At 44.8% G+C, this 144,179-nt stretch overlaps 5 protein-coding genes across 15 annotated transcripts in view; 1 reads left to right on the plus strand and 4 right to left on the minus strand.

Annotated features, from left to right (window-relative positions):
- Positions 1-1,189: 1,189 nt before the first annotated feature.
- LOC143806037 (von Willebrand factor A domain-containing protein 7-like) lies at positions 1,190-37,571 on the minus strand. 3 transcript variants are annotated; one of them, XM_077285940.1, is made up of 17 exons: positions 37,518-37,571; positions 25,104-25,355; positions 14,894-15,175; positions 14,022-14,118; positions 13,643-13,765; positions 12,267-12,462; positions 12,014-12,183; positions 11,808-11,920; positions 11,613-11,729; positions 9,612-9,800; positions 8,854-8,986; positions 8,644-8,772; positions 7,394-7,486; positions 7,005-7,264; positions 6,796-6,926; positions 5,852-6,032; positions 1,190-4,962 (listed from the first exon to the last, which is right to left on the minus strand). In XM_077285940.1, exons 2-17 carry the CDS (start codon positions 25,314-25,316, stop codon positions 4,525-4,527), a joined length of 2,865 nt encoding a protein of 954 aa, XP_077142055.1. In that variant the 5' UTR covers positions 25,317-25,355; positions 37,518-37,571; the 3' UTR covers positions 1,190-4,524. The 3 variants fall into 3 exon arrangements, with proteins under 3 accessions (XP_077142055.1, XP_077142054.1, XP_077142056.1); XM_077285939.1 differs by lacking the exon at positions 37,518-37,571 and adding an exon at positions 37,134-37,253; XM_077285941.1 differs by lacking the exon at positions 37,518-37,571 and adding an exon at positions 37,134-37,223 and having other exon boundaries at positions 25,104-25,199.
- Positions 37,572-41,878: 4,307 nt separating this feature from the next.
- VARS1 (valyl-tRNA synthetase 1) lies at positions 41,879-75,984 on the minus strand. 6 transcript variants are annotated; one of them, XM_077285946.1, is made up of 30 exons: positions 75,842-75,984; positions 65,398-65,734; positions 65,175-65,318; positions 63,400-63,514; positions 62,558-62,715; positions 62,295-62,480; positions 62,067-62,194; positions 61,685-61,849; positions 61,519-61,600; positions 61,317-61,436; positions 60,643-60,751; positions 60,473-60,561; positions 60,308-60,398; positions 60,098-60,222; positions 59,901-60,004; positions 59,300-59,458; positions 58,973-59,063; positions 58,699-58,804; positions 58,444-58,514; positions 54,636-54,761; positions 54,362-54,466; positions 54,201-54,269; positions 53,990-54,068; positions 50,676-50,803; positions 50,187-50,342; positions 49,896-50,102; positions 46,075-46,186; positions 44,145-44,320; positions 43,818-43,967; positions 41,879-42,103 (listed from the first exon to the last, which is right to left on the minus strand). In XM_077285946.1, exons 1-30 carry the CDS (start codon positions 75,865-75,867, stop codon positions 42,035-42,037), a joined length of 3,783 nt encoding a protein of 1,260 aa, XP_077142061.1. In that variant the 5' UTR covers positions 75,868-75,984; the 3' UTR covers positions 41,879-42,034. The 6 variants fall into 6 exon arrangements, with proteins under 6 accessions (XP_077142061.1, XP_077142059.1, XP_077142057.1 ...); XM_077285944.1 differs by lacking the exon at positions 75,842-75,984 and adding an exon at positions 73,609-73,691; XM_077285942.1 differs by lacking the exon at positions 75,842-75,984 and adding an exon at positions 73,537-73,562.
- Positions 75,985-78,160: 2,176 nt separating this feature from the next.
- LOC143809453 (fucolectin-like) lies at positions 78,161-86,089 on the plus strand. The gene is made up of 6 exons (XM_077292524.1): positions 78,161-78,253; positions 80,075-80,372; positions 80,514-80,662; positions 84,548-84,630; positions 84,714-84,780; positions 85,663-86,089. Exons 1-6 carry the CDS (start codon positions 78,211-78,213, stop codon positions 85,710-85,712), a joined length of 690 nt encoding a protein of 229 aa, XP_077148639.1. The 5' UTR covers positions 78,161-78,210; the 3' UTR covers positions 85,713-86,089.
- A 1,019-nt stretch (positions 86,090-87,108) lies between these two features.
- LSM2 (LSM2 homolog, U6 small nuclear RNA and mRNA degradation associated) lies at positions 87,109-92,134 on the minus strand. The gene is made up of 5 exons (XM_077292525.1): positions 91,997-92,134; positions 89,666-89,733; positions 88,007-88,037; positions 87,670-87,729; positions 87,109-87,565 (listed from the first exon to the last, which is right to left on the minus strand). Exons 1-5 carry the CDS (start codon positions 91,997-91,999, stop codon positions 87,440-87,442), a joined length of 288 nt encoding a protein of 95 aa, XP_077148640.1. The 5' UTR covers positions 92,000-92,134; the 3' UTR covers positions 87,109-87,439.
- Positions 92,135-102,523: 10,389 nt separating this feature from the next.
- LOC143806052 (uncharacterized) overlaps positions 102,524-144,179 on the minus strand; it is a 71,164-nt gene continuing 29,508 nt past the window's right edge. For 2 of the 4 annotated variants that reach the window (XM_077285979.1, XM_077285980.1), the window contains exons 2-3: positions 110,750-110,816; positions 102,524-105,238 (exon numbers count right to left, since the gene is read on the minus strand). In XM_077285979.1, coding sequence (XP_077142094.1) covers positions 102,665-105,223 — 2,559 coding nt within the window. In that variant the 5' untranslated portion in view covers positions 105,224-105,238; positions 110,750-110,816 and the 3' untranslated portion in view covers positions 102,524-102,664. Of the gene's footprint in view, positions 105,239-110,736; positions 110,817-144,179 lie in introns of all 4 variants that reach the window. The other 2 variants (XM_077285981.1, XM_077285982.1) reach the window with 2 other exon arrangements.

The following is a 144,179-nucleotide window of genomic DNA, read 5'->3' on the forward strand; positions in this document are numbered from 1 at the left end:
GTATTTTAAGTTAATTATTTGTTTGAATATCACATTACTTTCTGTGGGCGAAAAAACTTTTGTCTTGCCAAAATCTGACCATTCTGTGTCCATTAACTGATCAATATTTCTGCATTGATGCAAATTTATTTTCTTAACCTAAACCACATTTCGGAGGGTTTCAGCTTTCAAAAGAATAATTTATACAACCAATGGATGAATTTAACATCAGGCTATAAGCTTTTATTGACATAACATGGATAAGCGACATAACTTCTGTCAGGGAGTGTATTATGCTCCAGAGCTGCACTCACTATTCTGCTGGTGCAGTCACTGTGTACATACATTACATTACTGATCCTGAGTTATATCCTGTATTATACTCCAGAGCTGCACTCACTATTCTGCTGGTGCAGTCACTGTGTACATACATTACATTACTGATCCTGAGTTACACACTGTACTAGGCTTTTTTTTGTCAGGTCCATTTGTCCCTTGTGCATGCTGATAATGTTTAGTGCATAAAAAAACATGATTCAATTTCCTCAGGTTTTTGCACAAAAAAAACCTGATACCTGCATAATTGCACTTACTCTTTGCTTGTTATGGGTGAAAAAACACTGAAAGAAGTGACATGCTATATCCTGCCAAAACGCAGCAGTTTCCCAAATCAGTCAGGAAATAGCAATGTGTGTGCAGGAGATTTCTGAAATCTCATAGCTTTTGCTGGTACTGTAAAATGCAGCTTAAAATTTGCAGCAAAAGCGCAATGTGTGAACATAGCCTTATACTCCAGAGCTGCGTTCAGAACTCTGCAAGTAGGTTTTGAAAACTGCTCTGAAGACAAAACTTTTCACAGACATTAGGATTGGTCGAGCAGTCATGTCCAGTACGCCAACACTCTACCATGAAGCACAGATTGGCATAGCCGGCCAAGATGAGGGGTCTTTGTTGAGCTATTTTATCCTCTGATGGGCCCGTAGACCGTACTATACAAGATAGAACCTATAAACTTAAATGTCCTATTCGGCTTGGAAAACCAAACAGTAATTACCGGTACTAGAAATATGCAAAAATGTTGAAAAATAATGAATATGACAGCCGCTCCATTATCTCCAAACTATGCACAAATCTGAGTGCTCCCTGATCGCGGGAGCAGACGCTGAAAACAAAAAAAGTAATAAAAAGCTGATAAAATTTGTTTTTTGTTTACATTTTTATTACAAATGCTTGTGCTGTGAAAAATGCCGTGACAATGACATTTATAAACTGCTGCAGGTTAGGTCCCAATAAATAAAATATGTTCACCTCAAGACCAACCCACTGACTACCGCAAACCACGAAAAATCACGAAGCTACAAAAACATTCAAAAATTCACAACAGAAATGATCAGAGATTATCAGTGGTTTCCATTCGAGTTGGTGCGTATTGATTGGACAGGAGCCCTGAGAACCGCCTCTTAATTATCGACATCCGCGGCTCTTGGCTCTTCCTTTGATTAGTCGGCCTTGCGCGACGTCATCGGTGCAGAGTGACGCACAGGCTGGCTAATCAAAAGTAGCGCTGTGGATGCCATCAAGTAAGAGGCGACTGCCAGCGATTACTGACGCAACCGATGGACCGGGTCCTCAGAATCGACTCGTACCTTCTCTCGCTTCCATGATTCAGCTTTTACTATATGATCTGAGCTACAAACCTGCCCCAATGTGCTCCATGTGGCCTCGTTATACTGCAGAGCATGGTGGGACGGGGTGGGCACTAATGAACCACTCTGTGAGGGTATTTAGATAAGCGATTTTGGCCTCAAATTGAATATTTGCCTCATCTTCTCAAGGTTCCTGAGGCCAATATCATCAAAACCCATCTTGGTTTTTTGAAACAAGGCCTAAACAACCCTCTAGATAAACAACGGTAAAGTCCTGCCTAAGAACGCCTTCGACCAGAGGGAGGTTGCCCACTTTTGGGTGGGGTTTACCCATTTCCCAATTATTTTTGGCCAGGGATAGCCCCGATTATGATCGATAGGATGATATCTGAAAAATCAGGACAGTCACGGCAAATTCGGGACCGTCGGTAGCTATGCAATGACTTCAAGGTCGTCAATGCACTGGCACCTCCAACAGGTTCTCAGAACCTTTGTCCTGGTGGTCTAGTAGCAGCTATAATTCCTGGTGGGCCAGTGGCCATTGTATTATCTGACAGCCCAAAAGCCATTGTGACCTCCAATGCCCCAGGGGTCACGATACGTCAGTATAGTAGCTGTCCTTCATCCGTTTTTTTTACTTTTCAGTCTTTGTAGTATTTTTTTAAGTTGCTTTTATTTTGGCAAGTAAAATCTGACATGGGCACGATACTATGTACAATTTCAATTATTCACTTGGATCCTAAAAATTGACACTTGCCAGCACATAACTAATGGTGTTTTACAGTTTTATTTACATAGATCTTTCGATTTTTCTATATACTTGAAGGCCAGATTTAAGGAACCTGTCGAAACGAGGATCTGAATGTGTTGCCCCCTAGCAACCAATCACAGTGCATCTCTCATTTTACCAGAGCATTTTATAAAATTAAAGCTGAGCTCTGATTGGTTGCTATGGGCACCACAGTTTCTCATTCAGACAGTATTAATCAATCCGCCCCGAGTGGATCGATTCATCCTCATTTTTCAGAGGCTCTGTTTGCTGTCAAAGAACGAAAACATGTCCGAATTTCGTACAGTTTCCGCCCTTTAAAAATAGCCATGAATTTAAATACAAAGTACTTAAAGGGATATTACAAAACTATATTTCACGGTGTGAGCCAAAAAATATCACAATATCCACACAAAATCTGTGTCAATAACGTCTGACCTCACTGTCCACACACAGAGACACAAAAAATCTGATATCTAACGACTCCATACACTGTTTTCATTTTCTTACATCTACCGAGAAATGCGACATGGCCGAACGCCTAATTGTGCAAAACAGGAAGTGCTATCGTCAGTTCCTACCAAATCACCGAAAATGTCATCACCCACCGGGACTTGAGCCGTCCTTCTCTGCCTCTGGGAAACATGGGTGGCAACCAACATGGCTGCAGTGGCAGCCCCTTCAGGGGGTTATGGGCTAATATTACATTTTACCCCCATTTTGCACCACTCTGCGATATATCCGATTTTGGGTCGCCCACTTGATCGCTAATGTCACCAATGTTTGTCCAGTCTGGGTTGGCCTCAGACTACCGAGGGGTACACTAAAAAGTGAATGGCCATTTTGTGACCAATTAAAAGGGACCTTAAAGGGGTTGTCTACCTTTTTTGTTTTTACTGAAATGCATGTATCTTGAGCCTAAAATTCCTTTTTACAATTGGGTTTCATTATAAATTTTGCCTCCTATAGCCTGCATGTTGCACTGTTTCCGGCTGCAGAATGAGCTATGACGGTATAAAGGGAGCGTTGGTGACTCTTTTATCTGTCTTTTTCCGCGCTCCTCTCTGCTGATTAATGACCACATCAAAGATGAATGAGCAGAAAGACAAAGAGCCTGTAAAAGCTGAAACGATGCAAAATTTTTAAGAAACCAAATTGCAAAAAAACAACAACATTTTTTTTGCACCAAATAAATACACTTGAGTTAAAAGAAAAAAATATAAAGGTGGACAACCCCTAACTGTGGATTCATATCAGAAGACGCATGAAAGAAAGACACCCGAGGTGATCCTTATACCCCATCACAAGTCAAATTTTATCCCTGGATTGGAGGGTCACCTTCACCAGCAGCAGAAAATAATTTTTCACAATTATTATTTTTTTTATGTTTAGGTGGTATGCTGATTTTTTTTTAATGTTATGTGGTTTGCTGATTTTTTTTATGTTAGGCGTTTTGCTGATTTTTTTTTAATATTTATGTGGTATGCTGATTTTTATATATTTACAGTGCTGTGCAAATTAATTGGGACATAACATTTTTTAAGTAAAATCATAAGTTGGTTACCAGTCAGTGATTCAAACCAGTTTTAATATATAATAAATAAATCTTGGTCAACTAGCCAGTGGAAAAAGGTAATTTTCAGAATTAGTATGTAACAGTGCATTATAACATTTTATTTTTTTGCTTTGTCCCTATTAATTTGCACAGCATTGTAGGTGGCTTGCTGATTTCTTTTATGTTAGATGGTATGCTGATTAACTTCATAATATATTTATTAGCAGTTCGATCTCCAATTTTTCAAATCTCCCTAAAAAAAATCGTACTACTTGTATCCCTCCAGCAGAGGTCAGATGAGAACCTTACACTTCTGTTATTATGGAGTTCACTGTATACACAGTAGGCAGTGAGCTCCCCCTAGTGGTGGCTGCTGTCATAAAAAAAATGTATTTGACTATCTACACAGGGAATTTATCCCTGTGTATCATGTTATCACGAGACATACAAGGAAATTATCAATGTAGAACTTTGCTCCAATTCAGTCCAAAATTCCTATGCACCTTACTCATCATTTGTGCCTTTCATACCCGGTGCCAAGAATTTTTTTTTTTACATATAAATTTTCTCAGTCATCAACACGATTCTTTCTTGCAGTCCTTCGGGCTGTTATAACTGGTATTTCTTTTCTTTTGAAAGTAACATATCCCCAACCCTACGGCAAGAATCAGCAGGAGCGGTACGATCAGTAAGTAATGGACTTTGTGTCCGGCTTGCATGGCGGTGACCGGGGCAGAAAGCAAGCAACTCCACTCCGCCCCCTTGTGATTTGTAAGCAGTAGTTCAGCGTGGAGGTGGCAGCAGTCCGACGTGTATTCAACACCATCATTTCCTGCATCCGAATAATGCGCGGCGGTACCGGAACCATTCACAATGTGGACGGAATGAATCCCATTAATATCTGAGACCAAAAGAATGGCGATCCAGTGATGATCCTTGCAGTTACTGGGAGCCAAGGGGCAGGACTGGAGATATGATGGTGGAGTCTGAACAGGAGGAGGCGCCGTAGAGGTCTGCAAATAGGAGAGAAAATACAGAATAAAGCTGTACCCCTTTTTTGACGCCAGTTATTCCCATATTTACTATGAAAAATCAAGACAATACGAAAAATTCAGGACTGTGGGCCGCTATGAGAATCGGGCTCCACTTTCTCTATAGGCTCCTAAAATGACCGGGCCTCAAAAGTGTAGGAAAGAATATCCCACTTGGAAGTGACCGAAGCCAAAGACGGGCTCCAAGGGTCTATTTTCTGTATTATGGGTGGCCAAACAAAGACCCAGTGCAAAAACATCTCCCGACAGAGATTTTTTTTCTTTTTTTTTTAAGCTGTGCATCCCGTACTACTCAACTGGAGATATGAGCAATTTAGAAAAAAAGTTATGGAAGGACAAATCTGTGTTATATCTTATGCTTGGTGACTTGTTATGCAGGTAAAGTTATGACACCCAGGGCAGCCGGGCACAGCTCATATGTCGACGGCTACCCTGCAAGCTTAGTCCATGTAAAAAAATAAATAAATAAATAAATTATATATTATATTATATTTTTTATTGTTCTCATAGCACCAGCTATTGGTCAAATTAAGAAACTGCACCAGTAGTGTTGCCTGAATATATATATTAACCAAAACAGAGCTAAATATACACATTTGCAATATATTTGCACTGCATTTTGTTTCATAAATCTCCCCAGAAGGAAGGATGCAAATCAACTACACTGAAGTAAATGAGACTTGGCTGCAGTACCATTCTAAACCTGTGGACAGGAGTGGAGCTGTTTTGAGAAAAAAACAGCCAAGTATTTTTATTCCTTTAACAACCCCGTTCAGGCCAAGCTAAAAAAAAAAAAAAGGCTTTGAAGTGGACTGAGAAGGCACCGTAGAACACGTCAGAGATCACCTACCTCGTTTTCTCCGATGACTATTAACGAGAGGTGGGTGAAGCACGGAGGATGGAGGTTGCCTCTGCTGCCGCCGCACACGTCAGCTTTTACCATCACTGTGATTATGGTATTTTGCTCGGTGTTGTCAGGAATTCTCATCTCCGTCTTCCTTACTTCTGTTTTTCCAGACGCCATCTGTATCCTGCTAGGAGAGGTTCACAGTTTAGCGGCCATGTAAAAACAGTCACAAATGGGTGACGGGTCAAAGACTTACAAAAGATGAGCAGTTTTGAAAGAAATGAAATACAGAGAAGGACTAGATTTAAAGCAGATCTGTCATTAAATTTCACAATACAAACTGCACACCTCTTTAAATAGATCTAGCATTTAGACCAGATGAGTCAAGTGTACTTACTGTGATAAACCATGTCAGAAAGGCAAATAAATCCTTTATAAAAGTTTAAACTCAATCTCTGTACACCTAATTGACAACTCCTCAATGTCCCTCCTCCCTGCTGCTGTTGAATGTCCATCCACCTGATAGACAGCATCTCAGTGTCCCTCCTCAATGCTGCCGGCGAATCTCCCTCCACCAGACTCACTTTTTGATCCTAAATTTCCACCCACCTAACCTCATTGACAGCTCCTCAGTGTCCCTCCTTCCTGATGCTACTGAAATCTCACAACCCTTAGTACAAGCTGCAGAAAAATGAAACAATTAGCGCCACTGATTGATTGGTGGATAAGGGTGAGTAGGGAGACACTTTATGATCAGTTTATTGTTGAAGGAACCTGCTAAAAAGTAGGCACTGTCTGAAGCAGAGAATCCCTTGAAAAAGTTGGAACCAAGTGTATTGCTCTCATGATGCTTGATGCAAAAATACGGTTTTAATCCAAGAGAGGCCATAGACCTCCATACCGCATGTCCGGACTAGGATATTATGCGGACAGATCCCTCTGCTCACCTGAATGTAGGAGAGTCCTTGTTGACATCATTACTCATGGTGATGGAATAGCAGTGAGGATCTCCAAAATTAGTGACCTTCACTGAAATCGGATGAGAGGTTCCTGGTGTCACAAGTGAATTACTGGATATCTGGAAGACACAACGAGATGTCTCTGGTTAAGAATTAGTTTCTGGAATTCAAGTGTAACACGAAATCAATGACCTTACCTCCACGATGCATTCAGCTGCACTTAGTTGCTGAGGTGCCTCCCGTTTCAGCTCGAGTCCTCTTCCATCCTGACCTCTCACGCCAACACTAAACTCCCCGATGGGGATCTCACTAATTTTGGCTGTGAAGAGTCCACCCTGATTGGCCGTCTCCAGCTCGGCTGTCTGCATCTTCCCGTTGCGTGAGGTCAAGCTGACGAGGCTCAGGTTGGCCGACTCTGGAAGCCCAATAGCATCAACCACCAGGATGGCAGGGACACCTGAGAAGAAAGAAGGAAATGATGGAGGCCTTCTCCATCCAACCCCCATTGTGGAATCGAGGCCTCATATGTAAATGTACGGAGGCTCTAGGAGAGGACACCTGGTTAGGACTCTGTGCCATCACCTACCTGCCACCGGCTGGCTGTTGAGTTGGTAGAGTCCAGGATGAGACCCATTTACAGGAATCCCAAAATAAAAGAGGAAATCAACAGAACTCCGACCTAACGAATAAAGAAGAAGAAAAAAATGCAATTTTGGGGTGGTTTTCAGTAGCTACTGGTTTTATTATCCCCTTTCGAACATGGTAATTTTCCAATTTTTTTTATTGTCATTTTTTCCTTCGTCTCTTCCAAAAACCACAACTTTTATATTTTTCCGTCCACACGGCAATATGAGGGGTTTTGTTTGATTTTTAACATTCATTTTAACACTGCTAGAAAATTGACAAAAATAAATTACGAGAGCAGTGAAATTGTTTTGTTTTTACAGCTTGTATTGTGCCGCAAATATCACCCGGGAACACGATTCTACAGGTCAGTACGATCATGGCAATACCAAACTTAGTGGGGTTTCTTTTTAAATTACCGTAGTTAAAAAAAAATTACTTTCGTGTCGTCATTTTCTGAGACCATTTTTCTGTTGATGAAGTTGTGCGAGGGTTTGTTTTTTTTGTGCCCTGAGCTGACACTTTTATGGATATGATACAGAGGTAGTTACGATGCTTTGATTGCGTCTTTCTACATTTTTTGTGGTATTGTGGGAATCAAAAAAACGCAATTCTGGTTATTCGATTTTTTTCTTTTAGATAGGGTTTATTAATTTAATATTTTGATTGATTCGACTTTTATAAACATAATAATACTAAATATGGTTACTTTTTGATTTATTTGCTTTTAATGGTGGTTTTTCAAATTTTTATTTATTTTACGCTATTTTTTTTCTTTTTTTTTTCATTTTTAGTCTATTTTTTGGTTTCCCTAGGGGAATTGAACCTGCGATCATCCCATCAGTTATACTATATAGTGCAGTACCATAGTAATGTAGTATATATTGATAAAGGCGTTCTCCTATGAAGTCTACCCATAGGCTTGCCTTAACAGGGGGGCTAAGACAGGGCCATAACAAATTGCCGTAATTGTATTGCACGGAGTTAGTGCAAACCGGAGACCACAAGCACTGGCAATTGGGCCACTTAAATCAGATTGACGTGGCATTTAAGCCCTGGCTGCTCTAGTTACAGGCAGATGCCGGCTGTATGCTACAGCTGGCATCTGGCTTTGTATGATGTAGGCTCAGCCCCGGAGCCCGCTCTTTATACGTGTTATTACATCTTATGTCAGTAAGGGGTTAAGGAGATCCAGCTTTCTAGGTTTCTCACCTTGTACGTGAACACTGTAGGGTTCGACAGTTTTCATAAAAATTGTCCAGTTCCCCACGAGCAGAGGATCAGACAGAAAGACTCGGGTAAATCTGCCATAAGTTTGGCGACGGCCATTTTGCTTTCGGCCTAGTTAAGGGTAGGAGAGAATTGTGAACACTCCATATCTCGTAGTGTAGCTCAAGTCACAGCTCCAGGACGCGCCATTACCTGTCGGATCGTGTACGCGGAATTCCCGGACGTTGCCGTTTATGTACAGCGTGACGTTGTGGAGAAACTCGTCCACCAGAAAAACATGGTGAGCTATGCCTCCCTCCGACACCTGCACATGAAGGAGCGTGACCTGCAAACACTCACCGTTACACACAAGCTTACAAATCTTCAAGGACAATTCATAATCTCTTTAAAGGGATTGTCCACAATTTTTTTTCTTACTTAAACGTATGACCTTGGGGCTAAAAATCTTCTTTTTTTGCAATTGGGTTGCATTACAAATTGCTTTCCATCTATGGACGCAGTGTTGCACTGCCAATTGCTGGCCACAGAATGAGTTAACTTGAGAATCTGCCAGTGAGCTGTTAGGAGAGTTTGTAACTGTTATATCTGTGTCCTTTTCTGAGCTCCTCTCAAATGATTTATGACCACAGACCACATCAAAGTCAAATGTCTAGGAAAACAAACAGCCTGTAAAAGCTTAACGGTGCAAAATCATTAATGAACCCGGCTAGAAAAAATGTTTTTTAACCCCAAATACATACATGTAAGTAAAAATAAAAATAAAAAGGTAAACAACCTCTTTAAGATCTCTCTAGTGCCACCTAGTGGAGATAGCTACACTATAAGTCAATGTCCGACCCCTCCAATGTGACTAGGGATCCTAATCAAACCATAAATTGGCACATGCTATAGAAAGGGAATACTACGACGTGGAGCAGGTCACCTCTTCAGATGTCACTGTCTTTACTCACCACATCAAAGTACGCCGAATCTGTTATAACTTTTGCAACTTCAGAAATGTCTTGGTTGCTGGTGAAGATGATCTGACCTCCAGAAACGGAAGCCAAATCGGCGTAAAGGTCAAATCTGTTTGGATGTAAAACCTCCCGTCGGCTCCTCGAACTCGTTCGGGAAGGATCCTCTGTTATTAGGAAAGACACCTAGAGACAATAGACAGTGTATTGTTATTAAAGGGTTTGTCTAGGACTGGAAACACATGATAGCTTTCCTTCAAACCAGGCACCACTTCTACCCACCAATTGTGGGAAGAATGGAGACTCAGGGTTAGTCCAGCCATAAGGCATTTCAGAAAGATAGATGAAAAATGTCATTCGTATGAAAGTCCCTTTAAAGCAGCTGTCCAGGGTTTGGATTCTGTAAAAATAAGTCCAAGTCACCAGTTGTCATCCTCCTGGATCCACTGAAGGTTGCTCTGTGGTCCATGCCAGCACCATTGAGCCTTCCACAGGACTTTGTGGTGGGCTGCAGAAGTCAGGTCAGATGACTTGAACCATGCATTATCCAAAAGACATCCAATGATGTTTGCGGCGCCCCAGGGTCCTGGTCGTCGCAGTGGTATTGCTTTCCTCTCAGGGAGAGTGATGCTACGTTTGGAGGCAAAGTAAGATAACTGAATCCAGGTATCACAAACATGCAACACATTTCACACTCCAGGCCACCAGGGGGAGCTTATGCTCCTATTTATTAGGTCACTCCCCACATAGGTAAAACTGGTCGCCTGTAGGGAAAGTTAGTCAGTTGCTGGCTGAGCTCCGCTCAGTTAGTTGGTCCCTGACAGGGGTGGGATCCTGTCAGAGAGCGAAGAAGAAGGACACGGAGCTGTGCATGCCCTCAGAGCTGCAGCTCCTAGAAAGAGACATCGAAGGCAGAATTGTATTGCAGTGAGCGTGCAAGGAAGTCATAGCAAAGGAGTGGATATCAGAAGGGGACCAGGCCTACACAGGCTGCCTCCTTCTGAGGCACAGAATCCCAGTAGCCGGAACACCGAGGGAGCAACGACCTTTATGCCTTGCTCCAGAGACCGGCAGGACAGCTAATTTCACGTTACCTGCCCGCCCTTCACTCAGGAGGCACGGTGGCAACCTTTGGAGGCCAGGGCGTGCTAGAGTCCCTATAAACAGCCTCAAGCCACCAGTCATATGGGTTTGTCCTATCCTATATGGGGGACAGAGAGAAAGACATTACATCTGTGAGGACCTTATGTGAAGCCTTAGGCAGTAAGGAACTACAACACTGCAGCGCAAGGGAAGGCTACTGATTTCCACCTGGACAAGGGGACTCTGGACTTGCCTCCAAACCGGCTGGACTCTGCCTGCCCTGTGATCTGGTGCCCTGGACTGTGGATGCTGAAGTCTTCAGTAAAGGTAAAGAGACTGCAACCTTGTGTCCTCGTTCTTCTCTGCGCCTCTCACCATCCAAAATCTAAACACTGGGAAGCCCTGGGGACATACTTCACCTGTGGGAAGGTATACCATCTAGCTGCCATAACATTACCCCAGCGGACCCCTTAAAGCAGCGTCGGTCACACTGACCGAATACCACAGGTGGCGTCACGAACACAAACTCTATCCCTTTAAAGACCTTTCCCTTTTACACGGATGTCCCAGGGCCACGGACCGGGTCAGCCACCGTGACATCCCCCTGTGAACCGCAGGACCCGGTACCGAGTACCCCACGGCCCCATGGGGGCATTCCATGTTCAGTTCAAGTCACCTGACCACTGCGGTCGATCACAAGCAGTATTCTGGGGGCTAGTTGGATGGTGCAATCATTCCTTCTGGTGCTGACGCAGATCACAGAGTGACCTGCGCTGGATCCAGGAGGCGAGTATGATTTATTTTCATATTTTTACAGAATTCAACCCCCAGGTAACAAGCACTGTTTGAGCAGAAAACCCCTTTCAAGCGCAAAATTAAAGTAGATGGCCAACCATCTCAACATCAATCGCTCACCTTCATCTTCCTCTCTTGGATTAAAGCCTCCACAGTGCTTCGGAGATGCGCATCTTTGGAGGAAGCGTCCGTGAAGACAAAGATTTCGGAAAGTGGAGGAGTGTTGATCAGAGCTAGCTGAAGAGAAGGGGAGGACAGTGATGAAATAGGCAAAACAACTATACAAACTAGATTGTGAAGACTACACACGCTTACCTGCAGAGCCGATAAACACATCTCAGGTTCATCACCACCACCAAGGGCATGGAGATCATCGAGGACCTTCAAAAACTCATCAGGGTCACTTGTCTTATAGACAGGGCCGAAGCCTAAAAAGAAAAATGGCCACGGTTGGCTTGATGACACTACTGCAGAGAGGTTGGTGCATGAATGGATAATATTAGAAGGACTGAGGAACATACTTGGGTCATTGAAGGGCACTAAGATGTAGTAGTCCGGCTCCAAGAGGGTCCGGTGCTGCCGCTGGATGATGCTTCGTGACTGCAGACGAGCTGATGTGATCTCCTCTCCCATACTGCCGGTGGTGTCCAGGACAAAGCTCAGAGCCGGGAAGGCAGAAACCCCCAGGAGTCTGAATAAGAGAGACATATATATACATCCGACTGTAGGGTCCTTTACAGCTATTGACATAAGTGTGTTTCATGCTCCTCTCACCTCAGCATATCTCGATCAGTCACCTCTCCCCTCAGTTCACTCAGAAATTTTATTGTCGCCTTTAGAGCCAATTCAGCTGCTTTTTCATGCAAAAAATGATGGGGGGAAAACATAGCCGTGGCCGTGTCCTTGTTGATACCGCCTCGGGCGCTACGTTCTCTACTGTCATCAAACGGACCTCCATGACTGCACTTTCCTAATGTCCAAAAACAAAGACCGGCTGAATGTCTGAAAGTCAAATAATCAGATCTTACATATATTTTACCCCCACATAACCCCAAGACAAGACTTTATTTTATTTTCCCCAATTTTCTTGATAATTAGCAAAATTCTCATTGTACAAACACAAGAGGGACATGTAAGCCCCAGCTACTCCCAGAGCTACTTACTCTTGGGTGGGGTTTACAGAAACACTACCATTTTTCTGCCCAACCATTGCCAAAATTTACCTGGACTTTACCTCAAAAATTGCAACGGTTTAGAAAAATTTTAGACCATTGGTAGCTATGTATGTACATGAGACTCAATGTAATCCTATAGACTGCTACAAAAAGTTTGTGTGTGTCCCTTAGCCGGTGGCTTTGTGGAAATGTGCGGTACGGATCACATACACGTGGACATAGCTTGCCAAGGGTAAATACCGTAGTTTTCATGGGATGCTCCATTAAATGTCATACTACAAGAGCAAAGACTCTGCACACCATAGAAGCAGACCACATGGCTTGTATGGCACCCTTGGATCTTCTCTCGTGATTGACAACTTTTGGAAAAGCTTTTGTGGAAGATTCGGTAATGTGCCACAGAAAACCTATTTGCACACCCCCTTTAACAGGTGAAATCCTCTCCAAACTCCATTTTTCCTTCCCCTGAATGTACCTATGAATGCCAGAGCTCCATATGAAGCATCTAGGCATAACGCCAACAAACCAACTAGAACCATGACCAAGGTTTTGGGAGAGTTACTAACTCTTCCAGGTCTTCCCGTTTTCCGGGAGAGTTGACAAGTACGGTTTTGTTACTGGGTGGCATGATCTTGTGCAGGAGCCCCCTCTCCCCAAAATGTATGGTGGCTCATGAAACAACCATCAGATCTTTCTGTTTTAGTTGCAAAACCTGCACCATGTGTGGCCGATTTTCATCTTTACTACGTTGCCACCCCTGGAAGCTTTTTCTTTCCCGAGGGAGAATACCGAGACTCAAAGTCAACATACTGCGGCGCACATAAACAAAGACTCCATGGGCCATCGTACAGGGTTCATGTACATGTGCATAAGGTGCCCATGTACCGTAGATAGAGGTCAGACGAACCTTCCTATTTCATCAGGCATATGAGATCAGAATGTAAAAAAACTGATGCCTCATTTCATGCTACGCACCTCGAGGCTTCACAGGTGACACTCCATAGTATCCCGACGTCAGGAGATGCCTCTTTTGAATGGCCGCTACAATGTTATTCTGACATGAGACATCATTGCAATCTGTACAGGTGTGATCAGAGACTAAGAGAAGAGAGAAACAGAGGGAACAGTCATGGAAGAAGTCTGCAAGTTAGTGGGAGTGAAGACGGGGAGACATATCGAGATCTTATTCCTAAAAACTAGGTGGTCGATACAATATAGACTAGAAGACGATAAAAACTCACAAATATATGAACAGATGGAAACCTCAGCGGAGTTATTGGGAGTCTTACCAAAGCAGAGATAACAGGAAGAGACAGAGCAAAGTATGGCAGAGACTGCAGTAGTCTAACATTACCTTCAGCTATGGAGGCAACGTCTTTTCCAGACATAGCGAGAGTAGGATGGACGTCGGTGTTCCCCAGCTCTACCCAGTTAGTATGGCTGTAAAAATCCTTCGGGTACAAAGGAGCAGAGATCAGAATCACAGACCAGGCAGATATCAGGTACATGCCACTTCTAGGTCCATACTAAATCCTGCGCATGTTTGACCTCTACTACTTTCAGAAGGAACTCTTCAGGGGTCCACGTTCTCAGGATCGGTGGGGGTCCCAGGCGATCAGACCCCCAGCGAAAAGGAAGTTATCCCCTATCCAATTGATAAGAGATAACTTCTCATCCTAGAAGAAACGCTTTAAAGCTTCTCGCTTCCAAGGCAACCCATTGGCTGTTTAACGCCTCAGATGCTGCAGCTGCTATTGACTGAGGCATCTAAGGGTTTTAACATTCGAGATGGGTCATACAGCAGGATATCAACTCTAGATTACAACATAGGCGCCTCGTAATAAATAAATTGGATTCTTTTACATGGTTTTGCTTCGGAAGAGCAAATTTATGCCTACATGGACCCATGAGGATTTGAACTATACTTACGGTATAGGCCAATTTCTATGACAAAATTGATGTAAAATTGAAAAAAAAACAGAAAAATGTGGCAAAAATATGTGCTAATCTGTTTTTATTTCCTTAATTTGTTTTTACTGTATTTTTTTTGCACATAATTGAGGGGAAAACTGGAGATGAGGCTTAGTGTCTACATCCTTGCTCATCCCAGAACTCCCACTTTTGGGCAGGATTCACATAAGTCTCAGCCCCCTTTTGACTACTGAAGCCCCAAATTTGCCAGTACTGTAACTGGAAATTCAGGACAGGTCAGATGATCAGCCTTACCTGCAGTGAATGTAAAATCTGCCCAAGTATCTCTCGTGCTCCTTCATACTCTTTGGCCCTCATATTCCTCAGTAGGTCCTCACGGGCTCGTAGCAGAAGGCTGTTTCCTTGTCTCAGCCTCTCCGAGTCAAAGTGCATGATAGGATTGTTGCGGGTACCATTAAGAAAGTCCATATTGGCATTGGCACTAACGATCTGCTTCAAGGCGGCTCGAAATGGACGCAAGGACACTTCCTCTCCATAATATGACCCCAATATGGCATCCGCTGTCAATGTCTTGCCCTATGCAACCAAAATGTAATAAAAAATAGGGCAAAATAATGATTGCAACACTGTATGGAAGTATTTAAAGCACTATATGGTGACATGTTTTATATGGGGTCAATGTGGAGTAATATTATATAGAGTCCGCATGTCAGTATTATTTGGAGACTATATGGTCTCATTATTTGGTCAATGTATGATAGTATTCTTTAGATCAGGTTTATATTATTAGGGCACCATATTATAGCAGCATATGCAATTGTTATATTATGGTAATATTGCTTAATTAATATTATTGTTTGCATTATTATTATATGGACACTGGTAGTATTACTTATGGCATTATTATTTTGGCACTGTTTATTAGTATTATTCACAAGCAGTATTGCATGAATCATTATTTGGAAACTGTACGGATGTATTATTTAGGGAGCTGTTTTGCTGTATTTTCGGACACTATTTAGGAGTATTATTTAGAGTGAATACAGCTGTATTATTTAGGAACTGTATGGCATTATTATTTGTATGCTGTATAGCAGCATTATATGGACACTATATGGAATTTTGGTGGCATGGTTTAGACAATGTATGGCAGTATTCTTTATGAGCAGTATGGCAGTAATATTTGGTCAATGTCAGATAGTATTATTTAGATGCTATAAGGCAATATCATTTATGAGCTGTATTTCAGTATTAATTGGTCTCTGTTTGGCGGTAGTATTTAGCCACATGATGCAGGAGACCATAATGTAGCTCTGACTGAGATATTTTCACAATATAATATAGACTCATTCTAGAACTATTGGGTTCATCTATACAATACAGGACCATGGATAGTGCCGCCGTGGCACTCAGATCTAATAGGGCTTGTCAGAGGGGTTGTTTGTGACGAGTCAGCACCGATGTTCCTTGGCCCCAGCCACAAAGAAAATCAGTGTCCTGAAGCAGAATGGTCGCCTCAGCAGGAGATGAGGATGTGGCTAAGTCATCTTCTCATTATTTCTCCAAGCACCTGCTCCCTTCATCATCTGCTAATCCCCCTTCAATCCCCGATGACTATTTTCCTATTATTAATGGGATGAACAATAGGGCTGAATAGTCTAAAACTAATAGGGCAAGTAAAAGACGGCGGCTATGTGATCTCATTTAGAACCACAGAAATATATTTAAAGCAGATCAGTAGTTCTGCACACAGATAAGTATATTAGATGTAGCAGAGCTGAACTTGTCATTTAACACTTTGGGGCTTCATTGCTCCTGAATCATGGAAACTGTAAGGATTATTAAGTCTATTATAAGGGAGTAAGCATAGCATCCTATACTGTAAATAATATAAAAAGACCTGCAACTTTCTAATATTTTTCTTAATTTTGTATTTTTTCAAGCACTCTGCTTGCTGTCAGTGAATAGAAACATTATTATCATTATTTTTATTATTTTTTTTACATCTAGAAGAAAACCCTGAAAAAGGGTTTGATCATGTCCATTAGCACCAAGTGTAGACTGAAAAAATCATGACGGCCTCAGGGTAATTGAGCAGAGGATTTGGAGCTCCCTGAAATTCTGGTCCTCTTGGCAGCTCCTAATTGCCCAAATTGCCCAAATGCCGGGGTCCACAGTGCCTGGGGGGCACACTCTGCCCAGATTTCAAATTGTAAAATCCACCATATGTACAGCGGATGTACACGTGGCATGGCTGACACCCGAATCTAACCGCTGCGACCACCACTAGCTCCAATTGCAGCAGGTTGACCTCTGAGATGCCACTGGCAAACTTTACCGTGGCATTGCAGACCCTGGAAATGGGGCAAAGGTTTCCCTTCCGACACCCATTGCCCTTAGCATAGTCATGGCAGCTTGGGAACCTGCGTATGCAAAATCTGGAGATAGCAGATAGGTAGTTTTACAGTACAATGGTACAATATTGCAATATATTGTACAAGTGATCACGGGTTCAAGTCCGCTAAGGTGATCAAAACATGTAGGCAAAAAATGAAAAATATATTTTAATAAAATACCAACACCACTATATTTAGTTGTGCCATGTATACAGGTGTCCAATCAAATAAAATATTAGAATATATAATGTAGCGAAGCGCAGGGTGGTAGCCGTGAGTGAGTCACTCGTCTCCTCCTTTTAGGCCCCGGCCCCCTACATGAAAGTGTGAGTCCTGGCTAGGTGTGTGGACTTCTGCTGTGAGGGTTTTACGCCCGTGCAGGCCGCCTGTAGCCGGTGGTGTTGCCTAGCCAGGACTGTAGGTTACACAGTTCAATAAAGGAGATTTCCGTTCAAAAACACATCTTTACTGAACAGTAACTTGGTATGGGTTATGTACAAGGGATACTGGGCACAAAGACTTATGGACGTTTCCTTTGCAGTAGAAAGTATTTTCATTATACAGTATTCTTCCCCTGTAGTCTACTCTAGGGCCGGTGAAGCACACTGTTTCACCCTGCATAATCATAACACAGCTTCACACCACAGTCCTGATCAGAAAGTCTCTCTACCTGCTCAGCGATTCCGCGTCCTATTTTTTCCACTACTGTGGTCCTGGATCTACCGCTCGGGACCCCCACGAGTCCCATGAACTAAGCCCTGTTTAGGTCCGTTACCTTTGCTGCTTGCAAGCTCAGGGTTTCTTGTGACTCTGCGTTCTATTCAAGGACCCTTTTCCGGAAGGCCACTCTATCTCATAGGTCACTTCAGGATATCGCTATCCCTGTCCTTACGACTCCTTCCTTTGGTGGATCACCTCAATAGCACCACTGCTCTCTTCACTCTCCAAATCCTATCTGCCTATCTATCAGGAAGTTCCCCACTGTCTTCCTACATAGTCCCTCCTACTATGGGCTAATACCAACTCTTAACTTTATCCTATCTTATATACTATGTTACCTGTCTCATACTATGTTTTGCACTGCACATTGCTCATCACACTCCATACACAATATTTACAAAAGACACATGACATTATACACTTTACACAATACAACACAATGCAATTGGTGTCTTCAGGGGTAGGAAAACAACAATCATTGTCCACCTCCCTTACATTCCTCCCTTCTTTAATTATGGTGACCCTCAACCATCTAGACACTTAGAAGACATCAATGCACATAAAACACATAACAGTCTCACTTCCAAAGCAAGCAAGGTCTTACTCCTTAATGGCTTGGTATGACCCTGGTTTCAACAGGTTGAGACTCCAGAACCGAGAGTTCAAGTTCTTTGGGCCCGTAGGCTAACACATCCATAGCCTTGACAGTCCAGGGGCACAACCAAATTCCTTCAACCCGGTTTGGACATTGGGTCATCTATCCCCCTCTCCCCAAAATTGGTCCTATTGGCAAGGACGCAGTCCATGTGGTGCAGAGTCCATTCAAACAAAGTCCATTGTTCCCCCATCGGTTTATTGGATGGAGATATAGTCCTTTCAATATTTCCACCCATGCTGGCTGGAATCCAGTCTCAGGCTGAAGGTGCAGGACTTCCAACAGCAGCTGCAGTGTCTCTGCAAAACTAGCAGGGGGATGCGCAATAAGCACAACAAACAGGGAGGGGTGACACTTAACTCTCTAGCTGTCCATGGCCAACAACCTAGAGGAAGTCTCAGATCCTGTGGATCTTCAACCCGCTAGAGCTTGAAGTACGGCAGTCCTAGGTATTGCCTCCTCTTGGCGAGGCTGGATTGTTGCTGACTTTCCTCTCCCTTCGTTCCAGATTTGAGAAACAACAATTTATGTAGACTTTAGGTCCGGTTCCTCCTCCATGATGAAGCTGAAGCCTTGCCTGCAGTCATGATGTCTCACTACACCTTGGGTCATCTGTCGTGCCAACTTCTCACACTCAGGGTTGTTCAACTGCACACAGACCCACTGTTATCTCTCCTTCTTAGCCTAACTCACCCCCACTATCCAATAACCTTGAAAGGTGAGGGTCATGCTACCCGAGCCTTGTGTTACCTCTGGACTTGGGAAAGGCGCCTCCAGAGTTGGGGAGAAGCCTTCGGGGTCAGAAAATGAATCTCTGGCTTGGGTGTGGGACCCACCTGACACTGAGCCAACAAGGCTTTAAGGCATTCAGCCAGTCCACAGGCCAGATGCTGAGCTGGGATGTAGGCCTCAGCCTCAGATTCAGAACCAAAAGATCGGGCAGCCTTCTTCGCAGACCGCCTGGTCTCACCTTCTCATTTGCCATTTCCATGAGCTGGCACAGCCGTCCCATGGCCATTTCACCTCGCTCCTAGCCAGTATGAGCGGCCACTTTGCCAACTCTGTCTTTTTCTGCTCTTTCACTGACTTACAACCCTCAAATGGATTGTCGCTTCTGCCTCCTGAGGCCTGTCATGGTCCCGCCTTTCACTGGTGGAGTCCGCCCTGATTCACCATCTGGTTTATCGAATGTCCCTGCCAGTTTCCTTGTGCCACACTTACTGGGCGGATCTTCTCCTTACACTTTCCTCTGCGACAACGGTCACTCCCTGCTTTGGGTGGGTGCTTTTGGTTGTGGCACTCCCCTTGGTATGTGTACCTGATGAAGGGTTGGATACTGCTTTGCGCCCTTTTGCCTCTGTCACACCTATGATGGCAGGGTCCATCTCGCCATTTCATGCCACCGATTTGCAGTCCTTGCTCAGCGCCATCTTAGACCACTCAACGGTTGTCATTTTCCCCATCACTCTAGCCTTCTTTGCACTGCATTGTTCGATCCTGCCAACTATGCCAACTCTAGTGCAGCGCAAGGGAGTAGCCAAGGGCGAGGCACTCGTCTCCTCCTTTCACGCCCCTACGAACTACATGAAAGTTTGGGTCCTGGCTTGGTGTTTGTATTTGTGTTGTGAGGGTTTTGCGCCTCTGCAGGCGGCCTGTAGCCGGTGTTGTTGGCTGGCCAGGACAGTAAGTTCCACAGTTTAATAAAGGAGACTTTCATTCAAAAACACAGTCTTAACCGAATGGTAACTTAGTTAATGGTTTTGTACAAGGGATAGCAGGTACAAAGTCTTATGGATGTTTCCTTTGCAATAGAAAGCATTTTCCCTATACAGTATCCTTCTCCAGTAGTCTACTCCAGGGCATGTGAAGCACACTGTTTTGCCCTGCTTGTTCACAACCCTGTTTCTATGACACAGACCTGATCAACTGGCTCAGCAGTTCCGGGTCCTATTTCTTCCACTATTGACACCCTGGATCTACCGCTTGGGACCTCCACTAGTCTTGCAAACTCAGTCCTGTTTAGGCCCATTACCTTTATCTTTTGCAAGCTCAGGGTTTCTTGTGACCCCTTTCCGGAATGCCACTCTGTCTCGTAGATTACTTCAGAATCTTGCGATCCCTGTCCTCAAGTCCCTTTTCCTTTTGTGGATCAACCGAAGATCAGCACTGCTCTCTTCACTCTCCAACCCCTATCTGCCTATCAGGAAGCAGTCTCTTTCCCTAAGACTAATCCCTTACCACCATGGGCTAGTCCCAAACATTAACGCTATCTTATCTTATTCCAACTTCACTATCTATTCCTATTCTACCTATTCCACACATTATGTCCTACATTGTACATTGTACTCAGTATTTACAAAACACATAATACACATTACACATGATGTGATTGGTGTTTTAAGGAGTAGCAATCTGACAGTCTTTGTCCACAAATAAAATATATTTTTTAAGTATAAAAGCTCATATCACTGAAATTTTCCCCATAATGCAAATAAATCACCTAAAAATGAGAAAAAAGTTGGCAAAAAAAATCAACTCCACCATATTTAGTTGTGCCATGTGTGCAATTGTCCAATCTAATAAAATATTAAAATGTATAACACCAAAACGTTAAAAAAAATATCAAAATGGCAAAAATTACTTTTTTTGGGTTACACCGCCCCATGAAAAAAAGGAATAAAAATAGATCAGAAAGTTATATGGACCCTAAAATGGTAATGATAAAAGCTACAGCTAGTACCGCCAGCAAACAAAAAAATACAACCCTATTGACTAAAAAATAAAAATGTTTTAGCTCTTGGAAGGCAAGGGAAAAAAACGAAAGCGAAGGGGGCAAACTGGGTCTCTGCGGCCTAAGGGCCCGTATATACCTGCACCTAGGCCTGTACAGTAGGTGGACAGAGTTGCACCCATAGGGGCTATCCAAGCACCCCTAAGACAGTTTGGAAGACCCCAGTATTATAAATAGCAGTTAGGGTCTTCAGTTACAGATTTTGTATATGGGCACGAGAGCAGAGATCTTAAAATGGCTGAAGATCCAAAATACAAACTGTCTTTATTGCCCATAGCGACCAATCAGAGTGCAGTTTTCACTTTGGATTCTACTCCTCAAGCATGAAAGCTGCACTGTGATTGGTTGCTATGGGCAACAAAGACATTTTTCTCTTTGATGAAAACCAGTGGTAGGCCTCATGGCAGCCGCCTCTGTGGAGAAGTGATACTATATCTGAGCGTTGCTATTTAAGCAATTCCCCGATGTATTGTAAAGTGTATACACAGCAGACGGCAGCGGCCGCACAGCTCAGCATTATGCAATAACATGTAATGGTGACAGCCTCATTCTGCACGTAGGACACATGACAGGATGAGGGGACGACGCTGCTCAGCCCGCGGTCACATGAGCCTGACATACAAAACCTCATGGACCACACATGTCCTGTATACACACATGGAGGAAGAGCCGAGTACGTGACCCTCAGCAGATATACAAGAAGGCCAAACACTGACAGAAAATGGCGTTGTCTGATCTATAGAAAAACAATATTCACTAATATACATATAAACAATATGGACACCGCAAAGTCACATCCCATACGTGGGCTCCAGTGCAAAATCTGTACCAGGGACCTTCACCTAACTGGACCCCTTCTATGGGACAGATGGGCATTTTAGGTCCCTCAAACTCCAGGGCATGCAAGGATGCCCCACAGTGAAGACCCGTCTCCCTCGTCGTTGCCCTATTTTCCTCTCCTCAATTATATGAACTGAGAACCCCCAGGAGAGAAGATAGAGTTGGAAAGCACCCAGATGATGGGATGCCGCATGTAGCAATTTTTTTTCCTTTTTTTCTTTTACCTAAATTCACGTATTTGGGACTAAAAAACTTTTTTTTGCAATTGGGTTTTCAATAAAAAAATTTAATTTAGCTAGACTAATTTCCTTGCAAACTCAACTTTAATGTGGTCTCAGGAAAATACAAATAAAGAGTTACAAAAACTGTCCTGTCAGACCGTCACAAGAGCTCACTGACAGATTCTCAGTTAACTGACCCTGCAAAAAAAAAAAAAAAAAAACAAAGATGGTGCCACACATATTCTATAGAAGGCAAACGGTGCAACATTTTGAATGAACCCTAATTGGAAAAAATATATTTTTAAACAAAAATATATGCAGTTAAGTAAAAAAAAAAAAAGAAGTAGACAATATTATAAATTGGCAGCAAAATCTGGCCAGTAGTAGTGATTTTGACAACAATTGATATAGTAGCTACTATTTCTGGGGACGGTTTACACCGTGCCCCAACCGAGCTCCTTCCAGGAATGCCCCCACCCCTGCCAATATAACACCCAATTTTGGACAGGGTTTACTGAAACCATGTCCCCTATCAGCCCATCTGGGACAGTTTGCAACTAAGAATCATGCCATTAACAATCAGAAATATACACTTTTTTTACTTTTCGTTTAAATCTATTTACCATCCATTAATCTAAAATATCCGGAAATCGGGCAGCTATCACTGGCGTAGAAACCGAATTAAAGCTTTTTTAAACTACACCGTACTCTGGCTATTACCTGTGTTGCAAAACTACAACTCTCAGCATGCTCTTACAGCAGCAAAAATCATTACACAGGACAAGTAGAAGAGACAGTGCGAAACAAAGAGCTACTGCCAAATTCAAAGTGCTTTATATCATCTCCTAAATTGCACTGCTTAGTCATGCATCTTGGAAAGATGCCTGTGCCTCCATCTTGCCGCATCATTCAATAGATCAGGGATCTGTGTATAGGAATCCATTATCCCCTGTAGCTGCCAACCCCATAATAAATTACACTCAGCCATACAGTGACGCATGGGAAGTTATTCCAGGGGCCGACATACTCAATGAATAGGGTCCTAACAAGTGATGAGCGAGTGTGCTCTAATATTGTGTTATCAGAGCATGCTTGGGTGTTATCAGAGTATAGTATAACAAATACCTTAATTCATTTATTGATGAAAATGATAAAAAACTTACAAATTTTATTATTCCTCGGTTTTTTTTTTTTGAGCACGAGCACATTTTCCTTTGATTTTTCACTTATTGTCTCAGTCCGTGTCTCTCACCCTGCAAAAAGGAGCCCCATATGTGCAATATATATATTGAATCAGCTCCTCTATTTGTTCTATTATCTTCTTGTCGGCTACATGTGAGAGTGAGCTTGAAGCACCTTATCTAGGGCCAATTGCAGGAGTACTAGGGTCAGCCGCCGACGAGCGGGGGCGCCAGTCTCGTTTTTATGTTTAGGGTGCCAACCTCCGCTGTCAGGCAGTGCGTGACATAGAAGCCCCATCGCAGGGTCCTAGTAGAGAGCACGGTTATGTGTTATATGTGTTTATCTGTTGTAGTTGTGTCATGGTTTTAACCGAGGAATAATAAAATTTGTAAGTTTTTTATCATTTTCATCAATAAATGAATTAAGGTATTTGTTATACTAGATTTAATTTTTTGACCTTTCCGCTGTTTATCAGCATTTGTTTACTGTGTTATCAGAGTATCCCACGTGTGCTCAAGTAATATATTCGAGTCCCTGCGACTGCATGATTTGCAGCTGTTAGACAGTTTGTTAAGGCAAGAAAAATGAAAATTACATCCACAGAATGGGAGGAATAGAACTAAGCAACAGCATGTGTGAAAAAGACTTGGGTATACTAATAGATCACAGACTGCACATGAGTCAACACTGTGATGCAGCAGCAAAAAAGGCAAATGCAATTCTAGGATGTATAAGAGAAGCATAGAGTCTAGATCACGTGCAGTAATTATCCCCCTCTACTCCTCCTTGGTCAGGCCGCATCTGGAATACTGTGCCCAGTTCTGGGCTCCACATTTTAAAAAAAGACATTGGAGCAGGCTCAGAGAAGAGATACCAGGATGGTGAGCAGACTGCAAAGTATGTTCTACGAGGAACGATTAAAGGATGTGGGAATGTTTAGCTTGCAAAAAAGAAGGCGAAGATAAGTCTTAATGGCTGTCTATAAATATCTGAAGGGTTGTGACAGTGTAGAGGGATTATCATTATTCTCATTTTCATATGGAAACTTGAAAAGCAATGGAATGAAACTGAAAGGGGAAGATACAGATTATATATTAGAAAAAAACTCTTTGACAGCGAGGGTGATCAATGCATGGAACAGGCGGCCACGAGAGGTGGTGATGAGTGCTCCTTCAATGGAAGTCTTCAACCAGAGTCTGGACAGACATCTATCTGAGATGGTTCAGTGAATCTTGAATTGAGCAGGGGGTTAGACACGATGACCCCGGAGGTCACTTCCAACTTTAACATTCTATGACTCTATGTTTTGCACCTGTCTAACAGGTTACTAAAGCATATTACTGGAGCACACCCAAGATACTCGGATAACACCCGAGTATACCCGGAGAACACGATATCGGAGCACACTCGCTCATCATCACTGGTCCTAACACTAATCAAGTATGGGGCCCTCTAGGGGTTATATCCCCCATTACCTAGAAATCAGGAAAAAATTCCTTTTCAGGCCTATATTTTTGTCCGTAGGGGGCAGTTTAGTAATAGTTGGGTTATTTGAGCACTGTCCGCCAGTGTGTGGCTCTTCACTTGTTGCACAGCTACAACTCCCAGCATGGTATGAGTTCTAGTTTCGCAAAAGCTGATGAGCCGTAATCTGCACTTCATGTAAAATCTACATATGCCTATAAGAAGCCTTCCTCACCTCAAAGTCTTCCCAACGAAGAGGCTGTCGGGTGGGATGTTTGTTGTCCAGTAGGATTTGCAGGGTGATATTGAGCACGGCTTCTTCCGTCAGATCCTGATGAGTGAAAGATCCCCAGGTGAAGGACAGAAACTTAGACCAGAAGTTTGGAAAGAAGGCATGGCCACCTGGTATGGCCAGGCCGCCCCAGAGGAACAGAAAGGGTAGGAGCATGGGGGAGGAAGATGGTTATGGATCCTTCATCGAGAGCACCTGCGTGGATTGAGATGGTCCATACATTAGTATACACTGACATAAAAATCCATCAAAGGGAATCTGTCAGTAAGATCAACTTTAAATCCCCTTTATAACAAAACCGGATATATGGATATGCAGGTATACATTCCCTAAAAGTCAGCGTTTTAATGCACATGCAAATAAGGGGTTAAGTGCTTTGGGTGTGACAGAGCACTTCCCCACCCACCAGGCAGCATCTTGATAGTTCAATGTCTGATTTCTTTGTGTAGCACTGTGCCTGACTTCACAGAGATAGTGAGCTATCAATCAAGGTAAAGAGACCGAAGCAGGGCAAGAAAACAACTTTGGGAGGAAGATGCTTGGGAAGTGCTCTGTCACGCCCCAAGCACTTAATGCCTAATTTGCATATGGATTAAAACATTTCTGTATTGGAAATGCAGCAACAGATAGAATATATAAAGGAGGCAATTGATTTAGCTTTCGGAGACCTGCGTACCCATATATGAGAGTATCTTTAATCTTACAGACATATTCTTAAGTTTTCATGCACTTGATGTTTTATCGTCTCACCGTTTTCAAGAACTCTGCTTGCTGACAGTGAATGGAGACATTTTTGTTTACACCCACACTCTGAAAACACTAATTTACTGTTCTCATTCATTTTGGGTGAAATACGCTTATCGCAGGGATCCCACACAACCTGCGGGTTCTCTGGAAACAAGTGTTCAATTTCTCTGCAGCGCCTCCACAGGAGAAATAAAGCATTACACAGATGTCATTGAAATCAACGGGATGTTTGGGTAAAGTACAGACATACCTGTTCCTCAGGAGCAAGAGAGACTCTCTGTGTCACTGCTGGGAAGGGTCCTGGATGGGAAGATCCCATCTAATATCCTAAATATGTCCAACTCCGTCTACCACGCCGATATTGGAAGGCACGTGGTGGACAGATGAACCCTTTTTCCATTTTTCTCAACGTGCCTCCAAATTAACAGCATTTTGTAGAATTTGGAGTTAACGTGGCACATTCAGGTCTCATTAGGAATGCCAAGCATCTTTTGTCACCTATCTGACTGCCTCCCCCACCTCCAGCTGCTAATATATACCCTACACACTTCCCCGCCACTGAATCAGCTATTTCCCCATCACAAACAAAGCCTCCTGTCACATAATTACTGCCTCCGACCCCGTTATTACATACGTGGCACTCACACTCTATTATTAATGCGATGATGGCGGAGAAGGGGGGGCACAAACTGAGAAACGTGAGACAATGAAATGACAATAGTCAGCCCCGCGCTGGTGTATTACACCTGAAATTCAATATCTAAATCTGCCGTTCAGAAATGGATCAATCAGATATGTGATCGATGACTGCTGGTACCTGCTGACATCCAGGAAACTAGAGTGTCAAATTTATAATGGAAGCACAACGATCTATGGTAGGACCAGGGGTCACTCGGATCACACAACAGATCATGGCGATCCCCATTGATCACACGACCACTCCCCGATTGTTTCTCCCATATTAATGTTTGCCTGATGTAACAGGATACAGGAGTGTGCGGAATACCTGCAGGAAGTGTGAATTTCCCAGCTACACACCTTGTAAGAGCAGGTGTCTGAAGAACACTCCTATTTATAGTCGGAGGTGCTACACAAAGACGAGCGCACATACACTGCTCAACATTAAGACCGCGAGAGGGAAAGGGCTTGGAATCATGAATTCTATCATTTCCCTAATTCCATGGCTCTTCCTTCTTGGTTTTACAGTTTCAATGTTGTGGAATATATATGTACGTAAGGGAGCACTCCTATGTATAGAGGAATACTGTATACAGGTAGTAGAGTGCGCACTCCTATGTATAGAGGAATACTGTATACAGGTAGTAGAGTGCGCACTCCTATGTATAGAGGAAGGCTGTATACAGGTAGTAGAGAGCGCACTCCTATGTATAGAGGAATACTGTATACAGGTAGTAGAGTGCACACTCCTATGTATAGAGGAATACTGTATACAGGTAGTAGAGTGCACACTCCTATGTATAGAGGAATACTGTGTACAGGTAGTAGAGTGCGCACGCCTATGTATAGAGGAATACTGTATACAGGTAGTAGAGTACGCAATCCTATGTATAGAGGAATACTGTATACAGGTAGTAGAGTGCGCACTCCTATGTATAGAGGAAGGCTGTATACAGGTAGTAGAGAGCGCACTCCTATGTATAGAGGAATACTGTATACAGGTAGTAGAGTGCACACTCCTATGTATAGAGGAATACTGTATACAGGTAGTAGAGTGCACACTCCTATGTATAGAGGAATACTGTATACAGGTAGTAGAGTGCGCACTCCTATGTATAGAGGAAGGCTGTATACAGGTAGTAGAGAGCGCACTCCTATGTATAGAGGAATACTGTATACAGGTAGTAGAGAGCGCACTCCTATGTATAGAGGAATACTGTATACAGGTAGTAGAGTGCACACTCCTATGTATAGAGGAATACTGTATACAGGTAGTAGAGTGCGCACTCCTATGTATAGAGGAATACTGTATACAGGTAGTAGAGTGCGCACTCCTATGTATAGAGGAAGGCTGTATACAGGTAGTAGAGTGCACACTCCTATGTATAGAGGAATACTGTATACAGGTAGTAGAGTGCGCACTCCTATGTATAGAGGAAGGTTGTATACAGGTAGTAGAGAGCGCACTCCTATGTATAGAGGAATACTGTATACAGGTAGTAGAGTGCGCACTCCTATGTATAGAGGAAGGCTGTATACAGGTAGTAGAGAGCGCACTCCTATGTATAGAGGAATACTGTATACAGGTAGTAGAGTGCACACTCCTATGTATAGAGGAATACTGTATACAGGTAGTAGAGTGCACACTCCTATGTATAGAGGAATACTGTATACAGGTAGTAGAGTGCGCACTCCTATGTATAGAGGAAGGCTGTATACAGGTAGTAGAGAGCGCACTCCTATGTATAGAGGAATACTGTATACAGGTAGTAGAGAGCGCACTCCTATGTATAGAGGAATACTGTATACAGGTAGTAGAGTGCGCACTCCTATGTATAGAGGAATACTGTATACAGGTAGTAGAGTGCGCACTCCTATGTATAGAGGAAGGCTGTATACAGGTAGTAGAGAGCGCACTCCTATGTATAGAGGAATACTGTATACAGGTAGTAGAGTGCGCACTCCTATGTATAGAGGAATACTGTATACAGGTAGTAGAGTGCACACTCCTATGTATAGAGGAATACTGTGTACAGGTAGTAGAGTGCGCACGCCTATGTATAGAGGAATACTGTATACAGGTAGTAGAGTACGCAATACTATGTATAGAGGAATACTGTGTACAGGTAGTAAAGTGCGCACTCCTATGTATAGAGGAATACTGTATACAGGTAGTAGAGTGCACACTCCGATGTATAGAGGAAGGCTGTATACAGGTAGTAGAGAGCGCACTCCTATGTATAGAGGAATACTGTATACAGGTAGTAGAGTGCACACTCCTATGTATAGAGGAATACTGTATACAGGTAGTAGAGTGCGCACTCCTATGTATAGAGGAATACTGTATACAGGTAGTAGAGTGCGCACTCTTATGTATAGAGGAATGCTGTATACAGGTAGTAGAGTGTGCACTCCTATGTATAGAGGAATACTGTGTACAGGTAGTAAAGTGCGCACTCCTATGTATAGAGGAATACTGTATACAGGTAGTAGAGTGCACACTCCGATGTATAGAGGAAGGCTGTATACAGGTAGTAGAGAGCGCACTCCTATGTATAGAGGAATACTGTATACAGGTAGTAGAGTGCACACTCCTATGTATAGAGGAATACTGTATACAGGTAGTAGAGTGCGCACTCCTATGTATAGAGGAATACTGTATACAGGTAGTAGAGTGCGCACTCCTATGTATAGAGGAATGCTGTATACAGGTAGTAGAGTGTGCACTCCTATGTATAGAGGAATACTGTGTACAGGTAGTAAAGTGCGCACTCCTATGTATAGAGGAATACTGTATACAGGAAGTAGAGTGCACACTCCGATGTATAGAGGAAGGCTGTATACAGGTAGTAGAGAGCGCACTCCTATGTATAGAGGAATACTGTATACAGGTAGTAGAGTGCGCACTCCTATGTATAAAGGTATGCTATATACAGGTAGTAGAGTGCGCACTCCTATGTATAGAGGAATACTGTATATAGGTAGTAGAGTGCGCACTCCTATGTGTAGAGGAATACTGTATACAGGTAGTAGAGTGCGCACTCCTATGTATAAAGGTATACTATATACAGGTAGTAGAGTGCGCACTCCTATGTATAAAGGAATACTGTATACAGGTAGTAGAGTGCGCACTCCTATGTGTAGAGGAATACTGTATACAGGTAGTAGAGTGCGCACTCCTATGTATAGAGGAATACTGTATACAGGTAGTAGAGTGCGCACTCCTATGTATAGAGGAATACTGTATACAGGTAGTAGAGTTCGCACTCCTATGTATAGAGGAATACTGTATACAGGTAGTAGAGTGCGCAATCCTATGTATAGAGGAATACTGTGTACAGGTAGTAAAGTGCGCACTCCTATGTATAGAGGAATACTGTATACAGGAAGTAGAGTGCACACTCCGATGTATAGAGGAAGGATGTATACAGGTAGTAGAGAGCGCACTCCTATGTATAAAGGTATACTATATACAGGTAGTAGAGTGCGCACTCCTATGTATAGAGGAATACTGTATACAGGTAGTAGAGTGCGCACTGCTATGTATAGAGGAATACTGTGTACAGGTAGTAGATTGCACACTCCTATGTATAGAGGAATACTGTATACAGGTAGTAGAATGCGCACTCCTATATATAGAGGAATACTGTGTACAGGTAGTAGATTGCACACTCCTATATATAGAGGAATACTGTGTACAGGTAGTAGATTGCACACTCCTATGTATAGAGGAATACTGTATACAGGTAGTAGAATGCGCACTCCTATATATAGAGGAATACTGTGTACAGGTAGTAGATTGCACACTCCTATGTATAGAGGAATACTGTATACAGGTAGTAGAATGCGCACTCCTATATATAGAGGAATACTGTGTACAGGTAGTAGAGTGCACACTCCTAGGTATAGAGGAATACTGTATACAGGTAGTAGAATGCGCACTCCTATATATAGAGGAATACTGTATACAGGTAGTAGAATGCGCACTCCTATATATAGAGGAATACTGTATACAGGTAGTAGAGTGCACACTCCTAGGTATAGAGGAATACTGTATACAGGTAGTAGAATGCGCACTCCTATATATAGAGGAATACTGTATACAGGTAGTAGAATGCGCACTCCTATATATAGAGGAATACTGTGTACAGGTAGTAGAGTGCACACTCCTAGGTATAGAGGAATACTGTATACAGGTAGTAGAATGCGCACTCCTATATATAGAGGAATACTGTGTACAGGTAGTAGATTGCACACTCCTAGGTATACACTGTGTTCCAAATTATTATGCACAAAGAGTTTAGGAGTGATAAGGTTAGAATTTTTTTGTTTGTCATTTAAACTCATTGATGGTGATGTGTGTCAGGGCTCTTTATATCACTGAAAGCAATTGCAGATACCTGTGCAAATTAGTTTGGCAGGTGTGTCCAAATAAAGGCAAGACTACTTAAGAAGGCTGTTCCACATTATTAAGCAGCCTACATTTTTGGCCAAAATGGGAAAGAAAAAGGATGTGTCGGCTGCTGAGAAGCAACAAATTGTGGAGTATTTAGGTCAAGGCATGACTACAATCAACATTGCCAAGATACTTCATCGTGATCATCGCACAATCAAGAAGTATGTAGCTGATTCCCAGCACACACGTGTGCGTGCTGATAAGGAAAAATTGAGGACCCTTTCCAACAGGCAATTGCGTAAGGTTAAAAGAGCAGCAGCAAAAATGCCTGGTCATAGCAGCAGACAAGTTTTTGAAGCTGCTGGTGCCTCCAACGTCCCCAGAACAACAAGATGCAGGGTCCTTCAGAGGTTTGCGGCTGTGCGTAAGCCATCCTATCGACCACCTCTATCCACTGCACACAAGCAGAAACGGCTCCAGTGGGCCAAACGATACATGAAGACTGACTTCCAAACTGTTTTGATCACCGATGAGTGCCGTGCAACGCTCGATGGTCCAGATGGATGGAGTGGAGGATGGCTGGTTGATGGACACCGCATGAAAACACGGCTAAGGCGCCAACAAGGAGGAGGTGGAGTAATGTTTTGGGCTGGAATCATGGGGAGAGAGATTGTCGGCCCCTTTATGATCCCTGAAGGGGTAAAGATCAACTCCATAATCTATGTGGAGTTTCTAAAACAACACTTCCTGCCATGGTTCAAGAGGAAGAACCGTGCTTTCCGCAGCAAGATCATTTTCATGCATGATAATGCACCGTCTCATGCTGCAAAAAAGACATCTGCATCTCTGGCTGCTATGGGCATAAAAGAGGACAAACTTATGGTGTGGCCACCATCTTCCCCTGACCTCAACCCCATTGAGAACCTCTGGAGCATCATCAAAAGGAGTGTCTATGATGGCGGGAGGCAGTCCACATCTAAGCAACAGCTCTGGGAGGGTATTCTGTCCACATGCAAAACAATTGAAGCAGAAACCATCCAAAAACTGACAAATTCAATGGACGAGAGAGTTCAGAAGCTTCTTTCGAACAAGGGGTCCTATGTGCAAATGTAACATCACCTATAATAAAGTTTTCACATGAAAACTGTTTGATTTCATTTTGTAATAAGCTGATAATGCTTATAACTTCACAATTGACCATTTTTTTGTTCAAAATAAAATAAAAAAGGTTGAAAACTCTGCTATGCATAATAATTTGGAACATGCATTTTGAGTGTTTATTTTTTTTTTTAAGATACTGTTTTCATAGGCAGTTTGTTCCAAAACATTGCAATTATACTAGAATAGTAGATGGCTGGAAAACAACAATGACTGCAATTCAGATAGGTAATTTAGAGAAAATAGGAGGAAATATTATTTGCATAATAATTTGGAACACAGTGTAGAGGAATACTGTATACAGGTAGTAGAGTGCGCACTCCTATGTATAGAGGAATACTGTATACAGGCAGTAGAGTGCACACTCCTATGTATAGAGGAATACTGTATACAGGCAGTAGAGTGCACACTCCTATGTATAGAGGAATACTGTATACAGGTAGTAGAGTGCACACTCCTATGTATAGAGGAATACTGTATACAGGTAGTAGAATGCGCACTCCTATGTAAAGAGGAATACTGTATACAGGTAGTAGAGTGTGCACTCCTATGTAAAGAGGAATACTGTATACAGGTAGTAGAGTGCACACTCCTATGTATAGAGGAATACTGTATACAGGTAGTAGAGTGCACACTCCTATGTATAGAGGAATACTGTATACAGGTAGTAGAATGCACACTCCTATGTATAGAGGAATACTGTGTACAGGTAGTAGAATGCACACTCCTATGTATAGAGGAATACTGTATACAGGTAGCAGAGCGCGCACTATGTACAGAGGAATTCTATATACAGGTAGTAGAATGCACACTCCTATGTATAGAGGAATACTGTGTACAGGTAGTAAAGTGCACACTCCTATGTATAGAGGAATACTGTATACAGGTAGTAGAGTGTGCACTCCTATGTATAGAGGAATACTGTATACAGGTAGTAGAGTGCGCAATCCTATGTATAGAGGAATACTGTGTACAGGTAGTAGAGTGCACACTTATAGGTATAAAGGTATACTGTATACAGGTAGTAGAGTGCGCACTCCTATGTATAGAGGAATACTGTATACAGGTAGTAGAGTGCACACTCCTATGTATAGAGGAATACTGTGTACAGGTAGTAGAATGCACACTCCTATGTATAGAGGAATGCTGTATACAGGTAGCAGAGCGCGCACTATATTCAGAGGAATTCTATATACAGGTAGTAGAGTGCACACTCCTATGTATAGATGAATACTGTATACAGGTAGTAGAGTGCGCAATCCTATGTATAGAGGAATACTGTGTACAGGTAGTAGAGTGCACACTTATAGGTATAAAGGTATACTGTATACAGGTAGTAGAGTGCGCACTCCTATGTATAGAGGAATACTGTGTACAGGTAGTAAAGTGCACACTCGTATGTATAAAGGTATACTGTATACAGGTAGTAGAGTGTGCACTGCTATGTACAGAGGAATACTGTGTATAGGTAGTAGAGTGCGCACTCCCATGTATAAAGGCATGATATATTCAGTGAGTAGAGTGCACACTCCTATGCATAGCGGATTACTGCATACAGAGAGTAGAGTGTGCACTCCTATGTATAGAGATATACTGTATACAGAATGTTGTGTTCAAAACACTTTAAGTGTCTCATTGTCACCCTTCCTCCGTTTTTTTCCAGTCAAATATGTCAAAGCAGCTATTGTTTTCTTTTAAATTAACACAAATAAAGTTTTGATTTTATTGGATGAAGCTGGATCTCTCTTTCCTCTACACAGAGGTATTTTGCACACAGGTAGTAGAGGGCACACTCCTATGTATAGAGGAATACTGTATACAGGTAGTAGAGTGCACACTCCTATGCATAGAGTAATGCTGTATACAGGTAGTAGAGTGCACACTCCTATGTATAGAGGAATACTGTATACAGGTAGTAGAGTGCACACTCCTATGCATAGAGTAATGCTGTATACAGGTAGTAGAGTGCACACTCCTATGTATAGAGGGATACTGTATACAGGTAGTACATTGCACACTAATGTATAGAGGAATACTGTATACAGAGAGAAGAGTGTACACTTGTATGTATGTTGGTATATTGTACACAGGTACTAGTGTGTGCATTCCTATGTATAGAGTTATATTATACACAGAGAGAGTGCACACTCTTATGTATAGAGGTATATTGAAAACAGGTAGTACAGTGCGCACTCCTAGGCATAGAGGTATACTGTATACAGAGAGAAGAGTGCACACTCATATGTATGGAGGTATATTGTACACAAGTACTAGTGTGTGCACTCCTATGTATAGAGGTATATTGTACACAGGTAGTAGAGTGTGCACTCCTATGTATAGAGGTATATTGTGCACAGGTAGTAGAGTGTGCACTCCAATGTATAGAGGTATATTGTGCACAGGTAGTAGAGTGTGCACTCCAATGTATAGAGGTATATTGTGCATAGGTAGTAGAGTGTGCACTCCAATGTATAGAGGTATATTGTGCACAGGTAGTAGAGTGTGCACGCCTATGTATAGAGGTATATTGTGCACAGGTAGTAGAGTGTGCACTCCAATGTATAGAGGTATATTGTACACAGGTAGTAGAGTGTGCACTCCAATGTATAGAGGTATATTGTGCACAGGTAGTAGAGTGTGCACTCCAATGTATAGAGGTATATTGTGCACAGGTAGTAGAGTGTGCACTCCAATGTATAGAGGTATATTGTGCACAGGTAGTAGAGTGTGCACTCCTATGTATAGAGGTATATTGTGCACAGGTAGTAGAGTGTGCACTCCAATGTATAGAGGTATATTGTGCACAGGTAGTAGAGTGTGCACTCCAATGTATAGAGGTATATTGTGCACAGGTAGTAGAGTGTGCACTCCTATGTATAGAGGTATATTGTGCACAGGTAGTAGAGTGTGCACTCCAATGTATAGAGGTATATTGTACACAGGTAGTAGAGTGTGCACTCCAATGTATAGAGGTAGATTGTGCATAGGTAGTAGAGTGTGCACTCCAATGTAGAGGTATATTGTGCACAGGTAGTAGAGTGTGCACTCCAATGTATAGAGGTATATTGTGCACAGGTAGTAGAGTGTGCACTCCAATGTATAGAGGTATATTGTGCACAGGTAGTAGAGTGTGCACTCCAATGTATAGAGGTATATTGTGCACAGGTAGTAGAGTGTGCACTCCTATGTATAGAGGTATATTGTGCACAGGTAGTAGAGTGTGCACTCCTATGTATAGAGGTATATTGTGCACAGGTAGTAGAGTGTGCACTCCAATGTATAGAGGTATATTGTGCACAGGTAGTAGAGTGTGCACTCCAATGTATAGAGGTATATTGTGCACAGGTAGTAGAGTGTGCACTCCTATGTATAGAGGTATATTGTGCACAGGTAGTAGAGTGTGCACTCCAATGTATAGAGGTATATTGTACACAGGTAGTAGAGTGTGCACTCCAATGTATAGAGGTAGATTGTGCACAGGTAGTAGAGTGTGCATTCCAATGTATAGAGGTATATTGTGCACAGGTAGTAGAGTGTGCACTCCAATGTATAGAGGTATATTGTACACAGGTAGTAGAGTGTGCACTCCAATGTATAGAGGTATATTGTGCATAGGTAGTAGAGTGTGCACTCCAATGTATAGAGGTATATTGTGCACAGGTAGTAGAGTGTGCACTCCAATGTAGAGGTATATTGTGCACAGGTAGTAGAGTGTGCACTCCAATGTATAGAGGTATATTGTACACAGGTAGTAGAGTGTGCACTCCAATGTATAGAGGTATATTGTGCACAGGTAGTAGAGTGTGCACTCCAATGTATAGAGGTATATTGTGCACAGGTAGTAGAGTGTGCACTCCTTTGTATAGAGGTATATTGTGCATAGGTAGTAGAGTGTGCACTCCAATGTATAGAGGTATATTGTGCACAGGTAGTAGAGTGTGCACTCCTATGTATAGAGGTATATTGTGCACAGGTAGTAGAGTGTGCACTCCAATGTATAGAGGTATATTGTGCACAGGTAGTAGAGTGTGCACTCCAATGTATAGAGGTATATTGTACACAGGTAGTAGAGTGTGCACTCCAATGTAGAGGTATATTGTGCACAGGTAGTAGAGTGTGCACTCCAATGTAGAGGTATATTGTGCACAGGTAGTAGAGTGTGCACTCCAATGTATAGAGGTATATTGTACACAGGTAGTAGAGTGTGCACTCCAATGTATAGAGGTATATTGTGCATAGGTAGTAGAGTGTGCACTCCAATGTATAGAGGTATATTGTGCACAGGTAGTAGAGTGTGCACTCCAATGTATAGAGGTATATTGTACACAGGTAGTAGAGTGTGCACTCCAATGTATAGAGGTATATTGTGCACAGGTAGTAGAGTGTGCACTCCAATGTATAGAGGTATATTATGCACAGGTAGTATAGTGCATACTAGTATGTATAGAGGTATTTTGTGCACAGATAGGAATGTGCACTATACTATCTGTATACAGGTGCACACATTCGTATGTACAGAGTCTCAGCGTTTGCAGATAGTAGAGTGCGCACTGCTGTGTAGATCTGTACATAGACACAGTTTGGCACGCACACTTATCTGCGGATCTCACACATCGTTTAGTGCAAGTTGCTTTCTATACAAATCTACATTGTGCACACGGACTGACAGGTGCACTCATATATAGATCTACATTATACACGTGCAGACAAGTGCACGCTCCTATGTGTGGATCTACAGCCTGCGCACAAAACAAAGCACACACTCGTAAGTGTGCACGCTCACATGTAGTGAAATGCATGTCTATGTCTGCACCTATGTGCTAGTACACACACACATATATATATATATATATATCTCCATATAGTACGCATGTATATAATAGCACACACATTGTGTAAAGTTGTGCGCTCCATACCCATATTAACCCTTTGTGCGCAGTCCTCAGCATGCCACGCACAACCTACATACATTAATGGCAAGCTCTTTGGCAAACCTGATAATTGCTCTGTCACCAGTCATAACTCCCATCATCCGCGCGGCACCTGCTGTCCTCGCTGCCTCCTCACACAGACCTCTAATCTCCAAGTTTACAGTGGCCACTTCTGAGTGTTTATCAGCCCAATAAATGACAGCAGGTACCTCCCTCCTTTTGCCTTAAAGGGACAACAGCAGAAATATATCATCTATAGAGTTACTTCTATGGGGAGACGCGCAGTCACAGCAAAAAATGAAGAAAGAAAAAAAAGGAAGCGATGATCTGAAAGTAATGCAGCCACAAAGACGCGGCCTCACAGAACTACGCGTCAGTAAATAAAAAGTCGCGCTCACAAATGGGATTTTTTTTTTATTTGCACATATTAAAAAAATTAATTCTGACCCTCAATCCAGAATTTCGCTGCGGTGCCCCCTTTAATCCAACTTCTTTGTGTGCGCGCCTCTCTTTTGTGTGTGTGCAAGTGACAGGTCACAAATCCTTTGTGCTCCCACAAAACTCCAAGGCTGGGGGGAGCGTGAGAAAAAGCCCAAACCCCCAACCCCCCAGGAATAGCACAGCACGCACCTCCCTGCCTGGAGCCATGAATGCACAATGGCGGGAGCACACGGGGTGGCGGTATAACCCGCAGGACGGGGACCACAAGAGCTGACACTCTATGTGCACGTCACGCTCCATATTACTGGAACGTCTGGGGTCTCCCCCATTTTTTATTGTTCATTTTTGACAATTTATACCGCCGTTACCCACATATTACCGCACTATTGTGCACAAGTCATTTCCCTAAGTCCTTGTTATTTGCGGGGATTGCAGCATTGTGAATGGGATTAGGCTATGAAGCAGTGTCATGGGACCGGGCCCCGCAGAGAGGACGACGCTCGCAGCTGCCGCAACCAATTAACTCTTGTGATCCCTTACAAAAAAAAAACAAAACGTTTTTTTTGTCGGCTTCTATATTAACCCTTTATTTACTTATTACAGAGAGCCTCGTGCCACTATTATATAGACGTTACAGCCCACTTATCAGGCCCCATTATTAATAGACATTCCCTTAAATCCATCGTCTACATGTCTTAAGGAAGATCATTATTATTTTTTTTTTTAAGCTGCCTGAAAGAAAATCTGCTTCTGTCGTCCATAACAACCAATCAGAGCTCAGCTTACATTTCTTAAAGTGCTTTGGTAAAATAAAAGCTACGCTGTGATTGGTTGTGATATAGAAGGGTTAATGTTTTCTCTCTAGATTTTGTTTCCGGATTTGCCAGCCTTATAGTCTCATAGTCAAGGATTTTATACTTCATATCTCCTATGTAATATTTGTAAGATTCTGCAGAAACATGTTATGGGTACATGGTAAATAAAGTCATCATGACCTGGGAAACAGGGAAAAGGGGGCTACACGAGCTACACTGCTGTAAATGCTGTAAATGGTATAAGAGATAGCGTTCTCGTGTGAATACATAGAAAAATGACCTGCTCTCAAGTGTGCATCGCTTCCTCCATGTGCTCGTTATTTCAGAGCCTTATCTCTTAATTCAGCCTCACTGGTGATCCCGCAGATCTGTCTTTGGGTCAGAACAAAACACAGGATCCACCATACACAATAGGTGATGTCACAGCTCACCTCCTCCTCCTGTACAATGACTGATAACACCTCTATATACAGTATATAACACAGGATGCACCATTCACAATAGTTGATGTCACAGCTCACCTCCTCCTCCTCCTCCTGTACAATGACTGATAACACCTCTATATACAGTAGATAACACAGGATCCACCAATCACAATAGGTGATGTCACAGCTCACCTCCTCCTCCTGTACAATAACTGATAACACCTCTATATACAGTAGATAACACAGGATCCACCATTCACAATAGGTGATGTCACAGCTCACCTCCTCCTCCTGTACAATGACTGATAACACCTCTATATACAGTAGATAACAGGATCCACCATACACAATAGGTGATGTCACAGCTCACCTCCTCCTGTACAATGACTGATAACACCTCTATATACAGTAGATAACAGGATCCACCATTCACAATAGGTGATGTCACAGCTCACCTCCTCCTGTACAATGACTGATAACACCTCTATATACAGTAGATAACAGGATCCACCATTCACAATAGTTGATGTCACAGCTCACCTCCTCCTCCTCCTGTACAATGACTGATAACACCTCTATATACAGTAGATAACACAGGATCCACCATTCACAATAAGTGATGTCACAGCTCACCTTCTCCACAAAGAGTTTGAGTATGCACATGTCAGCTCGAATTCATTGTCTATATGGGAAGGTCAGACATAGGCCAGAACAGCGGTCTCAGACGTGCAGCCGCTTGACCGCCTACCCATTCTGATGGGGCTCTAGAAAGCCCCATTATGGAGATCAGTGAGGATCCTATGAGTCCGACCCCCAGAGATCAGTAATGTACGGGTATCCTCTATCCTATTGTTAGGTGGTAAGTTCCACCATCAGAAAACTCCTTTAAAATATAGAGACGATACTATACTTTTTAAAAGGATAGTCTCATACACCCTATGATAAAATTTGGTAAATCTATTTTGACGCAAAGTTAAAATGACGACCCTCTTCTATCATACAGACTAAGGTGTATTTCGTATGGCGGCTCTCAATATGGTGAAGACCCTGCCGGCCCATGGTTGCACGGGAAGCCCAGTGCTCGTGTGGGAGCTGTGCAATGCTTCAGTTCCCCTGTGGAGGCGCTGCAGGATTCCCTATAGGGGCTCAGAAACAGAACACTAATAAGTCATACAATAAAAGGATGGCCCGAAGCAGACAACCGCTGGCGAACACTGACCGCTTTCCTCAGCCTGGGTTTATAATTTTCAGTCCTCCCAGAACGGAGACGGCTTTATTCACCCCTCATATTCTCGCTTCCTCTACCTCCAGACTGACATTACTAACACCAACCAAAGTACTTCCTTACCATGAAGAGAAAGACAATGTCTATACTTGGTACTTCCCCCACTACCAGCGCCGACACGGACACTACATGGCGGTCATATGCTCGGGGACACGGCCGGCGACAGACGGGGTCTTCATGTTTAGTATGGAAATAGGATTGGCTTCTACAGGCAACGAGATCACATTTTTTTCTTACAACCGGTCACTATGACCGAGATATTAATATGCCGACATTAGTGTGAGAAAGTGCAAAATGGGACATTATACACTACGATTAACCCCATTTATTGGCTTTTCCGCATGCTGCAGAGTTTGACAGATTTTTCTTCCCCTCCAGTGAAGGTGAATGGGGTTTTAAAGACTTCACAAGCATGGGATACAGCTTTCATGTGGATTTGAATGCAGTCTTAAAGGGTCTTTTCCATCTTTAGACATTATCATCCATTCTTATAATCGGAGATAATTTGCTGATAGATGAGGCCGAGCAGATTGATGGTGGGGAAGCAGGGACGATCGACGGCGGGGAAGCAGGGACGATCGACGGCGGGGAAGCAGGGACGATCGACGGCGGGGAAGCAGGGACGATCGACGGCGGGGAAGCGGGGAAGATCGACGGTGGAGAGCAAGGGAAGATCGATGACGGGGAACAAGGGAAGGTCGATGGCGGGGAACAAGGGAGGAACGATGGCGGGAAAGCAGGGAAGATCGATGGGGGAGGCACACAACTGGGAGCCCCACCAATCCAGATCTCATCTAAATGAATGGGTGGTCGCAAATGTGTGTCTCAGCTCCATTGATTGTCTATGGGACTGCCGCCATAGCTCAATAAAGCGCTCAACTTCTTCCAGCAGTTCCGTAGAGAATGAATGAAACGGAGGTGAGAATGTCCCGACCAGGGTTCCATTCATATGGGGCTCTGCAGTGCTTAGTTCTTGAGATTGGTGGGGTCCCAGTGGTCAGACAAGTACTAATTAGTAAGTCAGCCCTATCCTGGAGATAATATCTAAAGATTGGAATAACCTTTTGAAATGTCACCAAATTTTTCACGGTGGCACATGCCGTTTGGTAAGTTTGGCACACGCAAACAATTTTTAACTATTCTGCCTTCTGATTGGCTAAGCCACACCCTTTTCATATTAACCACACCCCTTTTTAGATTACCACGCCCTTTTCACCAACAAGGCACAAAAAGGGCAGTAATTACATAAAAAAAATGTAGAGCCTGTTATGTACAACAGTTTTTTCTTCTTTTTATTTGCTGCCAATTGCATTACTTAGCTTGCTATAGCTTTGACAATGTTTAAAACTAATGTAGCTGTGGAATATTAACAACGGAAGGAATGTTTGTACTGTGGAGAGAAACTTTCTAACACATTTTGGGTTCTCTTTCCCCACCATTTTTTAAGATTTCTGGCTGCTGTTAGTGAATGAGAACATTTACGTTCACATCCAGAGGCCTAAAATAAGCAGCTAAAAATCAAAGGATCGTCACGTCTAGATAGCACCGTAGCAAACCCTCAGATCCAATCTCTTTTACATCTATAGCTTAAAAAAAAAAAAAAAAAAGAGAAGATGGAGGAAAAAAAAAAGAGAAGATGGTGGAAAAAAAAAGGTGTCAATGTAGCCAATGAAATTATATATTTTATATAACAGTCCAATTACTAATTCTGCTTATTTATATTTTATTATGCGATAATCTGTAGAATCCAAACTGTAGCCCTTAAGAAGTTTTTACTGATCAGTAGTCCCCCAATTAAAATTCTCTCCTTGGACCCTGAGGAAACCACACATGGAGTCTTCCTTGGTTCTACAGGATTTATTACGAACAATCCACCCGGCATGATGACAACTCGCGCACAACACATTTTTTTTTTTTCTTCTCTAAAAAAGATAAAAGTTCAGGAGCAGCATCAGGGCCAGCGAGACAGTCCCCGGGCAAGTGGGAAATAATTTACTACTAAACCATCCTCTGGAAACTGTTCATGGCTTCCTCCACCTTCTGGCATTCTGTTTCAAACTGCTTAATCTAAGGGAAGATAAAATGTGGAGATAAAAGAGGAGTAATGCACAGAGTGAGGTCACAGTACAAGGATGTCACAAAGCAGGGGAAAGGCACACAGTGATGTCACAGGGCAGGGGAAAGGCACACAGTGATGTCACAGCACGGGGGAAAGGCACAGTGATGTCACAGGGCAGGTGAAAGGCACACAGTGATGTCACAGGGCAGGGGAAAGGCACACAGTGATGTCACAGGGCAGGGGAAAGGCACACAGTCATGTCACAGCGCAGGAGAAAGGCACACAGTGATGTCACAGCACAGGGGAAAGGCACAGTGATGTCACAGGGCAGGTGAAAGGCACACAGTGATGTCACAGCGCAGGTGAAAGGCACACAGTGATGTCACAGCGCAGGTGAAAGGCACACAGTGATGTCACAGCGCAGGGGGAAAGGCACACAGTGATGTCACAGCACAGGGGGAAAGGCACACAGTGATGTCACAGGGCAGGGGGAAAGGCACACAGTAATGTCACAGGGCAGGGGAAAGGCACACAGATGTCACAGGGCAGGGGAAAAAAGCACACAGTGATGTCACAAGGCAGGGGCACACAGTGATGTCACAGGGCAGGGGAAAGGCACACAGTGATGTCACAGGGCAGGGGAAAGGCACAAAGTGATGTCACAGGGCAGGGGAAAGGCACACAGTGATGTCACAGGGCAGGGGAAAGGCACACAGTGATGTCACAGCGCAGGGGAAAGGCACAGTGATGTCACAGGGCAGGGGAAAGGCACACAGTGATGTCACAGCGCAGGGGAAAGGCACACAGTGATGTCACAGCGCAGGAGAAAGGCACACTGATGTCACAGCGCAGGGGAAAGGCACAGTGATGTCACAGGGCAGGGGAAAGGCACACAGTGATGTCACAGCGCAGGGGAAAGGCACACAGTGATGTCACAGCGCAGGTGAAAGGCACACAGTGATGTCACAGCGCAGGTGAAAGGCACACAGTGATGTCACAGCGCAGAGGAAAGGCACACAGTGATGTCACAGCGCAGGGGAAAGGCACACAGTGATGTCACAGCGCAGGGGAAAGGCACACAGTGATGTCACAGTGCAGGGGAAAGGCACACAGTGATGTCACAGGGCAGGGGAAAGGCACACAGTGATGTCACAGCGCAGGTGAAAGGCACACTGATGTTACAGCGCAGAGGAAAGGCACACAGTGATGTCACAGCGCAGGTGAAAGGCACAGTGATGTCACAGCGCAGGTGAAAGGCACAGTGATGTTACAGCGCAGAGGAAAGGCACACAGTGATGTCACAGGGCAGGGGAAAGGCACACAGTGATGTTACAGCGCAGAGGGAAGGCACACAGTGATGTCACAGCGCAGGGGAAAGGCACACAGTGATGTCACAGCGCAGGGGAAAGGCACACAGTGATGTCACAGGGCAGGGGAAAGGCACACAGTGATGTTACAGCGCAGAGGGAAGGCACACAGTGATGTTACAGCGCAGAGGGAAGGCACACAGTGATGTCACAGCGCAGGGGAAAGGCACACAGTGATGTCACAGGGCAGGGGAAAGGCACACAGTGATGTCACAGTACAGAGGAAAGGCACACAGTGATGTCACAGCACAGGGGTGTACGTGTAATGCAGACAGCAGTTTAATACTAATAAATCAACCAAGACGACAAGTACTACTCCCCCTGTAGGCAGAACAGGGAAGTGGTTTGCGTTCACCTTTTCAGAGTCTTGTTGCTGCACTGTAGCGGGGACCTTGCTGCTGTAATCTGCGCCTCCCACCCGCTCACGCAACTTTTCCAGCTGTCGGGTGAGCTCAGACTTCTTCACCTGCAGCTTCGCCATCTCTTTCTCCAGATCAATAAGTCCCTGCGGGAAAATCCTGCCCATGAACACAAATACTTTCAGGAAACACCGGGTGTATAGGATTAGTCTGCACACTGGCATCTTGCATCACAGGTTGAAGACAAGACATGTCGCTCCATGTGTGGACTCCTGAACACATTTTCATTTTTTGGAGGGGGAGAAGGGGGGAGCATTAGTTACCTTGAGAACCATGTAGACCGTGGCCTTGTCGGAGGCGGTGTTGACGGCGCTCCCCTCTGGCGTTGGGTCCCTAGGCTCCAGAATGATCAAGGAGAGCGAGGAGGAGAGGACGGTGATGTACGAGGTGTGAGCCACAATCACAGATTTGGTCTCTGCGTCCTGACATTTCACGTAACCTGTCAAAGCAGGAAAATATGTGAACAGTTGTGGAGACGTCTGGTCCCTAACGATCTAGTGTTTAGGCTTTCGCCATCCTCCGTGAACCTGCAGTAACCATTGGGCTGGTGCAGCTTTCATAGATTTACAATAGTTCCTACTCTCCATAGTATTTATAGGCCTACCTGATCAATGTCAGATAAAGCACGAGGAACGTTATCTTTTTATGGCTATGAAGGGTTAATATACAACCAACCATTCTGGTGATAACAATAACTGCCGCATATATCATAAGTTAGAGCAAAGTTCACACTTTGTGCAAGATCCTTGACACTTTTTGACTTGCTATACATTTAAAGTGGATCGGTCACCAGATTTCACAATACAAGCTGTATACATGACTATACTTACTATGAAAATGACTGGCTGTTTAATCCTCTCCCCTCCCCCCCACATGAAATTAAAAAGAGCAGGAAGACTATACAGCCAATAGGCCCGGCAATCCGCTCCATAAATGTATACAGCTTAGCCGTGAAACCTGGGGACAGATCAATTTTAACCTCTTCAAGACCGGGCTTTTTTTTTTTTTTTGTGCTATTATTTTTCATGCTGCTTCCTCCAAGAGTCCATAGGCATAAGAGGGCTTGTTTCTTGAGAGGCAAGATGTAATTTTAAATAATTTTGAATGACACCATTTATTTTACCATAAAATGTACTGGGAAAAAAAAAAAAAAAAAAAAAAAAAACACAGAAAAACAAAATACTCCAAGTGCGGTCAAAAAGTGAAGAAAGAAAAAAAAAACCCACATAATTCCGCCATTTTATATTAATTATATTAAATATATTATTATGCATTTTCAGTTTTGTTTTTATGAGATTCAAAAATATATTTATACCATTTTGTTTTTATTTTTTAATAAAAAAATAGTTCCTTAAAAAAAAAAAAAAAAAGTCACGTTGACACCTTGCACCTTGTGGAAATGCTACCTGGCAAATTACAATCATGGGTGTCACAGTATGAATAAAGAGTAAGGTTTTGCAAAACAACAACAAAAATTGCAACTAAAAGAAAAAAAATATCATGTTTTGTGTCTTGAATTCTGACACAAGCAGAGCTTGACATGCACAATACTGTTAAAAATAAAAAAAGATTAATTATGTGTTTATACCTAAACAAACTTCTCACTATTTAGTAGAAATCTGAACAGGATGCAAATGAAAATTGATGATGATAGCAAGAAGAAAAGTTCCTGTATCTGCCCCTGGCGTGACTGGTACCTGTACAGGCTGCCAATGAGAATGGAGGGTGATGACAAGAAGAAAAGTTCTTGCTTTTCCTGGAGTCACTGGTGGGGGAGATAACAGTAACAGGTGGGGAACCTTCTTTCTGAAGTCACGGTCACCTTACAGGACACCCAGTACCAGGAGGCTGGACTTATGCCCTTCACTGACTTAGAATCAGTCCTGAGCCCTCGATTTTGGTCCTTACAGTCTATTCAAGACAAGCATTTAAAGTGATTGTCAGGAACTAATAAACTGATGACCTATCCATGAAATAGGTCATCAATGTTAGATTGGAAGATTCCGATACCCAGGGCCTCCATGATCAACCGTTACTTGCTCCAGGGGTGGCCGAATCAATAACAGCTGATCGGGGGGAGGTGCAGTGTTGGATCCCCACCAATCTGATATCTATGACTTACTCAATGAATGAAGGTCCCACTTACAATAACTTGTAGCAAAACTTGTCTCTGGACCACCAGGGTGTACTTACAGTCAGCCTTCGTCTTGGTGAGATTATAATCAGCTCGTAAAGACCGGATGGATTTCACAATGAGCAGAGCCAGATCCATATTTCTGTCTATCTCTTCATCTCGCCAATGGAACTACAGAGGCAAAAACAAAATAATGGTCAGATTCATCCCAGAGTACTGAAACGTGTGTGTGTAGGGTGATCCGGTCACACACCCATCCATTTGAATGAGAACTCCATTAAACTACTAATCTCAAGACCACCCAACGCTGTGTTCATCCATGTTGCAGAGTTTTCATGTAGAAGGACACTGTACCACTCCATGGAAAAATCTCAACTAACGTATGAGACCACCATGAGCGGTGCAAACCGACAAGATTAGTTCTTCTACATTTGTAACTGTAAAACCAATATGCCAGAAATTGTTACTCCACCCGTGGACACCGCCGCCCACCTGTCCAGCCACAGACACCGCCACCCGCCTGTCCACCCAGACACCGCCACCCGCCTGTCCACCCAGACACCGCCACCCGCCTGTCCATCCAGACACCGCCACCCGCCTGTCCATCCAGAGACACCGCCGCCTACCTGTCCACCCAGTCACCGCCGCCCACCTGTCCACCCAGACACCACTGCCCGCCTGTCCAGCCACAGACACCGCCGCCCGCCTGTCCACCCAGACACCGCCACCCGCCTGTCCACCCAGACACCGCCGCCTACCTGTCCACCCAGCCACCGCCACCCGCCTGTCCACCAACAGACACCGCTGCCCACCTGTCCACCCAGACACCGCCGCCCGCCTGTCCACCCAGACACCGCCACCCGCCTGTCCACCCAGACACCGCCACCCGCAGACACCGCCGCCTACCTGTCCACCTACAGATACCGCCGCCCGCCTGTCCACCCAGACACTGCCACCCACCTGTCCACCAACAGACACCGCCGCCTACCTGTCCACCCAGTCACCGCCACCCGCCTGTCCACCAACAGACACCGCCGCCCACCTGTCCACCCACGGACACCGCCGCCTGGACCCATGACCAATTTTTCTAAAATCTACTCAACATTGAAATTGCAATACCGAGTAGGAACAGTCATGGAATTATGAAAATCACAGGCTGGAGACATTACTGATCTGCAAGGAATGGAAAAATGGAAGCAACATTTAAAAACATATCCATTGATTCAGTTTCCAGTATGAGCCACGTGCAGAAATCCCAGAACTTCCAGCCTCAGCTGCCATCGATGAGGTTAGCAATGGTCGTCTGAGGAATGTTTACAGTAGCATGAGCAACAATGGACTACAGTGCGTTATGCCACCCCACACTGTAATCCTGGGAGTAGGACCAGTGTGACGTTCCCACGTGGTGTCCAAACCAATCTCCGGCTATCACTGCGTCCATGGCAAAAGTGGGACTCATTGCAGAAGGACAGACCTCCATTCCATCCTCCAATGCCATCTTGCTCTGCACCATGAAAACCTTTGACAGCGGCGGCGCGAGGTCAATTTAGAAGTAATTTCTCAAAAGTATCCGAAGAGTTGTTTCTCAACATGACAACTCCAGGCCGCATGTTGCTCGTGTTACTGTGAGCAGCCTGCGTGGCCCAAAACCCCTCCCATGGCTGCAGCGTCTCCGGACTTGTGCCCCATAAAACACATCAGGGACATCATTGGTCGGTGATTACACAGGAGCTGCCAGCAGCGGATCATGATGATTTGCCCAAGTGCATACGAGGGCAGAACCTTCCTCAGAAGACCAATATTAACCTCAGTGATAGCAGCCGAGGCTTGAAGTGCCGGGATTTCAGCACTTGGCGCTCAGATTCCAGACTAATTAGATTGAATGGTTTGAAAATGTTGGCTCCATTTTCCCTGCCCATGTTTATCGATCCCCTTATTTCCACAATATCTACTATATAATTGTCTAAGGGTCACTTCCGTCTGTCTGTCCGTCTGTCTGTCTCGGATATTCTTTGGTCGCGGCCTCTGTCTGTCATGGAATCCAAGTCGCTGATTGGTCGTGGCAAAACGCCAACGACCATTGCCATGACCAATCAGCGACGCGCACAGTCTGGAAGAAAATGGCCGCTCCTTACTCCCCGCACTCAGTGCCCGGCGCCCGCATACTCCCCTCCGGTCACCGCTCACACAGGGTTAATGCCGGCGGTAACGGACCGCGTTATGCCGTGGGTAACGCACTCCATAACCGCTGCTATTAACCCTGTGTCCCCCCAATTTTTTACTATTGATGCAGCCTATGCGGCATCAATAGTAAAAAAATGTAATGTTAAAAATAATTAAAAAAAAAAAAAACCTGCTATACTCACACTCCGTAGCTCCGGCTCGGCGGAGCTTCGGTGGATCCCAAGCGTCGGGATCCGCTTCCTGGATCCAGGCGCCAACGGAAGGTGAGTTATATAACTTTTTTATTTTAATTTTTTTTTTTTTTTCTTTTTTTTTTACAGGGATATCATGCCCACATTGCTATATACGTGGGCTGCGCAATGTACAACGTGGGCTGCGCAATGTACAACGTGGGCTGCGCAATGTACTACGCGGGCTGCGCAATATACTACGCGGGCTGCGCAATATACAACGTGGGCTGCGCAATATACAACGTGGGCTGCGTAGTGTACAACGTGGGCTGCGCAATATACTACGTGGGCTGCGTAGTGTACAACGTGGGCTGCGCAATATACAACGTGGGCTGCGCAATATACAACGTGGGCTGCGCAATATACAACGTGGGCTGCGTAGTGTACAACGTGGGCTGCGCAATATACTACGTGGGCTGCGCAATGTACAACGTGGGCTGTGCAATGTACAACGTGGGCTGTGCAATGTACTGCGTGGGCTGCGCAATATACTACGTGGGCTGTGCTATACACTACGCATACATATTCTAGAATACCCGATGTGTTAGAATCGGGCCACCATCTAGTCTACTATATAATTGTCTAAGGGTCACTTCTGTCTTTCGCGGATATTCATTGGTCGTGGCCAGCCAGTGGGCGTAGACAAAAGGGCAGGGCAGGCTAGGAAGTATGCAGAGCGAGTCCACGCCCACTCCGTACAGGCCTGGCCAGAAGCGCTGCAAAGGGGGCGGAGTTGCCATGAGGAAGGCGGAGCCGGCCAGGACCATGGGCGCTTTTGGGCCTAATGCGGCCAAAAGCCGGGGACTAAATTAGCAGCCGCGGTCATTGATGACGGCCGCGGTCATTGATGCGCGACAGCAGTAAACAGCGCAGCACATGCGGCGGTGACAGCTGCGGACGGAAGGTGAGTATATACTACGTGGCCTGTGCTATATACTATGTGGGCTCTGCAATATACTCCGTGGCCTGTGCTATATACTACGTGGGCTCTGCAATATACTCCGTGGCCTGTGCTACATACTCCGTGGGCTGGGCAATATACTACGTGGGCTCTGCAATATACTATGTGGCCTGTGCTATATACTCCGTGGGCTGGGCAATATACTCTGTGGCCTGTGCTATATACTACGTGGGCTCTGCAATATTCTCCGTGGCCTGTGCTATATACTCCGTGGGCTGGGCAATATACTCCGTGGCCTGTGCTATATACTACGTGGGCTCTGCAATATACTCTGCGGCCTGTGTGATATACTGCGTGAGCTGTGCAATATACTATGTGGGCATGCATATTCTAGAATACCCGATGCGTTAGAATCAGGCCACCATCTAGTATATAATAAATAATACCATGCAATACCATAATAATAAATGTAATACCAGACACAGCCCATAGGCACCCTGTGGCGCTCTTTCTGCCATGCTTTTCTCATCCAGTAAGTCTGTCATGTATCTATATTGGTGGTCACCTCAGCAGCATCAGGATAAGGAGTGACAGATATACTGGGGAACGTCTCAGACGAACGACGGGGGAGTCTCTGATAAAGCTCTTCTGTGAGGAACGGCATGATGGGCGAGAGGAGTCGGAGGCCGGCGTCCAGGCACGTGTACAGCGTGTTCCTCGCTACCGCTATGGCGTAGTCATCCGTGCCAGAGAACAAGGGCTTCAAGCACTCCTGAAGAAGGTGACAAGAAGGGTGACGATAAGAAGAGGTAGAGAGGCAAAGATGGAGGATTCATGCCACTATCTGTGTCCTTACCAGGTAGACGTCGCATAGTTCATACAGCCAGAAGTTGTACACGGCTGTGGTGATCCCTGGGAAGTCGTAATTCTGGAAGCCGGTGTTGCAAAGATCCACTGCTAAACTGAGACGACTCAGAATCCAGAGATCGGCCAGACTCTCCTGTCCTGAGGGCTGGAACACAAGACGACACGGATCAGCACAACGATCACTGGAGAAGCCTCCACTGTGCCATCAGCACCGAGCAATTCTGCCACCTACATACAGGCTGGTTAAAATCTACCATTTTACCAGTGGACTGGTATCTGCACATAGCCTGCGACACGCTGCTGCACCGGAAGAAGAGTGCAGCCTCGCACCGCACGGGACTCACCGATCAGGACCCCAAATGAGCCGAGTGCTACCGTTCACCCACACCCACCCGAATAACGGGGCTGCACGGCACACGACCAACACTGCTAGATCCAGTGCGGCCACGGAAAACTACCTCCACCCACCGCTGCTCACCAGTGAAGATGGAGGAGGGGTGTAATTATCTCCCAGGCCTCGCATGGCGAACTTGGTTGCATTCCAAAGCTTGTTGCAGAAATGACGGTAACCGAGGATCCTGTTCACATCCAGGTTAATATCTCGGCCTGAAAAAAAAAAAAAATTCAGTCAAACAGAAGCCACTGACGTGAGTCCAATGCAAAAATGTATTGTCCACCATTGTAGGATGTTTTTTTAAAATCAAAATCATGCACGGATTAATTTCTTAATAGTGACTGGGCCTAATTTATTCTCAGACTTTCACATTCACTGCATAAATCGCAGAATAGATAATGTTCTGCCTGCAGCCACCACTAGAGGGAGCTCCCTGTATACAGAGATACATGATAAGATCCTGTCTGCAGTCACCACTAGGGAGAGCTCCCTGTATACAGAGATACATGATAAGATCCGGTCTGCAGCCACCACTAGGGGGAGCTCCCTGTATACAGAGATACAGGATAAGATCCTGTCTGCAGCTACCACTAGGGGGAGCTTCCTGTATACAGAGATACATGATAAGATCCTGTCTGCAGCCACCACTAGGAGGAGCTCCCTGTATACAGAGATACAGGATAAGATCCTGTCTGCAGCCACCACTTGAGGGAGCTCCCTGTATACAGAGATACGTGATAAAATCCTGTCTGCAGCCACCACTAGGGGGAGGCTCCCTGTATACAGAGATACATGATAAGATCCTGTCTGCAGTCACCACTAGGGAGAGCTCCCTGTATACAGAGATACATGATAAGATCCGGTCTGCAGCCACCACTAGGGGGAGCTCCCTGTATACAGAGATACAGGATAAGATCCTGTCTGCAGCTACCACTAGGGGGAGCTTCCTGTATACAGAGATACATGATAAGATTCTGTCTGCAGCCACCACTAGGGGGAGCTCCCTGTATACAGAGATACATAAGGTCCTGTCTGCAGTCACCACTAGGGGGAGCTCCCTGTATACAGAGATACATAAGATCCTGTCTGCTGCCACCACTAGGGGGTTGAAATAGAGATTTAATATATACACCGTGTTCCAAATTATTATGCAAATAATATTTCCTCATATTTTCTCTAAATTACCTATCTGAATTGCAGTCATTGTTATTTTCCAGTCATCTACTATTCTAGTATAATTGCAATGTTTTGGAACAAACTGCCTATGAAAACAGTATCTTTTTAAAAAAAATAAACACTCAAAATGCATGTTCCAAATTATTATGCACAGCAGAGTTTAACCTTTTTTTTATTATTTTGAACAAAAAATGGTCAATTGTGAAGTTATAAGCATTATCAGCTTATTACAAAATGAAATCAAACAGTTTTCATGTGAAAACTTTATTCTAAGTGATGTTACATTTGCACATAGGACCCCTTGTTCGAAAGAAGCTTCTGAACTCTCTCGTCCATTGAATTTGTCAGTTTTTGGATGGTTTCTGCTTCAATTGTTTTGCATGTGGACAGAATACCCTCCCAGAGCTGTTGCTTAGATGTGGACTGCCTCCCGCCATCATAGACACTCCTTTTGATGATGCTCCAGAGGTTCTCAATGGGGTTGAGGTCAGGGGAAGATGGTGGCCACACCATAAGTTTGTCCTCTTTCATGCCCATAGCAGCCAGAGATGCAGATGTCTTTTTTGCAGCATGAGACGGTGCATTATCATGCATGAAAATGATCTTGCTGCGGAAAGCACGGTTCTTCCTCTTGAATCATGGCAGGAAGTGTTGTTTTAGAAACTCCACATAGATTATGGAGTTCATCTTTACCCCTTCAGGGATCATAAAGGGGCCGACAATCTCTCTCCCCATGATTCCGGCCCAAAACATTACTCCACCTCCTCCTTGTTGCCTTAGCCGTGTTTTCATGGGGTGTCCATCAACCAGCCATCCTCCACTCCATCCATCTGGACCATCGAGCGTTGCACGGCACTCATCGGTGAACAAAACAGTTTGGAAGTCAGTCTTCATGTATCGTTTGGCCCACTGGAGCCGTTTCTGCTTGTGTGCAGTGGATAGAGGTGGTCGACAGGATGGCTTACGCACAGCTGCAAACCTCTGAAGGACCCTGCATCTTGTTGTTCTGGGGACGTTGGAGGCACCAGCAGCTTCAAACACTTGTCTGCTGCTATGACAAGGCATTTTTGCAGCTGCTCTTTTAACCTTACGCAATTGCCTGTTGGAAAAAGTCCTCAATTTTTCCTTATCAGCACGCACACGTGTGTGCTGGGAATCAGCTACATACTTCTTGATTGTGCGATGATCACGATGAAGTGTCTTGGCAATGTTCACTGTAGTCATGCCTTGACCTAAATACTCCACAATTTGTTGCTTCTCAGCAGCCGACACATCCTTTTTCTTTCCCATTTTGGCAAAAAATGTAGGCTGCTTAATAATGTGGAACAGCCTTCTTAAGTAGTCTTGCCTTTATTTGGACACACCTGCCAAACTAATTTGCACAGGTATCTGCAATTGCTTTCAGTGCTATAAAGAGCCCTGACACACATCACCATCAATGAGTTTAAATGACAAACAAAAAAATTCTAACCTTATCACTCCTAAACTCTATGTGCATAATAATTTGGAACACAGTGTATATCTACTATATAATTGTCTAAGGGTCACTTCCATCTTTCTGTCTGTCCTTTTGTCTGTCTGTCTTTCTTTCTGTCTGTTACGGATATTCATTGGTCGCGGCCTCTGTCTGTCATGGAATCCAATGGCGGCACTTGACAGCAGTGGAGGACAATGATGATTCCAGAATTCGCGGCAGACTGTGCCCGTCGCTGATCGGCCTCAATATTTTTTTTTTTAATTTATTTATTTATTTGCCCATAAGATCATAAGAAGACATTTGGGGAGCATCCAATACGATTTTTGTATTTGCTGGTTTTCCTTGTAACCGGCAAAACTTAGCCCTAGTTACAGGGCAAATTCCACCTCCAGTTTGCCCCTCTGAGCCGATCTGACTCTGCCGGCACAGCACAGATCCTGCTCCCGCCAATCCAATGATCACTAGGCTCGGAGGAGGAAGCGTGGCCGGCTCTGCTTGGCCTATATTCACAGCGTTTGTTCTGTGCTGGGTAGAGAGCGATCAGGAAGACAGAGCTGGTAATAAACCATCTCTGCCTGCTCCATGTGAAGTCCGACCACCTCTGACAGTCAGGTCCCCGCTCTCGCAGCTTCCAACTCTGCAAACACCTTCTAAAACATATTTGCAGAGTCACCAGCCTGATGTTTCAAGACACTGGGTGGTCCGCAAGTAGTTAAGTATACGATTTTGTTAACGCTACACTTACCCTGACTGGTATATGCGCACAAAGCAAATCTCAGAGCATCTGTCCCACACTCAGGGATCCCCATGGGGTAATCCGATTTCTAAGAATTAAAACAAAAAACGAACATTTTTCTTGAAAAACATTATATTCAGGTCCCTATAGAGAAACCATTGCCACGTATAGATGGTGGTCAGGACATCGTACAGGGGCCGCAGTCTGGATCCGGGCTCACCTGTCCTTCCTTGGCCCTTTCCAGCTCGGCGGGATCAAGGTTACTGTCAAGCAGTTGGGCATGCAGACCCTGAGGGAGCAGACAAAGGGTTAATGAGACAAACAACGAGAGGGTCTATGTGACATCTCCGCACCCTCCTCCTGTCCCCGCGATTTCCTTACCTGTAGGGTGATACCTTGGATCACATCCAGAGGGTCAATGACGTTGCCCAAGGATTTACTCATCTTACGGCCATGGGCATCACGCACGATGGCATGGAGGTAAACCTGAGAGCACAAGAGGATGGAGACCGTCACTTTATGAACAGTCCGTTTTGCAGTCAGAGCTGCGTTCACAATTCTGTATGCTTCAGAGCTCCCTGAATCATAGAAATTAATTTTATTGATTTCGCAGCTTAGCGTAAGAGAAATACTGCGGTATCAGTGGGGTACACACCTCTTTGAAGGGAAGCTTTCCTGTTAGGGTAAGGCCAAGCATCACCATTCGGGCCACCCAGAAGAACAAGATGTCATGCCCAGTCTCCAGGAGAGTGCCAGGGTAGAAAACCTGTAAGTCCTCTGTCTAAGGGATATAAATAAGTATGTGTTATCCAGTACAGCGAGGATGCGAGCAATGAATAGGACGTCATGTACGTGCTGCCGGGTATGGATGGACCTGGGCGATAAAGGAACTAAACCGAAGAAGAATCGATGCCTCCAGGTGCTGGAGATGGATGTTACCAAGACCATGGATGGCCAGAAGAACAACCTAAGCAAGCCAGACATGTCACTGGAAGCAAAAATCACCAAAGTACTAATGGACACATCATATGAAGAGAGCAATCACTGGAGAAGGACATCATGGAGGGAAGATTAGAAGGTGAAGGCGAAGAGGAAGACTTAGATATAGAAGACCCTGGTGGACCTATCTTGGCTTGCACAAGATCGATTATCATACAAAGCGTTCAGCCAAGTACTCATGGCCTGAAACCGAGTCGAAGGCCGTTAAAAAAAAATTAAAATATTATATATATACATACACACATATACTGTATATATACATACATATACAATGCCTACAAGTAGTATTCAACCCCCTGCAGATTTAGCAGGTTTAATAAGATGCAAATAAGTTAGAGCCTTCAAACTTCAAACAAGAGCAGGATTTATTAACAGATGCATAAATCTTACAAACCAAAAAGTTGTGTTTCTCAGTTAAATTTTTATAAATTTTAAACATAAAAGTGTGGGTCAATTATTATTCAACCCCTAGGTTTAATATTTTGTGGAATAACCTTTGTTTGCAATTACAGCTAATAATCGTCTTTTATAAGACCTGATCAGGCTGGCACAGGTCTCTGGAGTTATCTTGGCCCACTCCTCCATGCAGATCTTCTCCAAGTTATCTAGGTTCTTTGGGTGTCTCATGTGGACTTTAATCTTGAGCTCCTTCCACAAGTTTTCAATTGGGTTAAGGTCAGGAGACTGACTAGGCCACTGCAACACCTTGATTTTTTGCCTCTTGAACCAGGCCTTGGTTTTCTTGGCTGTGTGCTTTGGGTCGTTGTCTTGTAGGAAGATGAAATGACGACCCATCTTAAGATCCTTGATGAAGGAGCGGAGGTTCTTGACCAAAATCTCCAGGTAGGCCGTGCTATCCATCTTCCCATGGATGCGGACCAGATGGCCAGGCCCCTTGGCTGAGAAACAGCCCCACAGCATGATGCTGCCACCACCATGCTTGACTGTAGGGATGGTATTCTTGGGGTCGTATGCAGTGCCATCCAGTCTCCAAACGTCACGTGTGTGGTTGGCACCAAAGATCTCGATCTTGGTCTCATCAGACCAGAGAACCTTGAACCAGTCAGTCTGAGTCCTCCAAGTGATCATGAGCAAACTGTAGATGAGCCTTGACATGACGCTTTGAAAGTAAAGGTACCTTACGGGCTCGTCTGGAACGGAGACCATTGCGGTGGAGTACGTTACTTATGGTATTGACTGAAACCAATGTCCCCACTGCCATGAGATCTTCCCGGAGCTCCTTCCTTGTTGTCCTTGGGTTAGCCTTGACTCTTCGGACAAGCCTGGCCTCGGCACGGGAGGAAACTTTCAAAGGCTGTACAGGCCGTGGAAGGCTAACAGTAGTTCCATAAGCCTTCCACTTCCGGATGATGCTCCCAACAGTGGAGACAGGTAGGCCCAACTCCTTGGAAAGGGTTTTGTACCCCTTGCCAGCCTTGTGACCCTCCACGATCTTGTCTCTGATGGGCTTGGAATGCTCCTTTGTCTTTCCCATGTTTACCATGTATGAGTGCTGTTCACAAGTTTGGGGAGGGTCTTAAATAGTCAGAAAAGGCTGGAAAAAGAGATAATTAATCCAAACATGTGAAGCTCATTGTTCTTTGTGCCTGAACTACTTCTTAATACTTTAGGGGAACCAAACAGATTTCTGGTGGGTTGAGGGGTTGAATAATAAATGACCCTCTGAAAAGACTTTTCACAATTTAAAAAAAAACAAACAAACAACATTCTTTTTTGCTGCAGTGCATTTCACACTTCCAGGCTGATCTACAGTCCAAATGTCACAATGCCAAGTTAATTCCAAATGTGTAAACCTGCTAAATCTGCAGGGGGTTGAATACTACTTGTAGGTGTATATTATATATATATATATATATATATACATATACATACACACACACACACACATGTACGGCCACTTCCATGACAGCTAGTACACCGACTGCCGTTAGATGACCCAATATTATGGGAATGTGACATCATAAAAAAGACCTACAGTATTTTTTCGGACTAGCTAGCGTACTTTTTTCCTCCAAAAGTTTGGAGGAAAATGGGGTGGGGTGAGTCATAGTCCGGATGTACCGGCTGGGGAATCGGCAGCGGCGGTCCTGTGGGTAACAGGAGGCAGGAGCCGGCTGAAGCTGCTAACTCCTGTGCCCGCTGCTAAAGAGAAATGAATATTCACGGCTCTCCACGCCCATGGGATGAGGGGGACCATGCCTACCAAGCTAGGGATGAGGGGGACCGTGCCTACCAGGATGGGGGATGAGGGAGGCCGTGCCTACCAGGACGGGGGATGAGGGAGGCCGTGCCTACCAGGACGGGGGATGAGGGAGGCCGTGCCTACCAGGATAGGGATGAGGGGCCATGTGTATCAGGATGGGGTTGAGGAGGCCAAGTATACCAGGATAGGGATGAGGGGCCATGTGTATCAGGATGGGGTTGAGGAGGCCAAGTATACCAGGATAGGGATGAGGGGCCATGTGTATCAGGATGGGGTTGAGGAGGCCAAGTATACCAGGATAGGGATGAGGGGACCATGTATAACTGGATTGGGGATATATATATATATATATATATATATATATATATATATATATATATATATATATATATATATATATATATATATATATATATATATATTTATATATTATTTATTTTTTTTATTTTAAATAAGTGATAAGAAAAAAAAAAAAAAAAAAAAAAAAAATTAAAAAAATACTCTCATTTTCTTATGACACATTCTCTTTATAAGCGGTTTTTCCACCACAGTAAGTGATGGCACAATGCTCGCATATCCTTAAAGTTACTCATCGGTACTAGAGTTGAGCGAACCGTCGGATTTGGTTCCGAATACGATCGGCAGCGAATATTGTTTTTTGCAATATCTGTCGATCACGGCCGAACGTCATTAGAATTAATGGGTGTAGAATATGATCGGAACCAAACAACAAATATACATTAGGAATAGGGTAACCATATGGCAAATTCAGATTCGGCGACCGAATCTGAACAAATTCGCTCTAATTGGTTTTACTACCCCCAGTCTTATCATACAGACACCGGACCCTCTTCCCCACTGGTCAGAATGTCCCTAAATAACGAGAATCCCCCTTTAAAGGGACTCTGTCACCTGAATTTGGAGGGAACAATTTTCAGTCATATGGGCGGGGTTTTCGGGTGTTTGATTCACCCTTTCCTTACCCGCTGGCTGCAATATTGGATTGAAGTTCATTCTCTGTCCTCCGTAGTACATGCCTGCACAAGGCAATCTTGCCTTACGCAGGCATGTACTATGGAGGACAGAGAATGAACTTCAATCCAATATTGCAGCCAGCGGGTAAGGAAAGGGTGAATCAAACACCCGAAAACCCCGCCCATATGACTGAAAATTGTTCCCTCCAAATTCAGGTGACAGAGTCCCTTTAAACATCGTGCTGCAGTCTTTTATGGTTCCTTACCTCATTGGGCCAGCCAAAGATGGAGAATGGGAAAATTCCAGAGGAAAACCAGGTGTCGAGGACGTCTTCATCTGCAGCACAAACATAGACGTGTGTAGAATGAGGAGCGGCGGCGACATATCGAGAGAACCAGTTTATGAACGAATCAAAAAATTATGTATGTATACTTTTTCTCATATTTAATATCATATTATTATTATAACATATGTCATACATATATTACTGCCAATAAGGCGAGTATCTATGATGACTTACCCTGCTTAAGGGACACCTTTGCGGGAGCAACATTGAACTGTTTGGCGGCTTTGGCTCTCACCTCCTCCTCTGATCGGCCGCTGATCCAGTACTTGCCATCAGTATCCTGCATAGATGAGCAGCGGGGTCAATATGTGAAATACACCAACACTAAGCGCAGTCACATTAGGCTGTAATATAGTCACAGATTAACCCCCTGCCGTACAGCGGCTACTACAGCGAGCCCACCTATGACCCAACCTGAGAGCATAACGCAGCCGTCCTGCCCGCTCACCTCTCCGGGGAGCACAGATGGGTCATTAATAGTGACAAAGTAAGCCGGGATGCGGTGACCCCACCATAGCTGCCGGGAAATGCACCAATCTCTGCAAAACAAAAAGGAATTCAATGTCAGGAGAGAAAACTGGAGGGTGCAATGATATTTCAGCACGGGGGTTAATGGCAGGGTGAAGATGATTTACTACTAATGACATATTTGTATAGCCCCTTCTGATGCCAATTGCATGCAATGTATGTGTCTAGTGCCAACTACTACCCCTAACTTTATCAATGTCAGCACACAGAGAGATCACAACCATCCGCCACAAGACACGACACCCACCTGATATTGTCCATCCAACTAAACCAAGTCTTATTGTGGAACTCAGGTTTGATTGACAGGTGTCCGTCCCGGACAGCATCGGCCGCTTTCTTGCCCATCACGTCACACTGCACGTACCACTGAGGCTTTAGAAGAGGCTCCACAATATCCTTAGAGCGACTAAAATAAAAAAAAAAAAATCCTTCAGGCTTGGACACCAAATGAAAACAAAAGGCCATAGCTGTCGACTGGTCACTGATCATATAATGTCCCCTACTGGAGGAGGAAACATGGAGACTGGTAGGAGACACCGGAAGCAGTGCTGAGGTCCGGTAGGCAAGCATTTATTTTTTTATATAGATTGACAGACCCCATTGTCTTAAGACCCCTTAAGACCATAGTTTCTTGAACCCTCCATTTATCTTCTCTGAATGAACGCCTCACAGTTCTCCCCCCCACTGATGATGTCCAGGAGGAGAATGATCAGCACATTGAGTTTTCACACTTGATCCCCATGTTCTCTCCCATTGACAACACATGAACAATCAGCCGAATTCGGGGAGCACAAGAGAAAAAGCTGCTGACCAAACGAGAATAAGAAACTTTAAAAAGGGGTCATTACCTGCAGATAGGGACCACCATAGGATTGTCCTTTATCTCCTTGAATAATCCCTTATCTTTCAAAGCTTGCAAGACGGCTTTTCTGGCCTCAAAACGCTTCATTCCCTAATACAGGAAGGAACATTTTACAATGATGAAAAGTCAGGAATAAAAAAATAAAACTATTTAAAAAAAATAATAATCAGTTGAACTCCTCACCAAGAATTGCTCAGGAACATTCACCAGCAGCCCATTGTCGTCCATGATGTTAATAAACCCCAGGGAGTGTCTCATCCCGACCTCATAATCAGTCTGGTCATGAGCGGGGGTGATCTTCACAGCGCCTGAAATGGAGGAAGAGAGAGAGAAGACGATGAGGAGACACGGGCGGCTTCATGACGAAAGCGTCCTGCGTAGTTCCCAACCTACCAGTCCCGAAGCTCATATCTACAAACTCATCGAACACAATGGGCAGGAGGCGAGAGGAGAAGGGGTGGACCACAGACTTTCCCCGCAAGTGCTGGAATCAGAAACAGGATAAGTCATTATCCACAGCCAAAATGTTCAGAACGTAAAGAAGAAACGCTGTTTTACCTGGTACCGCTGATCCTGAGGATGTACAGCCACTGCCGTGTCCCCCAACATGGTCTCAACACGAGTTGTGGCCACCACGACCTCCTCGCCTAGAAGAACGTCCACAGCAGAAAGGAGTCAGCAAATGGATAATTAAAGAAAACAAGAGTAGGAAAGACACAAAATCTCACCTGTAAATTGTACTTTGTAAGCAAAGGAGACCAACACCCCAAATTCCACGCCCTCCTTGTACCCAGGCACCGGCAGTATCGTGCGAGCCGTCAGCTCCTTCTTGTCCACCTACAATGCAGAATCCGGGGATGTCAATCATGCAAGAGAGTAAAGCGGGGGCTAGACGGCGACAATGGCCACGACTGTGCGATTACATGGCAGCATAATGCAGGTGAATGGGGTCACGTTGCAACCCCTAGGGTCCCGCTACGAGTAAGTGGAAAAAAGTCGGCCCAACTATTAATGATCGATAAACCCTTCATGACAGAGCAAAAGCTTACATTTTTGTGCTTTCGTTTTACTTATTTTTCTCCCCTTCTGCAAAGAGCCCAAACTCCCACCATCCCCCCCCCCCCCGGACATAATTGTACAAGAACTTAGGAATTTTTTTTTTTTATTACCAAAGGAATTGCAGTTTTGAATGGCACCATTCACTTTACCATGTAAAGTTCTCAGTGCCTAGTAAATAATTAAGGAACACCAGTGCCAGTTAATCAGATGACCAGTGGAGGTGCTGGGAGTCAAAGCCTCTCCTATCAGATATTGATGGTCTACCCTGGCGTTAGTCCATCGATATCAAACTCTCAGAATATCCCTTTAAGGTTTCCCAATACCTACTGCTGCCATTGCTCACCTCTATATCCGATATGGCAGAATTGAGAGTGCACGACCAGTTGACAAGTCGTTTGCTGCGATAGATGATCCCCGATTCATGCAGGCGAATGAACGCTTCCTGGACGGCTTCTGATAGTTTCTGCATTAAGAACATTTTGTGAGCGGTGGGAAAAAAAATAGTCTCAACTGATGAGACCGAAAACAGCATGATGGTTTCTTACTGGTTCCATAGTGAAACACGCTCGATCCCAGTCCAGCGAGCTGCCGAGAATCCTCAACTGGTGATAGATGCGGTCGCCTTTCCTGAAGAGTGCAACAATGAAAATGGAGTGAAGCCCGAGTCATGTACAAGGAGGGGATGCAGAGACGTGTAACCATGAGACTCACTCTCCCTTCCACTTCCAGACCTCCTCTATGAACCGCTCTCTGCCCAAGTCGTGTCGGGTCTTCTGATGTTCCCTCCAGAGCTTCTTCTCCACCACCACCTGTGTGGCGATCCCAGCGTGGTCACATCCCGGATTCCATAAGGTCAGCTCACCGCGCATGCGATGCCTTAAGGTAAAAGTAATGGGTGTTAGACTATACAATGATCGTCTGATGGTCAGAACAAACGTCAATAGTAAGGGTTGTGTCTTGTGTAAACATGGCGGCAATCAGCCAATGGTCATTGTTAGGCAGTTTATATAGAAGATGCGCTGCTGACAACATGAAAACTGTATGTAGGTTTAGTCTTTGCTGCTTCTTCTTCTTCATCTGGACAGGTACTCACCAGCGGGTTAGGCTGTCCTGGATGGCATTGGTCAGGGCATGTCCAAGATGCAGGGATCCAGTCACATTTGGAGGGGGGATGCACATCATAAACATGCCCTTGGGGTTGGGATCGGAGATACTTTCTCTCTGTAACACAATACAGATGGTGATACAACAAAGAAAGAATGGAATCACCACTGGGCTTTATGATGGTCCACCAACCCAACATTGACAAGGTGGCACTCACCCCGTACTCCGGCTTGAAGAATCCTTCTTTCTCCCACCAGGCATACCATGCCGCCTCCACGTACTGGGGACTGTAGGAATCCGGCATAGGACCAGAGATGTCCTTCTTCTCCCCTGGAGAGGTGGGAATATCATAGGAGATCACACCGAGCTCCTTCTTGTCTTTCTTCTCTACCTTTGGTTTCTTCTGTGGTTGAGAAGAGACAACGGTAAAATACAAAGAAGGGGGATGGATCACAACCCGGAGAAGTGCGGCCTCCTCACCTCGCCCTGCTGGCCTTTCAGCTTCTCCTGCTTCTGCTGGAAGCGCTCCAGCTTCTCTTTCTTCTTGGACTCTTTCTTCAGCTGGGCAGCCGTCTTGGGGAGACCGTTCATCTCGGGAGGGTCAGACACGACTGGAGAGGTCACATCCATCTTGGTGTCTGATGCAAGAAGATAAGATGGTCACGCAATATAATGTGTAAAATATTATTAGATTTTCTTGACTAAGTGGGATTAATGGACCTTTAATGACATTAAAAGGGACTATTCCTAATTTGGATGTTAACTCCCCCATCAGTAGAATAAAGAATAACTTTCTGGTAGCTGTGGGTCCAACTGCTGAGACCCCCCATCGATCTGAGGAGCCCCCCGTAAGAATAGAGCATTGGCCGATAATGTTCACCTTTGCTCCATTCATTCTTAACTGGAGTGTCCAATATCAGCCGATCGCTTGTTTCTGGCAGTTCCATAGAGAATTAATGGAGTGGAGATGCGTGTGATCGACCACTGCTGCATTCATTCGGGGATTCATAATTTGGGGTCCGACTTGAGGCACCCCTTCCAATCAGGTAATGGTGATATGGGGACTGAGCTGCCATACTAGTACAGGACTATCTTAGGGGTCTCAGGGTCTCTCATTTTCTATGAATCAGGCCGACAAGTTATAAATTGAGATGAGATCTTACATGCATGTCCATAGCAGAAGCAATGGCACAGAAGAAAAAAAACAGAGGAACAGTGCAGAAACCCGAGCCTTAAAGCGACAATCAAATGGCACCGGAGTAAAACCCAGTAAAGTGTGCTAAGTAAATCCTCCCCGCACCTCCAATTATGGGAGTCATTACCTCCAATTAATGGCAGCACCTCTCCTAAAATCTCCTTGAATTGCGGCTGGTTTATGCATGTCAGGTACCAGCGAGTGACGTTAGGAGTCGACTGTCGGTGGGAATAAGAGATGACCTGGAAGGGGCAAAGAAAAAGAGGAGAAGTTACCAACCAAATCCCAGGAAAGAAGTTATATACCTAAGAGTATGCACAAAAATAAAGTTGGTAAAAATGCTGTAGGGCACGCAATGTCCCCCTGATCACACCACCACATGTCCAGGCCTGTTTGAAGTTCACCAATGACCATCTGGATGATCCAGAGGAGGCATGGGAGAAGGTCATGTGGTCAGATGAGACCAAAATATAACTTTTTGGTATCAACTCCACTCATCGTGTTTGGAGGAAGAAGCATGACTGTTACCCCAAGAACACCGTTCCAACCGTGAAGCATGGTGGGAGAAACACCCTACTTTGAGGTGCTTTTCTGCAAAGGGGACAGGACGACTGCACCATATTGAAGAGAGGATGGATGGGATCATGTAGCACAAGATTTTGGCCAATAAACTCCTTTCCTGAGTAAGAGAATTGAAGATGGGTCGTGGCTGGGTCTTCCAGCATGACAATGACCTGAAACAAACATCCAGGGCAACTAAGGAGTGGCTCAGTAAGAAGCATTTCAAGGTCCTGGAGTGGCCTAGCCATTTTCCAGACCTGAACCTAATAGAAAATCTTTGAAAGGAGCTGAAACTCAATATTGCCCAGTGACAGCCCCGAAACCTGAAAGCTCTGGAGCAGATCTGTATAGAGGAGGGGGCCAAAATCCCTGCTGCAGAGTGTGCAAACCTGGCCAAGAACTACAGGAAACATCTGACCTCTGTAATTGCAAACAAAGGTTTCTGTACCAAATATTAAGTTCTGTTTTTCTATTGTATCACATACTTGTTTCATGCAATAAAATGCAAATTAATTATGTAAAAATCATACAATGTGATGTTTTTATTTTCAGATTCTGTCTCTCAAAGGTGAAGTGTACCTACGATAAAAATTACAGACCTCTCCATTCTTTGTAGGTGGGAAAACACGCAAAATCGGCAGCGTATCAAATACTTATATTCCCCACTGTATTTTATAGACAGGTCATAAATATTAAAGGCATTTTCCGGCCGCAGCTTGCTTTAAAAGAAAAAAAAAAAAAAAAGTACTTTAATCATCCTACCCAGGTCCTGTGCCGCTGTTTCCAACGTTTTTGTCTGCAGCGCTCATGTCACATCGACAGAGCTGCAGCCAATAACAAAGTTCAGCGGCTCTGCGCTTAGTTATTGGCTGCAGTGTTGTCAATGTGACAGCAGTGCTGCAGACACCGGGAGCAGCAGCAGATACTCAGCGGTGGACCCAGGGAGGATGAGTAAAGCTCAGTTTGCTTGGTTTTAAAACAAACTGAAGTCGGGGGACAGGGATTTTCCAAAACCCCCTGTAAAGGCCTCTATACACACACTGGACCAAAGTTGGCTGAACCCACCAACAGTCTACCGAGTCTTCCCTGATAGACGATGCCAGGAAAGAGAAGAATCAGTAACTTGGATCCCAATATGGATCCTTTTGTCCTTCTTGAAAATAAGAGTGAAGCGACAGCAGATGAGTGACAGCTGTATACTGTGTATGACGGACTCGGAAAAGCCCTTAGTGAGAACCAGTCAGTAGACCAAGCCTTGGCATCGGGGATTACTACAGGTTTGCTCATGAAGTTTGTCCACCCCTGATGGAGGCGATCATCAGGTAGGTAACACTTTCTCACCTTGCTGAACGGATGGACGAGACAACAGGACACTGCGATGTCAGCGAGGCTCAGACGTTCCCCTACTAAGTATGTGCGCACTTTAAGGTGACCCTCCAGCACCTCCAGTATCTTCTGAAGCTCCACACGACACCGGTCCTTCATCTGCGACATCAACAAAAGGCGGAAAGTTACTAAGAGGCTCCAAGAAATACAGCGAGACGCCCTTCATTATAAGTCTCACCTGTTTATGGTCCATGCCATAGGCAGCCGGCAACACGTCAGACTCCGCATAGTTCACCCACTGCTTAATGAGGGAGAAGGCTCTGGGGTCTCCTCCCCCCGAGAGGGTCTCTGGTGCCAGCATGTAAGACACGGCCCAGGCTCCCCACACTGAGCCAGTGGATGGAGACAGCAGGCAAGGAAGTGGCAGCCCGCGGGGCCCGACCTCCACCTCCTGCACTGCCGGCCGAGGGTGCGGGGCGTACTGACCGGAGATGCGCACCCACAGGCATCGTGGGTCTGAGGCAGAAGACAGGGGAAGGTAGAGGGTCGACATGGTGGAAGGGGGAAGCCAATACCTGCGGAGGAAGCAGACGCCGAGTTATCCGACTACAGCAGGTGGAGTGTCATATAGTGCGACATCACTCACCAAAACATCACCCCCCAAAAAAATAACGTGTACGGCGCTTCTGTACACAGCGGCCAATCACATCTGAAATGTTGCCGTCAATATCTAGCGCCATTTCAATGTGGTGGTGGCTGTCAGTTCTGACGGAACTCGTGGAGTGCCGACGGGTTGGCATTGCAACCAGGGGGCTACTGAAGGACCCCCGTGTCTGCCACGTTACACCGCAATATTACAGTGCAGTGTATATAAGAAGTCGACCACAGATTCAAGTAAAAACAAAAAAACAATTTCAAAGATAATAAAATTATTATTTTTATTACAAGTAATAAATAATAATAATAATAATAATAATAATAATAAAAAATATAAAAAAAAATGTCAACCCCTCCCTTATTCCCTCTGAAATAAGTTTATAGAATATATTTAAACATTACTTTGTACATAAATGTCCCAACTATTAAAATATCTATTATTTTATACCATAAAAGTCAAGTCTGAAATTAAAAAAAAAAAAATTAAAAAGCCAGAATTGCCTTTTTTTTGGTTCCACGTTTAAGAAAAAAAAAAAAATCATGACGTCTTACGCACCACAAAATGGTATCAATAAAAATATCAGCGGATCACGAAAAGAAAAAAAAATTATGCATCAGCAAAAGGATAAAGAGACAAAAGTTACCGATCTTGGGAAATGGGGAATAAAATGGTTTAAATTATTTTAGCCAGTCAAAAAAAAAAAAAAATAAAATTCTATACGGTGTTGGTGTAATCGTAGTGACCCGGGCAGTCACATTGTCAGGTCGTTCTTACTGACACACTGTAACAGACCGTCAGCGCTGCGCGGAGAGGGTATTGTGCGGATGATGGGCTTAGTGGCGCCGGATACAACTGTCACAAACCCTCAGCTGTGAGCAGGATCCCACCGCCGCCTGTCTCCCACCTCTGACTGCACACAATGACGCCCCCGCTCACCGACTGACAGCAGAGACCTTAATAAGGGATAAGAGAGGAAACTACCTGATATTCCAGCTGCTGAGGCCACTGCACAGGGAGCACAGATACTGAAATGACAGTGAGGCGTCCTCCTGAGACTTGTAGTCCCCCCCGGCAGTGACCAGCCTCTAGTTCACACCCCTTACACACACCCACGCATTTCTTCCTCGTTACCCCACATCCCCCACTCACTTCTCCTCAGCTCCTCGCCAGTGACGTCACGCACATTCCCTCACGTGTATTTTCTTTCCCCTTCCACTTCCTGCTTCCGCCCTTAGCGCGCACCGTCAAAGGACCCCATTTGCCCATCCCGAGCTGTCCGCATTATTCGCCTGTGTCTAACGGCGACTTCTACTTACGTTTCTTCATTTTCCAATGTTTTATATATTATTAAACAGATGAAGAGCCGCCATTGCTCTATGTTGTCTGTGAAGGAGACGGGCTGGGATTTTATTACACCGAAGCATTGTAGTCAGGCAATATTGAGGGCAGCCCGAGAAGCGACATCTGGTGGTGGAGAGAAGTCAGTGCAGCCTGATGCAATGGACAGACATGCTGCTGCCAGTAATGACTGGTGGTAATGGTGACTGGTAATGGGCAGCATGTTATTACACTTCAAAGCTGATATTGCAGGAGGTGGAGAAATCAGGGTGACATGAGATTAGGGCTGACTCATGGTTCTACCAAGAAATGTGCATTTATGGCACTTCTTACAACGAGTTGCATCCTGAAAAGGAAATTTGCATCACGTTAACACTGCATTAAGTGGCACGTTCATGGTTCCCATAGTGAACCCCAGAAAAGTGGGAGCCAGTGGTGCCTGGGAGAGAGCAATTAGATAAACTGAGCCCAAACCATGCACCTTTCGCCTTCATACCAGTGGTTACGAATTTTAAAAAACTGACCGTCACATCCAAACATAGACTACGTGTGAACAGGTGCTTAGCCACAGGTGTTTTAATCGCAGCAGGTCCATTACCCCTCCACAGAGAGAGAGAATGTTAGTCTAAGAAGAGGTTTCACAGGTTTCCATTCAGATGAAGACGTTTATTCTCAGCGAGGAAAGAAAAGTTTAGGACCTGGTATACGAGAGATGCCTTAATGTGGCTACCAGGTACACATGGATTGGCCAATTTATGCACTAAACGCTCTCATTTTTTCATATTTCTAATGCAGTAATGCAGTTCAATTTTCATGTTTGCATGTTTTAGCGCCGCAGTGTGCTGCCTTATTTATTTAACTTCATACCGGCGGTGACACAATGGCACTGTCTACCAAACTGGCTAAAAAGATGGCCACCGCCGGCACGAAGGCCAAAGGTGCATGTTGTGGACTCAGGGTGCCTCATTGAAGTGAATGACTCTGTCTTGGGAACGTCAATACCTTTTTACCATGGATTCAGATGAAATCCCCGGACCGAGCTGTGAACACTACTTTAAAGATTAACTAAGTGCTAGCAAAAATGTTTATTTCCCCCCCCCCCCTTTAATCTCTTTTAGATTAGTGGGGGGGGGGTCTGAGATCTGAGACCCCCACCGATTTCACAATAGATCCCTGAGAAATGTGTTATTCGGAGGGCACAGTTCTGGAGTAAGCGCGCACAGAGCGCCTTCATGTTGAGATGGTATCCGTAGTACGCTCTTCTGTGTGCGCGTTAAGGCAGAAACTATGCGCTGCTATCTACTGAGGGGTCTTTAGAGCGTTTGATAGTGGTCTTAGAACCTAGACCCACCCACCAATCTAAAGCGACAAAAAAGTAACCATTTTTTTAGTTACTTTTTAAAGGGTTATTCCCAAGATGGTAAATTATCCTTTTTCGTGAGGGTCCAACTGCTAAGACCCCCATTGATGCAGGTGCGCTATAGAGCCCCATCATGAATGGATCAGAGGTTTATCATGGTCATCTCATTATTCATTGTCTATGGGACTGTTGGAGGTAGGAGAGCGCAGCGCTCGGCCATTTCCAATAATGACTGAGATGGAAGTAGAGTATTAACACCTCGGCTCCATTCAAGACCATGCACTAAATAGCCCGGCTCTCTGCATCTCTGGGGGTCCCAGCCGTTGGCCCCTAGTGATCAGCAAGTTACCCCTTATTCTACAGAAAGGGGATAAATTATTATCTTTATACCGCCCATCTGTGATGTACAAACTTATCATTAGTAAATTAGTGACCCCCTACAGCTGGCGCCATGATGCCAACGTGCAAAGCCGCCACCTCTGGCCGGCAGAATAGTGAGAAGCTGCAGAGCGATTGTGTCCTGGCCCCATGGACGTTCATCAGCAGAATACAGAGGAAGGATTGCGATGCTCCAGAATAGTAAAAGCCGGGTGTTTAGTCACCCGAACATACGCTGCGTTCCACCATTACTGGTTACTTGGCAGAGACCACTAATGGTGGTGATGGGTTTGTGTTTGATGGAATAAACGCCCCATTTTTAAGCTATTCCGGAGTGCAGCAAATCCTCTCCATGCATCATGCATGCCCAGCTTGGCCGAGCGTGCTAGTTTTTTGGGGGGGCTCAGAAGCATCGCTTTTGCGCTCAATACTGCCTTGGCAGGTGGGCATCTAAGTGAATGGGAAGATTTTCCAATTTAGTATTTCCAAGTGGTCTCCAGCCCATCATCAGCGCCAGACCCAGCGGTGATTATTGCCTGATGCGGGTTGCAATAATGTCATCAGGTCTAATTCTCAATAGATTGAGGGGAAAAGCAGCCAATAGAAACCTCTGGCAGCCGCTTATCTTCCCTGAGAACAAAAGGAGCGGACATTGAAATCCAACTTCTCTTCCAAACATCATCTGAGGTGGGAGACCCCCATACATCTGGGATGGCCAGAAATCTGACTATCCTACAAAATTACTATTCTCATATGTGCAAATGGGGATGATGGAATAAATTATAAATGCTTCACAAAAAGGTGAGAAGATCTCCAAATCATCGGCTCCATCTACCGAGGGGACCCTCACCCATAGGACCCCCCATAATAAGCCATCTGCCTACCTGTTGCCCTTCCACGTGCCCGGTACAGGGATCCAAAGCTGCCGTGAAAGCATAGTGTGCCGCAGTGAGAGCTCAGACTCCGCTTCCCCGGGATCTCAGGAATCAACATCAAAGGCGAAGACAGAAGCGGCTGTTCTTACACGTTGAGCGGTTACTCATAGAGTCCCCATTACAGGAGCTAATATTACCTAATATCCTCTTCTGATCTGCGCCATTAGCTGCTACTCATGTGCTTGCCTGGCCGGCTCAGATCTATGATAATGGGGTGGTCTGGTGTAGACCGCCCAATTTCCATATCTCACCAGCTCCAACTACTTACTACCACGCGTTTCACACAAAGAATTTTGTTTTATTACACCTTTTTCTTGTGTTTTTTTGCTCTAGAAAAAGAAAAAGAGAAAAACTGTGCTTCTAAATGTCGACTTTAAACGTTATGGTGTTTTCTGTCATTTGGGGGTTGTTGTTGTTTTTTACACTTTTGGTGCATTTTTGGGTCCCTGGTGGTTTTTTTTTTTGTAAGGTGTGATTTTTTTTTATACATTTTCCTATAGGCTTCAGTATATAAAATAAAAAAAAATTCTGAAAATAAGAAATTGCCACCCAAAAATAAAGCACTGCAAGACGATTATGTATTGTATAAAAGAAGCCTTAAGGCTGCGTTTACAGGGTTTTCTACAGAGTTTTTGCAGCGGAGACATTCCAAAATCCTTCTTAAAATCCATTTAATAAACCTTTGGAAAACTTTTCCTATTTATTTCTATGGGAAATCCAATTTGTGCATACGGCGTCATTAAGACCCTGGCGGACCTGCCGAGGTTTTCCTAAGTGAAGCTGGCGGTTTTCTTTCCTGCAATGTTAAAATCTGCCAGAAAAAGATGTTTTATGCACATGTTTTGTGCACAAATCTTATTGGGTCCATTATACTGGAGCTGAAAAAATTTGTTGCAAAAAAAAATGGGAAAAAAATGTCAAAAGCAGTACCATTTATGACCACCAGGAGACTTTTTATACAAACTCTATAATAAATTATATGACGCGTACAGAGCCTCTTCATAAACATCTGACCCTGCCCAAATACAGTTTATAATTTAGCTCTTAGGAAGCTAATTAATCTTTGATTAAAAAAAAAAAGTTGTGTACAATTACTTATATAATCGACTGCTACCCAACTTTCCCAGACTTCGGCAAAATTGCACAGGTCTATCTCCAGCCTTCGTGTGCCGCTATGCAAAACCAAAGGTGCATATAGATATAATTTGGGCACGGCTATGGGTGTCATATGATAGATTGATACAGAAAATGTCTGTAATATAGCCCCAGGCGGGTGGAAAGCTACACCCAAAGTGATACATCCCGACTGGGGTTTAAATGTCAGAACAAAAAAAGTGTTCACACCTTCTGAAATATCCTCAGCAATTACTGAAATCTATAAAGAGAATCATAGAACCTTCCTGGATACATTATAAGATTATTACCAGGAGCTGCATTGATGCTGCCCCATATAATTACACAGTTCTATGTCTCCCCCTTGTGGCTCTAAACATGTGAAACATAAATGATGCAGAGGAATTGCTATAATATTGGAGATTCGGCACAGTCGCTGACCAAAGACATGCGAGATATAGAATATAGCAAAGAGCAGCTCGGTGACTCAGTGGCCATGTATTCCTAGTGAGGACAACATTTGCATCCAGTTTGGATATTCTCATGTACTTCTTTGGTTTCCTCCCACTCTCCATAAACATATGGAAACCTGAACCGGCACCTCTCCAAAGAAGAGGGGTCCTCCAGTCCTTAGCACATGTGCTGCTTCCTCCATTGACTGCTGTTAGTTATGAGTACAGCTCAGTACATTTGCTCCGCTGTTTTTAAATGGAGACACTTGCGCATGCGCAGCCTCCGCTCCTGTCACTGAAGCCATGGGACTAGTCAGAACGGGGTATCACAGGACCCTTATTGTAGAGACAAGTGCACACCTCAGAGACAAGACCCCATCTATTATACAATTAGGGCATATAATAGTGTATCCTGTAGGTCGCTTTAATCGAAGACCCTATTGAGGCCAAATTCAGGTGTCCATGTATCACCTTCTGATTATGCATGGTCGGGCCACGGGTCTCTTGACTCAAACACAACTGTCACTTAGACATTACATGAGGCTGTTGAGCTTGGATTCAGGAGACCCATGGTCTAATAAATCCGTACGTGACTGTCACGTTCGCGTCAGGAGACCCATGGTCAATAAATTCCTACGAGGCTTTCGAGTTTGGGTCCCGAGACCAATGATCTAATAAAGCCCTACAAAGCTGTCGAGTTCGGGTCAGAAGACCCATGGTCTAATAAATCTCCAGAAGGCTATCAAGTTTGGGTCACGAGACCCATGGTCTAATAAATCCCCACAAGGCTGTCGAGTTCGGGTCATGAGACCCATGGTCTAATAAATCCCCACAAGGCTGTCGAGTTTGGGTCAGAAGACCCGTGGTCTAATAAATCCCTACAAGGCTATCGAGTTCGGGTCAGGAGACCCATGGTCTAATAAATCCCCACAAGACTGTCGAGTTCAGGTCAGGAGACCCATGGTCAATAAATCCCCACAAGGCTGTAGAGTTCGGGTCACGAGACCCATGGTCTAATAAATCCCCACAAGGCTGTCGAGTTTGGGTCAGAAGACCCGTGGTCTAATAAATCCCTACAAGGCTATCGAGTTCGGGTCAGGAGACCCATGGTCTAATAAATTCCCACAAGACTGTCGAGTTCAGTTCAGGAGACCCATGGTCAATAAATCCCTATGAGGCATTCGAGTTGGGGTCAGGAGACCCATGGTCTAATACATCTCCACAAGGCTGTTGAGTTTGGGTCAGGAGACCCGTGGTCTAATAAATCCTTACAAAGCTGTCGAGTTTGGGTCAGGAGACCCATGGTCTAATAAATCCTTACAAAGCTGTCGAGTTCGGGTCAGGAGATCCATGGTCTAATAAATCCCCACAAGGCTGTCGAGTTCAGGTCAGGAGACCCATGGTCTAATAAATCCCCACAAGGCTATTGCGTTCGGGTCAGGAGACCCGTTGTCTATTAAATCCCTACAAGGCTGTCGAGTTCGAGCCAGGAGACCCATGGTCTAATAAATCCCCACAAGGCTGTCGAGTTGGGTCAGGAGACCCTTGGTCTAATAAATCCCCACAAGGCTGTCAAGTTCGGGTCAAGAGACCCATGGTCTAATAAATCCCCACAAGGCTGTCGAGTTCGGGTCAAGAGACCCATGGTCTAATAAATCCCCACAAGGCTGTCGAGTTCGGGTCAGGAGATCCATGGTCTAATAAATCACTATGAGGCTGTCAAGTTCAGGTCAGAAGACCCATGGTTGAGGCTGTCGAGCTCAAGTCAGGTGCCCTGCTGCCCATTCATGCATGGTGGTCCATACTTGGACTGTGATATACAGACATCTGAATTTGGATCTCTTCTACACTTCCTTAGCTGTTTTCCAAACTCCCATGCGATATGCAGAATATGTTGTTGCTTTCCTAACATCCTCCATACAAGTACTACGACTGTCGAGTGCAGATGTACAGATCAGGCTCAGGAGCTGCAGTCCCCAGCTGTATTATAGGGAAGCGCAAAAATGAAAGTTAGCAGAGCAAAAGAAACAAGACTTACTCAGTTATATCCACCCGACACAGAGCAGATCCATTTCACCTTCTGCGTATATCTGTGATTATTAATGTTAGCGAGCTTTGTCTATGGACAGACAGATATACGTACCACCTATCCATTGCCTGCCATGCTGAAACTCCATGTAATCCCCAGATTATTGCACTATGAGCTTTTAAGTACCTCCACTTGTGAAATCCCGGAAAATGTCCACACACTAATCCCAACAAATCTGTAACGTCTCTGAACATGGCGAGTGGGAGGAGTGATCTACATGGCCGCCATCTTGAAACATTCCTGACTCAAACTGTCATCGAATCGTTTACCACACCAGACACAGTAATGAGCTCGTCATCCCTTATACAAGAGGAGCTGAATGTTTCCCGACGCTTAACGAGACTGTAATTAATTTTCTGTGCCGCCATAATGCACTGTTTACAGATCGTAAAGACCACCTATGAATCCTCCCATAGATTTACAAGCATGCGAGCGACTGACGTGTCCATCGCGGCTCCGAACGCGCCATTGCTCCAGCTCACTCTGGACTTTCAGCATTGTCAATGAATGACGTGGAGGTACATGGTTCACCAACAATCAGTTCCCTTTCCTCGGGGTCAGTCGAGGTCCCAGCAGTCAGGCCCTCATTGATCAGTAACTTACTACCTACCCTATATGGATAACTTACCAACTTGGTACAACCAGTTTAATTTTGAAAAATTGAGCAGTTGCCCATAACAACCGATCAGTTTTCAGCTTTCAATTTATGGCGTGTTGGAGAATATTTATTTTGGAAGCTGCAGTATTTGAGTTAGATTTTCTTTATGGGGTGTGTTGATATTAAGTTTTTCAGGAACGGTATTAGAGTATTTTTATGGTATTTCTCCCCCGTCTAACTTTTACTTAAGAGTGGAAATCTGACTGGTTGCCAATAGCGACTCTCAATTTACAGCATGTTGGAAAATCTTTGGTTCCTTTTGGAAACTGCAGTATATAGTTGGCCTTTTCATTATGGTGAATGGGATGTGTTGGTTTTTGTGACACAAACTGTGTAGCTTAGGATATTTAGTATTTCTGTGGTATTTTTTTCACCAGTTTATATGCCTTTCGAATCATGGTTTGTCTTGCAGGAGGACATTTTCCAAAGAAGACATTGTTAAAGCTTATTCTAGCACTGCTTCTTTAAAACGGGTTGTCCGATCTTTAATAAAAATGGGTTCAGAGACTGCAAATAGTTTTTTTTATAATATTTTTAGGGGGCTACCTGAATACCGTATTAATATTGCCTGTGTGTTAGGAATTTGGGTCACTAAATCTGAGAAAAAAGAGCTCTAGATGATTAAATTACTCCAGACATAACGTTAGACCTATCTAAACACATTTATAGCTGTGTTTAGGGTGCTTATTTAATTTTAGGGTGTCCCTGAATTCAGATTTCAGCTTAATTAGGCTTCATTTATCAAAACAGGCCTTGTTGTCCATAGCAACCAATCAGAGCTCGGCTTTCATCTCTGAAACTGCACTGGAGAAATGTAAGCTGAATTGTGATTGGTTGCTATGGGAAACAAGGCTAGATTTTCTGAAAGTTGTAATAAATGAGGCCTACAATGTATTATTCTATTATAAATTATATATTTTACTAGCAGATTTTTTAAAAAAATGATATTATGGCTGTATGCAATTCATTTTGGATTTTCAAGGAGATATATTATAAGACTAGAAGAGGTCAAGCTATAAGGCTTACAGAGGTGGTGGTCACCCCCTAGCATTGATAATACAAGGGGTGCAAAGAACCCTTTGTCACGTTATAATATAGCATTATGGTTACAGATTTTCAGTGGGTCTAAGGAGCTTCAAATTCGGCCATTGCAAATAACCAAAGGGTAATAGAAGACAGTTTGTCCCAATTCCCCACCTTAATGTCTCCCGAATGGGCCTCTAGCTTTCCACAAGCACCATAATGTGCAAAAAAAATAGAGAGGTACCAGGTGAAGCCATGACACCACCACACAAGGTCATCTTTTCCAGACTACAGGAGATGTTGAGGAGCATAAACCATCAATATATTGAGTTTTGCAGTTAGGTCCCCACTGGGGTACTAGGGTGCTACTATGGTGGTACCAATTGGGACTTGTATTCTTGATGCTAAGGGGGCGACTACAAGCCTCCTCGCCATGACCAGAGTATTTATATACAAGTCCAGGACCAAGAACGCAATCAGCCAAAAAGTCACCTACACCTTCGTAAATTTCATTTTAGATGATAAATATATTGTGAAAATATAAAGAAAACGCCACAAAACCTGAACGTAATGGACAAATCGTGTATTGCAATCAAGGCTCCTCGTCTACGAGGCTCCTCATCACCCACAATAATTACCCCCAGTAATCCAGTCCCCACAGCTAATTATCTCACGTACCGTTCCCAGGTCTTGAGATACTTCATTTTTCTGTCTCCGTGTGGGACAAAGGCGACAAATATAAACAGAAAAAAAATGAATCAGACGTCCAGGTCCTCCACGATTCTCACATGATGTGCCTGTCAAGACGCAGACTCTGCTAAGAAGTGATGGATGTGAAGATCCTTCCTTAAATCCTTCACCCTCCTCCCCTATAAAATCTGTCAGTAACCATTCCGTCATGTCATAAAACTGCCAGGGTTTACATAGATCCACCCAGTACACATTATGTAATATACCTCACGCTAACTGCATGACTTATTACGTCTGTACCTGTCTATCTATCCATCTATTATCTACAGTATCTATTATCTATCTATTATCTATCTCTCTATAACCTATCTAAAATCTATCTATCATCTATCTATCATCTATCTCTCTATCATCTATTTATTGTCTATTATCTATCTATCTATCTATGTATCTATGTCATCTATCTATCTATCTCACTATAATCTATCTAAAATCTATCTATTATCTATCAATCATCTATCTATCATCTATCTATTATCTATCATCTATCTAGTATCTATCTATCATCTATTATCTATCTATCTCTTATCTATCTATCTATCTATCTATCTATCTATCTATCTATCTATCTATCTATCTATCTCTTATCTATCTATCTATCTATCTCTTATCTATCTATCTATCTATCTCTTATCTATCTATCTATCTATTATCTATCTCTTATCTATCTATCTATCTATCTATCTATCGGTCATCCTGCAATTGCATGAAGTAGATGACTTTAGTATTAAGCTCTGCAGGAAACTTTAATATGTGACGTAATATAGAGTCACTCACTATAATGTAATATGATATATACAAACAGCGCAGCTGAATACTGAGAGTTAGGTTTCCTTATATACAGCTGTAAGAAGTAATAAGAGGTTATCACGCCTTTTTAATTAACTCTTTGTCTTCTTTGCTCCATTCAGTATAATGGACCCCATATATTGCTCCAAAACAGAATAATGGACCCCATATAATGCTCCGCACAGTACAGAGTGGGCCATTTATATGGATACACCTAAATAAAACGTGAATGGTTGGTGATATTAACTTCCTGTTTGTGGCACATTAGTATATGGGAGGAGGGAAACTTTTCAAGATGGGTGGTGACCATGGTGGCCTTTTTCAAGTCGACCATTTTGGATCCAACTTTATTTTTTCCAATGAGAAGAGGATCATGTAACACATCAAACGTATTGAGAATTTCACAAGAAAAACAATGGTGTTCTTGGTTTTAACATAACTTTTTTCTTTCATTAGTTATTTACAAACTTATGGCCACTTATAAAATGTGTACAAATTGCTGCCCATTGTGTTGGATTGTCAATGCAACCCTCTTCTCCCACCCTAGACACACTGATGGCAACACTGCAGAAGAAATGCTAGCACAGACTTCCAGTATCCGTTGTTCCAGATACTGCACATCTCCTATCTTCACAGCATAGACAATTGCCTTCAGATGACCTCAAAGATAAAAGTCTTAGGGGGTCAGATCGGGAGACCTTGGTGGCCATTCAATGCTCAGAACTGACACCCATAATGTGGGTGCATTCCTACATGAACAGTTTCCTGGAAAGTGAATTGGTCATCGTGGGCCAGTTGAATGGCCACCAAGGTCTCCCAATCTGACCCCCTTAAGGTACCGTCACACTCAGCAACTTTGCAAAGAGAACGACAACAATCCGTGACGTTGCAGTGTCCTGGATAGCGATCTCATTGTGTTTGACACGCAGCAGCGATCTGGATCCCGCTGTGCCATCGCTGGTCGGAGCTAGAAGTCCCGAACTTTATTTCGTCACCAGGTCGGCGTGTATCGTCATGTTTGACATCAAAAGCAACGACGCTAACAATGGATGTAATGGAGCTAACAACCAGCGAGAACGAGAAGTGAGTCGCCGTTACGTCACTGGATCGCTCCTGCATCATTCTGGTTTTGCTGTGTTTGACGTCTCTACAGCGACCTAAACAGCGACGCTCCAGCGATCGGCTCGTTGTCTATATCGCCGCAGCGTCGCTGAGTGTGACGGTACCTTTAGACTTTTATCTTTGGGGTCATCTGAAGGCAATTGTCTATGCTGTGAAGATACAAGATGTGCAGATCACATCCTGTGATCATTACAGATGTAACCCCACTGTACAAGATACATTTACATACATAGGTATTAGCTTCGCAGCTCTGCGAATAAGCTGTTGACTCAAGATTTTGTGACTATTGATCTACATACACTAACATAGTCCTGATTTGTTATGCAAAATGCCAGAGAACGGTGGAACGACACAGAAAGTAATGAATATATTATTATCTGGAAGAGATGAAGACTTTCCCAGCAATTCTCCTATTTATTGCACTTGGAGGTGAGTGATAGAAATTATAAATTCCCAGACAGATTATAGCCGATTGCTGGGGGTCCCAGCAGTGAGACCCATGTCATGAGAAGCCCCTTCTCAACCCAACTCCACCACTGAACCCAAATTTTTGAACAATGGAACAAGAACTTGCTCAGCTTTCTTTCCCATGATTTGATTTAATAATTTTCCAAGATTGGAGAAGAGTGGGAAGACATCCACAACATCACACCTTCTGACACTTGAGAGTCAGGCAAATTGGGTACTGGATATATGTGGGTTTTTAATTATTAGCACCAAGTCTTCAGTTTCCATTTATACATGGAATGTGTATTTAGACATCTGATAATTCAAACTATCATTGGATCAGGATGACAGGTGTAGGATTTGACCGATTACATAGAAATTTAGATATGCTATTGAGTAACTAGTACTATAGGGGATTCTTGACTGAAGTTACGCTTCTTGCTAAAGATCATATCAGTACCTTACAACCACCTTTCACCATTATGTGTTTCAATTCAGGGATCCCTTAAGACCCCATAGCGGTACCATATTTTTTTAAACATACCAATTCGGTAGTGGGTTTAGGCTGTTCAGACTAGGAATAATACTCCAGAAATAATTTTCTTGGCTTTATTATTTTGCATTTGGATTGTATACATTATGTTAATTTGTCACATATATCATGGTGTTGTGTCAACAGGCTTAAAGTATGAAACAAAGGTGGAATCTGTGAATAAGTAATTTTTTGGACTAGTACAGTAAATAATGTTATATCTTTTATAATCACACTGTTATTATTTTACATAGTTTTCATGGTAGACTTTAAAAATGTACCATGCACCACCTAGAGAAAGTTGTGGGATCCAATAATTTTACCATTTACATGGCTGGTTGTTAATCCATAAGTAGGACAATTTTACCCTTATTGAGGCACATTTGTAATATACTTATTGCAGTAGATCTTATTGGCATGATGGTAAGCTTAGCCATTTTGGAGTTGGCTGAGGATTTCCCCCATTGAGATCAGGAGGGAACCTAAAATCTGCAGATCTGCTGACTGTGGTGAGACCAGGGGCATCACGAGGGGGTTAGGTGGCCTTGTTTTGCCATGTCGCTGCAGCAGCTAGTCAACGAACGCCGATCAGCTGTTCCTCATCAATATTGTTTGCTTTGATGAAATAGTAAAGGATGCAGCCGATCAGCAGCCATGTGATATAACAACAAAGACAAGACAATAATGGAATGGAGCCGGTGCAGAAGAAGAGTATAAACTTTTCTTATTTTACTTGGGGAACTTGGACATTTACGAAGGGTTTGTCCAAGTAATCAGCCATGACAGATTTATTACTTTTGCCACTGAAAATCAGCTCAGTTCATCTATAAGGATTAATGGGGCAGTCACCAAAAGTTGTGCAGCATATCTGCCCAATGTGAAAATATCCTTCGTGGTCCTAGAATTGGGGATGTCTTCTGATGGTGCCAGTACCATGCTTCTTCCTTGTTCTTTCATCTAAAGGGGCAAACTAACACATTGAGATGGGACGTTCACATGAATATTCTGCTCCATCACATTATATATGACTATACAAACTTTATAGTCAGACCTCGTAGAAATGCATGGCCCGATTTGCTTTATACGGTTTCTGATGCTTTATTGCCCTTGTGATCTGCTGTAATGCAGGTGTGTTATAGGCCTTTTATAGGTCCCATCATCACTTTAATGGACAGAACTCCCATCCTGTGCAAAGTAAACTGACGTAATCAATGCTTGGACTTCTGAAGCTCATACAGATCATATATCGCCATGTCCGTCTTCTCTTCCAGCAGTTAATGTGGCTCTGCAGGGTCTCGCTTTTCAGTCCAGCTCAAACCCGGGGCAGGGGGAAGCTCATCTCGCAATAGACGGCAACACCAATACCGACTATTGGAGTGGCTCCTGCAGTCAGACGACCAATGAGTACCAGCCATGGTGGACCGTGGACCTGAGACGTGGCTATCTAATCAACACAGTCACCATTACCAGCCAGCTCATGGACCAGGCAGATACCCTGACCAGTCAGGTGCCTTGGGCCGAGATCCATGTGGGAGAGAGTCTGGAAGGCTATGGAGTGTATAACCCAAGGTGAGCAGAGGAAAGGGACAAGTAATTTTAGGATCTGATGATATTAAAGCATCGACTTACTAAGTGTCTCCACTGATATTTTCTCCAAAGATGTACATGTGCACTGGCCCTTTAACTGCCTTGCATCCTTTCTTCTTCTAGCTGCTCAGTCATAAAGTCAATGCCTGCAGGATCAACCACCATCGTTCCATGTTTCGGGATTGTTGGACGATATATCACTGTGGTTATACCAGACCGCTTCGATACACTGACTCTGTGTGAGGTTCAGGTGGCAGTCATTAATGTACCAGGTAACCGTGTCTGTGCAGAGTCCTATAACATGTAAAGTTGCAGCTGGACGAGTCCTGGATGGGGGGTATGTGTCACAGAGGTGGCAAGCCTCCGTGATGTAGGACCTGGACAAGCAGGCGCCGGCATGGATATATATAATTTTTTAATGGGCCCAGATTTTGGGTCTGGGTTTTAGGAACATCGAGAAGAGCTGCGTGGGACTGGCTGTTCCCATACCTCCAGGTTCAGTCCTGGGAAAGGATGATTGAAGGTAGTTCAGCTGCCTCATTCAGGGTCTAGGTGTGGGAGGTGGAAAGACCTTTACTGGGGTTTAGGCTGAGCCAAAGACAGAGAAGTTTAAACTAGTTTATATGGATGAACACGCATTGTAGGACACTGTATTACAGTATAGACAGTTTTTGTTTCTTTTATACCAGAGAAAATGCAATTTTCTGTTTGTTTGCTGGAAGGTAATGAACTGTAATAAACCTTCCTGTTTGCCATAAGTACTTTGTTCATGTGTGTACCGCTGCCAGAAAGCGAGGATCCCTACAAACAGTAGGGTACACACTGTTTAGCACCACTGCATGTTGGATGACTATGGGAGAATTCACATAAACGCCGCATCAGTCAGTACTAGTATCCAAAATGGAGATGAGAGAATCCATTTGCAGGACCCTGGTCCAGCGGCCATGTCAGTAGTCCGTGGCTATCAGACTGGAACCCTGTGACCTGCCTCCCACATGTCAGCATCCTCTGTGCCTCTTTGTCATTTGAGATCCGGCACGATTCCATCATTGCGGCAGGATGCGCGCATGTGACGGCGCGGAGGGCTTACTAATCAGAACAAGCTACAAGGATGTTGGCAGGTAGGAGATGGTCTGCAGGACTTCAATTCAGTGGCCACGGGCTACTGATGTCGCCATTGAACCAGGGTGCTACACATCTATTCAATCATCTCTAATCATGATATTCTTACAGCATTACTCCGATGCCGCTCGCTTCCAACTGACAAAATTGCGCCGGAAAATTGCCTGGACACATATTTGGCCGGCAGGTATCGTGAATGTATCCTATGCAGATTACTAGCACAGGTGCGAATATCGACAGGACATCATCCACCTCCCTATACGGAAGGGAGAATATCAGAGAAACCCTTTACAGTGATTGTCCCATAAATGACATTATCGCCTCTGCACAGGATAGAAGATGCATATATGGGGAATTTTTTACCTCTGTTCTCGTGACCAGTGGGGGTCCCAGTGATCAACGTCCTGCGATCATATACTTATCACCTATCTCATGGGAAGGTTACATATATTTCTTATGGCACAACCCGTTTAAATGAACCATGAGAGGTTTGATGGATCAGGTTGCAAAGAGATCACATTGAGACATATATAATATGTTATGTTTCTGGTGTTTTTAACAGAAAGAACAGTGCTGCAGATTAGACTTTTCTGAAAGTAGCAGACGTTGTAAAGTCTGGGGGGTAGCACGGTGGCTCAGTAATTAGCACTGCAGCCCTGCAGTATTGGGGTCCTGGGTTCAAATCCCACCAAGGACGACATCTGCAAGGAGCTTGCGTGGGTTTCCTCCAACACTCCAAAGACATATTGATAGGGAATTTAGATTGTGAGATAGCGCTATGTAACCAAAGCATAATAAATAGAACACATTGCCCAAAGTAGCATCAGCTCTGCCCTTCACATTTGTTACATCTCCAAATTCCCTACATAAATGACTTTGCACGATAGCTTCTTCAATACCTAAAAGTGCCACTAGAGGGAGCTCACTGCATTCGCTGATACATTGGAATGCTTAGTAGGAAGCTCTCCTGCTCCCTCTAGTGGCAGCTGCAGGCAAATAACCCTTCACCAGTTTTAGAATGTTACATTGTTCACATCATGGTATAGCAACTGCAGCACTGACCAAAACATCATTATTTGTTTTTTTTTAATTTCTCCTCTGTGTTGCAGAGACATTAGCTAGTAAACTTTTAATATTCTAATTTTTCCACTATAACCAAAAGGAGCATTAGCAGAAAATCTTCTCTGGGGGATTGAACTTTTCCCTGCCTGGCCTCATCTACTTATGATTGGTCAGTGGCAGGGGAAAAGAAAAAGGCGAGGTCAGAATCTGCATAATGTGGCTACTCCACAGGTCACACATATCTACCTGCGGAGACCTACTGTGATTACAAAAGGGTTAGGAGGAGGAGAGCAGAGCTGGGCCTCACTACAGACCCCACTCTGTATATAAAACTTTTGGCAAAGTTTTTTTTTTAACCTTACAATCTTTATTCAAAAAATAAAGTAATCTTGTATTATTCACATTTATCATCAAGGTGTTTTAGTCTCACACTTCCTCTCCTTGCAGGAAAGGTTTTCAGCAGTCTCATTATCATCAGAGGCAGAATTACAATAACTGATAACACAGGATCCACCATTCATAATAGGTGATGTCACAGCTCACCTCCTCCTGTACAATGACGGATAACACCTCTATATACAGAAGATAAAGGATCCACCATTCACAATAGGTGATGTCACAGCTCACATCCCCCTCCTCCTGTACAGCGACTGATAACACCTCTGTATACAGTAGATAACACAGGATCCACCATTCACAATAGGTGATGTCACAGCTCACCTCCTCCTCCTGTACAATGACTGATAACACCTCTGTATACAGTAGATAACACAGGATCCACCATTCACAATAGATGTCACAGCTCACCTCCTCCTCGTGTACAATGATTGATATAACCTCTAGATACAGTAGATAACACAGGATCCACCATTCACAATAGGTGATGTCACAGCTCACCTCCTCCTCCTGTACAATGACGGATAACACCTCTATATACAGTAGATTACACAGGATCCACCATTCACAATAGATGATGTCACATCTCACCTCCTCCTGTACAATGACTGATATCACCTCTATATACAGTTGATCAGGGGTGTCAAACTGCATTCCTCAAGGGCTGCAAACAGGTCATGTTTTTAGGATTTCCTTGTATTGCACAGGTGATCATTTAATCACCTGCACAGAATGATTCCAGCACCTTGTGCAATGAGAAGGAAATCTTGAAAACACGCATGGTTTGAGGCTCTCGAGGAATGCAGTAGATAACACAGGATCCACCATTCACAATAGGTGATGTCACAGCTCACCTCCTCCTGTACAATGACTGATAACACCTCTATATACAGTAGATAACACAGGATCCACCATTCACAATAGGTGATGTCACAGCTCACCTCCTCCTCCTCCTGTACAATGACGGATAACACCTCTATATACAGTAGATAACACAGGATCCACCATTCACAATAGATGATGTCACAGCTCACCTCCTCCTGTACAATGACTGATAACACCTCTATACACAGTAGATAACACAGGATCCACCATACACAATAGAGATCACAGCTCACCTCCTCCTCCTGTACAATGACTGATAACACCTCTATACACAGTAGATAACACAGGATCCACCATTCACAATAGAGGAGATCACAGCATACCCTGGTTTTTTTGCTACATTTTCAGGTCACTAATTCTCCAACCAAAACTCCATGCTTTTGAACTCCTTGTGGTTTATGCAGTTTCTGCTTTAAAACCGCAGCTAAAACACTCAGTGTGAACACTCCCTTAGCCGGGCAGGATCTGCATCATCAGTAAGGATCAGGCCGCTGTGGTTATTTTCCATTGCAGGTTTTATGGATCTTATCCTATACAGCACAGGGTGACAAAACAGACACCGATTCGTCAGGCAGGGGATTTAAAAATTAAATTTAGCAGATTTTTTTTTTCCTGCATGTGCTGTACCAAGTGTGAACTGACTGCAAAAGACAGCGCAGCCAGCAATCAATAAATGTCAATCTCCTCACCAGATCGTCAGCTCGGACTGATGATAACGAGCCAGTCCAGCGTCGGCTCCAACCTCTTAGAGAACACGGAAACCATGATCCAGATGGTGAGTCCTCCCCCGCCGCTGCCATGTTGTGCTGCCGCTCTCTGTGTCACCAGCAGTACAATCACATATTATATCGTCACCAGCTCAAGGAGGACGTGAAGGCTAATATCAGGATGCTGACCCGGGGCATCGACAACGTCATACAACGAGGTGGGTCATGGGGAGAACAAACATGAAGGCAGGGATGTGCTTCTAATGACCGGTGACATCTCTGCCTTCCTCCGTGGAAGGGATGGGTGAGAATCATGAGAATTGTGTCTTTCCATCAGCCAGAACAGTGATGTGTCTGCCGGACGGGAGGTGCCTCACTCCTCACCTGGTGGCATCCATGGCTTGCCTTCTGATTAGCCGGCCTGGCGTGACATCTTAGTTGCAGCATGACACGAGGTCGCTCCAGGCCGGCTAACCAAAAGAAGCGTCAGGTAAGGATGCAATACTCCCTCTCCCATCCACCATCGAAAAGGATGAGCAAATCGATTTGCACCAACTCTACCAGCAAATAGCTGCAATGACTAATATTAAAGGGGTTATCCAGGCTCGGGGTCCAAGTCTGCAGTCACTGTGACTGCAGACTTGTGCATCCTCACAACACGCACACAACACGCAAGGTGCAAGATGTCAGGATTCTCTGGGGACTGCAAGTATGTGACTGGCAGACGTGTGGTCATGTGCCAACTAGACGTGCGTCGTCTCTCTCAATACACTTGCACAGAGTGAGGCTGGACATGTCTAGTCTGAACATGGCCAGAAGTATGCAGATTGCATATGACCGCCTGCTCCCGGCAGAGATCGGTGGGGGACTGACTGCTGGGACCCCCGCTGATCCTTACAGCAGGTCTCTGAAGCTCAGCGGTGGTGCAGGGTGTCAGACCCCTACTGACCCGATGTAGGACCCCAAACCCAATTACATTCCAGCCTCCATATTTATTTTATACACAGATCAAACATCAGACTTGTTCTTCTCTGCTCCGGTCACTGTAGACGAGACATTGATCTCTGCCTTTCATGTAACTCTTCTCCCTGTCTCTGCAGATAACCAGACCTGCATCCCCCTGAGGACACAGACCATCATGGTCCTGTGAGGTCTCCAGCATCATCTGTGCCGCCGCCGCAGAACATTTATTCTCCATTATAAGGAAATGCAAAAATAAAATAAAAAGTAGGAAAAAAATGTTTTTAAAAAAAATTCAACGATGCTGCAAATACCACAAAGAACTTTCTGATAAAGTCATTCTAGGTGCAGGGAAAAGTGACTGTGAGCCACCCAGTGATGATCTCCTTCGGGGAATCAAGCCGAACAGGGGGCGACGCGAGTAGGAAAGGAAGAATCACCTGACTATTCACTTCTAATAAGCACTAAACGTATGCAGATTTTTAAATATATTTAAAAAAAAAAAAAAATTATTACTGTATATACTAGCGAATAAGCCGAGGCACTAATTTTGTCTTGAAAAACTGGGAAACCTTGTTGACTCGAGTATAAGCCGGGTATGCATTGTCCCCTAATCCCCATTCTCGTCTGCGTGGCTCCCATGAGTAAAGCATTTAAAAAAACAAAAACAAAACAAAAACACATCCTACTTACCTTTCCTGCGCGCCCTCGCAGCATCTCATTCCGATGCCAGCAGCCAAGCGTTCTCGGGCGCCTACTCATTAAGGTAATGAATATTCACCTCTCTCCACGCCTATGGGAGTGGAGAGAGATGAATATTCATTACCCTAATGAGTAGGCACCCGCAAAAGCCCGGCAGCTGCTGGAAGCCAGCGACTGCTGCTGACACTGTGCACGCGTGCTATAAGAGAAATTAATGTTCATTGTCAGTGCAGTCAATATTCATTTCTCTTTAGCAGCGGGCACAGGCTTTAGCTGCAGCTGCTGGCTTCTGCCTCCTGTTGCTCCGCCGCTCCCCCTCTCTTCTGGGACAGTGACTCGTGTATAAGCCGAGGGGGGCATTTTCAGCACAAAAAAAAAAGTGCTGAAAAACTCTGCTTATACACGAGAAATTTTTATTTATTTTTTTTTATTACTTAAAGGCCTTTATTTTTGGTATACAAAAAATATATATATATATTTGCATTAGGATTCAGTTGAAAATTTAGTATCACTTGACTTCTAGACGCCCTTAGGTTTGTTGCCCATTGCAGGCTACAGAAGGAGTTAACAGAGAATCAGTCAGTGGGTTTCGAACTCCTTTTTCTGTCTTTTTCCAATCCGAGAATCATATGGTCTGTGGTCATAAAAAAGAGAAAAGCAAGTAATGTGTCAAAACTCTCCCGTCAGATCAAGCTGACAGACGAAGTCTCCGACAACTCTGCTGCCAGTAATATGCAAAGAGGGAAAAAAAAAAAAAAAAAAAAAAAAAACAACCACACTCCGGGCATCTCTCATTACAACACACTCCCAAGAATTGACATATTGGAAGAGACTGATGACGTTATGTCAGTTTATGAAGGTACGAGCCCACTCCAGTCACTGGGTACATTGGGGTGTGTGGGACCCCAAGATAATTTTATTTATAAAACATAAAAATAGAACCAAAATCACTTTGCCCCCAAAACCTTTCGTAGGAGGTAACAACAGTGCACAAGTTATAGCATTAAAAAAAAATAAAAAAAATAAAACCCCAGTGTACAAGAAACGGACTGTACCCAGTTAATTCATAGGGTTCATCTGTTAAGGAAAAAAAAAAATCAACTTCCCACTGTAGTCAGCAGGATGGCTGTGTACATTTTTTTGCCCCCATCTCAACAGTCCAAGGGCTACTCCTAAATGTAAACCCCCCCGGGAGGCTGCCGGCCGGGTCTCACATCACTGTTTCTGTTGCACGGCCTCCTTCCTCGCTGCATCTTGTAGTAGCTGGGTGTCCACCTCATCGGCAGGGAGCTGGACGTAGCGGACCACAGAGCCGCGGATGAAACAATTCTTCACAGAGAGCTGCACGAAGACAAGCCGGGAAGAACGGGGTTAATGCAACACCTCCGCCACCATTGTGAATCTACTACTCCCAGGCCCCAAACATTACAACATGGAGGACTCACCATGTGAGGATATTTCTCAGGGTCTGTCACGCTGATGTCTGTCAGTTTGATATTCAGATACTGAAAAGAAATATTAAATAAAACTAACATTCTGGTGAGATGCAATACCAGACACAACCTATGGCCAAGAGTGGAGCCATTTCAGAGAAAGAAAAAAAAAAAGTTTTCGGCAGCACATTGCATGGTACAAACTGGATGATGTGCCGTCAATAAGAGAACGACTGCTGACCGCTCTGTAGGCATAGAAACGTGGTTGCAAACAATTGTGTTGCACGTAGTCAGAACCAGCGGTCATTTAACGGGCGCTGACGACGTGAGATCACAACATGTCTCTCACCTGATCCACGGAGTGCAGAGTCCCACAGATGCTGCAAGAGAAAAAGACAATTACCACTGTTGTAATAAGATAGTGGGGGCATTGTGCACGCGCATCAGAGGGGAGCGGACAATTCTGACCAGTGTCAGAAGTTGCTGAATTTCTTTTGGGAGGTGAGGAGCCATTTCGCTTTTCCAGAGCCTTTGTGCTACCAGAAACGTGGAAGACCTTTATGCTTATTTTAACAGATAATGGACCTGAGTAAGGACCTTTTTTTGTGGATTGAGTTGACGTTTTTATTGGGAACATTTTACATAACATTTATCCTGCGCTCTCCACTGAGCACTTACGTCACTAGAGATGTAAACCCTGATGTGACAGCTGAAACCCCTGAGGGATCCATTCACTATAATGAGACAGCAGAGTTACTCTGGGCTACATCTGGCCTGTGTTCAGCCGTGTGCTTTTCAGAAGTGCACAAAAAACTGTGGCCGACGGCACTTTTATGCAAACCTAAAAAGATGGACACCGTCGGATCACAGGTCACTAGGCATCAACAGTGCCTCCATTCTGTCTGAATCACATATTTCAGAGATTTACACAGGATCCCTGGTGTAAATGCTCAACACAGAGCGCAGGATAAATGCGCGCATTACTGCGATCTTTGGGAGGCAGATTGAAAAAAAAATTGGATTTATTATCACATTTGAATAAACAGAATAGAAAGTCAATTAAGGTTTTATTTTTGACGCCGTTCCTCGTGCAGTATAAGTGATTAGGCGACTTTATTCTTTGGGTCGGTGCGATTACAGCGATACCAGATTTATATCGGGTTTTTAATGTTTGGCAGCTGTCACACACTAAAAGACACTTTATAAATCACATTCATATAAAAAAAAATTATGTTTTAGAAAAAAAATGTGTATTTTTTTGTTTTTCTGAGAGCTGTAACTTTTTTTTTAACTTTTCCACTGACAGAGCTGCGTGGCGACTTGTTTTTTTGCGGGACAAGATGACGTTTTCATCAATACCATTTTTATTTATATTAGTCTTCATCGCATTTTATTCCGATTTTTGTTCGGCGGTATGATCATAGAGCATAGATTTTTTTGCCGCGTTTAATTTTTTTTTTCTTACGGAGTTTAGTGATGGGATTAAAAAGTGGGACAGTTTTATAGGTTGAGTCATTCAAGAAGCAGAGATGCCAAATAGGTGTGTTTATTTGCTTACTTTTGTTTTTCATAAATATTTCCATTTGTTGGTTTAATATTGTTTATTATTATTATATTTCTATAAAAAGCAGGATAAGGGTCTCTTCTCCTACATTATGCTGCTCTCAGACCTGCTGACAGATTCCCTTTATAGGGGTGGTCCGGGGCTGCAGACATTATGTTACTGCAGGATAGAGACAGAGTGCGGGGGCCCTCATGGGACCCCGGGTGACTCTCACACTCGCGTGCGGACTAGATGTGGATTGAGAGTTGGAAGAGATCAGACAGCCTGTGAGGAGAGTCTGACGGGGGTCTCATGACCAACCGAGCACTGCACACACTGTCTCGATTCTGTGGACTGCCCCTTAAAGCCTCACAGTCATACACAAAGCCATGGAGTTGGGGTCAGGAGACCGGTCCAGACATTGCGGCACCTACACATCCGTCCTGACAAGACCCCGGCTCTTACCTCAGGTCATTCTTCAGCTCCACCACAACGTCCTTCCCCACCAGAGATTTGAAAAACGAATAGAAAAGCTGCAGAGAAGAAGAGAAAGATGTCAGGAGAAGGAAAGTGACAGACAACACTGGCCGGCTGTGTGTGGACCCTGCCCGCTGTCAGTGAATGTGGACCCTGGCTGTGTGTGGACCCTGCCCGCTGTCAGTGAATGCGGACCCTGCCCGTGTGTGGACCCTGCCCACTGTCAGAGAATGCGGACCCTGCCCATGTGTGGACCCTACCTGCTGTCAGTGAATGCGGACCCTTCCCGTGTGTGCACCGTGCCCGTTGTCAGTGAATGCGGACCCTGCCCGTGTGTGGACCCTGCCCGCTGTCAGTGAATGCAGATGCTGCCCGTGTGTCGACCCTGCCCGCTGTCAGTGAATGCAGACGCTGCCCGTGTGTGCACCCTGCCTGCGGTCAGTGAATGCGGACCCTGCCCATGTGTGCACCCTGCCTGCGGTCAGTGAATGCGGACCCTGCCCGCTGTCAGTGAATGCGGACCCTGGCCGTGTGTGCACCCTGCCCGCTGTCAGTGAATGCGGACCCTGGCCGTGTGTGCACCCTGCCTGCTGTCAGTGAATGCGGACCCTGCCCGCTGTCAGTGAATGCGGACCCTGGCCGTGTGTGCACCCTGCCCGCTGTCAGTGAATGCAGACCCTGCCCGTGTGTCGACCCTGCCCGCTGTCAGTGAATGCGGACCCTGCCCGTGTGTCGACCCTGCCCGCTGTCAGTGAATGCGGACCCTGGCCGTGTGTGCACCCTGCCCGCTGTCAGTGAATGCGGACCCTGGCCGTGTGTGCACCCTGCCTGCTGTCAGTGAATGCGGACCCTGCCCGTGTGAGGACCCTGCCTGCTGTCAGTGAATGCGGACCCTGCCCGTGTGAGGACCCTGCCAGCTGTCAGTGAATGCGGACCCTGGCCGTGTGTGCACCCTGCCCGCTGTCAGTGAATGCGGACCCTGCCCTTGTGTGAACCCTGCCCGCTGTCAGTGAATGCAGACCCTGCCCGTGTGTCGACCCTGCCCGCTGTCAGTGAATGCGGACCCTGCCCGTGTGTCGACCCTGCCCGCTGTCAGTGAATGCGGACCCTGCCCGTGTGTCGACCCTGCCCGCTGTCAGTGAATGCGGACCCTGCCCGTGTGTCGACCCTGCCCGCTGTCAGTGAATGCGGACCCTGCCCGTGTGTCGACCCTGCCCGCTGTCAGTCAATGCGGACCCTGCCCGTGTGAGGACCCTGCCCGCTGTCAGTCAATGCGGACCCTGACCATGTGAGGTCCCTGCCCGCTGTCAGTAAATGCGGACCCTGCCCATGTGTGGACGCTGCCCGCTGTCAGTGAATGCGGACCCTGCCCATGTGTCGACCCTGCCTGCTGACAGTGAATGCGGACCCTGCCCGTGTGTCGACCCTGCCCGCTGTCAGTGAATGCGGACCCTGCCCGTGTGTCGACCCTGCCCGCTGTCAGTGAATGCGGACCCTGCCCGTGTGAGGTCCCTGCCCGCTGTCAGTAAATGCGGACCCTGCCCGTGTGAGGTCCCTGCCCGCTGTCAGTAAATGCGGACCCTGCCCGTGTGAGGTCCCTGCCCGCTGTCAGTAAATGCGGACCCTGCCCGCTGTCAGTGAGTGCGGACTCTGGCCGTGTGTGGACCCTGCCCGCTGTCAGGGAATGCGGACCCTGGCCGTGTGCGGACCCTGCCCGCTGTCAGTGAATGCGGACCCTGGCCGTGTGCGGACCCTGCCCGCTGTCAGTGAATGTGGACCCTGGCCGTGTGCGGACCCTGCCTGCTGTCAGTGAATGCGGACCCTGGCCATGTGCGGACCCTGCCCGCTGTCAGTGAATGCGGACCCTGGCCGTGTGCGGACCCTGCCCGCTGTCAGTGAATGCAGACCCTGGCCGTGTGCGGACCCTGCCTGTTCATACACAGCAGAGACTCCTTGGCCACAATCACATCTGGTGTGAACCAACCTGGTCACTGTCCCAGCGGACATAATTACCTGCACTGACACACAGTAACGAACTGTCAGGAAAGGAGACAGTTCTGTGACATCACCTCCATTCACAGACAGCCGGCATTGGTGAGGGGAAAGTGAACGAGGCCGCCGTGTTGTTTACACACTAGGAAATCCCTTTTATTATATATATATGTATGTGGCCTGAGACTTTAAGAAGCTGGAGGACTACAGATCCCAGAATTCACTTGGCCGAACTGACATTAGGATGAATGGTCGGCGAATGCTGGAACTTGTAGTCCGGCTGATGACGTGCTGTGGGGCGTCAGCCGGCCCCGGGGCAGCGCTTACCATGGTGCCGGGGCTTCAGCCGCTCAGGACGGGATTCTCTGGCCGGACACGTCCTAATAATTCGCTTTCTAGACACCGCGGTCTACTGAGCGCCTCACGCTTTTATTCAATGCCGGGCACGAAATCTCACGAGAACTTGTCAGCCAATGACTGCGTATCATTCGCTGCCAGGCGGAATTATAGAGATGATACCACGTGATAAATTCCTCTCAATGGCAAAAAGATCGCTGAGTGGCGGCCATGTTTGTGAAGACCAAAAATGGTTCTGAATGCGGGAGACTTCAAATCAAAACCGCACTGGAATCCGGCGCTGCTTGAAGCCTCAGTCAGATCATAAACTCTGGAGGAGGTTTTCGTACAGACATATTGTTATTGGATATCTGTCTGGCTCCACGATTCTAGGCTCCGACATCGAGTAAAAATGTGAGCACACGCGCCACTTTAGTGGATTCCTATGGGATCGGACACCACCGTGCAAAATAACATGTGAACATAGCTCTACACGACTCTGATCACGTTGTCTGACTTTGGAGTCTTTTTTTTAATTAAAAAAAAGCCTGTAAAATCCAAAAGGTGCAAAATCGGTCATGAAACCAAACTGCAAAAATAATATTTAAGAATAAATAATGTCCCTAAAGGAGAACGCCATGAAACTACGACCAACGAAGCGTTCAGCCCTAAATGGTAGGAGCAGCAGCAGCGTCCCTGTGGAGACGTGAGCGGATGTAGAGGTGTGGTGGCCGAGGGGACCCCAGGGGCGGTCGGCACAAGGCTACTTCTCCAGATGAGGCTTAGACTTCTTACAGATAATATCACCATCTCATTTATTGGCTTACAGAAATCCACGTGCAGTCGCCGACACTTTCACATTGACGGCTCGTACGCGTGGTAGTATTTTGGTCCAAGTGCGATCTGATAAAACCCCGGATTGTACTCGGGCCAATGATATTTTATGGGGCCGTGCACATGTCCAATTCTTTCCTTGGACCTTGACGGTCCAAGAACAAAAAAACATCGCAGCACGCCAAAGTCTCATCTGATATTTGCATCGCGCTCGGCCATGTAAGCCAACGAGTCCGTGGAAAGCTCCAGACTGCGCTCGGATGTCATCTGAGTTCAGTCCAATTTTTACAGACTGACAGAATGGAGAAGATTGAGTTTTATCTGAAAGAATCAGCGCACACTCTGATCTCAGTGTGATTTGCGTAATTGACACAATTCTCCCGGATGAGAGAAAATGCGTTCGTGTGACCAGAGCCATATGGAAATATTCGCTACTAAATGTGTCTCCATGCTGCTGGGGAATCCTGTGCAGATACACATGAAACCAGAAGATCCCGTCCACTACATATAAAGACACATCTGCAGGTTTTTCTCAATATCTGACATGAAATCCAAATAAACCTTTCCCGTTTTAGGTCAGTTAGGATTACCAGAATTATTAATATTTGCCAAATGCCAGAATAATGAGAGAGAGAGAATGTTTTAAGGCCTTTTTATTACTGTAAATTCAGGAGTTTCCATCCATTTCATTGGTATTTGGCACCATTGCCCTTACACTGAATGACTTGGGTCAGACGTGTGGGATCTCCTTCCACAAGCGTCTCACAATAGTTGGTCGGAATTTGAGCCATTTCTCCTGACAAGACTGGTGTAACTGACCCAGGTTTGTAGGTTGCCTTGCTCGCACTGGCCTTTTCAGCTTTGCCCATACATTTTCAATAGGGTTGAGATCAGGGCTTTGTGTTGGCCGCTCCATAACATTGACTTTGTTATCCTTAAAGGGAACCTGTCAGCAGTTTTGGCAGATAAGAGATACGGCCACCCCCTTTCTGGGCTGATATACTGTATTCTATATTGCTGTATATCTGCCCCCAACCCGACCTGTAAGAGAAGAAAAATAACTTTTATTATACTCAGCTGCGGGGCGGTCCGGCGCCTCCCATCTTCTTGTGGTGCCGTCCTCCTGCTTGGTTCGTGTGGATGACGCATCCCTGCGTCACCCATACAGACTCCTCGACCCTGCGCTCATGTGCAGGGTTACTTCTGTGCCCTGTGGAGGGCAGGGCAAAGTACTACATTGCGCAGGTTGTCAGGAAAGGTCAAATAGCCCCGATGCCTGCGCACTGCAGTACTGTGCTCTACCCTCCACAAGGCAAAGACGTACGCCTGCACAGGAGCGTGGTGCCGAGGAGTCTGTGTGGCTGATACAGTGATGCGTCATCCACACGATCCAAGCAAGAGGACGGCATCGTAAGACGGACCACGTGCAACACCCATTGGACTGGACGGCCCCGCAGGCGAGTATAATAGAAGTTATTTTTCTTCTTACAGGTCGGGTTGGGGGCAGGTATACAGCATTATAAAATGCTGTTTATCAGGCCTGAAAGGTGATGGCTGTGACTTATATCAGCTAAACCTGGTGACAGGTTCCCTTTAAGCCACTTTGTTACCATTTTGTCAGTATGTTTCAGGCCATTGTGCATTTAGAAGACCCATTTCCGCCCAAGCTTTAACTTCCTGGCTGATGTCTTGATGTTGCTTCAGTATTGCCATAGAATCTTTTTTTCTTTTATTGCCATCTATTTTGTGAAGTGCACCAGTCCCTCCTGCAGCAAAACAGCCTCACAACATGATGCTGCCACCCGTGTTTCAGTTCGGATGCTGTTCATAGTGTCACCACACAGCTGTTGGGTGACCCAGGACCAGGGGCTCCTTCCCTGTCCATCACACTAAGGGGTGCACTAGCTCAACCTATTCCCTGGGATACTTCTGAAGGTGCAGATGCCGGGGCCGCCACCCTTGCCTTATCTCCTGAGTTAGCCCTCTGTTCTCTTCATCCACCCAGGGAAGAGGGGCACCACCGTAGTACACCAACCCTACAAACAAGGCAACACAAACGAGGGTTAACAGAAAACACCAGGCATACAAAATTTTCACTCACATATAACAGAGGAATGCACCTGAGAGTGGAGGAAGGGGAATAAACCAAAGTAGAGGAGGGAAGGGAATTGCCACACTTACAAACCACGTAACAGTCACAGATAAGGGTAAGTTCACACAGGGCGTTTCTGCTGCGTTTTTTTTAATGCTAATTTTCAGCTGCTTTTTACAGTACCAGCAAAGCCTATGAGATTTCAGAAATCTCATGCACACACATTGGGTTTTTGTTTGATCAGTATTTTGTGCTTTGCAGTGTTTTTTTTTTTACATAGGGCAGGTCTTCTTTCAGCGTTTTTCACCCATTGACTTGAATGGATGGTGAAAAAACGCTGCAAATACGCTAGGCTGACTTTTCTTGCTCGTACAATCTAGATGGCAAGCTTGAATGGGGGGGTCCGACATTAGTGTTTGCCACGCTGTCATATGCATGACAGCACAGCAAACACGGCTTCTGATCAGCAGGGAAATCATCCCCGCCTGTCAGAGAGCTGCGGCTCCCCGCTGTCAGAAGACAGTGGGGAGCGCTCAACTGTGATCGGAGGTGTAAACTTCACCTCCTATCACTGGTGTCAGATGATGGGACTACTGATCCCATTATCTGACACCTACAGCCGCCAATTACAGTGGGAGCAGGAGCGGCAGATGGGGGTTTTCATCTGCCGCGCTCCTACGCTATAATTAAAAAAAAAAAAAAACCCGGCGTGGGTACCCCCCTAATTTTGATAACCAGCCAGACAAAACTGGCTTCAGCAAGGTTAGTTATCAAGAATAAAGGGATCCTCGCATTTTTTTTTTAATTAAATAATTTAAAAAACCAGCGTGAGGTCCCCCCCATTTTTGACAAGCCTTGCTAAAGCTCACAGCTGGAGACTGGTTTTCTCAGGCTGGTAAGGGGCCATTGATATAGCCCCCCCCCCACCCCAGCCTAAAAATAGCAGCCCGCAGCTGCCCAGAAAAGGCACAACTATTAGATGCACCAATTCTGGCGCTTTGCCTGGCTCTTCCCACTTGCCCTGTAGCGGTGGCAAGCGGGGTAATAAGAGGTTAATGTCACCTTGCTATTGTAACGTTAAGCCGGCTTAGTAATGGAGAGGCGTCAATAAGACACCTATCCATTACAAATCCTATAGTAATTAAAGGGTTAAATAAATACACACACATGCAGAAAAGTCTTTTAATGAAATAAAACTCCAGTTTTTACCATATTTTTCTGGTTCTGCCATTCCAAAGCGAAGCCCTCGATCTTCTGTAATAAAAATAAAAAAGCAAAAGTATACTCTCTGATCCTTCGGAGTCCAATATCACGAGTGTCCCACGCAGTATCTGGGGGAGATAAAGCTTACACCCGGGAGCGATGCTAATGCGACCGCTCCCGGCTGTAAGTGACTGGAGAATGAATGAGACGGAGCTGGCGCAGGCTCAGTAACGAGTGGTGACGTCACCGAGCCTGCGCTCCCTCACTGCCTGACCGGAGGTAACCTCTGCACCGTGGGTCAATGCCGGGGAAGAGGATACTGCAGGTAATGTATCTATTCTATCTATTCATTCTATCTACAGGAAGTTTTTTTTTCTCTGTGTGCACTCAACTTTATTGGCATGCACAAAGAGAAAAAAGAGCATGAAAACGCACCAAAAATGCATCTAAACCTGTGTTTTTGGCACAGCTTATTTCCTGCCAAGATGATCAGGTTTTGCTGCAGGAAAAAAATGCAGCAAAAACGCCCTGTGTGAATTTACCCTAACTCCTCTCCTCCTAAGCCACGCAGCAAATGCTAGCTCTGACATGGATTTGAATCAAGAGCTAGTTTATAAAGGGAACGGGAGTGGCTAACTGAGCTCAGGGTTTTCCAACATTGCCGATTAAGCTGTTCTGTCAAAATAAACACCATTAAAATGAAGAAGTGCCTCTTCTAAGGGCAGGAGTAGGAGCACTCAGACGCCGCAGTCTTCTGGTTCCTCTCTGTTGCAGAAACCCCGTGACACACAGGTTTCCACGCTTCTCCCTTTTCCCTCTAACCGTAATGATGGTCATGATGCCAAAAATTAAACCACAGGGCAGGTCTCCAAAAATTAAGGTGTTTGTTCCTGTGTGCATTTGTAAACATTATTCTGGCTTTTTAGGTTTCTTTTGCAGTAACTGCTTCTTCCTGGCAGAGTGACCTTTCAGTCCATCTTGATACAGTACTCGTTTCACTGTGGATATTGACACAATCTTACCAGCTTCCACCATCTTCACAAGGTCTTTTGCTTTGGTCCTTGGGTTGATATGCACATGTCAGACCAAAGCACGATCATCTCTGGGACACAGAACCCATCTTCCTGAGCGGTATGATGGATGGACATTCCCATCTTGTTTATACTTGCATATAATTCTTTGTACAGATGGACAAGGCACCTTCAGGTATCTTGAAATTGTGCCCAAGAATGAGCCAGACTTATGCAAGTCCACAATTCTCTTTCTGATATCGTGTCTGATTTCTTTAGACTTTCTCATGATTCTACACAAAAAAGCAGTGTGTTTCAGGTGTGCATTAAAATACATCTACAGGTGTATCTCTAATTAACTCAGATGTTGCCAAAAAACCAGAAGCTTCCAAACACATGACATCATCATATGGGCAGCCAAACCTTCTGCAGGCAGGTGCCAGCTGTGGCACCTGCTCTGCAGCAAAAATCACATATTTTATGTGCTAATAAGACGTTTTATTCTAGTTATTCAGCTAGAGGAAAGGGGAAAAAAAACTGAAAATGGTGCCCACTGCGCCTGCGCAGTAGCTCCTATCGTTGTAGCTTTGATCCGAGAGCTGCTACTGCGCATGCGCCGTGTTACTGGAGAAGAAAAGAAAATTTCTCCTCCAAGATGGCGCCGCCGGTGCATGCGCAGTAGCAGCTCTCGGATCACAGCTACACCGATAGCAGCTACTGTGCAGGTGCGGCGGGCGCCATTTTCAAATGGAGGGTTTTTTTTTTTTCTTTCCTCTACCTGAATAACCTGAATAAAACGTATTATTGGCACATAAAACATGCGATTTTGCTGCAGAGCAGGTGGCACGACTGAAACCTGCCTGCAAGGTTTTCTTTTTTTACGTATGTACAGATATTCATTATGCCAACTAGGGGACAGGTCAGTGAGGGATCAGTGACCTGTCAGCAGTTTGCATTATGAATTTCTAATTAGAGCACCTCATACACCAACCCCGCCCCGGAGTACGAGAATCTGTAACACAAAACTGAAAATAAGGATTAAACAACAACCACAAGACAGATTTCATCAACCAAGGTATCATTGTAATCAGTATAACGGCACCGACCAGACACTGTGTGTAGGTTACTGTGCACAATCCTGCTGACGGAATCCCTTTAAAAAATTCTCGCTCTATCATTATTCTGGCATTTAGCAAATAACAATTATAGTAATCCTCATTGATCTAAAATGGGAAAGGTTTATTCTGATTTCATGTAAAATTTTGAGAAAAACATACAGCTGTGTCTTTTTATATAGTGTATGGAAACTTCTGGTTTCAACTGTATATGTGACTCCGAGCTGATGGGGAATCCTGCCACATCTGTCTGCAGTGCTAATACCTCTGCAAGTGTTACTCATGTCTGGTGCAGACACTCCCAGGAAGAAAAAAATCCTTCAAAAATCACAAATTAAACATCCAAAAAAATTCCACGCCATCATTTTGTGAACAATTATTTAATAATTACAATATGAATCACAGGAAAGTAAACGATTAACACAATGAACCGTCCATGTTCTGGATGTAACAGGTAATGTTTTCACAATTAGTTTTTTCTGTTCTTGTGGAATCTGCGGCAGAAATCTGACACGGACTGTCACATTTCTGCAGTAGATTTTCAGACTGCGCTGCCAAGGATTCGAAAGGGCTAATCTACATGTGGCTATGAGGTGCGAGTTCCAGGCAGAATTGGTGTGAGATATGTTTGATTATATCCAATCACAGAAAACTCTGGGTCTTTGTTTATTCTGAAGTAATAAGTAGCAAAATAAATAGGAATAATGGTGCAGAATTCCGCATCAGACCATGTGTGATATTACCGGAACATGCCCAAAGTGGAAATTTCATCCATCGATGTTAGGAGCTTCTTTTTGGGAGACTGACGATCCGATCTAGTGTGGTGCTCGACTTCCTGATGTGTCTTTCATGGTCATAACTCGTCTGGTGGTGATGCTTTCTTAAAGGCGATATATCCGGGACTTAAAAAAAAATAAAAAATAAAATTGTGCCAAAGCATTAACAGGCAGGTAGTTGCTACCGATCTGCAGATTCTGCCCGATGCCATTCTCCGCTGGCACAGACTGGTCACAGACTTCCGCTGATGTCCGGTCAACAGTTCAGCGGTTTCTTTTCCTGTTAACAGGGTGGAACTACTGGTATCAGCATGACACCAGTAGCCCCAACTTGTCAACAGGAAGAGAAGCTTAACAGGGAGCAACTGAATCTCCGGCAGGAGCTGTGAATAACAGGTAGTTGCCTCTGTTAGCAACTACGTGCCGGTTAATGCTAGGCATTTTTTTTTTACGTCCTGGATATCTCTTTTAATGATGTCACAGCGGTAATTACCCTCCTATTACAGTGGAGAACCCATTAACACACAGTGAAGAAGGAGCAGCAGCCGGGGGCACGTGGAGGATGAAACGGCAGGGCACATATATTCTAAACCCGATAATTCTGTTTCGAGGGTGAAACCAATTGCAGCTCCTTTGAAGTCGGTCCAGTTTTTTAAATATTTTTTTACTTGTGAAAACTTATTACTCTGCGGCTCACGTGAGGTTACCAGCTCTTCTGCCCTGCGCACGACCTCTACACCACAGTAGTAACTGCAGACAGCCCGATAGTCAAAAGGTAGGAGTTTAATCCTGACAAATGGTCAGGAGAACAATAGTCCTTATAAAAGTACAGTGAAATAGGACAAACACTGCAAAGGTTAAAATGGAAAGAAAGCTTAAAAATTAACACAAATACTAAAAAAAAAACAAGGTAAACTAAGCTGTGATTCAACGATGCTTTTGGCATAAAATATCCAGCACCTTTTTTATACCAGCGGTGTCTGTTTCACAAGAGCATAATAAGATTTTTGCATTACAGCAGCAAAAACCAGGATCTTCTGGAAGTAATCAAGACCGCGGAAACAGAATGTGACCAAGGATCAGTAAAACTGCGCCGGTCTGGATCGCAACAAGGAAGCTAAAATGTCGGCTAGTTCAGTAAAATGGTAGATTCCAGATGTACTGGCTCACAATACAAGCCTCAAAACTGTGCCCATATTATGGATATTTTTGAGACTTTAAAGGGAACGAGTCAGCAGGATTATGCACAGTAACATACAGACAGTGTCAGGTTGGCGCAGTTATACTGATTACAATGATACCTGGTGATGAAATCCATCTTGTGGTTGTTGTGTAATCTTTGTTTTTTTCAGTTAATGAGATTCTCGTGCTCCAGAGCAGCCTGTGGGGGGTTTTGATATGGTGCTCTGCTCACATATGTATCTGTATGGCTTATAACAGATCACTGATACTTCTGTCACCTGCCTCTATTTTACATACTGTATAGCATATTGTGTGGTTTACAAAAAAAAAAAATAACATTCATCAAAAGGACTCCTGCTCTGTAGCATGATAAAATGCCTAATAAACACACGGTATATGCTTTAGTCCTATAGTATTCTGGGGGGGGGAAACATTTTTTCATCAAAATGAAAAATGGTGCCTGTGCAGTAGTATCTACCACGTTCTGATAAGATGCTCTTTTGCAAGCGCCGCCGGCGCCATTTTGCTGGTGGGAAAAAAGAAATGGCTCCATCAAGATGCCTGCGCAGTAGCATCTATCGGAATGTGATAGATGCCACTGCGTAAGCGGCACCGCCATTTCGATGAATATTTTTTCCCCTACAATACTACAGGGCTAAAGCATAAAAGCATATATGGATATTAGGCATTGTATCATGCTACAGCGCAGGTGGTGCCGCCGCCAGTGTCATTTTGATGAATGCTAAAAAAATAAACAAAAAAATTAAACCACACAATGGTATACAGTATGTAAAATAGGGGGCAGGTCAGTGAGGGATCAGTGACCTGTCATAAGCCATATAGATGAATATGTATGCAGAGCACCAGATAAAGCCCTGCCCCAAAAGCACAAGAATCTAATTAACTGAAAACTACAAGTAAAGATTAAACAACCACAAGATGGATTTCATCACCAGGTATCATTGTAATCAGTATAACAGCGCCGACCTGACACGGTCTGTAGTTTAATTAGGAAAATCCTGCTGACAGGTTCACTTTACGTCAGAATTGTGAATCCAGAAGCAGAGTTTCTAGATTGTGGAGAATAGTGAGCGAGTGTACTCGTTGCTCGGGTTTTCCCGAGCACACTCGGGTGATCCCGAGTATTTGTCATTGCTCGGAGATATAGTTTTCATCGCCTCAGCTGCAAGATTAACAGCTGCCATATACACCGAATACATGTGAGGAATGCCTGTTTGTTAGAGAATTCCCACATGTATTTAGCCTGTCCAGCATTCGTAAATCAAGCAACTGAGGTGATGAAAACTATATCTCCGAGCAATAACAAATACTCGGATATCACTCGAGCGTGCAACGAGTATACTCGCTCATCACTAGTGGAGAACTTTAATGCTCTCGTATTTTTACTGGATTTTTAAAATGGTCATAAGCTATGCAAATCGGTACGTGTAAAGGTTTAACGTATTGCTGTCTGGATGGTCATGTTACCCTGAATCATTAACTAAATCATAAGGTGACAAGTACTGATGAGTGAAAGTGCTCGCTACTCGAGTTTGCATCGGTTGCTCAGATATGCTCCATGTATCGCGGGTGATTGAGCAATAGTCTCAAGTCACTGTCCCGTATGTTTTGCGGCTGTTAAACAGCCAAAAAAGTGTGGATTGCCCATGTAAGGCATGCAAGCCCCGCATAATTTTGGTCTAACAGCCGCAAAAAATGCGGAGCGCGGACTCGAGCATATCACTTGAACACCCGTAATACTCTGTGCATAACCAAGCACCCTAGGCTAAATCGAGCACTTTCGCTCATTACTGTGACCAGTAAGGCGTTGTCACCAGAGAAAGGTACAGAATGATGGTATATTTTATACTATCAGGTTGTCAACTGTATATTACAAAAATGTATGTTGTTGGACAACCTCGAATCCTTCTTGCCTTGACTTTACTATTCTTCTGTCTAAAAAAAAATGTACAATCACATTTGGTAATTAAAAAAAATAAAAAAACCTGAAAAATCTATTTAGGTAAAAATAAGAACGTTAGTCTTGCGTTCCTCTTGCCACTCTATGAATGTCTCTCTGCTGTTGCCCCGACTTTGTTAAACATGGTGGCAGCAGTGGCCTCATGACAGCAGCGTGTCAACTAAAACTGGGAAAATGGAAGAGAGACAACGCTGGTGCAGCAGGGTGGGAGTGGGGGGTAAGCAAGGCTGATTTTCTTATCTTCACACACAACATATTTATAGACTAAAAATTGTGAATCTGAAAAAACCTTTAAACACTTCCTTTACATATTAGCTTCTGTGGCTTTAGATCGAAGAGAGGGTTATACATCTATCAAGTTACCTCTACTAATTCAACAGTTTTTCTAAAAATTATGCTGTTCCAAGTGTCGATTGTTTAGTTTTATTCTTCTCTGCCGTTACAAGCTAAGATGTTTGAGGTAAAGTTATTGCAGCTCCTTGGGAGTTATTTCTCTTAGCTCAGTGTCAGCTTCATCTTTGACTTTGCAGTTTTTGTTCATTTCTCCTGGATTATCCAAAACGAACTTTCCATCTAAAGGAAGAGGCAACCTGTAAAGTTTTACGAAGCACTGTTTGATGTTTATCTTTTCTTGAAGTCTTGGACAGTGCTTGGACAGTGCGTATTTCCTCCTTTTTGCAAAGTGTCCTTCTGATCCAATAAAATGTAATTTTCTCTCTTGGCTTTGATGCCATTTACCATCATGAGCCAACTTGTTTTCGATTCGAAGCATCTGCCCACATTTCTCATACTCGTTACATTTACGTTCTTGCACGGCAGATGTGAGTTCATCATTATTGTATATAACTGCACAGCCGTAATGTTTTGAGATTTCTAGTTGGGAATCTCTCTCTGTCTGTAGCTTGTGTGAAGATTTTACTACTTGATCTTCGTTTTCTTTAGGAGTCTTTATATTGTGTTTATTTAGCGCTTTCTGGTCACTTTCTAGATTACAGTTGTCACAAAATAAGCATCTCTTTGGTCTGCACCGCCGGGGTGGAGATAGTTCTGAAGTTTTTACAAAAGAAATATCCTGCTTAAATAGTCCAAGACTGTGTGACTTTTTTCTTGATGAGGAAGGTGTTTTTATAGTTTCACTAGGAATAAATTGTGTTTTGCTTCTGGCCTGTTTCTTTATCGGGTTGGGGAAGTCATCTTTATTTAAGGGGAATTTGTCTCTGCAGGATTGACGACTGATATGAGATGTTAATTCATTCATTTCAAAATTTGTATTAAGTGACACCAAGTTACATGAGCATTTTGATTGTTCTCCACAAACTTGAGCTGACCACCCTAACATGCAACAAAATTCATTGACGTATAAGTTATTTTGTATTTTTTCTTTTGTCTTGTCATTCGTCGTGTTATCTAAAAGCATTGCACTGTGAGACACATAGCCTCTTCCATCCGTACTATCAAGAGATCTGTCAATACCTTCATTACTACAGTCACTCTCATTTATTCCTGCATTGTCTTCTGAAGAATCTGGACTTATATCATGCTTGTCTAATGCTAAACGTGTTACATTTTCCGACTCCTTGTCTGCCAAGTTTGACAGATAATCTCGGCCAAAGGGCAAACTTTGTCCATGTGGTTCAGTGGTGGTTTTTGGTCCTTTATTTTGGCAATGAATGGAGGAGCTAAATTTCTCACGCACATTAGTTTCTCTGAAATCTATTGGCTTTGAATGCACATATGAACTTCCTCCCCCATTTCTCGCATACATGCTTTGTTCAGAATCATCATTAAGGTCGGTTAGGGTCTTTTGACCATGTGTTAAATTCAATACGGTTCTTGTTCCAGGAGACACTACTGCTTTTTCTTGCCTGTTCAGTATGTTTGCTCTACTTTCACCACATGTTTGTAAAGCGGAAACCGAATTTAACATAGATTCCGCTTTTCCTTGTGAATTACTATTTTCTCCTTTAGAAAACGCAAGCGCTTGTGATTTTCTTCTTCTTTTCTTCTCTTCATTTTGGACATGCTCCTTAGATATACCGTTTGACTTTTTTCTTTTTATAAGAGGTAGTTTAAGCTGACCTTGTGTGTTCAGCTGTCGGGGCGATGTAGTTTCTTTTTGGAGAGTACTTTTGCTGCTATCCAGATCTTTAATTAAGACATAATCACTGTAAGATCCTATATGTAGAGCAAGTTGTTTTACTGAAGCAGAAGACTGTGGTACGTAACCGTGACTTGGTGTTGTAGTCTTTTTTGCTGATGCACATGGGCATTGGAGTTGTTGTCCATAAATACTGGCTGTCCAGCTGAGAACACAACAAAACTTTTTGTTGTGTGATTTATTTTCTATTTTTTCCTCTGTGTCAGGCTTTGATTTGTTGTCAGATGGTACAACGCTTTGACCGACTGAAGAATTAGACTTTCTTTGTTCTTCAGAATTTTGGGTATGCGTTCCTATTCTTGTTGATTTGGCATATGCAATAGATCTTGTCTCAATCATTGAAAATTTGGACACTGGAGAAGAAACTGTTGGAGTGACAGGTAGTTTAGGTTCATTAGATAGGGCATCTTCTTCTGTCACAAATTTATTCAGATTTTTGCCTTTCTGATCATCAACGGTTGAGCTCACATTTTCAGAGAGCCAAGCCTCCACTTCCCTAATATTGCAATCAGATTTATTTGAGGATTTAGATGCAGAATGAGAATCCAAAGGTATGTGTTGCACATCTGGTTCACTTAGCAATTTCAAGTCATTTGGACCTGCAGGGTCCAAGTGACTCTCTTTGAACCCCGATGCCACAGATGAGTTATGATGAAAGCTAGTATTAGACAGGGAGCATACGTTTGATATCTTGATAGCTGGGAAATCACATTTCTGTGCTGGAGGATAATGTGTAACTTCACAATGATCGCATTTATTTCCATCAGGTTGGCCGTCTTTCTTCAATTCACTCACTTTCATCAGCGTATTCACTGCTGGTTCAGAGACATAACTGTCTGCAACCTTCGTTCTTGAATAATCAGACATTGGTGATATTGGCTTCTGTAAAACACAAGCAGCATTTGTTTTGATGACTAAAAAAAAAAAAACATTATCTTTCTTGTAGCCTTCATTGGGGAACACAGGAAACCATGGCTGTGTGGTGCTGCCAACAGGAGGCTGACAAGAAGAAAAAAAGTTGGCTACTCTTTATCAGCAGGGAGGTGGAGTTGGAGTCGGTGTCCATTTTGGTGGAGTCGAAGTTGGAATAAAATGAACTGACCGACTGCTAAAATATGTAATAAATTGGGAACAGTAGTACAATGGAGGATGCGCTATAAATTTTTTCACTACAATTTGGGAAAGTTATGAGTTCTATTTCTCATCTAAGGATATAGGCCTTTAGTGGAGATGAATCTGTGCTGCACTTTATGTGCATGCTCAATAGTTGACCAGTGCTGTGGAGTCGGAGTCGTGAATCAGGGAAATTGAGGAGTCGGAGGTTTGGCTTACCAACTCCACAGCCCTGTTCAGCAGGCTACAACCTCCTACTGGCACCAAGCTACTCAGTTAGTGAAGAAGAAGTAGGAGAAGCAACATAAAGAAAAGAAATCCCAACAGAGAATAACCACAAACACGTGCCCAACAAGGCAAAAAAGGGGGGTTGGCTTTGTGTCTCCTAATGAACGCTACAAGAAAGAGATTTTATGTTAAGTACAAAAAATAAATACTCTTTTCTCGGCACCTCTTTGGAGGACACAAGAGAAAATTGGGATGTACCAAAGCAGAACCATTGGGTTAGAAAAAAACATAAGGACACTGGTACAAAATGGTAAAAGGATAGTAAGACAATTCTCTCAGGCCAACACCCGAGCAACTGCCACTTGCAGCAACTTTCTACTCAGACTAGTGTTAACATACAAAAGGGTGTGAATTCGGTAGAAATTGGGTTAGGTGTGGAATGAAGACCAGGTAGCAGCTTTGCAGAACAGAAATGAAGACCAGGTGGCAGCTTTACAGAACAGAAGCCTGATAGTGAACAGCCCAGGAAGCACCATGGTGGGAGAAAAGGCGAGTGCAGTCTAGGAGATGTAAAGATAGAAGGAATTAGCTCGCACGAAGCCACTTGGAGTGCTGACACAACCTGCTTGCAGAGGAACCAGAGGGTCTTATTTAATCTGGGTAGAAGTCAGAGTAACAAAAGCAGTAGAGGACATAGTCAGATACTCTATGACAGTGACCCTTGGTCTCTGGGACATTCTGATCAACAGAGTAACAGCCCATGGAGGAGGCTCCAAAGCCGGCGGAGACGACAGGAGAGCGTAAGCAGCACTGGTTGTGAATGGTTACCACGAAAGGAATTTCTGATTACTTGGCGCACAGGCAAAATCAGTGTCCAAGAGGGCTGTGACCGCTTGCCATCCTCTCTGGGTACAGACATAGTAGAGAGAGAGAGAGAAAGAACTGGAGACAAAAAAATAGCATCTGGTGAAAGAAATTGGTGTCGCAGGAATCCGTCTCAAAAAGAACAAGAGGCTTAACAGGTGCTGAGTTTTTTATTAAGAAGCACAGATGGTGGGAACAGGGCTTCAAATACTAGTGCGCAGGATGGACACAGTCCCACTGGAGAGCATGCTGTAGATTGCTATCAACGGAGGGAAGAATGAATGGAAGAAGAAGGCAGCGACGAAAGGAAGAGGTGGGCACAAGCTGGAACATAGGAAAAGAGCCCGTGCAAGCTTAATTGGATGGAGACTAAGGGGCATGGTCTGTTGGAGTTGGTTAGGCTGCAACAGAGGCCAGGGCCTAAATTAGAAAACCGGACACAGAAAGGGCACAAGAAAAGCGGTGGGTCGCACTAAAGAGATTGAAAGCGGAGCAGAGTATTGGGGGAGCCATGGAGGACCCTACAGTAGGACAAGCAGAGAGGGAAACCAGACTATAAAAAGGGAAAGCGTAAACGCCAAAGTATGTCGTGTGCCAGTTACAAACAGGATGTGGGCATGTGGGACTGCATTGGGATGTAGCGGCTCAAAGGATGGAGATTGTTTATACTTGTTATGAGGACACAGCATTGTATCTTAATTAACCAGACGTCTATTTTCAGCAAGCCAAGAACAGTTATCTATATGCGAACTTTAGAATGTATGCGTCTACTTTCATGCATGGTCACTGAACAATGTTTGTGGGTATGCTGATTACACATTGTGCAGGCCAGCTAGTTTGTTGACTTTTAAAATAGAGGAGGAAAAACTATGCAAATAGATTAAATAATCAAATAATGCGACTTGATCTGGTCACGGTTCTCTGAGAATGCTGGATTGAAGGACACTTGTTAACTATAAAAGAGGTTATATGCCTCTGTATGATGAGCCAGATATTCAGCCAAGACATCCAGGGACTCTCTACAGGACAGCAGCCAAGACATCATGGCTCCATCACGAGGGACACAGATTTGCCATTCTCCAGGATGCCATCTTGGGGGACCACAGCCCCAATTGGAAGAATACAGATCTGCATATCAGACTCTCGCCTACCGTGGAAACCTTCAAAAGGAACCTGAAGACCTACCACTTCTGACAAGCATACAACCTGCAGGAACCACCAAACCGCTACACGACCAGCTCTACCCTCACCTACTGTACCCTCACCCATCCTTTGTAGATTGTGAGCCCTCATATGCAGGGTCCTCTCTCCTCCTGTATCAGTCGCGACTTGTATTGTTTAAGATTACTGAACTTGTTTTTTTTTATTTTAATTACCCCTTCCTTTTCACATGTAAAGCGCCATGGAATAAATGGGCTATAATAATAATAATAATAAATAAATTGACCATCGCAAATCCATGGATACATTTGGAAAAAGCCAGGATTGGGACCCGCCGGTCTCCTGGCTCCATGGAGATGTTCGGAAAACCCAGGTTGTGACCATCCGGTCAACTGGCCATGCACCGGTATGGACTGTCATTTTCCTAAGCTTGTCGTTACCTCCTCTCTACGAGTGCCACACGTGGAGTAGTTGGCCCTGGAAGCTCTGAAATCACAGCTGCTCTTATCCTGGCGAGACAGCGGAATGGCGAACCATCTTGGTTATTTTGCTGGGACTGTTCTATGTGTTATTTGCTTATTTTGTGGTTCAATAAAGTATTGCCACACTCACCCAGTGTTGTCTGAGTAGTGTTAAACCCACAGTAAAAGGAGATTGGGCTTTCTGTGGGATAGTACACGTGGTTTTAGCTAGCAGACCATAAGCCCGCTGCCCTCCCACCTCCCCCCATGTCTCCAAATTCATCTGTCCTGAAGAGGCTTAGTATTTGCCTCTGGATCAGTCTTCACTTCATATTATTCACCAGGCTTTGAGAGATGGGGTTGGCGGACTAGGAGATAAAAGGCAAGGATCATCCACCCTAGAACCAGATTAAAGTCTGCATCAGGAAAAAGACCTGCCATACCAACGAGAAACTGTTAGGTCTGACCCTTGGCAGTTGTGCTCTTTGACTTATGTTGAGGTTACAGAGTGGCCATTCCACTCTGTTGCCCTGTCTAAAAGAGAAAAAGAATGAGTACATTGCAGAAAATACCATAAGGATAAAAAGCTACTTTGCACTGACGAGGGGCAGTACCCCAAAACACAGTGTCTGCAAATTGAGATTCTGGTTTGGCTTTTATCCTAAGTCACGTGACAAGGCTCATTAAAGGGTCGACTGACTGTTAGGATTGCTACTTCCTATAGGTGGCACTAGAGTTCTAGTCCTCTTCCTCTCTGAAGAGACAATTTGCATATTTCCCAGAGGAGCATTGCGGCTTTAAGTCTCCTCACCTCGACATGCTTATCATGTCACTCTCTGCAAGGAGAAATGATACTTCTTGGATCCCAGAAAATACCATAGGTAGAGACAATTCTGGACCTGAGACTTGTGTCTGCCTCCGTCACACTAAGCTAGACTTAGTAGCTTAGTGCCAGTAGGTGGGTGTATAAGGACCCAAATAATATTTAAGTGCATTTCGTAGTTTCAGCCTCCTAGTAGCAGCATCATACACCCATCGTCCCATGCGTCCTCCAATGATGGGCATGAGAAAAACGATTTTCCATGGAAAGCAAAATCTGTGTTTTTTTCTTTCCACGATTAAAAAAAAAAAAAAAAAAAATTGCAATGATCACTGTATCATAGCCAAATCGACAGACATATGGCTAGAGGGTTGTCCACGGTTTTTGTTCTTAATAGCCCACCATAGTGTAAAAAATACAAATATAACAAATACAGTGCCTTTGCAAAAGTATTCGGCTCCCTGGAACTTTTCAACCTTTTCCCACATATCATGCTTCAAAACAAAGATACCAAATGTAAAATAACCAATAAATTTCTGTCAACTTCACAACTGTGTTCCACTTGTGGTTGATTCTTCACGAAAAATGTACATTTGGTATCTTTAGGCTTGAAGCATGATATGTGGGAAAAGGTTGAAAAGTTCCAGGGAGCCGAATCCTTTCGCAAGGCACTGTACATACTGCTCACCTAACGTTCCTTTTCTACCACTGTCTGGGTTTTGTGCCATGCACCCTGTACCTTCTCCCACTCTCACTATTTATCCTGTTCCAGTTGTATGACATGTGACCGCTGCAGTCAATTAGTTTGAAAGTCACCTCTCTGATGGAAGAGGAAGCACAGAGATTGGTGTGGTACCCATGCAGTGCTAGGAGAGAAGTGGCGGTGTATCAGTAGGAGAGTATGAACACTTTTTTTTTTTTTATTATGTTACAGCAAGATGAATCAGTTTTTGTTTTTATTTTTTAAAAACAGGAGTAGACAACCTTGTTAAGAAAGGGATGTTGTCTCATCACATGCCTAATAAATAAAAATAAGCAGCCCTTAGGCTACTTTCACACATCAGGTTTTCAGTGTCAGGCTAAATCCGGCGAATGTTGGAAAAACTGGATCCGGCGCAGATTTTGAAAAACTGATGCGACGGATCCGGTTTTTTGACGGATCCGGCTAGCCTATCTAGATTATTGGATAAAAAAATATTTGGAGCATGCTCAGTTTAAAAAAAACGGAACAGGCCGCCGGATCTGCCTTTTTCCGGATCCGGCACCGTCCAGCTCCCATAGGCTTTCATTGTAGCAAACAGCCGGAAGCAGGCTTTTTCGCCGGAGACAAAAAACGTTGCAGTAGACTTTTTTTCCAGACGCCGGAATCGGAATTTTAGCCGGATCCGGAAAAAAACGGAAGGAACGCTGGGCCATGCGGCGCGATCCGGCGCTAATACAAGTCAATGGGGGGAAAACCGGTTCCGGTTTTTATTTTTTCCGGTTCCGGGTTTTCTTTAAAGAGCCGGATTTAGCCTGAAACAAAAAGACGGATGTGTGAAAGTAGCCTTACTCTGGTGGACCGGGTTCCTTTATGTAAAACATGGTGAATTCATATTATGACTTTTTTTGTATGATTGATAGATGGCTAATAGGAAAATGATCATAAATATAAAAAAATATAATATAATAAAATAAATATGCAAGAAATCATCTCCATCAAATTATATATCGTGCGGAAATGGTCCACATACTTTTCTGTAATACCTGGAGAAAGAAGACGTTCAGAATTCTTCGACCTCACATATACATGTCCTACAGAGACTCCTGCTGCCTGAAAAAGCAATACAGAAATATGTTGTGGCATTTGGCTGTCGAACATCGCTTTAAAAAAAAAAAAAAGATATACCATATATACACTGCTCAAAAAAATAAGGGGAACACTAAAATACCACATCCTAGATATCGCTGAATGCAATATTCCAGTTGCAAATTTTTCTTCATTGCATAATGGAATGTGTTCAGAACAATAAAACATAATTATCAATGTAAATTAAAATGAATTTGCCATGGAGGTCTGTATTTGGAATGATACTCAAAATCAAAGTGGAAAATCAAATTGCAGGCTGATCCAACTTCAATGGAAATGCCTTATGACAAGGAAAAGATGCTCAGTATTGTGTGTAGCCTCCACGTGCCTGTATGACCTACCTACTGTACAATGCCCGGGCATGCTCCTGATGAGGCGGCACATGGTCTCTAGAGGGATCTCCTCCCAGACCTGGACTAAGGCTGGTTTCACATTTGCGGTTGTGTCTGCAGCGTTTCTGACACATACATCCACATGCGTAGTGATTTCTTATCTTTAACATCGTAGACGCAGGTGCATGCGTTCGCCCGCGTTTGCGTACGCATCCGTTTTTTCGCAGGTGTGCAGTGGGGCACGGCTAACGCAATGTTGGAATTTTTGAAGCGGCAAATTTCCTTCAAATATGCGCAGGCATGTGTATGCGGATTAGTGCATTTAAAAAAAAACGGTAAACTGTCTATGGGAACGCATGCGTATGCATGTCTTTGCATACGCATGCGTTCGATGCGCTTGCATACTTTGGATTGCGCATGTCCAGGAATTGCTTTAGACAAGCCCATTGAGACACGCCCTCTTGGAAATATTAAACGCATGTGCATAAAAAGCGCAAACGTATGTAAAATGCATACAAACGCTGCGTTATTTTTGCTGTCATGCGTAAAATGATGCGGATAAAAAACGCTGCGTTATCATGCGTTTGCGGACGATATACTGCAAACAAACGCAAATGTGAAATTAGCCTCAAGCATCCGCCAACTCGTGGACAGTGTGGTGCAACGTGATGTTGGTGGATAGTGTGAGACATGATGTCCCAGATGTGTTCAATCGGATTCAGGTCTGGGGAAGGGGCGGGCCAGTCCATAGCTTCAATGCCTTCATCCTGCAGGAACTGCTGACACACTCCAGCCACATGAGGTCTGGCATTGTCCTGCATTATGAGGAACCCAGGGCCAACCGCACCAGTATATGGTCTCACAAGGGGTCTGAGGATCTCATCTCTGTACCTAATGGCAGTCAGGCGATCTCTGGTGAGCACATGGAGCGCTGTGTGGCCCTCCAAAAAAATGCCACACGACATCATTACTGACTCACTGCCAAACCGGTCATGCTGAAGGATGCTGCATGCAGATCGCTCTCCACGGCGTCTCCAGACTCTGTCAAGTCTGTCACATGTGCTCAGTGTGAACCTGCTTTCATCTGTGAAGAGCACAGGGCGCCAGTGGCAAGTGTGCCAATCCTGGTGTTCTGTGGCAAATGCCAAGCGTCCTGCACGGTGTTGGGCTGTGAGTACAACCCCCAACTGTGGACGTTGGGCCCTCAAACCATTCTCATGGAGTCGGTTTCTAACCGTCTGTGCAGACACATGCACATTTGTGGTCAGCTGGAGGTCATTTTGCAGGGCTCTAGCAGTGCTCCTCCTCTTCCTCCTTGCACAAAGGTGGATGTAGCGGTCCTGCTGCTGGGTTGTTGCCCTCCTACGGCCCCCTCCACATCTCCTGGTGTACTGGCCTGTCTCCTGGTAGCGCCTCCAGCCTCTTGACACTACGCTGAGAGACACAGCAAACCTTCTTGGCACAGCTCGCATTGATATGCGATCCTGGATGAGCTGCACTACTTGAGCCACTTGTGTGGGTTGTAGAGTCTGTCTCATGCTACAAGTGTGAAAGCACAAGCAACATTCAAAAGTGACCAAAACATCAGCCAGAAAGCATTGGTACGGAGATGTGGTCTGTGGTCCCCACCTGCAGAACTGTTGTGATCCTAATGGCAGAGGATCTCAGGGTCTTCAGCAAAGTCTGCAAACATAAAAACTAGCTCTTAGGGAGGTGGTAACTGAGCTGACCACATACCTGATCCTAGCCCACAAATAATAGCAGCCGGGGAACGTGCCTACGTTGGTTCTAGACGTCTCGCGCCAGCCGGAGATCTAACTAACCCTTTCAGAGAAAATACAGACCTCACTTGCCTCCAGAGAAAGATACCCCAAAGTAGATACAGGCCCCCAACAAATAATAACGGTGAGGTAAGAGGAAAGGACAAACGTAAGTATGAACTAGATTCAGCAAAGAGAGGCCCACTAAATAATAGCAGAAATATAGAAAGCGGACTTATGTGGTCAGCGAAAAACCCTACCAAAATATCCACGCTGAATATCCAAGAACCCCCGTACCGACTAACGGTATGGGGGGAGAATATCAGCCCCCTAAGAGCTTCCAGCAAAATCAGGAATCACATTATGAACAAGCTGGACAAAAACAGAGTAATACAAAATAAACAAAAAACAAGAAAGCAGGACTTAGCTTATGTTGCAAAAATCAGGACCAGTAGACAAGAGCAACCAGACAAGGACTGATTACATGGATGCCAGGCAATGGACTAAGACTCCAGGAAGTTTAAATAGAAACACCCAGAGTCTTAACGAACAGGTGACTACCAAGCTGAGGAAAGAGAATCCAAGAGCCATACCGCGAGTGACCACAAGAGGGAGCCCAAAAGTATAGTTCATAACAGTACCCCCCCTTTAAGGAGGGGTCACCGAACCCTCACTACGACCACCAGGGCGATCAGGATGGGCAGCGTGAAAAGCACGAACCAAATCGGCCGCATGAACATCAGAGGCGACCACCCAGGAATTATCCTCCTGACCATAGCCCTTCCATTTGACCAGATACTGAAGCCTCCGTCTAGAGACACGAGAATCTAAGATCTTCTCCACCACATACTCCAACTCGCCCTCAACCAAGACCGGAGCAGGAGGGTCAACAGCAGGAACCACAGACACAATGTACCGCCGCAACAAAGACCTATGGAACACATTGTGAATGGCAAACGACACAGGAAGATCCAAACGAAAAGACACCGGATTAAGGACCTCCAAAATTCTATAAGGACCAATAAAGCGAGGCTTAAACTTAGGAGAGGAAACCTTCAGAGGGACAAACCGAGAAGACAACCAAACCAAATCCCCAACACGAAGTCGGGGACCCACACCGCGGTGGCGGTTGGCAAAACGCTGAGCCTTCTCCTGTGACAACTTCAAGTTGTCCACCACATGATTCCAAGTCCGCTGCAACCTATCAACCACAGAATCCACCCCAGGACAGTCAGAAGGCTCAACATGACCCGAGGAGAAACGAGGATGAAAACCAGAGTTGCAGAAAAATGGCGAAACCAAAGTAGCGGAACTAGCCCGATTATTGAGGGCAAACTCAGCCAATGGCAAGAAGGTCACCCAATCATCCTGATCCGCAGAAACAAAACATCTCAAATAAGCCTCCAGCGTCTGATTAGTTCGCTCCGTTTGGCCATTAGTCTGAGGATGAAAGGCAGACGAGAACGACAGATCAATGCCCATCTTAGCACAAAAAGATCGCCAGAATCTGGACACAAACTGGGATCCTCTGTCAGACACGATATTCTCAGGAATGCCGTGCAAACGAACCACATTCTGAAAAAACAAAGGAACCAGATCGGAAGAGGAAGGCAACTTAGGCAAGGGCACTAAATGGACCATCTTGGAAAAACGATCACACACCACCCAGATGACAGACATTCCCTGAGACACCGGAAGATCTGAAATGAAATCCATGGAAATGTGTGTCCAAGGCCTCTTCGGGACGGGCAAGGGCAAAAGCAACCCGCTGGCATGAGAACAGCAAGGCTTAGCCCGAGCACAAGTCCCACAGGACTGCACAAAAGCACGCACATCCCGTGACAAGGAAGGCCACCAAAAGGACCTAGCCACCAAATCTCTGGTACCAAAAATCCCAGGATGCCCTGCCAACACCGAGGAATGAACCTCGGAAATAACTCTGCTGGTCCATTTATCAGGAACAAACAGTCTATCAGGTGGACAAGAGTCAGGTCTACCAGCCTGAAATCTCTGCAACACACGTCGCAAATCAGGAGAAATGGCCGACAAAATCACTCCCTCTTTAAGAATACCAGCCGGCTCTGAGACTCCAGGAGAATCAGGCACAAAGCTCCTAGAGAGAGCATCAGCCTTCACATTTTTCGAACCAGGCAGGTATGAGACCACAAAGTCAAAACGGGAGAAAAACAATGACCAACGAGCCTGTCTAGGATTCAGGCGTTTAGCAGACTCGAGATACATCAGGTTTTGTGATCAGTCAAGACCACCACACGATGCTTAGCTCCCTCGAGCCAATGACGCCACTCCTCAAATGCCCACTTCATGGCCAACAACTCCCGATTACCAACATCATAGTTCCGCTCAGCCGGCGAAAACTTCCTGGAAAAGAAAGCACATGGTTTCATCATAGAGCAACCAGAGCCTCTCTGCGACAAAACAGCTCCTGCACCAATCTCAGAAGCATCCACTTCAACCTGAAAGGGAAGTGAGACATCAGGCTGGCACAAAACAGGCGCCGAAGTAAACCGGCGCTTCAGCTCCCGGAAGGCCTCAATGGCCGCAGGAGCCCAATTAGCGACATCAGAACCTTTCTTGGTCATATCCGTCAGAGGTTTAACAACGCTAGAAAAGTTAGCAATAAAACGACGGTAGAAATTAGCAAAACCCAAAAACTTCTGAAGACTCTTAACAGACGTGGGTTGAGTCCAATCATGAATAGCTCGGACCTTGACTGGGTCCATCTCCACAGCAGAAGGGGAAAAGATAAAACCCAAAAAGGAAACCTTCTGCACTCCAAAGAGACACTTTGAGCCCTTCACAAACAAAGCATTATCACGCAAAACCTGAAACACCATCCTGACCTGCTTTACATGAGAATCCCAATCATCAGAAAAAACTAAAATGTCATCCAGATAAACAATCACAAATGTATCTAGATACTTCCGGAAGATGTCATGCATAAAGGACTGAAACACTGAAGGAGCATTAGAGAGCCCAAAAGGCATCACCAAGTACTCAAAATGACCTTCGGGCGTATTAAATGCAGTTTTCCATTCATCTCCCTGCCTAATGCGCACAAGGTTGTACGCACCACGAAGATCTATCTTGGTGAACCAACAGGCACCCTTAATCCGAGCAAACAAGTCCTACAATAGTGGCAGAGGGTACTGAAATTTAACCGTGATTTTATTCAGAAGCCGATAGTCTATACAAGGTCTCAAAGATCCGTCTTTCTTGGCCACAAAAAAGAATCCCGCACCAAGAGGGGAAGAGGATGGACGAATATGTCCTTTCTCCAAAGACTCCTTTATATAAGAACGCATCGCGGCATGCTCAGGTACCGACAGATTAAATAATCGTCCCTTAGGAAACTTGCTACCAGGAATCAAATCTATAGCACAGTCACAGTCCCTATGAGGAGGAAGAGCACTGGACCTGGACTCACTGAACACATCCTGATAGTCAAGCAAAAACTCAGGAACTTCTGAAGGAGTGGAGGAAGCAATAGACACCGACGGGGAATCGCAATGAATTCCCTGACAACCCCAACTTGACACAGACATAGCCCTCCAATCCAGAACAGGATTATGAGCCTGTAACCATGGCAGACCCAAAACGACCAAATCATGCATTTTATGCAGAACAAGAAAACGAATCACCTCTCGATGTTCAGGAGTCATGCACATGGTCACTTGTGTCCAATACTGCGGTTTATTCTCCGCCAATGGCGTAGCATCAATTCCTCTAAGAGGAATAGGATTTTCCAAAGGCTCCAGGACAAAACCACAGTGCCTGGCAAACGACAAGTCCATAAGACTCAGGGCAGCGCCTGAATCCACAAACGCCATAACAGGGTAGGAAGACAATGAGCAAATTAAAGTCACAGACAAAATAAATTTAGGCTGCAGGTTACCAACGGCGACAGGACTAACAAACTTTGTTAGGCGTTTAGAGCATGCTGATATAACATGTGTAGAATCACCACAGTAAAAACACAACCCATTCTGACGTCTATGATTTTGCCGTTCAGTTCTAGTCTGAATTCTATCACATTGCATTAAATCAGGCGTCTGTTCAGACAACACCGCCAAAGGATTAGCGGATTTGCGCTCCCGCAAACGCCGATCAATCTGAATGGCCAGCGTCATAGAATCATTCAGACTTGTAGGAATGGGAAAGCCCACCATCACATTCTTAATAGTTTCAGAAAGGCCATTTCTGAAATTTGCGGCCAGAGCACACTCATTCCACTGAGTAAGCACGGACCATTTCCGAAATTTTTGGCAATACACTTCGGCTTCATCCTGGCCCTGAGAAATAGCCAGCAAAGCCTTCTCTGCCTGAATTTCAAGATTGGGCTCCTCATAAAGCAATCCGAGCGCCAGAAAAAACGCATCAATATTCGCCAATGCCGGATCTCCTGGCGCCAATGAGAAAGCCCAATCCTGAGGGTCGCCCCGCAAGAAGGAGATAACAATTTTAACTTGCTGAGCTGAGTCTCCAGATGAACGAGGTCTCAAAGATAGAAACAATTTACAATTATTCCTAAAATTCCTAAATTTAAATCGATCTCCAGAGAACAGCTCAGGAATAGGAATCTTAGGCTCTGACATAGGACTGCTAATAACAAAATCCTGAATGCCCTGCACACGAGCAGCAAGCTGATCCACACCAGTAATCAGAGTTTGCACATTCATGTCTGCAGCAGAGTTTCAAGCCATTCAGAGGTAAAGGGGAAGGAAGAAAAAAAAAAAAACAACTCAGAACTTCTTTTTTTCTTTTAATCCCACTTCTGCAATGCATTAACTATTCAGTGGCCTGGCATACTGTTGTGATCCTAATGGCAGAGGATCTCAGGGTCTTCAGCAAAGTCTGCAAACATAAAAACTAGCTCTTAGGGAGGTGGTAACTGAGCTGACCACATACCTGATCCTAGCCCACAAATAATAGCAGCCGGGGAACGTGCCTACGTTGGTTCTAGATGTCTCGCGCCAGCCGGAGATCTAACTAACCCTTTCACAGAAAATACAGACCTCACTTGCCTCCAGAGAAAGATACCCCAAAGTAGATACAGGCCCCCAACAAATAATAACGGTGAGGTAAGAGGAAAGGACAAACGTAAGTATGAACTAGATTCAGCAAAGAGAGGCCCACTAAATAATAGCAGAAATATAGAAAGCGGACTTATGTGGTCAGCGAAAAACCCTACCAAAATATCCACGCTGAATATCCAAGAACCCCCGTACCGACTAACGGTATGGGGGAGAATATCAGCCCCCTAAGAGCTTCCAGCAAAATCAGGAATCACATTATGAACAAGCTGGACAAAAACAGAGTAATACAAAATAAACAAAAAACAAGAAAGCAGGACTTAGCTTATGTTGCAAAAATCAGGACCAGTAGACAAGAGCAACCAGACAAGGACTGATTACATGGATGCCAGGCAATGGACTAAGACTCCAGGAAGTTTAAATAGAAACACCCAGTGTCTTAACGAACAGGTGACTACCAAGCTGAAGAAAGAGAATCCAAGAGCCATACCGCGAGTGACCACAAGAGGGAGCCCAAAAGTATAGTTCATAACACAGAACCACTCCTTTATTGAGGGTGTCTTGATAATTGCCAATAACTTCCATCTGTGGTCTATTCCATTTGAACAACAGCTTGTGAAATTGATTGTCAGTGTTGCTTCCTAAGTGGACAGCTTGATTTCACAGAAGTTTGATTTACTTGGAGTTATATTCTGCTGTTTAAGTGTTCCCTTTATTTTTTTGAGCAGTGTATACTGTATATAGCCAAATTATACACTTTTGGATATACTCATATATAATAACTAGTGATGAGCGAACGTGCTTGCCACTATTCGTTACTCGCCCAAGTATCGCTATGCTCGGTGTACTCGGCGAGCACCGAGTATTTCCGGGATTATTCGGCGGGAGCTCGGGTCTCCACCCTGCAATTCTGGCGCTCTTTAGAGCGCCAATTACAGTGCTGGGATTGTAAGCCATGCACTGTAATGGTGCAGCCATCTTTGTTGTGGTATTACAGTGATTGGCTGGCCGCACAGCGTCATCAAGTCTATAAGAGACCTGACGCCGCCCTGCTCACCGCATTCTGCTCCAGACCTAGCGAGAGTAGGGACAGCTGCTGCTGAAATAGGGTCAGAATCGTGCTTTTAAGGCTGCCGTCACACTAGCATTATTTGGTCAGTATTTTACAGTTTTACATCAGTATTTGTTGGCCAAAACCAGGAGTGGAACAATTAGAGGAAAAGTATAATAGAAACAAATGCACCACGTCTGCATTTATCACCCACTCCTGGTTTTGGCTTAGAAATACTGATGTAAAATACTGACCAAATACTGATAGTGTGACGGCAGCCTAAGAGTAAAGGCTCATTTCCACATGCAAGACATACGTCCGTGTCTCGCAAGTTAAAACCCTCTTCTGGCGCTGGCACTTGGGAGCGGAGCGTGCAGCTCCATGTGTTGCTGTGCGGCCGCACGCTCCGCTCTGGAGTGCCGACGCCAGAAGAGGGTTTTAACCTGCGAGACACGGACGTATGTCTCGCATGTGGAAATGAGCCCTTAGTGTAGGTCTGCAACTGTTCAGTCCACAACTCCTGAGAAACCAACAGTCCTTTTTAGGGCTAATTTGGGGGTCCCGACATTGCAGCGCTAGGTAGGCAGGGGAGTCTATGTGTGCATATCCACATCAGTGCAAGGCCTGCAGGCACTGTATGTGAGTACATAGCTCTCACTGCATACCTCCAAAAGCTCCATTACGGTCTGCTGCTGCTTATTTAATATATATCTATCTGCAGTTTTCTGTGGCTTTTTTTTTTTTTACTTCACCTGATACCTGCTCCTTTTATTCTAAAAGCAATCCATAGTCCCCCTATTTTAACATTTATTTGCTTGGTCACGTTGCCTACTACAGCCAGGTTATTGAAATCTTAGAGCGTGCAAATCTACCTTTTTTTGTCCCACACACCAGATGTGAGTGCTCCAAAATTTTTATTTTTTTGTGTGTGTCTTAGCCAACTTGTTGACACAATTTAGTTGTGCCCAAAAAAAATCAAGGCCACATTTACATTAGTCTACTATTATCTGAGGCTGACGGCTGGTGTATCGGTGGTGGAAAAATCGTAGCTTCGCAGGCATAAGTTTCATAGTTCTGTCTGCTAGCCTTGTTCCACTCTTTTTTTGTTATTTTAAAGGGAACCTGTCACCCCCAAAATCGAAGGCGAGCTAAGCCCACCGGTATCAGGGGCTTATCTACAGTATTCTGTAATGCTGTAGATAAGCCCCTGATGTATCCCGAAGATGAGAAAAAGAGGTTAGATAATACTCACCCAGGGACGGTCCCGCTGCGGTTCTGGTCCGATGGCCGTCACGGTCCAGTCCGGGGCCTCCCATCTTCTTACGATGATGTCCTCCTCTTGTCTTCACGCTGTGGCTCCGGCGTACTTTGTCTGCCCTGTTGAGGGCAGAGCAAAGTACTGCAGTGCGCAGGCGCTGGGAAGGTCAGAGAGGCCCAGCGTCTGCGCACTGCAGTACTTTGCTCTGCCCTCAACAAGGCAGACAAAGTACGCCTGTGCCGGAGCCTGAAGCCAGAGCCTTGTTCCACTTTTTTTTTTTTTTTTAATTTAAAAAAAAATAATAAAAAAAAAATTATACAGTCTTATGTCAGGCTGAGGTCTGTTGTGGAAAAATCTTAGCTTCGCAGGCATACGTATCATAGTTCTGTGTGCTAGCCTTGGTCTACTTTTTTTTTTTTTTTTTTTAATTCACCCCCTCCCCCCCTGCAACAACAAAAAAAATTATACAGTCTGTTATGTCAGGCTGAGGCCTAGTGTATCTGTGGTGGAAAAATTGTAGTTTTGAAGGCATACTGATCAGATATAATTTTGCTTCAAATAAATACATTTGTGTTGAGCTTTTGAAATAGTTCAGTAGTCCATTTAAAATGGGCAAGGCAAGAGACGGGAAAGTGATGCTGATGGTGCATGCAGAGGACGAGGCCGTGGCCAAGCTGAAAGTGAGCCATAATAAAGACCCACATCTTCTGGCTCAACCTTCCTGTCCCAGTTTCTAGGGGATCGCAGCACACCATTATTGAAGCCAGAGCAGTGTGAAAAAGTTGTTGGTTGGATAGCGGATAATGCCTCCAGTCACTTAGCCACCACCACGTCTTCCACACGGTCAAGTCTGAGTAGCCGTGAGAGTGGACCAGATATTCCTCACCCTGATCCTCCTTCCTCCCACCATGCCGAGTGCCCTGAGACAACTGATCCCACACTTGGACACTCCAAAGAGCTGTTCAGTTTTCCCTATCAAGATTCCGTACTCTCGGCCGGTGAACTTGAAGTGGGGCCAGATGAGATCGCATGTAGCGATGCCCAAAGCTTTGACCAGCCACGGTCACACGAATGCGATGGTGAGAAAGTGTCAGAAGAGGTGGACGATAATGAGGCACAATTGCCAGAAAGTCAGGAGGAGGAGCAGGGTGCGGATGTGGAAGAAAAGGTGGTGGATGCAGTCTGGCACGCATGGCTGACTTTATGTTGCGCTGCGTTTCACGTGACCCTCGCATTATAAAAATTTTCGGTTACACTCATTACTGGTTGGTGACACTAGACCCACGCTACAATGAGAACTTTTAATCTCTTCTGCCAGAGGCAGAGAGGTGTACTAAAACGTTGCAGTACAAGAGGGCCCTTGTAGCGGAATTACTTAGAAAATTCCCATGTGAAAATGCTGGCAGCAGATGTCAGAGTTTGTTGTACAACCAAGGAGTCCAAGCAAGAGAGACAGAAGTACAATCCAGCTCAGGCAGGGGAACAATGGCAAAGTTCTGGGAGTTTTCTCAGACCCTCCTATCGTGCCGGGACAGAGGCAAGGGGTGAGGTCACAAGAAGTGCAATGTTTGGGAAGATGCTGAGGGAGTATCTTGCAGATCGTACAAACCTCCTCCGGGATTCCACTGTGCCTTTTAATTATTGGGTATCCAAACTGGACACTTGGCATGAACTGGCTCTCTACGCCTTGGAGGTCCTGGCCTGCCCTGCTGCTAGCGTTCTGTCAGAGAGGGTTTTTAGTGCCGCTGGTGGAATCATAACAGATAAGCGCATCCGCCTGTCAACTGAAAATGCTGACAGGCTGACTCTTATAAAAATGAACAAGGGCTCGATTGGGAAAGACTTCTGTACACCACCAAGTGAAAACAGCGAAACATAACCTCTAATACATTCTCTTTTTGGGGAGGTGTATTCTCATGCACCTCTTCACAACCACACATGGGTATACGCTTCCAGATTTGGTCTGTTTGTTGTTATCCTCCTCCTCATCATCCACAACCAGTAGAACACCAGTGTGAATGGATTCAGTGATGCCAAAGTCACAATTTTTTTTGTGCAAGGGTGTTTTTATGATGCCTGTTACTAATTGGAAACCAAAACAAATGTTACTCCCACAGGGGGAAATGTCATAAAAAAGAGATGCATCTCTGGACAGTCCTCTAATGAGGTAGTGTATACCTCTAAAATAGAAAATTATTCAAAGACTTTTATATTATATTTTTATTTATAGCACTGTCTCTGAGCTGTTGCTAGGGACAAACATATCTCGTTGGACACATTCTGGCTTCAAATCTATGAACCTGTGTTCGCCAATCCCTTTTGTTATTTACTTTCATTGGTGGATTCACATTTTTTGGAGTTCATAATGATTTATCTTTATGTCTTCTCATTCTCCACCACTAGATCACCAGGCTTAATGTCTTCTGTGCCGCTACAGGCAGTCCATTTTTTTGCAAGGGTGTCTGTGATGAAATATGTGTATAGTAACATATGTCTAGGGTTATATGTGTGACTAGTGGTAATGTAACATCTATCCTGGAGGTAAGTCGCACCTAGGTGTTAATAGGTACTTCCTTGGGACTAGTAGAAATTGTGTCTCCATATCTCACCAGGAGGCCTAGCTAGGGCCAAGAAGAAAGGTAACATTTGGCACCTCTTAGGTCTTGGAGGGGAGATGCTAATTGCGGCCTGAGGGGTATCTATTCCTGAGAACCTTTTCACAAGTGTCTCAGGAGAAAAAATAATATATTCATTAGTAATGCGGCCGTGGCCATTCAAAAAGCCAGCAATTATGATATTAACCTGAGGGGCCAGTCTAGAAACCTGACCTCCAGACTAAAGTTATACATTTAGGCTGCGGACAGAGAATTGAGTTCACATGATGGGGGCATCCTGAGAAGCTGATGTGATCCAATGTACATTTGTCCTACCCTCAGGGAGCAGAAGGCAACTACCAGTTAGATAATTTCTGTAAGTTTCTCCTGTTTATTTTGATACTGTTTTGCATAAGTTGTCTTTTTTTAATCATATTTTTATACCTTTTTCTTATTGTAAGCATTGAACCTTTTGTTATTAAAGTATAAAACTTTAACAGTTGAACCTTGAATGTTCTAAAAGAATCCATAGCCTAAGGTGTGTGAGCCTTATGAGTTATAGACATATTTTTATTAATATTATTATTTCCGGGACTCATCGCCCGTGTATTCGATGAGTGGTGGCAGCATGTATGAGCGGGTGTGTGGCCTGGGTCGGTGTGTGATTTATGCTTCCATTACAGCATAGGACAGAGGTTGAATGCTGGACTGAGAGTGGGGAGATAGATTAACCCTTGCAGGCACAACCCCAAGTCACGTGTGAGAGCGGGCACATGACGAATAAGTGACACCACGGAGAAGGGATCCGTGACAGTGTCTATGGTGCCCATCGCATATTTTTAAAAACTGTATCCCCCTTGGGGAAATGTTTGTCAGCCCATGCACTGCGTGGATGGGCATTACAAGTCTAGGACACCCGCTCCTTTAAATTGGGCCTAGTTTTTAATGAGGCCTTCCTCCACCTCTCATCATTTTCCACAACTAGATCACCAGGGTTCACGTGTTCCGTGCTGCTGCAGACAAGTCAATTTTTTGACAAGGGTGTCTATGACGTCTATAGTATATTTTTTTTAAATTTACCCCCCTTGGGGAAATGTTTGTCAGCCCATACACTGCGTGGATGGGCATTACAAGTCTAGGACACCCGCTCCTTTAAATTGGGCCTAGTTTTTAATGAGGCCTTCCTCCACCTCTCATCATTTTCCACAACTAGATCACCAGGGTTCACGTCTTCCGTGCTGCTACAGTCAACTTTTTGGCAAGGGTGTCTGTGATCCCAATTAAAATATTTTTTTACAAATGTATCCCCCATGGGGAAAATGTTTGTCAGCACATACACTTAGTGTAAGGGCATTAGGCTTCTTTTACACTTGCGTCGTGTGACGTATGTCGCAATCCGTCGTTTTGGGAAAAAACGGATCCTGCAAATGTGGCAGCAGGATGCGTTTTTTCCCCATAGACTTGTATTGCCGATGGATCGTGACATATGGCCATACGTCGCGTCCGTTGTGCACTGGATCCGTCATGTTTTGGTGGACCGTCGGCACGAAAAAAAGTTCAATGTAACGTTTTTTCGTACATCGCGGCCGGAACTCCGCCCCCTCCTCCCCGGACTTTAGAATGGGCAGCGGATGCGTCGAAAAACTGCATCCGCTGCCCACGTCGTGCATAATTTTCACAACGTGCGTCGGTACGTCGCGCCGACGCTTAGTGACGGACCCGTACCGAAGCAAGTGTGAAAGTAGCCTTACAAGTCTAAGGCCTCTTTCACACTTCCGTCTTTTAGCTCCCGTCGAAATCCGTCGATTTTTGAAAAAACAAGATCCAGCAAATTTTTTCTGCTGGATCCTGTTTTTTTCCCATAGACTTGTATTAGCGACGGATTGTGACGGATGACCATCCGATTCATCCGTCGTGCACTGGATCCGTTGGAAAATCGCTGTCCATCGGGCGGAGAAAACGTTCAGAGGAACGTTTTTTCTGCACGTCGGAAAATCGCTCAATGACGGGTCCTGCGCTGCCCGTCGTTGGCTATAATGGAAGCCTATGGACGCAGTATCAGTCGCTGACTGTTAAAAGCAGGAATCCAGCGACGGGTTCCGTCTTTTGAAACTGAGCATGCTCTCGCTCTCTTTTTACTATTGATGCTGCCTATGCAGCATCAATAGTAACAAGATATGTTAAAAAAAATAAAAAAAATAAAAAAAAATAAAAAAAAAAAAATCGCAATATTCTCACCATCCGGCCTCCAGCGCAGCGTTACCGATGCTCCCGGCAGAAGGCGTTCCCATGGATTCACTGTGAAATGACCCAATGACGTCGCGGTCTCGCGAGACCGCACGTCATGAGAGGTCACTGCACTGCATTACTGGGAACGCCAGCTGCCAGGAGCATCGCGAGCATCGGTAACGCTGCGCGGGACGCCGGAAGGTGAGAATATTGCGATTTTTAATTTTTTTATTATTTTGAACATGGGTTTTGTTGTGTATGCGTTTTCGCAGCGGAAAACCACTGCGAAGACGCATACACAACATGTGCACATAGCCTCTATGGGTCCGTCAGAAAAATGGGCCCAGTGCACCCGTTTTTTACAATCTGCACAGGATCCATCATTTCAACATTTTGACGGATCCTGTGCAGATTGTAAAAACGAAAGTGTGAAAGAAGCCTAAGAGACACGCTCCTTAACATTGGGCCTAGTTTTTAATAATGACTTCCTCCACCTATCATCATTCTCCGCCACTAGAACACCATTGTGAATGTGTTCTGTGCTGCTACAGCCATTCAATTTTTGGCCAAGGGCGTCAATGATCCCCATAAATAATTTTTTAAAAATGTAACCCCCATGGGGAAATGTTTGTCAGCCCATACACTTAGTGTATGGGCATAAGTATAGGAGACACACTCCTTTGTAGTGGGACAGTTTTTTTTTATGAGGCCCTCCTCCATGTTTCATCCAAAGGGAATTAGGGTGCGTGCAAATTTGTATCAAGGCGGAATTTGCATTCACTGCATAAGGAAACAGTATAATATGTAATTCACCGCACACTCTTGTGGATTCTCATGCCGAATTTATACAGATTTATTACTTCATAATCTGGGAGCATAACAGAATAGGTGAGATATACAAGGAATGCGATATATAAGACGATTCGGCTCGCCGGAGCCTTTTTCACAATCGCTGTGAACAAAAGAAGTATATATAAACAACACGAAAGTAAAATACCGTATATACTCGAGTATAAGCCGACCCGAGTATAAGCCGACCCCCCTAATTTTGCCACAAAAAACTGGGAAAACTTATTGACTCGAGTATAAGCCTAGGGTGGAAAATGCAGCAGATACCGGTGAATTTCAAAAATAAAAATAGATGCTCCATACCGTTCATTATGGCCCCATAGCTGTGCCATATAGTGCTCTGCACCGTCCATTATTGCCCCATAGCTGTGCCATATAGTGCTCTGCACCATTATTGCCCCATAGCTGTGCCATATAGTGCTCTGCACCGTCCATTATTGCCCCATAGCTGTGCCATATAGTGCTCTGCACCATTATTGCCCCATAGCTGTGCCATATAGTGCTCTGCACCATTATTGCCCCATAGCTGTGCCATACAGTGCTCTGCACCGTCCATTATTGCCCCATAGCTGTGCCATATAGTGCTCTGCACCATTATTGCCCCATAGCTGTGCCATATAGTGCTCTGCACCATTATTGCCCCATAGCTGTGCCATACAGTGCTCTGCACCGTCCATTATTGCCCCATAGCTGTGCCATATAGTGCTCTGCACCATTATTGCCCCATAGCTGTGCCATATAGTGCTCTGCACCGTCCATTATTGCCCCATAGCTGTGCCATATAGTGCTCTGCACCATTATTGCCCCATTGCTGTGCCATATAGTGCTCTGCACCATTATTGCCCCATAGCTGTGCCATACAGTGCTCTGCACCGTCCATTATTGCCCCATAGCTGTGCCATATAGTGCTCTGCACCATTATTGCCCCATAGCTGTGCCATATAGTGCTCTGCACCGTCCATTATTGCCCCATAGCTGTGCCATATAGTGCTCTGCACCATTATTGCCCCATATCTGTGCCATATAGTGCTCTGCACCATTATTGCCCCATAGCTGTGCCATATAGTGCTCTGCACCATTATTGCCCCATAGCTGTGCCATATACACTCACCGGCCACTTTATTAGGTACACCATGCTAGTAACGGGTTGGACCCCCTTTTGCCTTCAGAACTGCCTCAATTCTTCGTGGCATAGATTCAACAAGGTGCTGGAAGCATTCCTCAGAGATTTTGGTCCATATTGACATGATGGCATCACACAGTTGCCGCAGATTTGTCGGCTGCACATCCCAAAGATGCTCCATACAAGGCAGGATGGATCCATGCTTTCATGTTGTTTACGCCAAATTCTGACCCTACCATCCGAATGTCGCAGCAGAAATCGAGACTCATCAGACCAAGCAACGTTTTTCCAATCTTCTACTGTCCAATTTCGATGAGCTTGTACAAATTGTAGCCTCAGTTTCCTGTTCTTAGCTGAAAGGAGTGGTACCCGGTGTGGTCTTCTGCTGCTGTAGCCCATCTGCCTCAAACTTCGACGCACTGTGCGTTCAGAGATGCTCTTAGGCCTACCTTGGTTGTAACGGGTGGCGATTTGAGTCACTGTTGCCTTTCTATCAGCTCGAACCAGTCTGCCCATTCTCCTCTGACCTCTGGCATCAACAAGGCATTTCCGCCCACAGAACTGCCGATCACTGGATTTTTTTTCTTTTTCGGACCATTCTCTGTAAACCCTAGAGATGGTTGTGCGTGAAAATCCCAGTAGATCAGCAGTTTCTGAAATACTCAGACCAGCCCTTCTGGCACCAACAACCATGCCACGTTCAAAGGCACTCAAATCACCTTTCTTCCCCATACTGATGCTCGGTTTGAACTGCAGGAGATTGTCTTGACCATGTCTACATGCCTAAATGCACTGAGTTGCCGCCATGTGATTGGCTGATTAGAAATTAAGTGTTAACAAGAAGTTGGACAGGTGTACCTAATAAAGTGGCCAGTGAGTGTAGTGCTCTGCACCATTATTGCCCCATAGCTGTGCCATATAGTGCTCTGCACCGTCCATTATTGCCCCATAGCTGTGCCATATAGTGCTCTGCACCATTATTGCCCCATAGCTGTGCCATACAGTGCTCTGCACCATTATTGCCCCATAGCTGTGCCATATAGTGCTCTGCACCATTATTGCCCCATAGCTGTGCCATATAGTGCTCTGCACCATTATTGCCCCATAGCTGTGCCATATAGTGCTCTGCACCGCTCCTTATTGCCCCATAGCTGTGCCATATAGTGCTCTGCACCGTCCATTATTGCCCCATAGCTGTGCCATATAGTGCTCTGCACCATTATTGCCCCATAGCTGTGCCATATAGTGCTCTGCACCATTATTGCCCCATAGCTGTGCCATATAGTGCTCTGCACCGTCCATTATTGCCCCATAGCTGTGCTGCTGCTGCAATAAAAATAATAAAACACATACTCACCTCTCTTGCTTGCAGCTCCTCACGTCCCGTCCCGGCGTCTCTCTGCACTGACTGATCAGACAGAGGGCGGCGCGCACACTATATGCGTCATCGCGCCCTCTGACCTGCACAGTCAGTGAGGAGAGACGCCGGGAAGATGGCGCGGCGCCCGGCGTGTGGAACGAGGACAGGTGACTATGTAATACTTACCTGCTCCCGGCGTCCCGCTCCTTCCCCCAGACAGCTGGTATTCGGTGCCGCAGCCTCTTCCGCTATCAGCGGTCACCGGCACCGCTTCATTAGAGAAATGAATAGGCGGCTCCGCCCCTATGGGAGGTGGAGCAGCCTATTCATTTCTCTAATGAGCGGTCCCACGTGACCGCTGAACAGGGGAAGAGCTGCTGCACCCGGAGACCGTGGGACGGGCAGGGGGAGCGTCAGGAGCGCCGGGACTAGGTAAGTATGCCTCAGCGCCCTCTCCCCCTCACCTGCCGACCGTGACTCGATTATAAGCCGAGGGGGCACTTTCAGCCCAAAAATTTTGGCTGAAAATCTCGGCTTATACTCGAGTATATACGGTAACCAGATAAAACACCAAAATAAACAATCAAATAAAATCTTTGCATTAAATATCAGATAAACCTCGTGTAAGAAAAGCACTCAGGTCAAAATGAATCTTTGTACCAAACAAGTAAGAATGCCTTTCTTGGCGTTTGCAACGGTTACCTCGTTTTTACTCTAAATTACCCATGTCTACTGACACCTTTGCATATGATTCAGTTACCATTTCCAATATACTGTCCCAAGTGACGGGTTCTAATGATTTTCTTAGAACACCAGCACATGAATTGAGGACCAGGGACTTTGAAAAGGAGAAACGTTGATTAATTTCCTACGATCTCCATTGTACAACGTTAGCCGAATACCACAGGCAGAATAAGATCCCAAGGGAATTGAGGTGTAACCTTCACCCTACCCTTTTCTCGGATAATCCTTAATACTGCGAGAAATATAAAAGGATACTTAATAAATGTTCCCTTGATATTATAATATTGATGGTGGAATATCACCAAAAAGCCATAATCGAGACAAAACAGAATATTCAGACTATAGAGGCGCAACTCTCAACCACTCTTTCTTCCACTGAGTGGACCTCCTTGAAGACGAAGACGGAAAAGGCCTTGGCAGAGCACCAGAGAGTATTGCAGGAATGAAAGCGACAAATTTCAGCGAGACACAGAAGACTACGCCAACAATCGGGTGTATAGATGGACCGACTCCTCCACCACTACCAGTTCCTGGCGCCGGCTGTGATACCCACGCAGAGATGGATCCTTCAGCTCGGGAAGCAATTCTTCTACAAACTCCAGCTGTCAGCCCTTTTTGTCCAAGGGCCGCAGGGGAGGATACCAACACGCAGACCCACAAGGCGATCCAGGAGAAAGGATGACCACACGGTCACAGGTGAGACTTCGAAATTGGTAATCAATATATCGGACCATCTTCTCTCCCCTGCTGAATTCTTGGTCTTAGAAAAGGGACTCTCCTTTTGCCCCACACCAACCTGGGACACTTTCCAGCTAAAGAAGGACCTTGAACGTTTTTATCGGACTATCAGGCTAAAAACTCATTTTGGCCTTTCCTCGGACATGGTTCATAACCCCGTACCACCCACAGGGGTTAGCCATACACCTGAATTATCGATCTCTTCCTTCGGTCTCTATAACCGTAGTAACTTCTGTCCTCCTCGCACACACCACGCCACAGAGACCTTCATCTCTCTAGTGGACCGTGAGGTTGGCTCTCTGTCACACCAGCTGCAACTGGGCTTTTTTCCTTCACACTCCAACCTCTCACCTATTGAGAAACAGGCTCTCTCATCTCTTCATACCAACAAGATGATTATTATAAAACCGGCAGACAAGGGAGGAGCAATTGTGGTTATGAACAAGACACAATAAATATATGAATGAGAAAACCCGCCAATTATCTGATACCAAAACTTATGGCCTTTTACCTAGAGACCCGGTGACTAGTATTAGCAATACGATCCGTCAAGTGCTAGACATATATCTCATACGGCACACTATTGACCAAAAAACAGCAACCTTTCTTACTAACAGTCACCCTATTACACCGGTCTTCTACGTATTACCAAAAATTCATAAATCACTCTATGACCCTCCAGGGAGACCCATTGTTCTGTCTCCTCTTTCCACCTTCCTTGAAAAGGTTCTGACACCACTGATTAAGTCAACTAGGGCTTTTCTCCTTGACACTGGACACTTCCTAAAAGTGATAAAAGAACTAGGGATGGTCCCCTCCGACAGTACCTTGGTCACCGTCGACGTTAATAGCCTCTATACCTCGATCCAGCATGAGAAGGGCTTGGAGGACACAAAATACCTTCTGAGCCTATCCACTATGTCGAGTGACTCTATTCAATTTTGTCTAGATCTCCTTCACCTGGTACTCTATGAAAACTATTTTCTATATGGGGACACTTTTCATATTCAGAAGTGTGGCACAGCGATGGGCTCAAACGTCACACCCGCTTACGCAAATGCGTTTATGAATCACTTTGAAGTCTCTCATATATTCACCAACAGTTTATTTGTACAACACGTCCTGGGATATCGTCGTTATATTGACGATATTTTCTTCATCTGGACGGGCATGACTGATTCACTATTATCCTTTCACTCCCATCTCAACTCCGTTTTTCCCGAGCTTCAATTCACTATCCATCATGACACGGAGTCGGTACCATTCTTAGACACGAGGGTCCTCAAGAACATCAATGGAAGCCTCGCAACAGACATCTACTGTAAACCTATGGATTGCAACAGTCTTTTGCATTATACCAGCTGCCACCCTACAGCCACCAAGAATAGCCTACCATGTTCTCAGTTTAACAGAGTCACACGTATTGTCTCTGATTCCAACATCCGTAACGACAGATTGGACAGACCAAATCTGGAAGCGTATACCCATGTGTGGTTGTGAAGAGGTGCATGAGAATACACCTCCCCCAAAAAGAGAATGTATTAGAGGTTAGGTTTCGCTGTTTTCACTTGGTGGCGTACAGAAGTCTTTCCCAATCGAGCTCTTGTTCATTTTTATAAGTCAGCCTGTCAGCATTTTCAGTTGACAGGCGGATGCGCTTATTGGACACGATGGCCCACTACTCAAAAGTCATTATCTCAGTAAATTAGAATATTTTATAACACCAGGTTGAAAAATGATTTAAGGTCAGGCGAGTTTGCTGGCCAATCAAGCACAGTGATACTGCTGTTAGTAAACCAGGTATTGGTACTTTTGGCAGTGTGAACAGGTGCCACGTCCTGCTGGAGAATAACATTTCCATCTCCAAAAAGCTTGTCGGCAGAGGGAAGCATGAAGTGCTCTAAAATGTCCTGGTAGACTGTTATGGACTGGTGATGTAGGAGCGACATGCGACTAGCTCTTAGCAGGTGGTAACTATACCAACCGCAGTTCCTGATCTTAACACAGACACTAGCAGTAGCCGTGGGATGTTCCTGTCACTCCCTGGACACCTCGTCACAGCCGGAGAACTAGCTACCCCTAAAGGTAGAAGCAGGAAAGCTATCTTGCCTCAGAGAAAATCCCTAAAGGATAGGACAGCCCCCCACAAATAATGACTGTGAGAGGAGAAGGAAATGACATACGTAGTATGAAACAAGATTTAGCAAAGGAGGCCACTACTAGCTAGAAAGAATTAGTACAGGACAGAACACTGTGCGGTCAGTAATAAAAACTAGAAAAAGTCCACCGCAGAGAAATGCAAAAATCTCCACACTTGACTAAAGGTGTGGAGGGCAAACTCTGCTGCCCAGAGCTTCCAGCTTAGCTGACTAGATACATACTGATAAGCTGGACAAATGAGCAAAACATAGAAAGTGCTAAACAACAAAGTCCACAACAAGTGAACTGCAAAAAGACAAGCAAGGATTTAGCTTTGCTGAAATGGTCAGAGTGACAGGGAAATCCTCAGAGAGCCATGACTCCAAGCTCAACAATTGACAACTGGCATTGAATTAGGGAAAAGGCCACACTAATATAGCAGAGCCAGAAAGACGATCAGTGAAAACAGCTGCTGATGCTAAATCCAAGAAGCAGCCATACCACTTAAAACCACAGGAGGGAGCCCAAGAGCAGAACTCACAACAGTACCCCTCCCTTGAGGAGGGGGTCACCGAACCCTCACCAGAGCCCCCAGGCCGATCAGGACGAGCCAAATGAAAAGCACGAACCAAATCGGCGGCATGGACATCGGAGGCAACCACCCAAGAATTATCCTCCTGGCCATAACCCTTCCACTTGACAAGATACTGAAGCCTCCGCCTCGAAAAACGAGAATCCAAAATTTTCTCAACCACATATTCCAACTACCCCTCAACCAACACCGGGGCAGGAGGATCAACAGATGGAACAACGGGTACCACATATCTCCGCAACAAAGATCTATGGAAAACATTGTGGATGGCAAAAGAGGCTGGAAGGGCCAAACGAAAAGACACTGGATTGATAATCTCAGAAATCTTATAAGGACCAATAAACCGAGGCTTGAACTTAGGGGAAGAAACGTTCATAGGAACATGACGAGAGGATAACCAGACCAAATCCCCCACACGAAGCCGAGGACCAACACACCGACGGCGGTTAGCAAAAAGCTGAGCCTTTTCCTGAGACAACGTCAAATTGTCTACCACATGAGTCCAAATCTGCTGCAACCTGTCCATCACAGAATCCACACCAGGACAATCAGAAGGCTCAACCTGCCCTGAAGAAAAACGAGGATGGAAACCAAAATTACAAAAGAAAGGCGAAACCAAAGTAGCCGAACTGGCCCGATTATTAAGGGCAAACTCGGCCAACGGCAAGAAAGCCACCCAATCATCCTGATCAGCAGACACAAAGCATCTCAAATAGGTTTCCAAGGTTTGGTTAGTTCACTCAGTTTGCCCATTTGTCTGGAGGATGGAACGCCAAAGAAAAAGACAAATTAATGCCCATCTTAGCACAAAAGGCCCGCCAAAACCTGGAAACAAACTGGGAACCTCTGTCAGACACAATATTCTCTGGAATGCCATGCAAACGAACCACATGCTGAAAAAATAATGGAACCAAATCAGAGGAGGAAGGCAATTTAGGCAAAGGTACCAAATGGACCATTTTAGAGAACCGGTCACAAACCACCCAGATAACAGACATCCTCTGGGACACAGGTAGATCCGAAATAAAATCCATGGAAATATGCGTCCAAGGCCTCTCCGGGACAGGCAAAGGCAAAAGCAACCCACTAGCGCGGGAACAGCAAGGCTTAGCCCGGGCACAAGTCCCACAGGACTGCACAAAAGAACGCACATCCCGCGACAAGGAAGGCCACCAAAAGGACCTAGCAACCAAATCTCTGGTACCAAAAATCCCAGGATGACCGGCCAACACAGAACAATGGACCTCAGAAATTACCTTACTTGTCCATCAGGAACAAACAGCTTCCCCACAGGACAGCGGTCAGGTTTATCAGCCTGAAATTCCTGAAGCGCCCGCCGCAAATCAGGGGAGATGGCAGACAGAATCACCCCTTCCCTAAGAATGCCAACCGGCTCAAGGACTCCAGGAGAATCAGGCAAAAAACTCCTAGAGAGGGCATCCGCTTTAACATTCTTAGATCCTGGAAGATATGAGACCACAAAATCAAAACGGGAGAAAAACAGGGACCACCGAGCCTGTCTAGGGTTCAGCCGCTTGGCCGACTCGAGGTAAATCAGATTCTTATGATCGGTCAAGACCACAATGCGGTGCTTGGCTCCCTCAAGCCAATGTCGCCACTCCTCAAATGCCCACTTCATAGCCAACAACTCCCGATTGCCGACATCATAATTGCGTTCCGCAGGCGAGAACTTTCGGGAAAAGAAGGCACATGGCTTCATCAAGGAACCATCAGAATTCCTCTGTGACAAAACGGCCCCTGCCCCAATCTCAGAAGCGTCAACCTCAACCTGAAAAGGAAGAGAAACATCTGGCTGACGCAAGACAGGGGCAGAAGTAAATCGGCGTTTAAGCTCCTGAAAGGCCTCAACAGCCTCAGAGGACCAATTAGTCACATCAGAGCCTTTCTTCGTCAAATCGGTCAGGGGTTTAACCACACTAGAGAAGTTGGCAATGAAACGGCGATAAAAATTAGCAAAGCCCAAAAATTTCTGAAGGCTCTTCACAGATGTGGGTTGAATCCAGTCATGAATGGCTTGGACCTTAACAGGATCCATTTCTATAGACGAAGGAGAAAAAATAAACCCCCCAAAAAAGACCTTCTGAACTCCAAATAGGCACTTAGACCCCTTCACAAATAGAGCATTATCACGAAGGATCTGGAATACCATCCTGACCTGCTTCACATGAGACTCCCAATCATTGGAAAAAATCAAAATATCATCCAAATACACAATCAAGAATTTGTCAAGATAATTGCGGAAAATATCATGCATAAAGGACTGAAATACAGAAGGAGCATTAGAAAGCCCGAAAGGCATCACCAGGTATTCAAAATGGCCTTCGGGCGTATTAAATGCAGTTTTCCATTCGTCACCCTGTTTAATACGAACAAGATTATATGCCCCTCGAAGGTCAATCTTGGTAAACCAACTAGCCCCCTTAATCCGAGCAAACAAATCAGAGAGCAAAGGTAAAGGGTATTGGAATTTGACCGTGATCTTATTAAGAAGGCGATAATCAATACAGGGTCTCAAGGAGCCATCCTTCTTGGCAACAAAAAAGAATCCCGCTCCCAATGGTGACGAAGACGGCCGAATATGCCCCTTCTCTAAAGACTCCTTTACATAGCTCCGCATGGCGGTATGTTCAGGCACAGACAGGTTGAAAAGTCGGCCCTTAGGGAACTTACAGCCAGGAATCAAGTCAATAGCACAATCACAGTCCCTATGTGGAGGAAGGGAACTAGACTTGGGCTCATCAAATACATCCTGGAAATCTGACAAAAATTCAGGAACATCAGAAGAGGGGGAAGAGGAAATTGACATTAAAGGAACGTTACTATGTACCCCTTGACAACCCCAACTAGTCACAGACATTGATTTCCAATCCAGCACTGGATTGTGTACTTGTAACCATGGAAAACCCAGTACAACAACATCATGTAAATTATGCAACACCAGAAAACGACAATCTTCCTGATGTGCTGGAGCCATGCACATAGTCAGCCGAGTTCAATACTGAGGTTTATTCATGGCCAACGGTGTAGCATCAATACCCCTTAAGGGTATGGGACTCTGCAAAGGCTGCAAAGAAAAACCACAGCGCCTAGCGAATTCTAAGTCCATTAAGTTCAGAGCAGAGCCCGAATCCACAAATGCCATGACAGAAAAAGATGACAATGAGCAAATCAGGGTCACAGACAGGAGAAACTTAGGCTGCACAGTACTAATGGTAACAGATCTAGCGACCCTCTTAATACGCTTAGGGCAATCATAAATAGCATGAGCAGAATCCCCACAGTAAAAACACAGCCCATTCTGACGTCTGTATCCCCTCTGTTCCGCTCTAGTCAAAATCCTATCACATTGCATGGGCTCAGGACTCTGCTCCGAGGACGCTGCCATATGGTGCACCACTTTGCGTTCGCGCAGGCGCCGATCAATCTGAATGGCCAGAGACATAGATTCGCTCAAACCAACAGGCGTGGGGAACCCCACCATAACATCTTTAAAGGTAAGGTACCGTGTTGTGAATTTGGATTCTGGGCTCCCCCGGTGGCTACTGGTGGAATTGAACTGGTGTCTTCATCTTCTCTGTTCACCTGTTCCCATCAAGATGTGGGAGTCGCTATATAACCTTGCTGCTCTGTTAGTTGCTTGCCGGTCAACAATGTTATCAGAAGCCTCTCTGTGCTTGTTCCTGCTCCTAGACAACTACTAGATAAGTTGGACTCTTGTCCATGTTTGTTTTTGCATTTTTGTTCCAGTTCACAGCTGTAGTTTCGTTACTGTGTCTGGAAAGCTCTTGTGAACAGGAATTGCCACTCTGGTGTTATGAGTTAATGCCAGAGTTTTAAAGTAATTTCTGGATGGTATTTTGATAGGGTTTTCAGCTGACCATGAAAGTGTCCTTTCTGTCTTCTGCTATGTAGTAAGTGGACCTCAAATTTGCTAAACCTATTTTCATACTACGTTTGTTATTTCATCTTGATTCACCGCCAATACATGTGGGGGGCCTCTGTCTCCTTTCGGGGTATTTCTCTAGAGGTGAGCTAGGACTAATATTTTCCTCTGCTAGCATTATTTAGTCCTCCGGCTGGTGCTGGGCATCTAGAATCAACGTAGGCATGCTACCCGGCCACTGCTAGTTGTGCGTTAGGTTTAGTTCATGGTCAGCTCAGTTCCCATCTTCCAAGAGCTAGTTCCTATATATGCTGATGCTATGTTCTCTTGCCATTGAGAACATGACAGTTTGACCGGCCCACTAAAGGGTTAAAATCCTTGGCTGAGAAAGGAGAGAAATAAGAAGTCTGCTGAGATTTTTTTTTTTTTTTTTTTTTGGCTCTGTGTCCACCTGTTTGTAATGGATCTTCAGAGTGTAACTGCAGGTTTGAATAATCTCACCACGAAGGTACAAAATTTGCAAGACTTTGTTTGTCATGCACCTGTATCTGAGCCGAGAATTCCTTTGCCGGAATTTTTCTCGGGGAATAGATCTGGGTTTCAGAATTTTCGAAATAATTGCAAATTATTTTTGTCCCTGAAATTTCGCTCTGCCGGAGACCCTGCACAGCAGGTCAGGATTGTGATTTCCTTGCTCCGGGGCGACCCTCAAGACTGGGCTTTTTCATTGACACCAGGGGATCCTGCGTTGCTCAATGTGGATGCGTTTTTTCTGGCCTTGGGGTTGCTTTATGACGAACCTCATTTGGAGCTTCAGGCAGAAAAAACTTTGATGTCCCTATCTCAGGGACAAGATGAAGCGGAAATTTACTGCCAAAGATTCCGTAAATGGTCTGTGCTTACTCAGTGGAATGAGTGCGCCCTGGCGGCGACTTTTAGAGAGGGTCTCTCTGATGCCATTAAGGATGTTATGGTGGGGTTCCCTGTGCCGGCGGGTCTGAATGAGTCCATGACAATGGCTATTCAGATCGATAGGCGTTTGCGGGAGCGCAAACCAGTGCACCATCTGGCGGTGTCCACTGAGAAGTCGCCAGAGAGTATGCAGTGTGATAGAATTCTGTCCCGAAGCGAGCGGCAGAATTTTAGACGGAAAAATGGGTTGTGTTTCTATTGTGGTGATTCTACTCATGTTATATCAGCATGCTCTAAGCGCACTAAAAAGCTTGATAAATCTGTTTCCATTTGCACCTTACCGTCTAAGTTTATTCTATCTGTGACCCTGATTTGCTCTTTGTCATCTATTACCACGGACGCCTATGTCGACTCTGGCGCCGCTTTGAGTCTTATGGATTGGTCCTTTGCCAATCGCTGTGGGTATGATTTAGAGCCTTTGGAGACTCCTATTCCTCTGAAGGGGATTGACTCCACCCCATTGGCTAATAATAAACCACAATACTGGACACAAGTAACTATGCGTATTAATCCGGATCACCAGGAGATTATTCGCTTTCTGGTGCTGTATAATCTACATGATGATTTGGTGCTAGGATTGCCTTGGCTGCAATCTCACAACCCAGTCCTCGACTGGAGTGCTATGTCTGTGTTGAGCTGGGGATGTAAGGGGGCTCATGGGGATGTACCTGTGGTTTCCATTTCATCATCTATTCCCTCTGAAATTCCTGAGTTCCTGTCTGACTATCGTGACGTCTTTGAAGAATCCAAGCTTGGTTCGTTACCTCCGCACCGAGAGTGCGATTGTGCCATAGATTTAATCCCGGGTAGTAAATACCCAAAGGGTCGTTTATTTAATCTGTCTGTGCCTGAACATGCTGCTATGCGAGAATATATAAAGGAGTCCTTGGAAAAGGGACATATTCGTCCATCGTCATCTCCCTTAGGAGCCGGTTTTTTCTTTGTGTCAAAAAAAGACGGCTCTTTGAGACCATGTATCGATTATCGGCTTTTGAATAAAATCACTGTTAAATATCAATACCCATTGCCGTTGCTGACTGATTTGTTTGCTCGCATAAAGGGGGCCAAGTGGTTCTCTAAGATTGACCTTCGTGGGGCGTATAATTTGGTGCGAATCAGGCAGGGGGATGAGTGGAAAACCGCATTTAATACGCCCGAGGGCCACTTTGAGTATTTAGTGATGCCTTTTGGTCTTTCAAATGCTCCGTCAGTTTTCCAGTCCTTTATGCATGATATTTTTCGCGATTATTTGGATAAATTTATGATTGTGTATCTGGATGATATTCTGATTTTTTCGGATGACTGGGACTCTCATGTCCAGCAAGTCAGGAGGGTTTTCCAGGTTTTGCGGTCTAATTCTTTGTGTGTGAAGGGTTCTAAGTGTGTTTTTGGGGTACAGAGGATTTCCTTTTTGGGATATATTTTTTCTCCCTCTTCCATTGAAATGGATCCTGTCAAGGTTCAAGCTATTTGTGATTGGACGCAGCCCTCTTCTCTTAAGAGTCTTCAGAAATTTTTGGGCTTTGCTAACTTTTATCGTCGATTTATTGCTGGTTTTTCGGATATTGCTAAGCCATTGACCGATTTGACTAAGAAGGGTGCTGATGTTGCTGATTGGTCCCCTGATGCTGTGGAGTCCTTTCGGGAGCTTAAGCGCCGTTTTTCCTCTGCCCCTGTGTTGCGTCAGCCTGATGTTGCTCTACCTTTTCAGGTTGAGGTCGACGCTTCTGAGATCGGAGCTGGGGCAGTGTTGTCACAGAAAAGTTCTGACTGCTCCGTGATGAGGCCTTGTGCCTTCTTTTCCCGTAAATTTTCGCCCGCTGAGCGGAATTATGATGTTGGGAATCGGGAGCTTTTGGCCATGAAGTGGGCTTTTGAGGAGTGGCGCCATTGGCTTGAGGGGGCCAGACATCAGGTGGTGGTATTGACTGACCACAAAAATTTGATTTATCTTGAGACCGCCAGGCGCCTGAATCCTAGACAGGCGCGCTGGTCATTATTTTTCTCTCGGTTTAATTTTGTGGTGTCATACCTACCGGGTTCTAAGAATGTTAAGGCGGATGCCCTTTCTAGGAGTTTTGAGCCTGACTCGCCTGGTAACTCTGAGCCCACAGGTATCCTTAAGGATGGAGTGGTATTGTCAGCCGTTTCTCCAGACCTGCGGCGGGCCTTGCAGGAGTTTCAGGCGGATAGACCGGATCGTTGCCCACCTGATAAACTGTTTGTTCCTGATGATTGGACCAGTAGAGTCATCTCTGAGGTTCATTCTTCTGCGTTGGCAGGTCATCCTGGCATTTTTGGTACCAGGGATTTGGTGGCAAGGTCCTTCTGGTGGCCTTCCCTGTCACGAGATGTGCGAGGCTTTGTGCAGTCTTGTGACGTTTGTGCTCGGGCCAAGCCTTGTTGTTCTCGGGCTAGTGGATTATTGTTGCCCTTGCCTATTCCTAAGAGGCCTTGGACGCACATCTCGATGGATTTTATTTCAGATCTGCCTGTTTCTCAGAAGATGTCTGTCATCTGGGTGGTGTGTGACCGTTTCTCTAAGATGGTCCATTTGGTTCCTCTGCCCAAGTTGCCTTCTTCTTCCGAGTTGGTTCCTCTGTTTTTTCAAAATGTTGTTCGTTTGCATGGTATTCCTGAGAATATCATTTCGGACAGAGGGACCCAATTCGTGTCTAGATTTTGGCGGGCATTCTGTGCTAGGATGGGCATAGATTTATCTTTTTCGTCCGCTTTCCATCCTCAGACGAATGGCCAGACCGAGCGGACTAATCAGACCCTGGAGACATATCTGAGGTGTTTTGTGTCTGCTGACCAGGATGATTGGGTTGCTTTTTTGCCATTGGCAGAGTTCGCTCTCAATAATCGGGCCAGCTCTGCCACTTTGGTGTCCCCGTTTTTCTGTAATTCGGGGTTTCATCCTCGATTTTCCTCTGGTCAGGTGGAATCTTCGGATTGTCCTGGAGTGGATGCTGTGGTGGAGAGATTGCATCAGATCTGGGGGCAGGTGGTGGACAATTTAAGGTTGTCCCAGGAGAAGACTCAGCTTTTTGCCAACCGCCACCGTCGTGTTGGTCCTCGGCTTTGTGTTGGGGATTTGGTGTGGTTGTCTTCTCGTTTTGTCCCTATGAGGGTCTCTTCTCCTAAGTTTAAGCCTCGGTTCATCGGCCCGTATAAGATATTGGAGATTCTTAACCCTGTTTCCTTCCGTTTGGACCTCCCTGCATCCTTTTCTATTCATAACGTTTTTCATCGGTCATTATTGCGCAGGTATGAGGTACCGGTTGTGCCTTCCGTTGAGCCTCCTGCTCCGGTGTTGGTTGAGGGTGAGTTGGAGTACGTTGTGGAGAAAATCTTAGACTCTCGTGTTTCCAGACGGAGACTCCAGTATCTGGTCAAGTGGAAGGGATACGGCCAGGAGGATAATTCTTGGGTGAATGCATCTGATGTTCATGCCTCTGATCTGGTTCGTGCCTTTCATAGGGCCCATCCTGATCGCCCTGGTGGTTCTGGTGAGGGTTCGGTGCCCCCTCCTTGAGGGGGGGGTACTGTTGTGAATTTGGATTCTGGGCTCCCCCGGTGGCTACTGGTGGAATTGAACTGGTGTCTTCATCTTCTCTGTTCACCTGTTCCCATCAAGATGTGGGAGTCGCTATATAACCTTGCTGCTCTGTTAGTTGCTTGCCGGTCAACAATGTTATCAGAAGCCTCTCTGTGCTTGTTCCTGCTCCTAGACAACTACTAGATAAGTTGGACTCTTGTCCATGTTTGTTTTTGCATTTTTGTTCCAGTTCACAGCTGTAGTTTCGTTACTGTGTCTGGAAAGCTCTTGTGAACAGGAATTGCCACTCTGGTGTTATGAGTTAATGCCAGAGTTTTAAAGTAATTTCTGGATGGTATTTTGATAGGGTTTTCAGCTGACCATGAAAGTGTCCTTTCTGTCTTCTGCTATGTAGTAAGTGGACCTCAAATTTGCTAAACCTATTTTCATACTACGTTTGTTATTTCATCTTGATTCACCGCCAATACATGTGGGGGGCCTCTGTCTCCTTTCGGGGTATTTCTCTAGAGGTGAGCTAGGACTAATATTTTCCTCTGCTAGCATTATTTAGTCCTCCGGCTGGTGCTGGGCATCTAGAATCAACGTAGGCATGCTACCCGGCCACTGCTAGTTGTGCGTTAGGTTTAGTTCATGGTCAGCTCAGTTCCCATCTTCCAAGAGCTAGTTCCTATATATGCTGATGCTATGTTCTCTTGCCATTGAGAACATGACAGTACCGCGTTTGTAGATTATTAATAAATCACTGTAATGTAGCATAACATGCTGCTATAACCAAGTTTTAAATGCATGTGAAACAGATTTCGTGTGTTATATGTGTTTAAAGAAGGAACTGGGGGCTGACATCTTGGTTTTGCAGCAGTAGCAGGGCACTAACAGTGTCATTTTACAGCACCCCATGGACATAGGAGCTAATAGACCGGCGAGGACCCTATCTTTAACATTGGAGAGGTGTTAGCAGTGAGCTGGGCACGCCTCTGTGGGCTGCACAATTCACTGCTGTAGGTGTGACTAGCAGCCATTTTACTATAGCCCAGTGCTCTCTGCCCAGCTCCACTTACTCTCTATCACAGGAGCTCCATTCACTCCATTAAGCTGCATTCCCAGCTTGCAGAGAGGAGGTGACACCTGACACCTGTCTCTGCCATACAATGTGTCTCTCCCCTCCCTCCACAATGCCTGGCCATTCACTGCAGACCTGGAGCTCCTTCTTATCTTACTGAGGGATGAGTCACAGACAGCTCTGCACAGACAATGCTGCTCCATACATACACACCACATAAACTAACTGTGCTTCTGATGCACTAACTGCTGGTGATAGCAGATCACAGGGCAGTCACACACAAAATGGCTCTGCCCTGTGATGCTGCTCTTCATTCTGCCCCAGGGATATTAGACCACCCAAAAGGGGAGGGAAATGCTGATGTCAGCAGTTACTGCCCAGATTTTCCAGCTAACAGTAAAGCTGGTAAGTCTTACTATAGCTGCTTGAGGTCTAAAACGGAAAATGCTCCCCCTAGTGGTCAATATATATATTTATAAGAAAATATATAATATTTTTCATATAGAAATGTTTGCAAACAGTGCAAACATTGCATTAATACATTTTATTTACTATTTTAAGCTTAATTTCACAAAAAAACAAACTACAAGAAAACTGGTGGCACCTTCCCTTTAAGGGCTTCAGAAAGACCCTTTCTGAAAATTGCTGCCAGAGCGTCCTCATTCCATTTAGTGAGCACAGACCATTTTCTAAATTTCTGGCAGTATAATTCTGCCGCTTCCTGACCCTGACACAGGGCCAACAGTGTTTTCTCAGCATGCTCTACAGAGTTAGGTTCGTCATACAATAATCCAAGCGATTGAAAAAATGCATCTACATTAAGCAATGCCGGATCCCCTGACTCAAGGGAGAATGCCCAGTCCTGAGGGTCACCACGCAGCAGAGAAATAACTATTTTTACTTGCTGAATGGGGTCACCAGAGGAACGGGGTTTCAGAGCAAAAAACAATTTGCAGTTATTTTTAAAGTTCAAAAACTTAGATCTATCCCCGTAAAACAAATCTGGAGTAGGAATTCTAGGCTCTAAGGCCGGAGTCTGAACAACATAATCTTGAATACTCTGTACTCTTGCAGCAAGCTGATCCACACGAGAAAACAACCCCTGAACATCCATGCCCGCATCCAAATCCTGTATCACCCAGAGATTAAGAGGAAGGAAAAAGACAAAACAGACTAAAGAAAAAAAAATGGCTCAGAACTCTTTTTCTTTTCCTTTTTTTGAGATGCATTCAGCTCATTTTTGGCCAGTTGTACTGTTATGGACTGGTGATGTAGGAGCGACATGCGACTAGCTCTGAGCAGGTGGTAACTATACCAACCGCAGATCCTGATCTTAACACAGACACTAGCAGTAGCCGTGGGATGTTCCTGTCACTCCCTGGACACCTCGTCACAGCCGGAGAACTAGCTACCCCTAAAGGTAGAAGCAGGAAAGCTATCTTGCCTCAGAGAAAATCCCTAAAGGATAGGACAGCCCCCCACAAATAATGACTGTGAGAGGAGAAGGAAATGACATACGTAGTAAGAAACAAGATTTAGCAAAGGAGGCCACTACTAGCTAGAAAGAATTAGTACAGGACAGAACACTGTGCGGTCAGTAATAAAAACTAGAAAAAGTCCACCGCAGAGAAATGCAAAAATCTCCACACTTGACTAAAGGTGTGGAGGGCAAACTCTGCTGCCCAGAGCTTCCAGCTTAGCTGACTAGATACATACGGATAAGCTGGACAAATGAGCAAAACATAGAAAGTGCTAAACAACAAGTCCACAACAAGTGAACTGCATAAAGACAAGCAAGGACTTAGCTTTGCTGAAATGGTCAGAGTGACAGGGAAATCCTCAGACAGCCATGACTCCAAGCTCAACAATTGACAACTGGCATTGAATTAGGGAAAAGGCCAGACTAATATAGCAGAGCCAGAAAGACTTTCAGTGAAAACAGCTGCTGATGCTAAATCCAAGAAGCAGCCATACCACTCAAAACCACAGGAGGGAGCCCAAGAGCAGAA

Source organism: Ranitomeya variabilis, chromosome 2 (assembly GCF_051348905.1).
Source record: "Ranitomeya variabilis isolate aRanVar5 chromosome 2, aRanVar5.hap1, whole genome shotgun sequence".
Lineage (NCBI taxonomy): Eukaryota > Metazoa > Chordata > Amphibia > Anura > Dendrobatidae > Ranitomeya > Ranitomeya variabilis.

What these genes read in the sequence shown, in the direction of transcription:
- LSM2 (XM_077292525.1), bottom strand. An exon ending in GAGCTGAAGAATGACCTGAG is followed by an intron (nt 88,038 to 89,665) that starts GTAAGAGCCGGG and finishes TTTCTCTTGCAG; the next exon opens with CATCTGTGGGACTCTGCACT. An exon ending in CTCTGCACTCCGTGGATCAG is followed by an intron (nt 87,730 to 88,006) that starts GTGAGAGACATG and finishes ATTTCTTTTCAG; the next exon opens with TATCTGAATATCAAACTGAC.
- LOC143809453 (XM_077292524.1), top strand. Translation starts at nt 78,211, where the DNA reads ATGAAGACTTTCCCAGCAATTCTCCTATTTATTGCACTTGGAG. An exon ending in CCTATTTATTGCACTTGGAG is followed by an intron (nt 78,254 to 80,074) that starts GTGAGTGATAGA and finishes CTTCTCTTCCAG; the next exon opens with CAGTTAATGTGGCTCTGCAG. An exon ending in CGGAAACCATGATCCAGATG is followed by an intron (nt 84,631 to 84,713) that starts GTGAGTCCTCCC and finishes TATCGTCACCAG; the next exon opens with CTCAAGGAGGACGTGAAGGC.
- LOC143806037 (XM_077285940.1), bottom strand. Translation starts at nt 25,316, where the DNA reads ATGCTCCTACCCTTTCTGTTCCTCTGGGGCGGCCTGGCCATACCAGGT. An exon ending in TCCAAGAGAGGAAGATGAAG is followed by an intron (nt 9,801 to 11,612) that starts GTGAGCGATTGA and finishes TATTGTCTCTAG; the next exon opens with GTGTCTTTCCTAATAACAGA. An exon ending in CAGCTGAATGCATCGTGGAG is followed by an intron (nt 6,927 to 7,004) that starts GTAAGGTCATTG and finishes TGTGTCTTCCAG; the next exon opens with ATATCCAGTAATTCACTTGT.
- VARS1 (XM_077285944.1), bottom strand. Translation starts at nt 73,676, where the DNA reads ATGTTCAGAGACGTTACAGATTTGTTGGGATTAGTGTGTGGACATTTT. An exon ending in ATGTTCCTGAGCAATTCTTG is followed by an intron (nt 60,005 to 60,097) that starts GTGAGGAGTTCA and finishes TTCCTGTATTAG; the next exon opens with GGAATGAAGCGTTTTGAGGC. An exon ending in ATGGTGGTCCCTATCTGCAG is followed by an intron (nt 59,459 to 59,900) that starts GTAATGACCCCT and finishes TTTTTATTTTAG; the next exon opens with TCGCTCTAAGGATATTGTGG.